The sequence below is a fragment of the Myodes glareolus genome, chromosome 26 (assembly GCF_982192425.1).
Source record: "Myodes glareolus chromosome 26, mMyoGla1.1, whole genome shotgun sequence".
NCBI classification, from domain to species: Eukaryota; Metazoa; Chordata; class Mammalia; order Rodentia; family Cricetidae; genus Myodes; species Myodes glareolus.
This window is the reverse complement of record NC_142051.1, coordinates 12,621,756-12,739,285: the sequence shown is the minus strand read 5'-3', so window position 1 is coordinate 12,739,285 and position 117,530 is coordinate 12,621,756. Positions and strand designations below refer to the sequence as shown.

At 48.1% G+C, this 117,530-nt stretch overlaps 6 protein-coding genes and 2 non-coding genes across 16 annotated transcripts; 4 read left to right on the top strand and 4 right to left on the bottom strand.

Annotated features, from left to right (window-relative positions):
• Positions 1–13,030: 13,030 nt before the first annotated feature.
• Rnf41 (ring finger protein 41) lies at positions 13,031–45,342 on the bottom strand. 5 transcript variants are annotated; one of them, XM_085683207.2, is made up of 7 exons: positions 45,171–45,342; positions 40,878–41,060; positions 22,975–23,087; positions 17,407–17,621; positions 16,434–16,569; positions 16,011–16,114; positions 13,031–15,180 (listed from the first exon to the last, which is right to left on the bottom strand). In XM_085683207.2, exons 3-7 carry the CDS (start codon positions 23,062–23,064, stop codon positions 14,829–14,831), a joined length of 897 nt encoding a protein of 298 aa, XP_085539333.1. In that variant the 5' UTR covers positions 23,065–23,087; positions 40,878–41,060; positions 45,171–45,342; the 3' UTR covers positions 13,031–14,828. The 5 variants fall into 5 exon arrangements, with proteins under 5 accessions (XP_085539333.1, XP_048274387.1, XP_048274386.1 ...); XM_048418430.3 differs by having other exon boundaries at positions 17,407–17,618; XM_048418429.3 differs by having other exon boundaries at positions 17,407–17,678; positions 45,171–45,341.
• A 1,817-nt stretch (positions 45,343–47,159) lies between these two features.
• Nabp2 (nucleic acid binding protein 2) lies at positions 47,160–54,894 on the top strand. Of its 3 annotated transcripts, none has more exons than XM_048418547.2 (7): positions 47,160–47,300; positions 47,694–47,795; positions 48,247–48,385; positions 48,486–48,557; positions 48,722–48,803; positions 48,893–48,956; positions 54,363–54,894. In XM_048418547.2, exons 2-7 carry the CDS (start codon positions 47,717–47,719, stop codon positions 54,560–54,562), a joined length of 636 nt encoding a protein of 211 aa, XP_048274504.1. In that variant the 5' UTR covers positions 47,160–47,300; positions 47,694–47,716; the 3' UTR covers positions 54,563–54,894. The 3 variants fall into 3 exon arrangements, with proteins under 3 accessions (XP_048274504.1, XP_048274501.1, XP_048274503.1); XM_048418544.3 differs by lacking the exon at positions 47,160–47,300 and adding an exon at positions 47,363–47,535; XM_048418546.3 differs by lacking the exon at positions 47,160–47,300 and adding an exon at positions 47,575–47,595.
• On the top strand, positions 53,346–53,478 carry LOC125390137 (small nucleolar RNA SNORA42/SNORA80 family). The gene has a single exon (XR_007228669.3). It is a non-coding gene; the product is annotated as a small nucleolar RNA SNORA42/SNORA80 family (small nucleolar RNA).
• Positions 54,895–55,040: 146 nt separating the features above from the next.
• On the top strand, positions 55,041–60,446 carry Slc39a5 (solute carrier family 39 member 5). Of its 3 annotated transcripts, none has more exons than XM_087902089.1 (12): positions 55,086–55,127; positions 55,749–55,866; positions 56,087–56,439; positions 56,755–56,938; positions 57,676–57,838; positions 57,992–58,161; positions 58,447–58,587; positions 58,946–59,039; positions 59,126–59,293; positions 59,451–59,531; positions 59,661–59,851; positions 60,178–60,446. In XM_087902089.1, exons 3-12 carry the CDS (start codon positions 56,156–56,158, stop codon positions 60,319–60,321), a joined length of 1,620 nt encoding a protein of 539 aa, XP_087758215.1. In that variant the 5' UTR covers positions 55,086–55,127; positions 55,749–55,866; positions 56,087–56,155; the 3' UTR covers positions 60,322–60,446. The 3 variants fall into 3 exon arrangements, with proteins under 3 accessions (XP_087758214.1, XP_087758215.1, XP_087758217.1); XM_087902091.1 differs by having other exon boundaries at positions 55,749–55,910; XM_087902088.1 differs by lacking the exon at positions 55,749–55,866 and having other exon boundaries at positions 55,041–55,127.
• Positions 60,399–79,152, bottom strand: Ankrd52 (ankyrin repeat domain 52). The gene is made up of 28 exons (XM_085683369.2): positions 79,004–79,152; positions 78,598–78,681; positions 78,076–78,154; positions 77,839–77,909; positions 76,710–76,910; positions 75,379–75,466; positions 75,027–75,169; positions 74,547–74,759; positions 74,241–74,319; positions 73,893–74,007; positions 73,603–73,685; positions 73,412–73,529; positions 73,164–73,232; positions 72,873–73,013; positions 72,715–72,795; positions 70,025–70,136; positions 69,770–69,841; positions 69,152–69,353; positions 68,895–68,982; positions 68,676–68,793; positions 67,694–67,913; positions 67,459–67,546; positions 67,282–67,365; positions 67,053–67,198; positions 66,599–66,681; positions 66,400–66,482; positions 66,179–66,270; positions 60,399–65,824 (listed from the first exon to the last, which is right to left on the bottom strand). The coding sequence occupies exons 1-28, from the start codon at positions 79,028–79,030 to the stop codon at positions 65,574–65,576; spliced, it is 3,231 nt and encodes a 1,076-aa protein (XP_085539495.1). The 5' UTR covers positions 79,031–79,152; the 3' UTR covers positions 60,399–65,573.
• Positions 79,153–88,319: 9,167 nt separating this feature from the next.
• Coq10a (coenzyme Q10A) lies at positions 88,320–93,788 on the top strand. Its single transcript, XM_048418821.3, has 5 exons — positions 88,320–88,780; positions 89,323–89,469; positions 92,129–92,321; positions 92,780–92,881; positions 93,109–93,788. The coding sequence occupies exons 1-5, from the start codon at positions 88,641–88,643 to the stop codon at positions 93,274–93,276; spliced, it is 750 nt and encodes a 249-aa protein (XP_048274778.2). The 5' UTR covers positions 88,320–88,640; the 3' UTR covers positions 93,277–93,788.
• Positions 93,789–94,450: 662 nt separating this feature from the next.
• Cs (citrate synthase) lies at positions 94,451–117,037 on the bottom strand. Its single transcript, XM_048418820.3, has 11 exons — positions 116,834–117,037; positions 105,181–105,231; positions 104,137–104,244; positions 103,417–103,482; positions 102,223–102,354; positions 101,836–102,024; positions 98,939–99,138; positions 97,886–98,015; positions 97,663–97,764; positions 96,867–97,076; positions 94,451–95,995 (listed from the first exon to the last, which is right to left on the bottom strand). Exons 1-11 carry the CDS (start codon positions 116,873–116,875, stop codon positions 95,825–95,827), a joined length of 1,401 nt encoding a protein of 466 aa, XP_048274777.1. The 5' UTR covers positions 116,876–117,037; the 3' UTR covers positions 94,451–95,824.
• LOC125390132 (U8 small nucleolar RNA) lies at positions 105,586–105,715 on the bottom strand. The gene has a single exon (XR_007228664.1). It is a non-coding gene; the product is annotated as a U8 small nucleolar RNA (small nucleolar RNA).
• Positions 117,038–117,530: the final 493 nt, after the last annotated feature.

Sequence of the window (117,530 nt, the reverse complement as noted above, 5' to 3'; positions counted from 1 at the left end):
TGGAACTAGAAAACATTATTTTGAGTGGGGTAACCCAGACACAGAAAGACAATTATCACATGTACTTGCTCATAGGTGGTTTTTAAACATAAAGCAAAGAAAGCCAGCTTACAAACCACAATCCCAGAGAACTTAGACAACAATACGGACACTAAGAGAGACTTACATAGATCTAATCTACATGGGAAGATTAGAAAAAAGTAGAAAAAGACAAGATCTCCTGAGTAAATTGGGAGCATGGGGACCTTGGGGAAGGATTGAAGTGGGGAGGGGAGAGGCAGGGAGGGGAGCAGAGAAAAATGTAGCGCTCAACAAATATTAATAAAAAAATCATAAAAAAGTTTGTCTTTTTGCCTTTAGCTTCCCACTACCTGGATATCTTTTAGATTAAAATTATTCTTTAATTTAAATTTCATATATTTATAACAGTTCTTCCTTCTCTTACCAACTCATCCCATGTCATTTCCCAAGCCTTAAATTCATGGCCTTCCTTCCTTCTGCCTTCCTTATTTCCTTCCCTCTTTCCTTCTTTCCCTCCCTCCGTCGCTCCCTCCCTCCCTCCCTCCCTCCTTTCTTCCTTCCTTCGAGGCCTGGTTTCATACACAGCACAGACTGGCCTTGAATTTATAGAAATACACCAGCCTCTACTTCCTGAAAACTGGGATTAAAGGTGTGTACCACTATGGCCTATCTTACTTGCTTATTGTCATTCTCTCTTACACACACACACACACACACACACACACACACTCATATAAACTGAGCATGGTGGCACACGCCTTTAATCCCAGCATTGGGAGGCAGAAACTGGAGGATCTGTGAGTTTGAGGCCAGCCTGGTCTACAGAGGAAGTTTCAGGACACTCAGGGTTATACAGAGAGACCCTGTCTAGAAAAAAAATAAAATAAATATAACCTGGGTTGGAAAGATGACTCATTGGTTAAGAGCAGTGACTGTTCTTCCAGAGGTTCTGAGTTCAATTCCCAGCAACTTCATGGTGGGTCACAATGATCTATAATGAAATTTGGTGCCCTTTTCTGGCACTGTGTACATAATAAACAAACAACAAACAAATACAAATCTTAAAAAAATAAATATAACCTGCCGAGTTTATGAACAAACTTAGTGTTGTTCATGTGTTTTAGGGCTAAGCACTGATTGGATAACCAGTTAGGGGGCTCAACCCTGGGAAAGACCAATTCTTTCTCTCTCAGCAATCATTGTTTGTAGCTTTAAATCTAGAGGTGGGGCTCCACAAGATTTCCTTCATCCATGTTGGCATGTCAGCTGGTGTTGGACTTGTTCAGGTCTTGTTTGGCCATATTGCTGAGGGTTCTCGAGTGCAGCTTCCTATCATACAGAATACACAATCTCACAGCAGATGTCCTGTTCTCTGGCTCCTACAGTCTTTCCACCTCCTCTTCCTCAGCGTCCCCTGAGCCTTAGGTGTAGGAGTCGTGTTGTAGATGTGTTCATTGGTGCCAGGCACACCACAGTCATTTCTCTGCACTTTGATCACTTGTGGCTGCCTGGAATGGTCTCTTGTCTGCTTCAAGAGGAAGCTTTCCTTGTGAAGGGTGAGAGCTACACTTTTCTGTTGTGGAGTATTAGCTAAAGATGCAAAGATGGGTTGTTTATGCTACTTTTGTTTAACTCTGTAAAGCTGTGTTACTTTGCCTGTCTAAAACACCTGATTGGTCTAACAAAGAGCCAATAGTGAGGCAGGAGAGAGGCAGGGCTGGCGGGCAGAGAGAATAAAATAGGAAGTGGAGAGAAAAGAGGACAAAGGAGGAGGGGGGACGCCAGGGGCCAGCGCACAGCCAACCATGGAGTAAGAAGTAAAGACAGAAATAGAATACAGAAAGGTAAAAGCCCAGAGGCAGGAAGTAGATGGGACAATTTAAGTTAAAAGCTGGCTAGAAACAAGCCAAGTTAAGGCCATGTAATCAAATGTAAGACTACGTTTCCATGTATTTGGGATCTGGGTGGTGGGTCCCCAAAGAGTAAAGATTAACAAACCAACTATACTCTCCTGTGGGTATTAGGATAAGTATTTAGGATGCAGTTGGAAATTATACTGGTCCAATAATTGCCAATGGTAGGCCCTCTAAGCCCCATGACCTCACTAGCCACAATGGTTGACCAGGGTCACCAGGCGTGAATTTCCCTGTTGAATGGACCTTAAATCCTGTTCAACAGTCACTATTGCATGTTTCGGGTTATCCTGCTATGCTGGTCATTGTTGTGGTCTATAGATTTTATAGTTGGCAGGACTATTGATTGGTTTTCTCCTTTGGCAGCTTGCACAAGACGACCTCCTGGTGTTTTGAGAGATTGTCCTCAGTAGAGACTTTTGGATAGGATCCAGAACCAGGTTGATTCCTCTAAGTCCTATTAGAACCTCTTCTTTTTTAACCTTTGTCTGTTTGTTTTTTGTTTTTTGGAGACAGGGTTTCTATGTGTAGCTTTGGAGCCTGACCTGGAACTGGCTCTGTAGACCAGGCTGGCCTTGAACTCACAGAGATCTGCCAGCCTCAGCCTGCTGGGATTAATGGGGTGTGCCACCACCACCTGGAAACCTTCTATTCTTCCCAGTAAAATATTCCACACCTAGGCAGGTTGGTGACTTGTGCCTCCATGCGACAGCGAGTTCCTGCTGTCCTCGTGGCTCTTCTCATTATAAACAGCAGCAGGCTAACACCACCCTCCAATGACCTCAACTACAAACCAAAATAGTTTTATGCAACTGATAGATTTTTTTAAAGTATTTAAATGTTTTATTTCTGTGTATATTTGCATGTATGTATAAGTGCCGGTGCCCAAGGAAGGCGCCAGATCCTCAGATCCTCTGAGCTGGGATAACAGACAGTTCTGAGCTGTCCAACATGGGTCCTGAGAACTGAATTCAGATCCTACGCAAAAACAGCACATGTTCTTAATCCACTGAATCACTCTAATTTTACACACCCACATACACACGGGGAGGGCACACAACTGTAGGAAGAATCCAACACTCATAGCTTAATATCCCCTTTCAGTTTAATGACTTGCTTCAAATTTTAAAAGGCTTGGTTAAGCTTCTGTGGTTTGTCCTAAAGCAAATCAGAGGACTTGGGCTAAGCCGACCTTAACCCACAGCTGCTAGGAAGGATGACATGCACGGACATTCCGGGAACTCCTGACAGCTGCTTTACAAGCCCCCTCACAATGATTCATTGCTCCAAAACTCAGTTTTATCATGTATCCTCCTTTGTTCTTTACTACCTCTGTAATTTACCTAGGTCCCATTCATTGCCTTCTAATTCTTTGTGCGTCTTCTCTAAGTGTAGCGTTTTGAGCTCGGTTTCAGGTAGCTTGGGAGCTCACTAAGTAGCAGATGAGGTTAATTTCTGTCCCTCTCACATCTACCTCCTACAAACTGGGAGTATAGGTGTCTCACCACAAGCAGCTTTATTATGAGACAGAGCTGCGTGGTACCTGGTCTGTGCTTGCCTCGTACTCATGGCACATTTCCTATTCCACCTGCAGAGTGTCGGGATTACAAGCGGGCACCACCTGCTCTGTCGTCAGCATCAGTCCCTTAGAGAGTCAAGATTACAGGCGTGTGCTGTAACATGAGAAGGAGCCTGTTTGTTTGGGGGTTTCTGTCCTGCCCCGCCCCCCAGCTGTTTAGTCCCAGAGTAAAATCACACAAGAGATCTCTGTAAGTTATAAAGCTGATTGGCCCATTAGGTCAGGCTACTTGTTAGCTAATTCTCACATCTTGATTAACCCATTTTTCTGATCTATTTTAGCCATGTGGCTCAGTACCTTTTTCAGTGGGGCAGCTCACATCCTGCTGCTTCAGTGATCTGGGCAGGAGTGGAAGGAATCAACTTCCTCCTCCCCAGAATTCTCCTGCTCTCCTTGCATCATTTCCACTTCCTGTCTGGTTTTCCCGCCTACACCTCCTGCCTGGCCAATCAGCGTTTATTTAAAACATGATTGACAGAATACAGACAATTCTCCCACAGTGTGCCACCCCCGCCTAGCGTGGCAGTGGATCTTGTGAGCTGTAGTTACAGGTGGTTATGAGCTGCTTGACATGGATGCTGAACTCAGGTCCTCTGGAAGAGCAGCAAGCACTTAGCTGTTGTTGAGCCAACCCTCCAGGTCCAGGTCCACCCACAGCCCCTCCCCCACATACAACACACACAATTAGTTTGTGTGTTCGTAAGCAGGCCTATAGGTAGGAGTCCCATCTTTCCTTCATGTCTGTCCCAGGAATCAAACTCAGTCAGCAGGCTCAGCAACACGAACCTTCGCCCTGCTAACAACCTTGCCAGCCTTGTTTATTTGAGACAGGCTCTTACTCTATAGCCTTCGGAACTCACTGCGTGGATCAGGCCGGCCCTGAACTCAGAGATCTGCTTGCCCATGACTCTCCAGTGCTGAGATTACAGGGGACACCATCACGCTCATCTTATGTTTGAATTTTTAATATTTTTGTGGTTTTGCCTGAGTATGTATGTGCAGCCCCTGTGCATCTGCTCCTGTGGGGGTCGAAGGAGGGGGTCGGAGTTCCTGGGACAGCTGGGTATATTCTGTTGTCAGCAAAACGAATTCTTCAGATGTCTTCACCTCTCAGAATCTGTTAGTCTCAGTCAAAACTCTTGCTTAGGAGAGTTAGAACCTGTTAAGGACACTACTGGGCCAGGCCACCCAAGAGACTAAGAGAGTAGGATCGTAAGTTCAAGACCTACCCAGGCAACTCTAACGCAAGCCAAGGACCGAGCTCGGCGGTAGAGCTGCTCCCCCAGCATGTACAAGGCCTAGACTCCACTCCTACTATTGCAAAAACAATATGGGCTTTGTGAAGCAGCAGCCATGTTTGGCAGTATGCACATCCCTGTACACAAGGGACTGAGGCAGGGTGGCCACAGTGAGAGGCCAGCCTAGGCTTCATAGCAAGACTCTGCCTAAAAGAATAGAAATTCAAAACGGTGGTGTGTCATTCCAGAACTGGGAAGACAGGAGAATGAGGGATTCAGGAACAGCCTGGGTCACATGAGATACTATTAAAAAACTGGGGGGGGGGGGTGTAAGATGGCTTGGGGTAAAAGTGATTGCCACCAAAGCCCGATGACCTCGGCTCAGTCCTACATGGTAGGGGAAAACTACCCCCAAACCAGCTGTGCTCTGATCACGGTGTGTGTGCACTAACACACATACAAATAAACGAACAAACAAACAATGAGGGAGGCACAAGCAGTAACAAGTACTGCACTGTCTTGGGCTGCAGCCAGGTTTGGATAAAAGTTAGCCAAGAGACACCTGTTCACAGCAGCATTGTTTGTCATAGCCAGAACCTGGAAACAACCTAAATGCCCCTCAACTGAAGAATGGATAAGGAAAATGTGGTACATTTACACAATGGAGTACTACACAGCAGAAAAAAATAACAGCTTGAATTTTGCAGGAAAATGGATGGAACTAGAAAACATTATTTTGAGTGAGGTAACACAGACACAGAAAGACAATTATCACATGTACTCACTCAGGTGGTTTTTAAACATAAAGCAAAGAAAACCAGCCTATAAACCACAATCCCAGAGAACTTAGACAACAATGCGGACACTAAGAGAGACTTCCACCAACTGAGGGAACAACCTCAGTTGGTGGAAGACTTGCCTATCGTATAGGAAGAGTTCCATCCCCTAACGCTGAATAAACCAGGGACGGTGGCTCACACCTGTAATCTCAACCTCAGCAGGACCAAATGTTCAAGAATATCTTTATACTAAGGAGGAGGGTATTGTGTGTGTGTGTGTGTGTGTGCGCGCGCACTCATGCCCACACAAATGAAGAGGGGGTGTTAGATCCTGTGACGTGGCTACGAGAGGTGTTTCTAAGCCACCTGACTCAAGTGCTGGGAACTAAACTCCAGTCTTCTAAGCAGCAGTGTGAGCTCCCAACTGCTGAGCTTTCTCCAGCCACTACACAGCAGTGAGGCCGGTATGGGTCGCGAGAGACCCGTGCTGGCTGCTGTTCTTGGTTGTCAGCTTGACTACATCTGTAGTTAACGAAAACCCAAGTGGCTGGGTACGCGTGAGAGTGATTTTTTAAATTAAATCATTTGAGGTGCTAAGACTCACTGTTAATCTGGATCTTTCGAGGTGGGGAGATTCACCATTAATTGCTAATCTGGGCCACATCTCCTGCTGGCAGCCTATACAAATGACACGAAAGAAGAAATTGCTCTCTCTCGCCAGCAAGTGCATCCCTTCACTGCCATTGGAGCCTACTTCTTCAGGATTCCAGAATATGCAGAAGACCAGCTGAGACATCCAGCATCGTGAACTTAATAATTTCTGGATTTCTTGGATCTTCGGCTGGCAGCCAGCCATTGCTGGACTAGTTGGATCACAGCCTGTCACACCCCACAGGCAGGTATGGTTTGGAAGAAACTGGTCCTTAGAGAGTGGCACTATTAGGAGGACTATCATGTTAGAGGAAGTGTGTCACTGTAGAGACAGGCTCTGAGGTCTCATATATGCTCAGGCCACATCCAGCGATACAGATCACTTCCTGTAAGTCAAACTGCAGGACTCTCAGCTACTTCTCCAGAGCCATGTCTGCCTGTACACCACCATGTTTCACCATGATAATGGACTAAACTGAAAATGTAAGTCATCCCAATTAGATGTTTTTCCTTTATTACTTTATGAGTTGCCGTGATCATAGTGTCTCTTCACAGCAATAGAAACCCTAAGACAGCAGAGTTTCTCTGTGTAGCCCTTGCTGTCCTGGAATGCAGAGTCTACTGCTTCCCAAGCACTGGGACTGAAAGCATGTGCCACCACCACTCAGCTCTCAGCCACCTTAACCAATCCCCTACACACTCTCTCTCAGTTCTGTTCCTCTAGAGAACACGAATACACATTTTGGTACCAGAACTGGTTCTGGAACAGGCTTTCCAAATTTGCCAGCACCTACCGCTGCTGAAGCCTCTCCTGGGAGCACACATACTGAAAACCCCTGGTGCGAAGTGTTTTACACACGTGAGGAGACAGATGCATTTGATTATTTTGATTCACCAATTGTGCAAGACAAGGGCTTTGGTGATTCGACACAACAATCCGACCGCTTCTGGGAAAGCAAAGAACATGAGGGTGCCGGGTGGATGCTCCTTCACCCCTGGATAAGACGACCAAGGAAGAGAATGGACCTGTGGTGAAAAATGAGCCAACTTCAAATATCTCAGAACATGGGGAAGGACAACGATAAATTCAGCGGTGAAAGTGAACAGCTCCAGGTGACTATAAACTCACCGAAGGGCTCCAAGTGCACCCTGGGAGAGAAGCCTCTTCCGCAGTCACGGAACTCAGTTGCAGAAAATCAAAGGAAGCACTCATTCCAAGACTGAATTACAAAGAAAATTCAAGTCTCGGCGTCAAGTGTGCCAGCAGTTACAGTGGACGTTAACTAGGAAAGCCTGGGATCCTGTAACCTGGCGTGGAGATGTGTGGGAGGACCCAGGGAGGCTGAAAACTTTGAACCCTCAGATTTGGAAGGTTATCTCATCTGAGGAAGTAGTCTCTGCACCCTTAGCAGAAGATGAATTTCTACCCTCACAACTGAAATACTGCCTCTTCCAAATGGGTGAAGGATGTGAAGATACTCCTGGCTTGAAAAATGAATTTAAAAAAAGAAAAGAAAAGTGAATTAGAGGGCGACTCCTTCTGTGGACAGGCAGCCTTTCTCCTCAGCCGTCCCTGTCACCGCCCAACAGGCCCAAGAACAAAGCGGCCACAGTGGCAGAGATGGGGGCTGTATATGGCTCAACAATATGGCTACCACTCACCAAAACTAACCAGGCTCCAGCTTCAACCCAGGGGCAAGCTGACTACGCTGGACCACTTCCTCCCCAGAAAGGACAACTCTCCATCCTTACTGGAGTAGATACTTGTTCTGGTTATGGATTTGCCTTCCTGCAAAACCACCATCAGTGAATTTACAGAATGCCCAATCCATCGACACGATATTCCACACAGTATTGCTTCTGACCAAGGAACTTACTCCTGAGCCATAGAAGTGCAACAGTGCAGTGGACCCGTGGTCATGGAGTCCACTGGTCACCATGTTCCCCACCATCCTGAAGCAGCTGGTCCGACAGAAAGATAGAATGGCCCTTTGAAGACAGTTACAGTGCCAAGGATTTAGCAGCAGCAAGGAGGGGTGAGGCAGGGCTCTCCAGAAGGCAGTATATGCTCTGAAACAATGTTCAACATATGGTACAGTTTCTCCTCTAGTTAAGATCCACAGGTCCAGGAATCAAGTGGCGGAAAAGGGAATAGTTCCATTATCACCCCTAGTGACCCTCTAAGGAAAATGCCGCCTCCTGTCCCCACAACCTTAAGTTCTGGCTTCAGGTTAGGGAGCGCTTCTGCCAGGAGAATCAACATTCCATTAAACTAGAAGCTTAGACTGACACTTGGCCACTTTGGGCTTTGGATGTCCTTACACCATCTGGCTAGGAAGGAATAGCAGTGTTGGGAGGGGTGACTGACCCGGATCACCAGGAGGAAACTGAACTGCTTCTCCACAACGGAGGAAAGAAAGATTATGTCTGGAGAGCAGGAGATCTTTTAGGTTACTCTTGGTGCAGCCACGTCCTGTAATTAAAGTCGATGGGAAACTACAGTCGAATCCAGGCAGGACGACAAAGGGCACAGACCCTCAGGGATGAAGGGAAGGGTCCCTCCTTGAGACCCGCTGAGGGGCTTGTTGAGGGTAGAGGAGATACAGAATGGGTGGAGAAGGCAGTTATAAACACCAGCTAAGGCTACGTGACTAGTTGTAGAGATGAGGATCGTAACTGACCTTTCTATCCGATCTTGTTAGGAATGTGTGTGCTGGGTAGCTTTATGTCAACGTGACAAAAGCCAGCACTACAGGAGCTGAGGATGCCTTACCGGGGAAAATGACTGCCGGGCCTGTAGGGCATTTTCTTAGTGACTGATTGCCGGGGGTGGGGGAAGACAGCCCATTCTGGGTGGGGCTGAGCAAGCCATGGGAAGCAAGCCAGTAAGCAGCACCCCTCCACGGTCTGTGCATCAGCTCCCGCCTCCAGGTTCCTATCCCGACTTCAGTGATGAACAGCGATGTGGAAACATAAGTCAAACAAACGTCCCCACAAGTCGCTCAGTCACGGTTTTCATCCCAGTAATAACCCCGCTGAAAACATCGCACTTGCACGGATATTTGTTTTCCTTCTTTGGGCTTTTTGAGAAAGGGTTTCTCTGTGTAGTCCTGGATGTCCTAGAATTTACTCTGTAAACCAGGCTGGCCTCAAACTCAAGAAATCTGCCTGCCTCTGTCTCCCAGGTGCCAGAGTTAAAGGTGAGCCCTACCACAATGGCTCGATTTATCATGTAATGTCGCATCAATTAAGAGACAGTATCAGCATTTGTTTTGAGCTACCAAGAGAAATATTCTTCAATTTATAATGTTTGTAGTTATATGAGGGATATCATGTTAGGCATGATTATGACATAGTTAAAGTTTCCATTTGGAAGTTAAGCATGACATTGGAGACATGATGGTATGTTTTGTTGACAAGGTTTGCAATGGCTGCTCTTGGTTGTTAACTCGACTACATCTGGAATTTAACTAAAACCCAAGCAGCTGGGCACACCTGTGAGGGACTTTTTTTTTCCTCTTAAATCATTTGAAGTGGGAAGAGTCACTTTTAATCTGGATCATTTGAGGAGGGAAGACCCACCCTTAATCTGGGTCACACCTTTTAGTGGCAGCCTATATAAAGGACACAGGGAAGGTAGCTCTTCTTTGCCTGCTTGCTCTTGCTGGCAAAGTCCATTCCTCCACTGGCACTAGGGCCTCCTCCTTCAGGATTCCAGCACATGCTGAGGACCAGATGAGGCATCCAGCCTCAATGAACAACTACTAGATTCTTGGACTTTTCCATTGCTGGGCAGCCATTGCTGGACTAGCTGAACCACAGCCTGTAAGCAACTAATAGGTCTTCTTTATATTTACCATTGACCTACCTATCTACCTAACTATTTACATTCTATAAGTTGTGCTCCTCTAGAGAACCATGACTAATAAAAGAGCCTTGTCTCAAAAATAAAGTCTATGGAGCATGTGTGATGGCAGAGATCTTTGTGAGTTAAAGGCTACAGCAAGCTCCAGGCCAAGTCTGTGGAGGCTGCACAGTGAGACCCTATCTTTAAAAGAATTGTATAGCCTAGAAAGAAGACAAGGGACCATTCAAGGCATCCAAAATTAACTGCTGGGGATGGAGAGGTTAATGTGGGAAGTTCTTCTGAATATGTGTTGTTTTATTGGTTAATGAATAGGAAGATGCTTAGGCCTATGACAAGGTAGAATAGAGCTAGGCAGGAAAACTGAACTAAATGCTGGGAGAAGGAAGGTGGACTCAAGGAGAAGTCATGTAGCCTCCACAGGAGACAGACACTGGATGCTGGACAGAATCTTACCTGTAGGCCACAAACATGTAGAGATACACAGATGAATGGAAATGGGTTAATTTAAGATATAAAAGCTAATCAATAAGAAGCGTGAGCTAATAGGCCAAGAAATGTTGTAATAATACAGTTTCTGTGTGATTACTTAGGGTCTGGGCAACTGGGAACGAACAAGCATCCTCCAACTACAAAAGATGGCTCAGTGATTAAGAGTACTGACTTCTCTTCCAGAGAAGAGTTCCTAAGCTCAATCCTAGCACCCACATGGTAGCTCCACAACCCTTGATTTAATTCCAGTCCTAGGCGATCAAATGCTCTCTTCTGCTCTCCTTAGACACCATGCATGCATGTGATACACAAACATGTATACAGACAAAACTCTCATACTTAAAAAAAAAACTGCTTCAAGGGGAAAAAGAAGTAACAGGATTCCTCAGACACAGGCACGTAATTCATTTCTCAATGCTTCACACTGCGATTGCCAATCATTCTTTCTCTCCTCTCTCTTCCTCCTTTTCTCTCTCTCTGTCCCCTGTCCCCCAGTACGTAGCACAGGCTGGCCTGGAACTGTGCAGAACAAATGGCCTCTGCCTCAATCTTCCTGCTTCAATCTTCAGAGTGCTCAGACTACAGATGTGCAACGTGGCAGAAGGCTCAACACGGTCCATGCATAGCACAGAAGGCTCAGCACGGTCCATGCATAGCACAGAAGGCTCAGCACGGTCCGTGCATAGCACAGAAGGCTCAGCACGGTCCGTGCATAGCACAGAAGGCTCAGCACGGTCCGTGCATAGCACAGAAGGCTCAGCACGGTCCGTGCATAGCACAGAAGGCTCAGCACGGTCCGTGCATAGCACAGAAGGCTCAGCATGGTCTGTGCATAGCACAGAAGGCTCAATGGTCCAACCAGTTTCTGTGCACGAAAGTGTGGACTCCAGACAAATAACATCCTTTCCCCAACCCCTGTGTCAGGAGAACTACAATAGATTCACATCAGCTTCAAGATAAAGGGTCAACTAGTTCAAGACAGAGTTGAGGGTTAGAGAGATGGATCAGTGGTTAAAGAGCACTGGCTGTTCTTTCATAGGACCTGGGTTCAAACCCAAGCACTCACATGGTGGCTCCCAACCATCTGTGACTCCAGTTCCAGGGAATCCAATGCTCTTCAGGACTCTATGGGCAACAACCATGCATGCGGTGTACAGACACACACACACACACACACACACACACACACACACACACACAGGCAAAACACTCATATATGTAATCTTTTTTTTTTCGTTTTCCGAGACAGGATTTCGCTATACTTTTAGAGCCTGTCCTGGAACTAGCTCTCGTGGACCAGGCTGGCCTCGAATTCACAGGGATCTGCCTGCCTCTGCTTCCTGAGTGTTGGGATTAAAGGCGTGTACTACTACTGCCCAGCCATATTTATTTAACTTTGTTTACAGTGTTCTGTCTGCATGTGCCTGCAGGCCAGAAGAGGGCACCAGATTTCTTTACAGATGGTTGTGAGCCACCATGTGGTTGCTGGGAATTGAACTCAGGACCTCTGGAAGAACACTCAGTATTCTTAACCTCTGAGCCATCTCTCCAGCCCCCCATATATGTAATCTTAACACACACACACACACACACACACACACACACACACACACACTCATATTCACACTCTTTGGTGGTTTCTCACAGTAGGAAGAAAGTAGTAATAAATACGTTTAGTAGAAATGTGTGAGCACATATTTGACTTGCATGTGCATACCCATAATTTCCAGGTGGTCAGAAGAGGACGCTGGGTGTCGTTTTATTACTCTGACTTATTCCTTTAACCTTTTGTTTTGTTTTGTTTTTCAAGGCAGGGTTTCTCTGTGTAGCCTTGGCTGTCCTTGAACTTACTGGGACTCAAGACTTGCACCACTACACCCAGCTACCTTATTCCTTTGAGACTGAACTTGGAGTCTATCACTGAACTTGGAGTTATGGTAGGGATCAGCAAGTCCCAGTGAGCCTCCCATTTCTGCCCACTCAGAGAAGGAATTAAAAGACGATCTTGACCGTGCCTGGTTTTTCTGCACATGATGGGAATTTGAGCTCAGACTCTCATGCTTGGGCAGCAAGAATATTTTCCTCCGGAGCCACCTCCCCAGTTCAGGAGAGTCCTGATCAAGGCTGAAGACAGCAGGACAGTGGTTTCCGCCTCCTTCCTACAGGTATATCAGGAGGACCCTAGGGAGCAGAAACTTCCTCACTTGCTGTCGGCTTCCAGATCAAGGGTGCTTGCTGGAAAGCGAGTGCCAGCAAGTCTTCTGTAGCATCCCCAAAATGCAGGGCCATTTAGGAAAACGGAATTCAGGCCAAAGGCACACACTACAAAGAGAATACAGTTCAGCCGACTGGAGGTAGGAAGGACAGAGCACATGATGGATACACAGCTCCCACAGACATTTAAGGCTTCGCAAAGTCAGTTTAAGGGACACCAAGCAAGGAAGGTGGTCAAAGCAAGGAAGCATTCTGCACATAAGGGGAGCGATTAAGAATTCAAAGTTGAGTGAAAGATTTATTAGTGCAGGGAACACCATGGACAGCAGAGAGAGCACAACAGAGAAGGGCAGACACCGGCGCAGAGGGCATGGAAGCTTTAGCCTCCTCGCTCATCCGAGAGTAAGGGAGGGACAGTGTGGGCCTGGGCGAGGCAGGCGGGGCAGAGAGGAAAGAAGAAATGTAGTAATCCAACTAAGTACAGCAGCCTTCAAATACCTGAGCAGTGTCCTGAAGCTGGGACACCCGCCTTCTCCTTACGGTCCTCAAGCTACATCCCCCACCCCAACCCAAGGGTGTTGGTCAACTACCTAGACCAACAGCTGGCCTGGAATGAAACTCCCAGAGAGAAGCTACTGTATGGTGAAGGGGAACCCAGACCCCGCCATTCCCACTCCAACTACTGTTCCTCCTTGCTCACCCTACCAGTCACACAGGGATCCCGCAACGGCCCAGACAGCCTTGAGTGGACTTGGGTCAGGCAGTGTACTCAGGCTGCATTTGGAGACATCTGACTTGTACCCCATTTGAAGATCAGGACCCAGATAAACAGAAGTTTCCTCAGGAAACGGGAGAAGAGTCGCCTTCAGAATGTATATGCCAATTCTAGGGTTTCACAAGATCAGGAGGGCGGGAGCAAATTCTTCATGGGGCACAGGTATTATCTCAGATAGGGTGATGGAGGGTGGCGGGGGGTCAGAGCAGGTATCAGACCAAAGATTGTGCTGGAAAGGAAACATATAAAACAGGTCCTACCCAAACCCACCCTACCCAGAATCCCCACAATAGGAGCAGCAAAAGAAAGGTTTTAAGTTTTGATTTTTTTTTCTTTTTTTCCTTTCTTTAAAAAAAAAAAGTAAATAAATTAAATTGCCAGCAATGTGGCCGGGCTGGAGAGCAGGGTGGCCATAACCAGGCCACTCCATGGAAACAAAAGTGGGTAACAGAAGGGATTTGTGACTGCGAAATACAAACAATGCTGAAGGAAATCAAACTTACTACAATCACAGGGCTGGGGAGGGGCTTGTGGAGGTACCATGGACACGCCATGAGAGGCAGTGCCTATCCTGGTCAGCAGAGCCAGACAGCAGCTTCCTGCTGAGTGTATGAACCCCAACGTCTAACCTCCACCCCAGCCCTGCCCTTCCCTAATTATGAAAATGGGTGGGAAAGGAGAGTTCAAATGGGCATCTCAGCGTCCTAGCCTGCACAGCCAGCAAGGCCGGCAGCTCCCAGGTGGGCTGCACAGGGATGCACTTGGCACAGAGCTCCAGTCTTCCCCAAGAGCCGACAGTGGTGAGCAGGTCCTGCCTCGCTGCTGACTAAGAGGCTGTGGTTAACCCTCAGCACTTCTGCTGCTGTCTGCCCTGCAGAGCTGCTCTCACCGCTGCCTGGAGGCAGCAAGCCCGCCTGCTCGGATGCCCTGGTTTCGGAGGAGAGGGACAGTTAGAGATTCCTCACTCCGCCCTGATCCTCTAGGGAAAACAAATGTCTTTGTGCTTTCTGAAAATGTTTGGGAGCCAGGGATCTTAGGCAGGAGAATACAGAAGTGGGGATTTCTCCACCCAGACTGAAACTTTACAGACATTTGGGGGAATGAATATGGCAACAGGCAGGAATTTGGGTTCACCCACTGAAAGGCTGACCAAAGTGCCCCAAGGTCCTTCGTGCCAGAAAAGCAGGGAGTGTGTGGCTCAATTATAAGCCGTGGCGTAAGGACAGGGGAGAACTCAGGGCTCAGAGGCTGGAGCAGTGGGCTTTCCAATTCTACCTCTCCTGGCAGCCAGTCACACTCTCTCAGATCTCCTCCACACCGTGCGCAAAAATCATGACGAGCCCCGGCTCCTGCACCATGTCATCGCCCATGTGCTGGTTCTCACAGGCCATCACCACTACGGCCTGCTTGCCAGGGATGCGCTTGGCCACGTAGTTCTCATAGTAGCGCCGGTTCATCTGTCTCGTCTCTAGTGTGGCCAGGCCCTGGGGCCAGCTCCGTTCGTGGGCATTTTCAATAAGCTCGTTGACAATGGAGGCCGGGCAGCCACTTTCCACCAGGGAGCGCTTGATCACAGCCTGGAGCACGGCATCAGGCGTGGAGATCATCCCTCCCCAGCGGGTCACTCTAGCAGGCTGGAGGGAGTTCACCCACCTGTGGAGAGGGGTAGGATGCTCATTCCAGTCACACCTTCCTCTGCTTTGGCTTTTTCTCCTAACAGAAATGACTACCTGCTCTGCAGGGTAACTGACTTTCTTTGCAGCACTGGTCCAGAAAACCCGGATCTCCCTAGCTGGTCCTGTCTAGGTCCCATCGCTCACCATATTCACCCCCGCGAGTCTAGACTGTTATTCTTTGAGGCCCCAATGTGTGCCAACACGCTGCAGTGCCTGCTTTCCCGGAGCATACTGGATAAAGAGCTGCGTCCCCTCAGCACCTCTGCGCTCCAGTCTCACACTCACAGTTTGGTCCTATCAACTGTGCAGGCCTCCTCAACCTCCCCTGCTCACTTGCTGGGTTGTACACACTTCAGATGCTTTCCCTGGACACACCCTGCCTCTCCGCTCCTCTTTTTTTGTTTTTGTTTTTTTGAGACAGGGTTTCTCTCTGTAGCTTTGGAGCCTGTCCTGGAACTTGCTCCATAGACCAGGTTGGCCTCGAACTCACAGAGATCTGCCTGCCTCTGCCTCCCTAAGTGCTGGGATTAAAGGAGTGCACCACCACTGCCCAGCTCCTCTGGGTTGCAAATTATCAGTTTGGTTCTGAGTACCCTTCAGCTGACTTTGACAAACTGCATCCGCAGGTAGGGTTCCCCCTCCGTCTACCCCAAGAGATCAGTACTGGAGCTGAGGGTTTGGCTCCTCTTGCTGCCCGTCCTCCATCCAGCAGTGGCCCTGCCCAATTTCTCTTATTGCCCTCCTCTGCTCCTCCTCCTTTGGGGCCATGGAGCGAGAGACTGCACACCCATCCCGAATGACACTCACTCGAGAATCTCATTGTACTCGATTGTCTCCTCCAGGTTCTGAAGGTTGGGGTTGACACTGCGGATCGCACGCATGTAAGCCTTCAGCAGCTGGATGTCTCGCTTCTGTGGGGGGAGGAGAACCAGAGGGGACGGTTAGGTCAAACAGCAATCTGAGAATGAGGGTGCTTGGGATATCTAAGGAACAGTACTACAAATTTCTATGAGAGGACAGGCAAGGCTGTCTCACCCCAGCTGTCTCCCCAGGACTTAGAGTGGCTTCGTGAAGAAGGCACTCACTCCGCAGGTGTCAGGTCAACGAGTGACGTGAGTGGAATGTGGGAAGTGAGAACAGCCCAGCTGATTCTCTACTGCTGTGGTATCATGGGGGGAGTCTGTGGTGGGCAGGTTATTTAGGCATGCCCCCTCATCCTCTGTGCCCCACCTGTTCTGCCAGCTGGTGCTTGTGTTCAGCTGATGTCTTCTCCAGTTCTGCGATGCGCGTCTGCTGCTGTTGCACCACGGAGCGCAGGTGCTTAATGCAATTGTGATTTGGCAGCTCATCTTTGGGCATCTCCAGGCTGCAGTCCAGAGCAGGGTAAGAGAGAACAGGCTATTCAACAGGACATGTGTGCTAACAGCTTCTTCTGTGACAGAGCGCTGCCGAGTTGTCCGCTGCTCACACGACTAACAATCTTTCCAGCCTCCTCTCTTCGCTTTCTTCTCCCAAACATGCTCCTGGCCCCACATACTGAACTTTCACCCAACAAGACTTAATGTTGCAGAGGACCCCACCAACACCTTAAGACAAGGTCTCGTGCAGCCCAGACTGGCCTCCAACTTGGGCCAAGGATGACCTTGACACTTCTGACCTCGCACCTACACCCCCAACTTTGTGTATATAGATAGGAAAGCAAGCACTCTACCAACTGGGAGCAATACATCCCCACCCCCACCTCATCTTCTGAGCCTCTAAGAGCCTGCCTGATTCTTAGGATGTTGTTCTAAATTAGGAGGGAGACTGCCGTGTCCTGTCAGGCTACTCTGTGGGAGTCTCCAGCACACATATTTCTTCTGGGGAGTCCTGGATCGCCGTTCCAGGTAACAGTGTTTACTCAAATATTTCCCACCCCACACAGACAGAAAATAGGGCAGAGGGAACACGAGAGGCTGGAAACTAGAACAGGCACACTGATAAAGAGAGAGGATATTGGACTGGAGAGAAAGTAAAGTGCCTCGGTCTTCAGTGTTATCAGAGGATCGCTGCCCTCTTTCTTTTAACAATACAAGAGCAAAATGGTCATAGCTGGAAAGTGAGATCTGCGGGCAGGGAGCCGAGGAGGTCAGAAGTGTCCTTTGCCTACAGGAGCATAAATGGGAAGGCTTTATCTGAACGGGGTGGAGGGAGGGACTCTCACCCACAGCCCTGTTCACAGGTCACAGGCCGCTTCGGGTTGTGCTCACAGTCACTGAGGTGGGACATGAGGTTGTCAAGCCGTACAACAGCACTGCAGCCAAACACAGCGTTGTCACAGGCGATCTGCAGCTTTGACAGCATGTTCCGCATGATCCGGGGCACGGGGCGCAGGTGGGCGACCGTGACAACGCTGCGGTCTACCGGACACGTCTGCTGCTGAGAGAACCATTGGGTGATGCAGGCGTTGCAGAAAGCATGCTCACAGTGAGGTGCCTAGAAGGGACAGGGAGGCGCAAAAGGGACACAAGGGAATTATCAGGAGCTGAGAGCCTGGATCTGATAACTATTAAGTTGGGAGCGTAGCCTCCAGCCCCTGGCATCCATCCCAGCCCCCAGACCTGGGAGTTGCATTGCTCTGTACTCCAAATTCCAGCATGTCAGGTCCTGACCCCTCCTGGGGCTGGGGTCAGGACCACTTCCACAGGGTATTTAAGTGGGCTCCCAGAGGAGAAACATGTGGTTCTGGGTTTGCATGGGCTTCCTGCCTTTCTGTTTCCCCGCCATGCGCTCAGCCACCCGAGAGCATCATTCTTAATAAAATGATGGGCATTTTGATTTGGTTTGATTTGACCTAATCGGATTTCTTGTGCTGGCGGAGCTGCCTTTCTTATTATTTTTACTTAACAATAACCATGAAGCCAGTCAGGCCTCACAGCAGGTTCTAGGCCCAGAGGTCCAGGGGTTGGTCACGGGGTCATGGCAAATTACAGATCTATCTGGGGCAGGGCGTTTTCGGGTCAGGCACACGACTTACTTCTGTGTTCAAGAGTCCAGAGGAGTTGTTAGCCAAGACAAACAAGGTTACACAACAGTAAGAGACATAAATAACCCCTAGGACAATGGGGTGATGACACAGGCGGTCAGTCACTAACTGCTGACAGGACTGCACACACAACAATTGCTAAGACGTCTAGAGGAAGGCAAAGTCGGCCACAGCAGATCCCAGGCTTGAAGAGGATTCAGATGCAGTTTAGAGGGGGCAAAGCCTCACTAACCACAGCAGAAATAACACAGTACAAGAGCTGGGTGGTGGTGGCGGCACACACCTCTAATCCCAGGAAGATTTCTGTGAGTTCTAGGCTATCCAGGTCTACCGAGTGAGTTCTAGAAACCTATCTTGAAAAACAAAACAAAACAAAATAACAACAACAAAAAAAACAAAACAAAACAAAACAAACAAAACCAAAAAAAAACACCAAAAGAGAAAGAGAGAGAGTACAAGAGCTGCTTGTGGCCGTCTCGGGCAGAAGTCTCATGAGTGCCGGCCCTAGATGGCAGGACCTTATTAGCCCAGGAACCAAATGGAGCTGGTGAGATGACTCAGCAGGTTAAAGCCGGATGAGTGGAGTGTGCGCCCTGCCAGCTGCTGCTGAGTTCCAGGGACTGTGTGTATTCATGAGCATACACAGACACACTGAGCAAACACGTAAGAAAGCAATCCAGCTGTGGGGTGCACATCTCTAATCCCAGCTCTCAGGAGGCAGAGGCAGGCGGATCTCTGAGTTCTGTGCCAGCCTGGTCTACAGAGTGGACTTTATCTCAACAAACAAGCAACTGTCCCCTAGGATCCCTAACAAACAGGTGGGAGAGACGGCTCCGCAGTTAAGAGCACAGGCTGCTCTTCCAGGACCCAGGTTCAGTTCCCAGCACCCACACGGCGCTCACAACAACCTCCACCTTTGGTTTCAGGGGTTCCGACAGTTTTTTTTTTCTACATACGTGTGGAATTCTCCTTTCCCTTTCTCTCACACACATACATACATGTAAATAAAAATAAAAAATATTTTTAAGACATGAAAGGAAAACAAAAGACCCAACAACAAAGCAAGTAGCCAGAGTCAGGAAAACTTTCTTGAGAGGTAAGAGACTTCGCTATGAGGCCTCAAGTTGTTCTTAGGCTTGTCCTAACCCTCCCGACTCACAGCTGCTACACCTGGGCTCCTAACCAGGGGATCTCAAGGTCCAGGCTAGTTGGATTACATAACCATTACCCTGTTTCAAAAACCAAAGCAACTCCTCCTCCTAACTACCTCCCCACAAATAAATAAATAAATAAATAAATAAATAAATAAAAGATGTACTCATTTCTTTGAGAAGGTTGGTCCCCTGGTCCCTGAGACAACACTTTCTGGCACTCAGCAATGGCAGCAGTACCAGGCTAGCTTTTGACTTCCCGTGTGTGCAAGTGCAGATGAACCGTGAAGCTGCTTCCCCCACCGTGGCTTCCGGAGGCGGAGCTCGCCATCAGGCTTGTGTGGAATGTGCTTCAGCCCTCTCACAGGCTCAAAGGCAGGGCTGGGGAGACGGCTCAGCAGGGAAAGGCACACTCATGCCCACTCACACACACACAAAATAATACGTAAAATGTTAGTGGCCCCATGTTTTTAGAACAAAGTCACATGTAGGCTACCCAATCCATGCAGCAGCTATGTAGGGAAGGCAGGTGCCAGCACACCTGGGTGATCTTAAAGTGTGTAAGAAAAAACAACCTGAGATCTGTCTACTTTTCTCCTTCTATTGCTACTAAACCACTCCAAGTTCCTATCACACCATCTCTGACCTAAATTATTAAGTATGCCTTCCAACTGGTTTCTCTTGCCTCTTATTATCCAGGCTGCATCTATCAGTCAGACGATCATTTGAAAGGGCAAACCAGGCTGGAGAGACGGCTCAGTGCAGAGAACCTGCCCGGCAGGAACAGAGCCCGGCTGCCGTCTCTAGCACCACCAAAAAAGAAAAGGAGCAAGGGAGCCAAATTCCTGGCTTCCCCTAAACACCCGCCGTCGTCTGTGAGGCACTAACTAGAGGACTGGCGAGATGGCTCGGAGGGTAAGGGTGCTTGCCGCATCCCATGTTCAGTACCCAGGACTCCTGTTGGAAAAGATAACTGAATTTCCTAAGTTGTCCTCTGACCGGTGTGTTCAAGGACACACACTCGCAGACACACTCTAAATGTAATTTTAAAAAATGTAAATCACATTCGACAATACTTCTTTAATTTATTTATTTATTGGTTTTTTTTTTGTTTTTTTTTTTTTTTTTTTTTTTTTTTGAGACAGGGTTTCTCTGTGTAACAGTCCCGACTGTCCTGGAATTTGCTTGTAAACCAGGCTGGCCTCGAACTCACAGAGAGCTACACTGCCCCCATTTTAAAGCCTGACATGGTGACACACTACTGTAATCTAGCACTCAGGAAGCAGAGGCAGGCAGATCTCTAGGAGTTTGAGGCCAGCCTGGTCTACATATCAGGTTTTAGAACAGCCAGGGCTACATAGAGAAACCTGTCACCAAGAAAAAAAAAAAAAAGATGTTTTACTAAAGAGATACCTAATAAACTAATAAAAACTACTACCTATAGGTTGGGCAGGGTAGAACATAATGTATATTCCTCAAGCTAGGGAAGCTGAGACAGCCTCCGCCTCCTGAGTGCTGGGATTAAAGCATACACACCACCACACAGGCTCAGTCAATGATCTTAACTATTAAACCATCTCTACTACCCCCTGATCTCTTTTCTTCCTTCCTTTCTTTTTGGTAATTGGAAAAAGTTTTTTCACACAATCTCTTCTGAGCCCCTCCAACTGGACACATACAGGGAGTAAGAGACCTTGGAACACTCAAGTTTTAAATGGGAATCTTCATCAACGCCCTCGACACAGGGCTCAGAGGATCCTGAACAGGAGGTGGGAAGATCTTAAGAGCCAAAGGGGACAGAAGGCAGCAAGGAATCACGGCCGCCTAGACAAGACTCAGCAGGACAGAGGCAGCTATGAACCCACAGAAACTGAGGCAGCATGCACAGGTCCTGGGCCCAAGCCAGCCAGCGTCCCAGCACTTCCTGGAGGAAGCGGACACGAGACCCATTCCTAACTGAGAAGAACCACAAAGAAAAATTAGGTTTCCCCTGACCTTTAACAATTTTACTTTTATTATTTTCTTTTCTTTCTTTCTTTTTTTTTTTTTTGATTTTTCGAGACAGGGTTTCTCTGTAGTTTTTGGTGCCTGTCCTGGAACTAGCTCTTGTAGACCAGGCTGGCCTCGAACTCACAGGGATTCGCCTGCCTCTGCCTCCCGAGTGCTGGGATTAAAGGTGTGCGCCACCACCGCCCGGCTACTTTTATTATTTTCAATCATGTGTAGCTGTGAGTGACTGCGGGGGACATGTATGTGAGAGTGGGTTCCTGAGGAAGCCAGAGGCTTTGGGACCCCTCAAAGCTGGAGTTAAAGCACCAGAGAGCTTTAATCAGATGTGGTGCTGGGAATTAGTCTGGGTTCCCTGGGACATCAGCAAGTCCTCGTAATCACTGAGACAGCTCTCCAGCTGCAGCTTGATTTCATAATCATTTCATTCATAAATAAGTAAATAGTTCCGTGGTAAGACAAGCGCACACAGGCCCTTAGAAACAAACCAACTACCACGAGGGCCACAAGCCTACTCCCTAAGGAGGGGAACACTGGAGACGGGGGCGGCTCCTGACTTTGGGCTCACAAACAACCATTCATCTCTACAAGTGATTCTCCTTAAATGACAGTGCCAGGAAGCAAGCAGTGCCCTTCTAAGACCGGAGGAAGCAGGACCCACCCTGTGACCTCTTGACACCACCGGACAGTTGCTCATATCCATGTAATGTGCCTTTAACGGCAATAGGCTCCAAAGATACAGAAGAGGGCTCTGGTTCCAGGACCGACAGCCACTGTGATGGACCTGACTCTGCTCCTTCCGGCGGCTGAAAACTGGGGAGGAAGAGTCAGCTCAGTATGGAGGGAAGTCAGCCCTGCAAAGCGTCTAAAAGCAGCAATGAGATGACTGTAGTTGGTGCCCTGGTTTGGAAAACTGTATCATCTCAACTGGCCAGGTGGCAAAGGAATAATTGGCATTTGCAAAATGAGGGCAACAAGGCCCATGGAGGATGACATCCCACGCACGTCCGTGTCCGTGAGATTCACATTACAGTTTGCCTGGCAATCCTGAGCTTCTCAACCTATCCCAGGAGAAGACAAATGTCTCAGAGCCTGGTAGGGCTGGTAGAGAAAATGACCTATTGGTCTGGCAGCTTTCACATTATGGCTCCACCAAACCTCCCAGTAGCTCCCAGGAAGAAAATGGGATCCCCATCTGTTAGGTGTTAGACTCGGGGCTGGCAAAGGAGGTTCCAGGGAGACAGTCGGGCACACAAACATTCGTTGTCTGAGTGCAGCATGAATTGATGGACAGAGTATAGACCTTAGAGTTCTTACAAGAAAAGCAACTACAAAGCCATTGTGGGAAGAATAAACAGCTGATTATTGTACACCACAAATATCTCAGACCGCAGGATATCTGACCCAGGTCTAGATATACTCCAGGATGTCATATTTTCCTGGTAACCACAAATTCTCCTCGGCACCAAAGCTCTGCTGGGGGCAGGAACGGGAGAAGAACACAGGGAACCCCAGAAGTCCATTCCTCAAGAATGGTAGTTTTACTGCCATAGGCTGCCCCCACAAATCTGCCCTTAGACCCACTCACCTGTACTGGCTCCTCCAAGACGCCGCTGCAAATAGGGCAGATGAGGTCCTCGTCAACGTCCCCCTGGAAACGCGTTACGTCATACCCCATGTCTCATTACTGAAACCCAGGTCCTGGAAGCAGTAACAGGGAAAAGAGGTCACTTCAGAAAAAACCTCATTGAGGTGGTCAAAACACTGGCTTACTGCCAAATCCCATCATTCATTCAACGGACATTCATTGAGAACCTACTATCCAAGGGATGTGAGGACTAATCCAGGGGAGAGCAGACACCACATTAGCACACACGATGAGATGCAAGTGTCAGTGGAGGCTTAGACAGACAGAACTCCAAGCCCAGGCTGGAAGAAGGGAGGGTCTAAGACGTTTTCCAGAAATGTGTCCTCAGGGCAGTGAGAGCCAGCTAGGTGGAAGGCTGGAACTGCAGAGCCTTAGGCCCAGATGGGCTCTGAAAAAGGCTGGCCTGAGGCGCACAAAGAACTGTCAAGACACAAGTCTAAACAAGCCAGCAAAGGCCAGGCCACCAAGAATTCCATGTGGACTTAGACTCTGGTGCAAAGGCTATAGGTTGTCACTGAAAGGATTAACAATGAGCTGATGACATTTCTCTTGCCTATTGTGCACGAGTCCCTGGGTTCAATCCTCAACATCAAAAACTATTACTGGGTACAGTGGCACACACCTTTAGTCTCAACACAGGAGAGGCAGAGGCAGGCGGATCTCTGAGTCCAAGGCCAGCCTGGACTACAAAGTCAGTTGCAGGATAGCCAGGACTACATGAGACCTTTTCGCAAAAAACCAAAACCAACCGGAAAAAAAAAAAACCAAAAAACCTCATTGTGCCAACAGGGGAGTGAATGGAGACAAGAAAAACTGTAGGTGACGGTGAGAACCTGACGAGTGCTGTGGCGGGGACAGAGAGGAGCAGAGCTGCTCGGCTGCTTGGAGCTCCCAGGTCAAACCCGAAGTCAGACTGAACACTGCCCACGGCCTCTCTGTCCACCCGACCAAAGAGTCAGACTGAACACTGCCCACGGCCTCTCTGTCCACCCGACCAAAGAGTCAGACTGAACACTGTCCACGGCCTCTCTGTCCACCCGACCGACCAGTTAGACTGAACACTGTCCACAGTCTCTCTGTCCACCCGACTGACAGGTCAGACTTGAGTTGAACACGTGATGTTGATGCTGATCCATCAGCCTGTGATTTTCTTGAAGAGATGAGTCAGTTCTCAGGGACTCAGAGTCAGACCATCCAATTTTATTTTGTTATTATTATTGTGTGTGGGATGGGAGCACACATGCCATAGTACATACATGAAGTCTGTAGGTCTGTAGTGGTTTGAATGAGAAATGTGCCCCACAGGCTCAGGTATTTAAACACTCAGTCACCAGTTGGTGCCACCACCTCATTTTCCGTTCTCTCATTCTCTCTCTCTCTCTCTGTACCTTCCCCCCCCATCTGCCTGCCTCTCTCTTTCCCCTCCCGCTCCCCCTCCGTTTTCTCTGTGTGAGGATAAAAGATGTAACCAGTCAGCTGCCTGCTCCCATTCCTGCCAGCGCCCAAGGCCTTCCCCACCATTACGAACTCTAGTCCTCTAGAACCTTAGGCAAAACAATCCCTGCCTTAAATTGTCCTTGGTCATGGTGTTTCATCACGGCAACAGAAAGTGACTAGACAGTTATGTTTTGGTAATTTCCAGCCTCCTGAATTTTAAAAAAGTTTATATAGAAGCAAAACAACACCTTAGCATCACCTAGGAAACCTGTAAGGGAGAATGAATTAAGAACCGTGTGTCGCAAGGCATGGCGCTACACACCTGTCATTCGAGCCCCCAGGAGGCAGAGGCAGGCGGATCATGGCTGGCCTGCTCTACATGGTTCCAAGCTACAAACTAGACAGTGAGACTCTATCTCAGGAACAGAGCAGGCTGGGGAGATGGTTCAGGAAAAGTGCTCTAAGTGAGGACCAAGCTGGGGAGGCAGAGATGGGAGCCCCCGGGCAGGCAAATCAGTGAGCTCTGAGCTCAGTGACCAGTCCTGCCTCAGAAAATAAGGACGGGAACACCTGGAACACTGTGCTCCACACACATGCTCACATGCATGCACACATGCTCACATGCATGCACACAGTAAATTAAAAAGAGCTGGTCAAGTTCATGCTTCACTCGCTAGGAGTGTTTGGCTGACACATCCATTGCTGTTCAATCCTCAGCATAACAGAAAAATGAAAAATAGCAGTTTAGTTAAAAAAAAAATCTTCCCAGCGGCCGATTGGTGGTGTAGTGCAGCAGTAGATTGCTTGCCTAGAACGTGTGCATGCAATCCCTGGCACTACAGAAGGAGAATCTTTTAGCTAGTGTAGGGACACACCCCTTTATTCCTAGCATTGCAGAGGTGGAGGGAGAGGCTTGACACAAGTTCTAGGCCAGCCTGAGCTGTACAGTTGAGTTCTAGTCTACTCAGAGAGACCCCATCTCAGAAATAAAGGACAAAACCACCTTCCTAACCTATAGTGTACACACACACACACACACACACACACACACACACACACACACAGAGTAAACATTTGCCGAGTACCACCCACACATCAAGAGGCCTGGCAAATCCTAGTTCCTCTAAAGTCACTAATGGAGTCAACACAAGGTTTAAGGAACATGGATGCCTTTGAAAACTGATCCAAAGCCTTTAATCCCAGCACTCGGGAGGCAGAGGCCGGTAGATAGTTGTGAGTTCGAGGCCAGCCTGGTCTACAGAGCCAGTTTCAGGACAGCCAAAGATACACAGAGGAACCGTGTTTCGAAAAACAAAACAAAAAGAAAGGAAGGAAGGAAGAATGAAAGGTAGTTGATTCAAAACTGACTTTCCAGATAACTTTTAAACAATTTTACAATTTTCTCAGCCTTGGCAACAACACAGTAATTTGGAGCTAGGTTTTTTTTTTTTTTTTTTTTTTTAGTTTCTCAAGACAGGGTTTCTCTGTGTAACCACCATGGCTGCCTGGACCTCACCCTGTAGACTAGCAGGCCTTGAACTCAGGGAGATCCACCAGCCTCGGCCTCTGCTTCTCAAGATCTGGGATCAAAGGTGTGTGGGCGGCTGCCTTGCACAGTGTAGAATGTTAAGGAGTTCTGATATCTGCCGCTAGAAGTCTGCAGCATTCCCCAAGTGTGACAAACAAGCACCTTTCCGGACCCCGAGAGAGAAGAACTAGCCCTGGCCAAGGACCACTGCTCTAGGAAGATGAAGTCAGCATCGAGGCACATGACAGGCCTCTGACACAGATAAAAGAGCAAGAAGCAAACCACAAAGCAGTCCGCACGGGACACAGTGTTTGCCCAACGTGCATTAAACCCTGGGTCTGATCTCAGCACTGATCAAAATAACAAAACATCCTGATTCTCATTTTTTCCCCCCAAAGACAGGGTTTCCCTGTGTAACAGTCCTAGCTGTCCTGGAACTAGCTCTTGTAGACCAGGCTGGCCTCGAATGCAGTGATTCACCTGCCTCTGCCTCCCAAGGGCTGGGATTAAAGGCATGCACCACTACTACTGCCTGGCTTCTCAAAATATTTTTAAAAATTATTTTTATGTGTTTCGGTGTATAGCTGGAATATTTCCTTTGTTCCGCCCGGTCCGCTGGACCAGTTTCTCTCCTGCCCACTGGATCCTGCAGCCGCTTTTAAAATAATCATTCAGAGGCTTAATATTAATTATAATTTTTTTGCCAATAGCTCGCACTGCTTATTGGCTAGCTTTACATACAAATTAGTCCTTTTCTAATAACCTGTGTATCGTCATGTGTCCCATAGCTTTCAAGTAGTGCTTTGGCATCTTACTCTGCGAGCAGCTGCTGGTGTCTCCCTGACTCGCCTTCTTTCTCCCTGTATCTCTGTATGGATTTCCCACCTAGCTATATTCTTTTTTGTTAAATATTTATTTATTTGTTATGTATACAATATTCTGTCTGTGTGTATGCCTGCAGACCAGAAGAGAGCACCAGACCTCATTACAGATGGCTGTGAGCCACCATGTGGTTGCTGGGAATTGAATTCAGGACCTTTGGAAGAGCAGACAATGCTCTTAACCTCTGAGCCATCCCTCCAGCCCCCACCTAGCTATATTCTGCCCTGCCATAGACCAAAGCAGTTTCCTTATTAACCAATGGTAATAAAATGCATTCACAGCATACAGAGGGGCATCCCACATCACCTTCCCTTTTCTGTCTAATTAACTAGACAGTCACAGTTACAATCCTCTCATATCTCAGCTAAGGGCATTTTAGGTACAAAACTTGGGACTCTTCAGACGAGAACAGCTATTGGACTATTACCTACGGTCTGGACATTTAGAATGTGCTTCTTGCTTCATGTTGTTCTTGTTGGTTGTAATTTCAGTTTAGTTTATGTTACTACCTTTTCTTATGGACAATACTTGATAGTTCTTATTGTAAACAGTTTATGTGAGGATTAGAACATTCTTAATTAGAAAGGGAAAGTGTAGGAGCTTGATCCGTTTAGCTAATGACATTTGGAGGTGACCTGACATGGGTGTGGCTTTTTTCTGATACTTGATGGGATAAGAATGGGGGGAGGGGAGAGTGAAGGTGGGGGGAATTTGTGCTCGCTTGCGTGCTCTCTCTCACTCTTTCTTCCCTCCTTCCCTCCCTCCCTCCCCCCCCCCTCTCTCTCTCTATCTCACACACAGATGCGAATGGATTCTGATGCACAGGTGACCAGGTTCAGAGCACGTAATATGTATGCACTCCACATGCATGTCTGGTACCCATGAAGGCCAGAAGAGGGTGGTGGATCTTCTGGAACTGGAGTTACAGATGACCTGAGTCACCTGTGGGAGCTGGGAAACAAACCCAGGTCCTCTGAAGAGCAGTCATTAACTACTGAGCCATCGCTCTAGCCAATCCTCAAATTGTTAATATTTTATCACATTTGTAAGTTTCTCTATAAAAACATCTAAGTGGATGTATTTTATGTGAGCATGGGGTTTTATACATAGTGCACAGAACACATGCAGGCAAAACAAGCAAACACAAACAATAAAAATAAATATCTCTAGAGGAAAGATTCTGAGAATAACATTTAGACTTAACACCCCTTAACGTAAACTTTGTTCCTTGACAATTTCATACACTAAACACTCTGGTCCTTTCTCCTCCTTCTCCTTCGAACAGCACCCTCCTCCCTAGACACCGCACTCTCTCTTTCCCCTATTTACAAGTTTTAGTTTTGTTTAGTGTCCCACAGAGTTTAAGTATGGCTGTCTGAGTGACCTTCAGTCTGGACTTCCACGAGAGATTGTTGGGCTCACCAGTGGATACACAACTGGTTTACAGAGATATTCCAGAACAGCCAGAGCTACTCAGAGAAACCCTGTCTTGAAATACCAAAACAAAAACAAACAAACAAAAAAAATAAAAAAAAAACTGGCTAGTTAAATAAGAATACTGCTCATTTTGGGTTTGTCTAACCTTTTCTCTCTACTAAACGAATGCTATTTGTGGTAAAACACCAAGAAGTGCTATCTGAACTCCGGGAATCAGACCAAGAGCAGAACTGCCAGTCCGGATGACGCCTGTGACTCTATCTGCCCTGTAGCTCAAGGCTGCTAAGGGTCTCTACTGCTGGGTTGCTACTTTTCCTTGGTGATGAATGACCGTTCAAAGAGACTTTTGAGTGTGCATATACTTAAAATATTCTATGCAAGAAACTGACATGAGTTGACCATGGTGATGCACACCCTTTGATCCCACCACTCAAGAGCAAGACGCAGAGGGATCTTGGAGTTTGAGGCCAGCCTCACCGGTCTACACAGTGAGATTCAAGAGAACCAGGGCCTATATAGTGAGTCCCTATCTCAGAAGAAAAAAAAAAAGAATTAATACAATCAATTTTCTGGATTTTGTGTTTTGTTTTGTTTCTCGAGACAGGGTTTCTCTGTGCAGCCTTGGATGTCCTGGAACCAGCTCAGTAGACCTCAAACTCAGAGATCCGCCTGCTTCTGGTTCACAAGAGCCGGGGAACTAAAGGTCTGTGCACAACCAGACTACCGCCGGCTGTTTTGTTGTCTGTGTATGTGTGTGTTTGCTTTTTGGTTTCTTTCTTTCTTTCTTTCTTTCTTTCTTTCTTTCTTTCTTTCTTTCTTTCTTTTTTTTGAAATGTGCTCTGGTGTTTTGCCTGTATACCTATGTGAGGGTTTTGGATCCTGAAGTTAGAGACATGTGTGAGCCACCATGTGGGTGCTGGGAATTGAACCCAGGTCTTCTGGAAGAACCACCAGTGCTCTTAACCATCTCTCCAGCCCTTTTGCTGTTTTTTGTTTGTTTGGTTTTTGTTTTCAAGACAGAGTTTCTCTGTAGCTTTGGAGCCTGTCCTGGAACTCGCTCTGTAGACTAGGTTGGCTTCAAACTCACAGAGATCCATCTGTCTCAGTCTCCTGAGTGCTGGGATTAAAGGTGTGCGCCACCACCACCTGGCCTTTAGCTATGCTTTTAAGACAGAGTCTCATGGAATACACAGGAACTGGCTCTGTAGCGGACCACCTTGAATTTCTGATCCTCTTGTTTCTGCCTCCCGAGTTCTGGGGTACAGACATGTGCCACCAGGCCCAGCTAGCTCTCTGTTTTTAACTTGTAAGAGGATACAAAGGCAAACAAGCAAATTTAACCTCTGACCTCCTGCATCTCCTCCCTGGTTAGGATGCTGAGCATGTGCCTGCAGGCCTGCTTTATACAGGGGCCTCAAGTTCTATACAGCTGAGCTCCTATACGCCCCTAGGTCTTAAACTTTGACTACGGTAGAGTCTTGCATTCCCCGCATGACTGGAAGTTTGCATTTCCTCCTAAAATGAACTGCTGCAGTTAAAGCTCTGCTTTTAGCGCAGAAACAAATCTTTTTCCTGAAGCAGACACAGGTCCCATGGGGTAAGGCACCATCTTCTGTCCTCCATGGGTACCACGCTCACATGTGGTACACAAACATATGCTTTGGTTTTGTTTGGAACTCACTAAGTAGACCAGGCTAACCTAGAAACTCACCTGCCTCTGCTTAGAATTACAGGTATACACTATTATGCCCACTTAAAAATAAATTTAAAACAAAATAAAAAAAATAGCCCATGTAGTAGGGAGGGAAGGTGGTGGAGGAATCAAAACACATTAATTATATGCACGTATAAAATTCTCTAAAAAAAAATCTATCAAGTTAGAAAATCTAATCTAAAAAGTTAGAAAACTTTTTATGCTTACTTTGACAGCACATATACTAAAATTGGAACAATAAAGAGAAGATTAGTGCAAGGACGTATGAAGTGCTTTTTTTACTGTGAGTGAGGATACAGCGTGTATGTATGTGATGGAGGCAGAGGTCAACATCAGTGTCTTTCCGCCTTATGTTGTTTTATAATCGGTTAATTTTGTCCATGTGTACTAGCTCTCACCTGCATGTCTATCTATGTACCACATGCATGTAGTATGCAGAGGCCAGAAGAAGGTGTTGGGTCTCCTGGAGCTGCCTTACAGAGAGTTGTGAACCACCATGTGGGTGCTGAGAAACACTCCACCATCTCTTTAAGTTTTGAGAGAAGTTCTCTCAATGAACCTAGATGGGCTAGACTGGCCAGCAGACCCTAGGGTAAGGGGCAAAGTTCAGTCATTATACCTGGCTTTGACAGGGCTGCCAGAGTCAGAACTCATATCCTCGTGATTGTCTGGTGGGCGCGTTACTGACTCTGCCCCGTCCCAGAGTGGAGGACAGAGGCTGACTTATGGAGGTTGGTTCTCTGCTTCCACCATGTGGGTCCTGGATTGGACTCAGGTGGTCCGGCTTAGGGGCTAGGTGCCTTTATACACCGAGGCGTGTCAGAGCCCAAGACTTTCAAGTTTACTAGCTAGAGTGGAGGCTCACACTTACAATCCAGCATTTAGGAAGCTGAGGCAAAGGACTGATGAATTCCATGCAAGCCCCAGGTATACAGTCAGACACAGCTTTAAAAAACGTAAAGTATTTAGGGCTAGAGATGTAGCTCAGTTGGCAGAGGGCTTGATTAGCACGCAACAAGCACCAAACCTGACCCTCAACAGCACATAAACCAGGTGTGGTGGTAAACACCTAACCTTACCACCCGGGTAGTGGGCTCAAGGTCATTCTCAGCCACACTGAGTAGGAGGCCAGTCCGAACCACAAGATACAGTCTTTAATTAAAAAATAATAATAATTCATGCACTCAGCAGTCACATCTCTGAGAGTTTAAGACCCGTTTAATCTACATAGTGAGTTTCAGGCTAGCCAGGGCTACACAGTGACACCCTAATCTCAAAAATAATAGTAACAATAACCAAACAAATACATAAATAAGTAGACTATCTGGGACCGGAGAGATGGCTCATTCTGCTCTTACAGAGGTCCAGAGTTCAACTCTCGGGACCAACAGCAGACAGCTCACAGCTGCCTTTAACTCCAGCTCCAGGGGATCATATAATTAAAATACATTTAAAAATTTACTGGTGTGTCTGGGGTGCTGTTGAGACGGTTTAGCAGTTAAGAGCACTTGCTGCTCTTATAGACGACCCTAGTCTACTCCCAGAACCCACACAGCGCTAAAAACCACCTGTAACACCCTCTCCTGCCGTTCACTGGCACTACATGTACACAGTGCACAGGAAAAAAGCCCCCACACATAAAATTACATAAATTTTTAATACATATGTCATATATGCACACAATAGTAATTTTAAATGTTAGAAAACTTCACTGACATTTGTTTTATTGTTTTTTGCCCTACGTTTCCTACAGTGATAATGTCTTGGAATTTGTTTGGGGAGAGGGGAAGGGTCTCAGAGAGCAAACACAGTGATTATGTTTTATTCATACTGATGAATGACGAAGCCAACATATATTGAACTTTACTATGTGTCTGTCATGATTTTAAGCACTTTTAACTTATTAACTAATCCTAGACAACTCTATGATGTAGACACTATCATTATTCACGTTTCAGTGATGAGTAACAGAGGCATAGAATTTAAAAAGCTTGTCCGGAATCACAGGACAAACTGGTGGTCAAACCAGATTCAATCAAAGCCAGGCAGACTGGCTCCAGAGCCAGTCTTTGAACCACTGTGCCACTGTGCCGCAGCAGCGTGGAAACGCCGGCTATAAACAGTGTGTGCACTGCAGGTCCATTTTACAGAAGCAGCCTTTCCAGTGGCGTGCGTAGGGCCGGGGAGGGGCTCAAGGGATGAAGGTGTCTGATGCTCAGCCTGATGGCCTGAGTCTAATCATCCTTGAAACCAACATTATGAGGAGAGGGATTCCTTTTTTTTTTTTTTTTGGTTTTTCGAGACAGGGTTTCTCTGTGTCGCTTTGTTGCCTGCCCTGGAACTAGCTCTTGTAGATCCGCCTGCCTCTGCCTCCCGAGTGCTGGGATTAAAGGTGTGCACCACCACCACTGCCTGGTGAGAAAACTGTCTTTCAAGTTGTCCTCTGATCTCACACACGCACTATGACATACTGAGTACATGCCCACACATGCACATACACACACTTTTTTATGTAATAAGAAACCAACATGGTTTTAAAAGAAATCTAGATGTTAGACTTCTGTTTTAGCTCAATGTTACATTTTTGCAAGATTTACTTAACAATTATCTTTTTCTGTCTTGTTCTTTTCCCCTATGTATATATGTACTTGTATGTTTATGTGTGTTTGCCTGTGTGCATGAGGACTCATGTGTTCCTATGTGTGCAGAAGAGGCTCCAGGCTGACATCAAGAGTCTTCCTTGGCCAGAGCTCAGCTCTCAGTCACCACTTGTGCATCAAGTGGTGTAAACGTAGAAGTCTCCCCACACCCTTTTTCTTATTCTTAAGTAGCAACACAGATAGAGGCTCATGTCTCCAATACTAGCACTTGAGAGGTAGAGGTAGGAGGATTCCTAGTTTGAGCTAACTTTGCCTACATAACAAATTCCAAGACAGCCAGACTACATATCTAGAGCTGCCCCTGGGCCCCCTGAAAAAGCCAAGAATGGTGGCTCACACCTTAATCCCAGCACTTGAGAGGCAGAAACAGGAGGGGTCTGAGGCTAGCTTGGTCTAAATAAGGACCTGTCTTAACAACCTGCCTGAACCTCCCTGTGCTGAGATTACAGATGTGCACCAAGTTTAGTTTTATGTGGTGCTAAGATCAAACCTGGGGCATCATGCATGCTGGGCAAGTGTTCTAGCAACCAACCTTCAATCCCAGCACTGCTAGGCTAGGGTGTAGCTTAAGGGAAGGACACTTGCCTAGCAGATCTAAAGCTCTGGGCTCAATGCCTAGCATAGAAACATGCAAGGAGAGAAAGAATTAAATGAGGGAGGGAAGGAAGGAAAGGCAAGCTAATAACACCTTAAAAACACAAACTACATGAGATTTCCATGGCCCTAAAATAAATACCATGGGATGTTCTCTGACTATACACAGACAGCCAAGGGGAACAGAAAGCTTCTAATGGTTAAGGAATTTGCAGTCCCTCATGGTCCCTACCTATCAAGTCAGAGTTATAACAGCCTGTGGAGATGCTAGGTGTGTGGTTTGGGATGTAGCTCCGTGATAAAGCACTTATTGGGCATGCTCGAGGTTTTAGGTCTAGAACAGAGCAGCAAGTCAGGTATGTTGGTGCCCCATTTAATCCCAGGACTCAGAGGCAGAGGCAAGTGGATCTTCTGTGAGTCTGAGGCCAGCCTGGTCTACATAAGAAGTTCCAGGACAGCCAGGGGTATGGAACAGAAAGCCCTATCTCGAAAAACACAAACAAAGCAAACTTAACAGCAGCACAGGCATTGTTATTTCTTTTTTTAAAGGTGTGCTGACTAGTTTTATGTCAACTTGACACAAGCTAGAATCATTAGAGAAGGAGCCTCAATTGAGAAAATATCTGTATAAGATTCGGCTGAAGGCAAGCCTGTAAGGCATTTTCTTAATTAGTGATTGATGTGGCAGGGGCCATCCCAGACTGGCGGTCCTGGATTCTACAAGAAAGCAGGCTGAACAAGCCATGATGAGCAAGCCAGTAAGCAGCTCTTTTCCACGGCCTCCAGGTTCCTGCCCTGCTCGAGTCCCTGTCCTGACCTCCTCCGTGATGAGCTGTGACAGGGAAGTGTGAGCCTCTCCCACTTGCTTCTGGTCATGGTGTTTCATCACAGCATCAGTAACCCTACCCATGAAGAAAGAGGTACCAGGGTTATGGGGTATATGACCATGTTGTTTCTGAGAGGACTGTGGGAAGACTTGGGGACTTTGGGCTAGGAAATCCATCGAGTGTTCAAAGCTGGGGGCTCTGTCCCGAGGAACCTTGGCCTCTTAAGAACACTGAGATTACTGCAGATGGGGGGAGGGGGCTGGCTCATGAGCCTGCAGAGGGGAAGTGAGAGCCACCTGAAGACTTTCAGGGTCAGTACCTGTTGTGAGTTAAGAATCTGTGTTTCTGGTCAGCTGGAATGGAGAGATTAGCAGGGATTGAGACGAGACTAGCATCACTGAGGGTAAGGAGACCAGGCTGGCCTCAAACTCACGGAAATTTACCTGCCTCTGCCTTTTTAGTGCTGGGTCTAAAGGTGTGTGCACAGGCCTTTAATGCCAGCACTTGGGAGGCAGATGCAGGCAGATCTCTAAGAGTTTAAGGCCAGCCTGGTTTACAAATTGAGTTCCAGGACAGCTAGGGCTGTTACATAGGGAAACCCTATCTCAGAAAAAAAAAAAGTGTGTGCACACCATTCCCAGCTCTTTAAAGCATGCACATTTGCTAAGGCAAGCATTAGAGTAGCCATCTTAACTCATGACTTATATTTTAAGGTGAATGGGCATGCTGTCCCCATTCTCAACAAATGGTGAAGGGCAAGTGAGAGGTAAGTGATGCAGTCTCTCTCCTCCACTCCCTCAAAACAGCCTAGACTCAATTACTACAAAGAGATGAATGGTGTGGGAGGTTCTTCTGTCTATGTGTTGCCCTTTACTGCCTAATGAATAAAGAAACTGGCTTGGCCTACAGCAAGGTAGAACTTAATTAGGCGGGGAAAACTAAGCTGAATGCTGGGAGAAAGGAGGTGGAGTCAGAGAGAAGCCATGGAGCTGCTGCCGGAGACAGACATGCTGAAACTTCGCTAGTAGGCCACAACCTCAGGGTGATGCACAGACTAATGGAGATGGGTTAAATTAAGATGTAAGAGTTAGCAAATAAGAAGCTACTGCTACTGGGTCAAGCAGTGATTTAATTAATACAGTTTCAGTGTGATTATTTCGGGAGTCTGGGTGGCCTAGGAACAAACAAGCAACCTCCTTACTACAGATGAGACACATGAACAAACAGCTCCACAACCTGCCTCAGCCTAAGGAGACTGAAGACTCTTAGGAAATTTAACTGGTGAAATTAGCTGGTTAAAGGCCTCCCAGGGGTCCCTAGAACATGTCATCCTATCTCTCTGTCTCCTAATAAACAGATCTAGAAAGAAGTGACATTCCCTTGCATTAATCCTTGCTTACGAAAGGGACTTGAGATAACCTAATGCTAACTACTCAGTTTAAAATAGCCAGTCTCTACGTCATTGGTTTTCATCAGCATCTCAAGTTAAACTCTTGTGCTCACCACCAGAACACTTACTTTATGGAATGAAGTAGCCTGGTTCAAGAACAGAAAATAAAGCTGCTCTGGGCTGGAGACAGAGCTCAGTGATAGATTGTTCACTTAGCTTGCCTAGGTTTCATCTCCATTACTTCACGTAAGATGGGGCTGGTGTGGTGGCTCACCAGGCTAAGGGTACTTGATATACAATCCTGGTAACCTGAGTTCAACCCCTGGAACCCACATAAAGGTGGAAAGAGAGAAGTGATTCCACAAAGTTGTCTCTGACCTCCACGTGTGCCAAGGTACAGCTCACATACCCCATCATGCAGACAAACTAGCAATACATTAAAACAACCACTACCAATTCTGAGTCTGAGCCTTAGGTCTAATGCTATCCCGACCATGTGTTACCCTGGACCTCAGTTTTCTTACACTGTATGACAAGAACATCCTGACTATGTAATTTCCAAAGCACTCTATGGTTTCTATGATTCTGTGATTGAGAATATAAAATATAAAACAAAAATGAATATGAAGTGGCAATTACATTACAAAAGGCACTTAGCTTTCCCACCAACAACTAAACTCCTCCCCTCAGCAACTCTGCTGTGGTGTAATCTTCCTGTGCACTGTGAGCATACATTGCTCTCTTGGGTAGATAATAAAAGCTGCTTTGACCTATAGCAAGGCAGAATATAGCTAGGTAGGAAAGCCAAACTAAATACAGGGAGAAAGAAGGGCAGAGTAGGGAGAGATGTAAGGCAGCCATCCAAGAAATAAGATGCCAGCAGACCAGTAAAACCCATGGTCATGTGGTGATACATAGATTAATAGAAATGGGTTAATTTAAATGTAAGAGCTAGTTAATGATAGGCCTGAGCTATAGACCAAGCAGTTTGTAATCAGTATTAAGTCTCTGAGTGCTTATTTAGAAGTGGCTGTAGGAACAGACAAACCTCTGTTTACATACGGCACCCAATGTGGGGCATGGGTCCAGAGAATACCTAAAAGAGTTTTAAAAAAGGTTCTAGACACACAAAAACAGAGTCAAGAGCAGCTTCATAGTTCATGTCCCTCATTGTGGACCACGGTAGAAAAACTGTGTCCCTGGCTGGGATGGGCTTGAGCCACAGCATGGAGGACTCCAGTCTCCCACAGCCACTGTACAAAGAGCTTCCTCCCAGCTGCTGCACGGGCCTGAGAGCACACTGCATGCTACATGGCGGTTCCCGCAGCCTCTTACATGGGTGGCGGTAAAGAGGATTCTCTTAGTCGATATCTGTTGGCTTGAGAACACAGCTTCGTGCTACATGGTGATTTAGGGGTTTTGCTAATACAGACAAAAAAAAATTATACATAATAAGAACAGATTCAGACAAAAGGGCCTCTAAACAGTTTGCAGCAAGTTTTAAAAATGTGTGTGGGCTTGGGAGAGGGAAGATAAAAGGTAGAAACAGTCATAGATTAAGAAAATGATTTATCTCTGTGAGTTTGAGGCCAAACTGGTCTACAGGAGCTAGTTCCAGGACAGGCTTCAAAAGCCACAGAGAAACCCTGTCTCTAAAAAGCAAAAAAACAAAAAACAAAAAACAAAAAACAAACAACAAAACAAAATGTTTTAAAGTCTGTATTATGAACATTACTGTGTTTTCTTAGAATTTTTTGACTGTTAATGAGCTAACTGCTGAGAGGCATATTTAATTATAAAAGCTACTAAATTAAACCAACCTATGTATCTAAAAAAATGTTACTTTAGGAAAAGTTTTGTTTTTGTTTCCACAGTAGATGAGAAGTTGTGGATTCTGTCCAGGTTAATATTGTTTGATAGAGAAAGATCCCCTGAATATCCTAGCTACAAACAAAGAAATAAACCTACAGTAACTTTCAGAATACGTGACATGTTACCTCTCAAACACATACAAAGAGTTATCTTTGGCCGGCTCATGTACAATACAGTCTATACTTGTATTAATGCGAATGTATGTTACCTTTAAAAGTTTGTGTATCTTTAGAACAAGGGGACCAGACACCAATAAAAATGATGGCCCAGATGATCCAACATCCTAAACAGCTTCAAGACTGCTGACTGAGATGATCCAGCCTCACAGAATACTACAGTCAAGATTTAATCATAATTCGAAATTTTCCCAGGGTACCTCAAAGATCATTAGCATCTAATAATCAGCAGGAAGTAGTATACAGAACTACCCCCAAATTTCTAAAATATTATTTATAAAGGTTTATTTTCATTTAAGGAGGGTTGGCTATAAATTGTTATTGGTCATAGTCATCACTTTCTAAAGAAGGGGGATATGATATAAAAATGAAAGATATGATATGAAAACAAAAGAAAAAGGTAATTATTGAATCAACTTTAATCCAAAAATAACTGCTAATCTCAAAATATTTATATTGGTATGGATTTTAGTTTATTAATATAATATTAAGATTAATTTTGTTATACTGTGTATATATTTTTGTTTAAGGTATTATGTTTATATATATATATATATCTCAATTAAAAATGTATAATTAAGAAATATAGATTTACAGGGCTGGAGAGATAGCTTGGGGTTAAGAGCACTGCCTGCTGTTCCAAAGGTCCTGATTTCAATTCCTGGCAACCACACGGTGGCTCACAATCATCTATAATGAGATCTGGTGCTCTCCTCTGGCCTGCAGGCAAACATGCAGACAGAACACTGTGTATATAGTAAATAAATAAATAAATCTTATTTAAAAAGGAAGAAATACAGATTTACAAAAATACAGTTAGTCAAAGTTATAGCCATGTTAGTGAGGTTTCCTAGATATACAAAGAAATATTTCAGATAGCTAGGTATTCTTCAAACATTTCAAAACCCTACAGAATATGGCCATTTAAAATGTTTTAATAAATTAGACTTTTCATGACAGTGAGACACATCTGCTCCTGGCAGAACCAATGTATCCAGAGAAGGTGATGAGCAGAAGACAGACTCCATATGAGATTTGTTCTCTTCATAGCAAAAGCCCTGTGGGCAAAGAAACCGCCCTTGCTTCAGTTGTTAACAGTTACTGTCCAAACAAGAAAAGCAACTAACTGCTGAACTTTGCTAAGACAAGGGAGAACAGTCCTTCAAAATTCTCTGCTTCACAGAAGTCTGTCTGACATGTTAGGCCTGTAGGCCAAAGATGGATGCCTCAACATTGCAGAGGATACTTGGGTGACTATCCAGGAAGCCAGCTGTTTCTATCATTTCTTATATTTTTGGAAGTCACTTGCTTGCACTCCTATTTACTCAGGTAATATTATTTCCTCCTTGGGTCTTTAATGGAGCTGAAGACTAGCTAGTTACAACTATAGCTTTTCTTAATTATAAAAAAGGTAAATTAGATATAAAACTTTAAACTCACCAAAATAGGATAATTAAATATTTTCTTTAATTTTGCCTAATACAAATAGGCTAGATATAGTAACTGTAATTCTTACTTGATAACTATTTTATTGTCTGTAATTTTACTATGTTAAAGTTGAAACTTTTCTTTTTGATTAGATAGAAAAGGGGAAATGCTGTGGGAAAATTCTTCTTGATGCTGTGAGTATATGTTGTTTACATTGGTTGATAATAAAAGCTGCTTTGGCCTATAACAAGACAGAAAAGTCAAACTAAATACAGGAAGAAAGAAGGGCAGAGTAGCGAGAGACACAAGCCAACCTCCCAAGAAATAAGATGCCAGCAGACCAGTAATGCCATGGCCACATGGCAATATGTGAATTAATAGGAATGGTTAATTTAAATGTAAAAGCTAGTTAGTGATAAGCCTGAGCTATAGGTAAAACAGTTTGTAAGTCTCTGGATTATTATTTAGAAGTGGCTGTGAGAACAGAGAAACCTCCATTTACAGAAGCAGCTTCCTGTTATAGCAGGAGAAACTGTAAATTGAAACTCTCTTCAGAACGGTGGGGGAGCAGGGCTACCTGGTTTCTCAGCTCTATTTAACCCTAGAATGCCAGAACTATCGTTTACCAGAGGATAGTTATTCCTCTAGAGGGCTTTTGGTGTTGAGATAGGGTCTCAGTACGCAGGCCTGCTTGTCCTGGACAATTCACATTCACAGCAATCCATCTGCTTCTGCCTCCCAGGTGCTGGAATTAAAGGCATGCGCCACTACACCTGGCTCAGAGGACTTTTAAAGTTGAGTTTCTTTAGTACGTTTAGTTAGGAGTTCTCCCTCCTTCCCTTCCTTTCCATGTGTGTGTAGTGTGTGCCAGTGTCACTCCTGGGACCTGACTATCTCTAACTCCCAAAGCTTGTCTACGGCCTTTTACACAGCTAGTGGGGATTTGAACTCGAGTCCTTTGGCTTTCACAGCAAGAGCTCTGATGTACTGAACCATCTTTTCAGCCCGAAATTCACTTTCTTGAAGAATTCAGAGGGCCTACAGTTTTTTGTTTGTTTGTCTGTTTTTCAAGACAGGGTTTCTCTGTGTAGTTTTGGAGGCTGTCCTGGAACTAGCTCTTGTAGACCAGGCTGGCCTCAAACTCACAAAGATCCTCCTGCCTCTGCCTCCCGAGTGCTAGGATTAAAGGTGTGCACCATCACTGCCGGGTTGGGCCTATAGTTCTTTAACCAATCAAATGTCTGACTTAAGGCCTGCCAGGCTTCAAAAGACAGCAGGGACTCCCAGCTGTCCAGCAGCTCACAGCGCTGTTTGTGGTCAATCCAAATCTCCTTTCATCCTAAGTATGTATCTTCTTTCCAACTGAGACTTGTAGGAGAAAGAGAAAACACGACTATCATCTCACTAAGGCACAGGTATAATCCAGTGAGTGTACAAAATGAACAAAGTAAAACTATCAACAATGAGTGAGGTAACCCAGACACGGAAAGACAATTATCACATGTACTCACTCACAGGTGGTTTTTAAACATAAAGCAAAGAAAGCCAGCCTACAAACCACAATCCCAGAGAACTTAGACAACAATGCAGACACTAAGAGAGACTTACATAGATCTAATCTACATGGGAAGTAGAAAAGTAGAAAAAGACAAGCTCTCCTGAGTAAATTGGGAGCATGGGGACCTTGGGGGAGGGTTGAAGGGGGGAGGGGAGAGGCAGGGAGGGGAGCAGAGAAAAATGTAGAGCTCAATAAAAATCAATAAAAAAAACTATCAACAAAATTAGAGACACAAAGAGGATAGCATGCATTCATTGTAGAAAGCTTCAGGGAACCAGGTTTCCAATGTCAGGAGGAAAGAAGCAAGTCTGAAATGAGATTCCAAATCCAAGCTGTTTACCTTCCAGGTGGTGGGGGCAGGTTCCCTGTTTACAAGGTTCCAACCCCCTGAAGCCTCCGCTCACTGCCACTCAGGAAATGCTCCAAGGATCCCATCTTGTTGGCTATTCTCCAACTGAGCCTTTCTTCCTAGTGACAAATTTCATGGCCAAGGGGTAGGTATGATGTCACAATCAGGAGTACTCTATTAAAAGGAACAGGGAAGAAAAAAAAAGTCAGTAGGGGAATGATTTCCATTTAACAGTGGGGGGGGGACATGTGGAGATCTGGTGGGCGGGGCATCCAGGTGGCAGATGAGAAACTCCTCTCAGGGCTGCGGGGTTTCTGTACTACTCTACAAACGGATGGACTTGGTCTAGTAGAGTCAAACACAGCGAGTGGAGGGAAAGAAACAGCAGCAAAGGTAGAAAGCGAAGCTACTGGAGGCAAGATTTGTTCAAAAATATATAGGAAAAGAAAAAGGAGCGTTGAGTCTGTAGCTCAGGGGCCGATTGCTTGTGCGTACAGTCATGAATTACATAAATTGGGGGAGTGGGTAGTGATGCAGCCTATAATCTTAGTGCTCTGGAAGTAGAGGCAAGAAGATCAAAGTTCAAGGGTACCTGGGGCCCTCACACACACACACACACACACACACACTATTCCTTTACACTGTGTGAATATATGTCACTGTGATTGGCTGATGGCGAGGAAAGATTTTCGGGGCAGAGAGAATGCTGGGGAGAAGGGCAGAGTTGTAGGACACAGCACGAGACAAAGAGGAAGCAGGGGGGGAAGCACACGGATGAGGTAAATGAGCCTGGGGCAGCACCCAGATGAAGAGAAATGGGTTGAGTTGTAAGCGCTATAAACAAGCTGAGCTATGGCTGAGCATTTATAATTAATATTAAGTCTCTGCGTAGTTATTTTGGAACTGGCTGATGGGAAATAAAATCCGCCTACACATGTATACATACACATTAATTTTAGAAAATTATTTTATCTCATTTTTTATATATGGGTGTACAGCCTCCTATGTCTGTGTATCACATTGCGCGTGGTCTTGGAACTGATCCACCGTTACTGGAGTTACAGACAGTTGTGAACTGCCTTGTAGGTTTTTGGCATTGAACCCTGGTTTTCTGGAAGAGCAGTCAGTACGCTTAACCACTGAGTCATCTCTCCAGCCCCTGTATTTATACTTCTTTATTCAGAGTATGAATCCTTATTTTCCCTGTACTAGCCTTGAATGTTTGCAAAGTGCTTTCTCATACATTATTTCCTGTCAAAAGAATTCTGGAGACCATGGCTGGCAGCTCATGTCTGTCATCCCAGCACTCAGAAGGTGAAGTAGGAGAATTCTGAGTTCGAGGCCAGCTCCACCTTCATAGCAAGTTCCAAACCAGCCTAGGACACATGGAGAAACCTTGTCTCAAACAAAAACGAAAACAAAACTGCTGGCTTGAGATGCAGCTCAGCAGTAGAGCAATTGCACTGCCTGGCATTTACACGGCACTGGGGTCCAATCCCTGGTGCCACAGGAAGAACCCTGAGCTGGACCAGGTGGCGCATGCCTGCATGCCAGGGCTTGAGTGGGAAGGCACTGAGTTTCAAGCCAGCCTGGACAGCATAGAGACCCTGTCTCAATAAATCAAGGAGTCTATTTCTAAAATGTGTCCAAACCCAGTTTTCAATAAGACAGAATTAGGCCAAAGCAGGAAGGCTGGTTCATGCCGCTGTAATCCTAGCACTTGGGAGTTTGGGAGTTCAAGGTCAGCCTGGCCTATATGAGACCCTGTCTCAATGAAAAAAAAAATCAAAACTTTCAAAACACAGTCAGGCAGTGGTGGTGCACAACTTTACTCCCAGCACTTGGGAGGCAGAGGCAGACAGATCTCTTGTGAGTTTGAGATAGGCTTGGTCTACAGAATGAGTTTCAGGACAGCAGGGCTACACAGAGACACCCTGTCTTCAACAAAACAAAACAAACCCCAGAGCATCCAGGTCCCACCTTCCATGTGGAGAACTATTTGACAGAGACACCCAGAATGCTGCTGTGGGTGCGAACTGGGAAACACTCCTGAAGGAAATCAGGCTTTAAAAAAGGAGAGAGGGGGTGGGGCTGAGGAAGCTGATGGTACTCAAAAGTCAGCTCCTACCTGTAATCCCAACTCCTGTGAGGCTGAGACAGGAGGATCACTGCAAATTCAAGGTCAGCAGGGGCTACAGAGTTGGGTTACAGGTAGGTTGACCCTTTCTCAAATAGCTGGTAAGGAGGGAAACGTGGGGTGGTGTTCCAAGGCGGCAACTTGGCAGGTTAGAGCAGCGGGGCTAGGCTGACTAGAGGCATGCCTACAGAGATGGAACCAAGTCCACTCAGTGACAGACAGGAATACTAGCCAAACTCCTACTATTCATACTTCTTGCATCATTATGATGTGTATATCAATAGTTCAAGGGCTATGTTGGGATGAAATAGGATAAAGATGTTTTTGTATTTTATTATTATTGGTTTTTCGAGACAGGGTTTCTCTGTGTAGCCCTAGGTGTCCTGGCACTAGCTCTGTGGACCAGGCTGGCCTCAAACTCACAGAGATCCGCCTGCCTCTGCCTCCCGTGTGCTGGGATTAACACACGGGCATGAGTGCAACTACCCAGTGACGATGACAACTTTTATGCAGAACATACAGTCTTCATACCCTGAATACGGAACATTTGCTAATTAGTCTAGCACGCTCAACTGCTGCATGCTCGGCGTGTGTTCTCCAATGAAGAGACAAAGGTGTAAAACCTGGCCCTTTCTCTTCCTGGTGGCCCAGAAGAGAGTGTGAGAGCTGATGCTCCTCTCCACTACTTGTTCCCCCAAACACACACATAACACGGAAGACGGAAAGCTTCCTTCCTTTGCACAATACTCCATTTCCCAACAATCTGGCACACACACCTGGACCTCAAAAAATGCTTCCAGGAAGAGGGATTATTGGCTATACTCAGTCTCCTAGGGTCAAGTTTCAGATCTAGAAACAAAAAAGCTTCCCACACTGGGAAAATGGGACCAGAGATTGTCAACCAAGCAGAGAGCTGAGAGAGAGAGAGAGGTCTTGGGTTATTCCAGCCATAGCTCTGCCACTCGACAACCAGACAGCTTCAGATAAGCCATTGTAACCTTTTAGTTTTCAGTCTCTCCAACTGTCAGAGATGATGACACTTGCCTTATCTTACATATTATCTCAGAAATCAAACAAGATAATGAATATAAAAGGAGATTCTAGACTGCTATTAGTTGTGGCAACAGGAAGGCACAATAAATTTACAGGGACAAGAGGAAATGTATGACATTGCTTGTTCCTTCTTTTCAATTACTGGGAAGCAGGCACTACCACGGGGTCTACTGGAGACAGAGCGGTACCAATAACAAGGCACCCCTCACCTTCTCTTACCGCTATTCAGTCCCATTCGTTCTTGGGGAAATACTAGCAGACAGCAACACTGTTATTAGGTAAAACTATTGAATAAGAAGTACCTGCCAAGATTCTCACAGGTCAGGCTCTGGCAACAGTGGCCTTGGTGACCGCCACATTTGCTACCAGTTGAGATGAGGCTAGTTTTTTAGTAGGAAAAGTGTATGCTGATCCAAAACACGCTCAATCCTTCTTGCTCTCGGCTCTTTCTCCTGTTCCCTGCGCTCTACCCACCAACTGTTCTGCCTCCTTAGGCTGGGGTGGGCTTCCCAGTGTATAAAGTGAGTAGACGATCGTGCAGACGGGAGAGCGGAGCTGCAAATCTTTCAGGGGCAAGGATGTAAGGAATGTAAGAGTCCTCCACGGAGGGGTGGGAGGGGAGAGGAGCGGCGAAGAAATAAAAGAGAAAGACAAGGCTGCCAAAGACAAGGCATGGGAAAGAAGCCAAGCTATGGCGCTCGGAGGGCGGAGGTTTGGGTTCCGCGGTTCCTGCCAAGGCTAGCCCCCAGAACGTTCCCTTCCTCGCCTCCAGGCCCGTCAATCACTGCCATTTAAACTCCACGTTGTCCCCTAGCCCGAGCGGTCTGCTCCTCCCCGGTCCTCAGGCCAGCACAAGGCCACTCCCGCACTTCCAAGGCTTCCCTACTCCAAAGGACCTTCCCAAGCTTCAGAGCCCCCAGCTCACCACCGACTCCTCCCAGCCGAGCTAGCTCCCTTCCTCCATTTTCCGCCTCCTCTCCACCCTTCCTCTCGACCCCCGGCACCTCCGACCCAGGCGCCAATCCACTGGGACCTCGCCCCCTCCGCTCCCCTCCCCTCCCTGGGTTAGAAGCTCGCTCAGGCACGTTACGCACCCCTCTGGACGCGGTCTGGGTTCTCCGGACGCGGGGCCAGACTGGAGCTGAGGCCACGGCGGCCGCCGGGTAGCCTGGGTGCCGGGTCTCAGCCTTTCCTGGTAGGGGATGGGGAAGAGGGTTCGGACCACTCCTGGGTGTCTCGGACTAACCCTTGACCACGCCCACTGCTGCTACGCAACGGGGCGGAAGCCCGTCACCAAACCCCGCCCCTTTGTTTAACTCGATGGCGAGGGGCCTGGGCTAGCTAGGCCTCCTCCACTCGGGACCGGAAGTTCTTCAGGACCCCAGCTGGGACTTTATAGTCATCTGGGAGGGAGGACTGTGTTCTTGAGGTGTGACACTCTGGGGCGATCCTGGGTGTACTGCCCTGCTAAGTCGCTCCGCGTTCGATAATGCACGTCTCGGGTGCTAGAGCTGATGCAACGCCCGGGCGAGACAACCTCGGGGCAACTGGTGACCTGCTGGCCTCTCAGCCCCTCAGTTTCCAGAGCTGTGGTCAACCTAGCCGAGCCTCCCGACCTTGTGACTCACTGTCATGGGAATGGATGCAGCAGTTAACTTAGAAGGCTGCGGGGTGGGGAGGGAGTGTCTCGCCGCAAAGCTTTGATCAGTGGTGTTCTAAGGATCGCCCGCCTTCCAGCCGCACACTCTTGCAGCATCCACGATGCCTCTTCAAAAACTCAGAGTGCCCTGAAACACTAAAGGGTTTGATTCCCTAAGGTTGCGACGCCGTGATTGGAGGGATGTGGGTGGGAGAGAACCTGGGCTTCGAGGAAAATCAAGGTGGAGTTTAAAAGCCTCTGTGATGGGTAAGGGATTAAGCAAGACAAAAAGTGAAATTATGTTACCTCTTAGGCTAACTTGTGTCAAACAGTATCTGTTATAGTATCTTTTCAAGGGAAATACACATTATTACATATGTAACTGTTTATAAGAATACAGAGCTATGGGGCTGGAGAGATGGTTCAGTGGTTAAGAGCATTGCCTGCTCTTCCTAAGGTCCTGAGTTCAATTCCCAGCAACCACATGGTGGCTCACAACCATCTGTAATGAGATCTGGTGCCCTCTTCTGGCCTGCAGGCATACATGTAGACAGAATATTGTATACATAATAAATAAATAAATTTTTTTTAAAAAAAAGAATACAGAGCTAGTGGTGCGGTGGTGACGCACGTCTTTAATCCCAGCACTCGGAAGGCAGACGCAGGACTGTCTGTGAGTTTGAGGCCAGCCTGGTTTACTGAGCGAGTTCCAGGACAGGCTCCAAAGCTACGGAGAAATCCTGTCTCAAAAAACAAAAGCAAAGAATACAAAATAATACAGAGCCTTTGAGAACAATCTGACAATTCAAGGAAACTAAAAGTTCTGGGTGGTTTCATGCTCGAGGAGACTATAAGGTCAAGTGAGAAAAGAAAATAGGAACCAGACATGCCTTGTGAACCAAATGAAACTTGCTTTTTATGTCCCGGGTTTTATTTCTGCCGAAGGAGACTGAGTCTGCCTAATGACTTTCTATGGGTAAATGCCATCGATCCTGAGGCCTGGGTCGAATAGTGTATTAAAGATGAAGACCCCGTGTGTGTAAGTTCCTGCTCTATCTTAGGCATTGCTTTCTACCTAACTTTCCATTTTCATATGTAAAAATGGAATTTATTTGTTTAAGAATTGCAGAGAAAAGAAGCGAAGAGACAGGCTGGGATTCAAACTTTTGTCCGCTACATTCCAAAACCCTTGGACCTTTTCTCCATTGCGCCACTACTTGAAAAGGAAAAAAACTCTTGAGAGCCTGAAATCCTTTCTCTGAGCCGAAGGAATGATTGGTAGTTGAGGCGCCCCCTGGTGGTCCGTCCATCTTTTCTTCTACGGAAGTAATCTTCCTCAAGGCTCCTTTAAAGCCTAAATCCGCCCCGTTTGCGGCGCGTGAATATCGGAGTCTGATTGGATGGGCGGTGGATGGAGGCGGGACGTTGGAGAGCATATTGGTCCGTATTGGCTGGAGAAGGTCAGGGGACACTTCCGGGAATGTTTGCGCTCCCGCGTTCCACTCCGCAGCATCCGGGGGCAGCCAGCCCCCTGGCTCCCCCTGCGGGTGGCTTGGCGGTGTGCACGGTCCCGCCTGCCGGCTGGGTGGGTGGTGGGCTGTGGGTGGGGGAGGGGATGGTCGGAGTTCTGGGTGCGGGATGGGGGTTCAGGAGTATCTGCGGAGTAAGATTCTGGTCCCTGGCTCTGCACCGGATTCCCTACGAGTCTCCTTTAGCCTCCCTGCTTCGGAGGGAGCGTGAGACTAAAAGCATCCTGACCGAGGGAGGGCCTTCCAGCTCCTAAGCATCTTATCCAGAGATCTCTGAGTTCTGATCTTGAAGTACGAGGCCCCCAGGGAAGTTCGTTTCTCACCTCCTAGAAGAGTTAGAGAGGGACCAAGGTTGCCGGATCCCCGCCTGGTGTGGTGGGTAGGCCAAGCGGGAGCATGGGGACGAAGGCTCCAGACCTTGAGCCTTCATCTCCCGTTTCCACTTCCAGCGGGGTGCCGCGGTTCGGGAAGCATGACGACCGAGACCTTCGTGAAGGATATCAAGCCCGGGCTCAAGAACCTGAACCTCATCTTCATTGTACTGGAGACAGGTACAATGTCTCCATTGTACAGTGCACGCGCAGTGGACTCTGGGTGGGGGCAAACGGGGAGGAGCATGGAGAGTGGGGGGCACACGGGACCACCGCCTGCGTTCTGAACTTGTTGCCTGCACTGGGAGGAGACTCCCCAACCTCTAATCTCTCAGACCTGCTGACACAGGAGCTTTCTACAGCTAGCTACTAGTAGAGAGTAGCTACAACTCTAGATAACCCAATGCCTCACGAGCCACGCGGGCCTTTTCCACTCAGAGCTCTCTCCATGGTGCTGGACCCTCCTCTATCACACCCACACACCCACGCATAACCTCCTGCCCCTAAGGAGGGATATGAGCTTTGCTCAGCTTCTACACTTTCACCTCACTCAAACAATACCCAGACTTCCGCTACCACCACCCCACTTGTATGACGTTAATTCGACCCCCATGTATTTCTTCCCTCAAAGGCCGAGTGACTAAGACCAAGGACGGGCACGAGGTTCGAACCTGTAAAGTAGCAGACAAAACGGGCAGCATCAATATCTCAGTGTGGGACGACGTGGGCAACCTAATCCAGCCTGGGGACATTATCCGACTCACCAAAGGGTAAGTCAAGGCTCCCAGCAGCGTCAGCTGACAGGTGTGGTTAAAAGTCCCTACGCTTTTCTCAAGACTGAATCCTGCTTGCCCCCACTCCACCCCACAGGTATGCTTCTGTGTTCAAGGGTTGCCTGACACTATACACCGGCCGTGGGGGCGATCTGCAGAAGATTGGCGAGTAAGTTCTGCCTTGGGAATTTGGATAAGCACTAGATGCTCAAAGTCGGAAAGTTACCGTTTCCCAGAAGGCATCACAGACAAGCCTGTGGAGGCCACACCTCAGAGCCTGATTTGTCTGTGGCCCAAAAGATGGCTCCAAGGCGCTGGCTTCTTTCCTTGCAGATTCTGCATGGTTTATTCCGAAGTTCCTAATTTCAGTGAGCCCAGTCCAGAATATAACACTCAGCAGGCGCCCAACAAATCGGTGAGTCCCGGGTCTGGAGAATAGGTGCAAACAGCGTGGTGCTGAGGAGGGTCTGAGTGTGTGACCGGCCTGTCAATCTGTGCTTTCAGGTGCAGAATGACAGTGGCCCTGCTGCCCCGCCAGCTACCACAGGACCCCCTGCTGCCTCCCCAGGTAAATAAATCTATTTCTTTCTGTCCGCCTGTCCCTTTTCCAAGTGTGGCTTCTCTCAAGGCCTTTCCCTCTACCTCCTGGTCCTCCCTGTGCCTTCGTTTGCTCACCTTCTCCTTAGTGAAAAGATGTGGAGACCTGTCCCGACCACGGGCAGAGTTCAGGGCTCTCTCCTTTTGTCACCAGTCAAAAATAAAAGGGAAATGCTTTCTCCACAGTTGCCAATGACACTCAAGAGCAAACAAGTTTATACGGACCATATTTAAACTTTTCTTGTAAATTTCTTGTAATAAGTCCATAATATACACACTCATGTGTATAAATATGCAGTCATAAATTACTAAGTGATGGGACTATATTCTGAGAATAAGTATACATACATACCCCTCAGTTGTGTGGCCTACTGCATCCCTAAGCTATGTGGCATAACCTATGGTTTTCTTTTTAATTTCTTGTCTTTTTCCTTCCTTTCTCTTTTTCTTTCTTTTGATACAAGGTAGGCCAGGCTGGCCCAAATTCACAAAGAATTCCCTGATTAGGTCTCACTAAGGGATTAAAGGCATATGCTACAATTTTAAAAATCATTATATTGTTACTTAAGTTTTCATGAGCATAATCCCGGCGCTGGAGAGATGAGATAAAAGAATTGTCACAGGTGCCGAGCGCTGGTGTCGCACACCTTTAATCCCAACACTTGGGAAGCAGAGGCAGGTGGGTCTCTGAGTTCAAGGCCTACCTGGTCTATAAGAGTGAGTTCCAGGACAGTCAGAGCTACATAGAGAAACCCTGTGTTGAAAAACAAAAACTAAACAAAAAAACAAAAGGAAAGAATTGTAAATACTTATGCAGTAACATATGATCACTTGATAACTGATTATAAGTGTTATATTATACATAATTGTGTGCTATGCCTTTTTAAGGCCCACAGCTCTTCAGGCTGGTTCATACCACATCACTGCAAACACATTCTGTTGCCTTATTTTGCAACTGCTCTGGCTGCAGTGGGAAGTTTTTGATCTGTCGTAGACAGCCAGGCCACAGAGATAGTAGTTCCAGAAAAGCCCTGTCTCGAAAAAACGAAAAGAAAAAAAAATTGATATTTTTTTAATCTATTTTAACTTTATATGTATGTTTTGCCTACGTGTATGTCTGTACCACATGCATGCAGTGCCCAAGGAGGCCAGAAGAGGGTCATAGATCCCTTGAAACTAGAGATACAGATGGTTGTTAGCTGCAGTGTGGATGCTGGGAGCCAATCTTGGGTCAGCTGGAAAAGTAGCCACTGCCTAAGCCGTTTGTGGTCGTCTTGCTCTGTCTGGCCGTTGCTGACTGAGACCAAGGCCATGTATCCAGTGACAAGCAAAGAGAACGAATTCATGCTTTCATGCTGGAGCTCAGCTCTGTTTCTCCATTCTTAGAATGGGCCACCCAAGCCCTGTATAGCAATCTACACCCTGACAGGTGGATCTCTGTGAGTTCAAGGTCAGCCTGGTCTACTTAGTTCCAGGATAGTTCCAGGATAATCAGGGCTACAAAGATGGATTATCTGAAAACAAAACAAAGAATGAGCCACCCACAGTGGGCTGAGTCTTCCCACATGTTTAAGTTAATTATAGTCCCTGGCAGACAGCCCCTCATTTGATATGTGACTGTATATGTCACATACTGGTTCTAGCTTTGTGGAGAACCTCCAATGGTATAATACAAATTGATGCTATTTCATTGCACTATAAAAATCAGCATCTGCAGAAGCAGAGGCAGGTGGATCTCCAGGAGTTTGAGGCCAGCCTGGTCTACTGAGCTGGTTCCAAGACAGCCAGGGCTACACAGAGAAACCAAACAAATAAATGAAATGATAATTGAAAGAGAAAATTGAAAATAAAATAGAATATTACTTTTGCATGCTTTTGAGTTTTTTGTTTTGTTTTGTTTTCTTTTTAGAGAGGGTTTCATGTAAGGCTGGCCTCAAACTTACTATGTAGCCAAACCTGGCCTGGAATCTCTGCTTTTCCTGCCTCCACCTTCCAAGTACTAGACTATAGGTACATGTTACCATCATGTCTAGCTCCAAAAAAATTATTTTATTTTTAAATTTAGTCAACTTTATATTCTCCTTAAACCACAAAATAGAGTCTTTGGTTATACAAACATCACTAGTTACAGTCTTGCCACAAGATTCCAGGTATGGGGGGGGGCAGTTAGAAGCCATAACTCCTGAGGGGGTCTCTTTAAAATGCTAACACCATGGCTAAAAGACTAGGGGTAAGGGAGGTGATGAAGCTGGCAGGCTCCGCATACCCTAAGATAGGTCAGAACCTGACCGTAGGAGGGCATAGGCCCAGGCCGTGACAAACATTTCTAAGAAGGTACAGCCAAGAGCCAGCATGGTTGCTGTCTAGCACTTGAGAAACAGAGGTAAAGGAGTTTACTACAAGTTCTGGGGACATTCTGAGCTCCACAGAAGGAGTTCCAGGCCAGCCTGGTCTCCATAACAAGCCCCCGTCTCAAAACGGCAAACCAAAGAAAAGGTGCCTCTAAGACCAAATGTGCCTAAATCTCCTTTGCCAGGTGCTGTTCTCTGTCTTCTGCTCCTAGAAATGAGAGATGGTTTCCTTGTTGTTTTTTTTCTTTTGGCTTTGTAAATCTTTTCATTGTGTATATATTTATTCTATATTATTTACTTATTTTGGGAAGGGGTACTTGTGTGGAAGTCAGAGGACAGCTTGTGGGTGTCAGTCCTCCTACTGTATGGGTTCCGGGGACAGAGCTCAAGCCGCCAGGTTTGGCAGCCAGTGTCCTTATCCGCTGAGCCATCTTGCCAGCCTCAGGACGGTATTGTGGTAGTGGCAATGGTGGCTGTTTTAAAATAGGTCTCATGTAGCCCAGGCTGACCTCCAACTGCTAGGTAAGGCCTAGAACTCCTAATCTCTCCAGTGTGTGTGTTGGGGGGAAGTTTCAGGTAGGTGGCACCATGCCCAGTGTCACGCTAGGGGTCAGCCCTAGTGATTTGTGATCGCCAGGCATCTTAGTTCCCCTTCTGTTGTCATAAGTTATCCTGGCAGCTACAGTGCAGGGGAGGAAGGACTTTTCTAGTTCACAGTTCCAGGTTACATGTAGTCCATCAGTGAACGGAAACAGCTGGTCGCATGATGTGCACAGTCAGGAGCAGAGAATGAATTCATTCCTCTTTGCTTATTCCTGCTCAGCTCAGTTTCTCCACTCAGAATGGTGCTGCCCACAGTGGGCTGGGTCTTCCCACATAATTAAGTTAGTTACAATCTCCCATAGGCCCGCCCACAGGCCAACCAACATAGACATCCTTCTTGCCTCTTGCCATCCTCCCGGGTGATTCTAGGTTGTCATGTTGGCATCATAAGAAACCATCACACATGCTGGGCAGTGATGGTGCACACCTTTAATGCCAGCACTCGGGAGGCAGAGGCAGGTGGATCTTTGTGAGTTCGAGGCCAGTCTGGTCTACAACAGCTGGTTCCAGGACAGGTTCCAAAGCTACAGAGAAACCTTGTCTCGAAAACCCAAAAGAAAAAAAAAAAGTAACCATCACACAAGGCAAGCACTCTAGTATGATCTACATCCCCGGCCCCCAGTTACAAAAGCTTAGTTAAAAAAGATTTGTGTGTAGGTGTTCTGCTTATATGTAGATCTGTGTACCGTGTGCCTCCCCGGAACACACAATGGCCAGAAGAGGGCAATGGATCCCATGGAACTAGTGTTACCGCTGTTGGAGCCGTGTGGGTGTTGGGAACTGAACCTGGGTCCTCTGCAGGAGCATTGAAAGGCCTCACTGCTGAGCCACCTCCTCAGCCCCCAGAAGTGTTTTTGTTTTCAATTTATAGCATAAAATCTTAACATTGAGCTCTATAGAGTCACCTTTTTCTGCCAACCTAGGAAAGAACCCTTCAGTTTGGGCCACAGATATCTTAGTCCAGTAGAACAGACTTGAACAGGGACATGCTTTGAGAACCAGTAACCTATAGTTCCTATGTCACTAGGGTTCAGAGAGGCAGTCCTCTGCCTTCATTTACAGAGCGCCTACTACATGGCAAGGAGGAAAGTGCCTGCCTTTGGGGATGCAGAGTCTCTGTAGGACTGATGACGGTGATGGTGTACAGTTACAGTAGAGTAATGGCAATACCCCGTGACAGGAAGGACGGTGACGGTGTAGTTATTGTAATGATGACAATACCCCGTGACAGGAAGGACGGTGACGGTGTAGTTATTGTAATGACAATACCCCGTGACAGGAAGGACGGTGACGGTGCACAGTTATTGTAGAGTAATGACCATACTCCGTGACAGGACGGACGGGGATGGTATAGTAACTGGCGTTTCATCCTCTCACATTTGTGACTCCATTTAAATATTTAAAGTATATAGGTGTTGGTTATGGCAGGTTTGTCACCCTGGGCCTCTCATAGTGTCCCATGCTAGAGCAAAGTGGCTCCTAACCATTGCCCAGCCTCTGTGCCTGTAGGCCGTTGGCACTGAAATGGGTCGTACAGTGGAAAAAGAAAAAAAAAAAAGGAAAAGAAAAGAAAAAGAAAAAAAAGAAAAAGAAAGTATATAGGTGTTGGGATCAGCAAGAAGGTTCAGGAGGTACTCGACATCAAGCCTGACAACCTGAGTTCAATCCCCAGAGCATCCACATGGTAGACTTCCGAAAGTCGTATGCATGTACACACACAGGCGTACACACAGTAAATACGGAATATATGTGGGGGGACAGGATGGTGATGAACAGCTAAGAGGCTCCTCGGTGGTAGAGGGATTTTCATTTAAACAGAAACTTCAGCCCTTCTGCCCATGCTGCTCCATTTACAATCACCTTGGGCCTTAGGACATTTTTCAGAGGTCTTTGAGCCTTGAACCAAACAGCTAATTCTAGGTGTGATTCCCAAAGAACATATACTAGAGTTCATGCAGCGGCTTCCAAAACTACCAAAGGGTCCCATTCATATTTGATGTCCATTGCTTACTGCACTCTATTAAGAACTGCCTCCTAGGGGATGGTGCCACCCACCGCAGACTGGGTCTTCCCACAGCATTAATTACAGTCCTCTATATACACACCCAACAATGTAGACAGTCCCTCACTGACACTTCCCAGGAGACTCTAGGTTGTGTCAAGCTGACAGTTAAAATTATCAAGCCTTCCCTGTCGTGATGATCATGGACTTACCCGCTGAACTGGAAACCCCAATAAACTTTTATTTACAAAAGAAAAATATTGAGGCTAAGGCCCCATTCATACTCACAACCATCTTTTTATGCTTGGTCCGCACTCACTCAGCTGTGCGTGATGACCCATCCACTCGCGGGGGCGTGGAAGCAGGCCTTGAGGATGGGCTCTTACCTTAACTAATTCTGTGTTTCTTCTCCTACATCCAGCTTCTGAGAGCCAGAACGGGAATGGACTAAGCACCCCACCAGGCCCTGGTGGTGGCCCCCACCCTTCTCACACTCCCTCACATCCCCCCAGCACCCGAATCACTCGAAGCCAACCCAACCACACACCTTCTGGCCTTCCCGGTCCCTCCAGCAACCCTGTCAGCAATGGCAAAGAAACCCGCAGGAGCAGCAAGAGATAGCAAGAAATGAGTCCTCTCCTTCCGCCACGACCATGACCCACGCATCTCTGCCAGAGAACAAGACAGTCTTCTGCTGGGCTACTGGCTTTGAGACTGGAGGGTGGAGTCGATGTATTTCAGCCACTAAGTTTCCCTGAGGGGTGGTGAGCAGTGGCCGTGTCCACCTCAAGCTCACGCCCTCCTTGACCTGCTGACGCTGCCTGTCCCCTGGGACCCAGGGCCCTCTGCCTGCCCTCCTTCCTCTGGAAAAAGACAGTCTGGCTTTCTGTGTGGGATATGAGGGTCTAACTGAAAACCCTCCTTCCTAATAAATGCACCCACTCTCTTCTGGACTCCTTTGGTTTTTGTTTTGTTTTGTTTTTGTAGGAAAGGCAGTTAGTTAGCAAGTGTGCTCTTAGGGAGTGTGGCGCCCAGGCAAGGAGGCCTTAGGCAAAGCAAGCCTGCCCCTTTAAGGTAGTGTCCCTCCCCTACCCCCTCCCTGCAGGTGACCCTTGTCCAGCCTTGCCTGCCACAAGAAGGCTGGGTGCCCCTTCCTCTGGTGTCCTGTCTCCTGTCCTGCTATCAGGTAATGCCAACCTTAACTCCCCCTACCCCGGCCAATCACTCTAATCAGACTTTGATCCCCTGATCTCAGGCCAGGTCAGATGTCAGAAGGGAGCCCTGTTCTGGTTTCTTTTCCTCAACAGGGTTTCCCCCTTTTCATTCATTGATTCCAGAGTCTTGAGTGCATGCAGGCAGCACTTGCTGAAATGGGGAATTGCTAAGAGTGTTTTCTTCCCTGAGTGCATCTGCGATTGCTACTTACCTGCCTCTTCCCCGACCCTCAGTTTAGGGACACCTTGGTTCAACTTTCCAGGGAAGGAGGGGATGGGGTTGGAAACAGAGGAAGCTCAGTACCTGACGTGATGTAAGGTACCTGGGGAGGGGTGTTTGCAGAAGGCTTGGTGGTACTGAATGGGCTATAAACATTTAAGAGGAAAAATCTGAGAGAACCCATGTTCCTAACCATGTGGCTTCCTTAGGGCAGGTGGTGGCCCCTCCCCAGTCAGAACCCAGCAGAGATGACTTTTGACCTCCTCATCCCAGAGACCAGTGAACCATTAACTCCTATATGAACCTTCCCACACTTGCCCCACCCCTAACTCCGCCCCAAAGCAGCTGGAAAGAGGGGACCTATCCGTTTCAGCCCTGTGACAGGACTTCCATTGGATCTGAAGGCTGAACTCCTGACTCAGGAATCTCTTAAAGTCCACAGTGAGGACTTCCAGGGGCCTGTGGTGACACCTCTCACATTGCCAGTAGGGGTGAGGCCCTATGGATTGAGTAGGGAGGTGGAGCCAAGTGAGAGGTGGGTCTGGGGAATCAGGAGGCTGCTGCAGAAGGCAGAGGAAGGGACAGGAAGCCTGAGCCTGCAGAGCCTGCTGACGGCCCCAGCTGAAGCTGCATTAAGTGTATGCGACCATTCTCCCCAGTTGAGCTGCAGAGCAGAACCGACCTGACCCCACACCCTCCTCCTTGTTCTAGGACACAATCCTCAGCATGCTCAAAGGGGAATAGAAGTCGGAACCAGAGCCTCTAACCCGTACCCCAGTAATGGGGCCCCCCGTGCACCAGCTGTTGGCTGGCCTGTGCATGGGGGTGGTCTTGGGCTGGGTAGGAGGCTCAGCCCCCAGCCTGGGCCCAGCTGAACAGGAACAGAACCACTACCTGGCCCAACTGTTTGGCCTGTACGGCGAGAACGGGACCTTGACTGCAGGGGGTCTGGCCCGGCTTCTCCACAGCCTAGGGCTGGGCCGAGTTCAGGGGCTTCGCCTGGGACACCATGAGCCTCCAACTGGGCGGGCTGCACCCCCAAATGGCGACAATTTCACACACAGGTATTAATCTCTCTCCCAACCCCCAAAAGTTCCAGCTCCCAGCTCCTCTCAGGGCTGACTTCTTGAATCCTCTAGCACCCAACTGCTCAGTATCCTTGAAGTCCTTGCTAACCTTTTCATTCTCCCCTCCAGATCCTTAGGTCCGTAAAGTCCTTGCTCTTGGTCCCCAGGCCCACAGCTACCCATTCTAGGTTCTCCTGTAAATGACAGCTCTGACTTTCCTGGGACTGACTGTGGCTGTCTTTCCTTCACAAAAGCTCTCGGGGCAGATGTCTGGAAATTTAGGGAACCTGACTCTTAACCCATCTAATCTAGACTACAGGAACCGGAGCCGAGTGTTCATGTCTGGGCAGGAATGCCTCTGAGTCCTTCAGGCTGGGGTGACCTGGAGGAGTCAAAAGCCCCTGACCTGCCCCATGAGCCAGGGCCTTCGGGCCTAGACCTCTTTCACAGGCTTCTGCTGCTGGACCATTCTTTGGCTGACCACCTGAATGAAGATGTAAGTGTGACGGCCGCTAGAGAGGGAGCAGGAGCCATGGGACTAGGTGGCCTCAAGTGTCTGAAGTCAGTAATTATTAGGATACGTTATTCTAATAGTGAAAGATATCTCCTCTGACTTTAGCGCAGGCTGATCAAATTGCCACACTTAGCACACACACAATTCAGAGAAGTATCTCAGGGTAGGTTGGTAATGTGGAGAGTCCCGGAGATGATAGCCCCGTCTACCTAGAAAAAGTCGTTTTTCCCCTTGTTCTACATACACAAGAAGGCAAAGCTGTCGGAGCCTAAGATCAGTTGTCATGCCCATCAAAAGCAGTTCCCAGCCTAGGCTGGATCAATGCATGACAGGGACGCTGACTAAAGATGTCAGGTTCCTTTTCCTTCGAGGATTCTGGTGTGACGGGCTCTCATCTAGACGCCAAAACAGCTCCATCACTAGAGCAAGGAAACTGCCAGAGCACGAGGGGGAAACGACAGCAGTATCCACCAGAAAAATGAGAAATTTGTGTTGACTACTTGGGCTGAATAATCGCCAGTGATTAACAGACATTTTAATTATTAAGTTCCCTTATCCGTACCCCCCCCTCTGCCCCCCCCCCGTCTCTAATGCATGTGCCAGTGTGAGCCAAAGGGATCCTGAGAGAACTGGGACTCTGTGGAAGAACAGATGCCAAGATCTTGGCTGTAGTTCACTGTGACTCCCTCCCTAATACACAGTCCTCTCCTCAAACCCAGTGTCTGAATGGTTCCCAGCTGCTGGTCAACTTTGGCCTGAACCCTGTTGCTCCTCTGACCCCTCGTCAGTTTGCTCTGCTATGCCCAGCTCTGCTTTACCAGATTGACAGCCGTGTTTGCATCAAGACTCCAGCTCCAGCACCTCCAGGAGATGTACTGTCTGGTCAGTGAGTGACCCCCTGCATCCTGGTAGGGTGTGTGTACCTGGCTAAGAAAAGGGGTTCACTGGGGGTCCACCCTCTCTTTGGTGTCTCTGCCCACATGGTGCCTCTGGGTCAGCCCTGGCCTGACATTAGCCCCAATTCTTCCTTCCCAGCCCTACTTCACAGTGCCCTAGCAGTCCTGCTGCTCAGCCTCCCTGCTCCCCTCTCCCTGCTGCTGCTGAGGCTCCTGGGACCTCGTCTGTTGCGGCCTGTGCTAGGCTTCCTGGGGGCCCTGGCTGTGGGCACTCTTTGTGGGGATGCATTGCTACACCTGCTGCCTCACGTACGTGAAACTCCATCTTCATACCCTGAAGCAGTTAGCTAACCTCCATGGATCCTTGTGCTCCTAGCCATAGGACCCCCTCCCCAGGTCCTTTCTGTCAGCTCCCACATCCTAACCCCTTCCCCCTGGCTTCAGCTTCTACTGGGATATGAGAAAGGCTTGCTACCCCTTCGCTGGGAGAAGGGGATGCTATTGTGGGGGGGGAGTCCCAGGGTCTGCCCTGACCTATTTTCTGACAGGCGCGAGGAGGGCAGCACACAGGACCTAATACCTACTTTCTGACAGGCACGAGGAGGGCAGCACACAGGACCTAATGAGCATCCAGAGGAGGACCTGGGTCCGGGGCTGTCAGTGCTTGGTGGCCTCTTCCTGCTCTTCGTGCTAGAGAATGTGCTAGGACTGGTGCGGCACCAAGGGCTCAGGCCAGTGAGTGATACCTTTTCTACTCCTGCTAAACCCAGAGTCCCAGCGGAGCCAGGAGTTGGGCGACATGTGCTCCTGGGCCTTGGCTTGCTTGGCCAAAACTGCACAGGACTTGTCCGCTACTGAGTGGGTACAGGTTTCTTAGCATAGACCCAGGACTTCTGGCCAAATGGCTTTTCTGTGGTTCATATCAACAGTAAACAGAGGGAAATGCCAACCTGGGAAAGGGAGGAGGTCAAAAGGCATTCTCCAGGTGCTGGAGGTGGAACCAGGTGTTCATTTTCCCAGCTACTGGCCCAGTTTCCCCTTAGCCCCTGGCTCTGCTGCCTCCTCCACCAGGAGGGATGCCCTCCCATTTCAGAGATGCTGCAGGAACAAAAGGGATCTTGGAGAATCGAACCCTGACCCAGAGGATGGCAGTGGGATGGTCCTTCGACCCCTACAGGCAGCTCCAGGTGACTAGAAGAAAACATGAGTACAGTACCGACCTGTAGTTCCCACTTGCAGTTACTAACACTTGTCCTGGTCCTTCCTACTGCAGAGCCAGAGGTTCAGGGCCAGAGGGAGACCAGCCAGTCCCTACCAGCTCCAGCCCCTTCTGGGCACCGAGGCCACAGTCACGAGCACCCGGGTGGCAGCGGCACCAACATTGCATGGATGGTCCTCCTAGGAGATGGCCTGCACAACCTCACTGATGGGCTCGCATTAGGTTTGCTGTCATGGGAGCAGAGGTGGGGGGGGGGGCTCTGAACCAGCGGGGACAGGTAACAGGTGAGGTGCCAGGAAGGTGGAGAGGGGAGGGAACCAGAGGGAGGGCAGACAGCAACTCCCGTCTTCAAGAACACCCTTGGATTCTGCCGTGCCAGGTGCTGCCTTCTCTGCCGGCTTCTCCAGTGGCCTCAGCACCACCCTAGCGGTCTTCTGCCACGAGCTGCCCCATGAACTGGGTAGGAATGGCAAGAGGGGGGGGCAGGTGGGCTGGGCTGCAGAAAGGAGACCTCCGCAGGGTGGAGCTTGGAGGTTAACCGACACAAGTGAGGGCAGCCCGACTCACCCTCCTGTCCTGCCCCCAACAGGTGACTTTGCGATGCTGCTTCAGGCAGGGCTGTCCTTCCGGAGGCTGCTGCTGCTGAGCCTCGTTTCTGGAGCCCTGGGACTGGGGGGTGCAGCCCTCGGGGTAGGGCTCAGTTTGGGCCCTGTCCCCCTCACTCCCTGGGTGTTTGGGGTCACGGCTGGGGTCTTCCTCTACGTGGCCCTTGTGGATATGGTAAGAGACGTGGGATAGGACAGACAATTCAAGGACAGTGGGCAGGTGGGTGTGGGGGAGAGGAAGTGCTAATTCATCCTTCTCCACCTCGAGGTCTGGAGAGGATGGCCCATGGCCCCGTCAGAAAAGAAGTATCCAAAGGTGGGGGGCATAGGATGGGGAGCAGGCTTGGTGGCATACACCTTTAATCCCATTACTCACTCAGGAGGCAGCCTGGTCTACAGAGTACTGTAGGCCAGCAGGGCTAAACAGTGAGCTCTCACCTCAGAAGTAAACAAGTATGTCATAGATAAGAGCAGAGATCTGACAGTCTCCTTTCCTTCCAGCTGCCAGCCCTGCTCCGGCCTCCTGAGCCCCTGCCTGTGCTCCACGTCCTCCTGCAGGGGCTGGGTCTGCTGCTGGGGGGCAGCCTCATGCTTACTATAGCCCTGCTGGAGGAACAGCTACTGCCTGTGGTTCCTGATGGCTGATGGGGGCCAATGGCAAGGGATCCAGGTTGCCCTTCCTTCCCCCCAACCATAGGAACGGAGGCGGGACACAGGGCCAGTAGGAGCAATAGGATTTTTAATAAACAGAACCCATCCCAAAGCCATAACTACGACAGTTGTACTTGCACCAAAACAGCATAGAAAACCAGGGTGTGGTGGGAGGGCTCAAAGCAGGTTTGGGGAGGACAAGAGTGGGGGCCTGGAGAATGTGGGGTGCATCAGTCTTCAGGGATAGCATTGTGCTTTAGCCCAGGTAGGAGGGGGAGGGGCAGGGCAAATGCACCAAGATCCCCATTTATTTTTTTTCTGCTGCCCTCAGCACCCTGGGGATGCAGGTATCTGGGCTTTATTGCTGCCCACCAGCATTAAACACCCCTGACCCCAACACTAGCACCACAGGTGGATCCAGGATAGGGAGAAGGGCAGGAATGGGAAAATTGCTTAGAGAAAGATTCAACTAGAATCCAGTGAATTGTGCTCAGTTCTCTTTACTTCCTACAACCGAGTACATGGGTCACAGGGTGGAGGGTGCAACAGGACATGGAACATGCCCTCCGTGCCCCCCAACACACCTGCACACAGGATGGTGGTGTCTGCAGCATCACAGGTCATGCAGGGCATGGGGAAGGGGAGGTTCACACACACATAGATGCCCACAGTGGGTACCAGACAGAGAACACCCCTGAATATACACAGCTGTACATGGGGAACCCCAGGTCCCCACCCAACCCTCTCCCCTGTCTTGCTGTTCCCCAGCAGGGGAACTGTATTGCTTTGAGAGAGCCACCCTGGGGCTGCTCTGCCAGGCACCCTCCCCTCCCACCCACCCCTATTTTGGCACATCTGCAAGACACACGGCAGCGAGAGTAGGCACCCTCCCTCCCAGGCTTCTGTGGCTTGAACTGTGGAAGGGGGTAGGAGATTCCACCCTCCATCTTTCCCCCAGCCCTTCCCAAGCCCCTGCCAGACCCAATCCAGCCAAACCCACCCACCCCCGAAACACACACGCACTCACACACACAGCTGAGCTATCCAGGAATACGAGTGAACAAGATTGTCCAGGATGGGAGCAGAGGCGGGAGGAAGGACTGGAAGCAGAGACCCCACCCTGGCATGGGAAAGACTGGCACAACAGCTACTTTAGTGCAACTGGAGGGGCGCCCAGAGCAAGGGTGGGAACAAGAGGGCCCAGGGTGGGTCCCCTCGTCACCCGCCATCCTCTGCCCTCCCAAATGCAGTGACAGTGTCCCCCTCACACCTACGTGGGCAACAGCAGCCTCAGAGTCAGTACCTTCAAGTAATTCAAAGAGCAGACCCTCCCCACCCCAACCCCTCCCATCTCTGGGAATTTGGTCGCTTCTCTACAGGGCTGGGTTGGGAGGAGAAGCCCCAAGTCAAACCCTTCTTCTCTACCTCCCTCCTCCCCGGCCACTGGGCTGGTCCTCAAAGACTCCCTCCTCTGTCCTCGCCCAGGCTGGGTGCAGGCCCAGAGGGTTGGAGCCACACAGAAGGAAGAGGCTGCGTTGCTCCCTGCCCCTCCCCGAAGGTAGGGTTCAGACTTGGCAGGAGGGATGGCCATACTGGCTTGCCCCAGGAGCAGAGCTTCCGGGCTAGGGTCTGTAAGGCTATTTTCCTTTGCGGTGGGGGGGGGGAGGGGGCAGGGAATGAGCACTGGGTGTGGGAGAGGGTGAGAAACAGCTGAATGGGAAGGAGGAAGGGGCCTCCCTGCTGGAGCATAGTTACTGGAGTCATTTCAGCAAAGAAACGCTCGTGTGCATAAGATACACAGTGTGCGCACTCCCAGCCTGCCAACCTGGCCCCACCCCACCTCTTGGGAGTCCTTCCAAGACCACAGAGAGGGTTTTGGGGGTACAGTTGTAGAACCATTCACTCAGGCCCCACCATCCCCACCCCCAGCCTCTTCTCCCCTCTGGTCCAGGGAGGAAGAAGGTGCTTGGCTGGGCAGACAGCGGTGGAAACAGTATTGAGTTTTCCTTTGGTTACATATTGAAGGCAAAGGTGAGCTGGACTTACAGTCAAAACGGATAGGGGTGAGGAAGGAAGAGGGGCCATGGCTGGGGTTAGAGAGGGAGGCGGCCCTCCTCAGCCCCTCCACCCCAAGGAACACAAGTCTACATGGGGTGGCAGTCCCTCAGTCTCATGTCTCCCACCCCCCACAGCACCAAACAAAAGGAGAAGCCCCCTCCCCCCGGGGCTCCTCCCCACCCCAACCTGGGCTGTACATTCAGTGGTTTTCAGCAGTCCTATGGCTCAGGGGGCCAGGGGTGGGGGAGGTGGCCCACCAATCTTAGAGTCTCAGTTGGACAGTGGCAGTGACCTGGGTCTGTGGTCCATCCCAGGACCCACAGTTGTGCCATTTGTTTTTTCTGAAGGATGGTACACAACCCTACAAAAGCCACCGCCCAATCAGAAACATCCCCTAAAATCGGAAACTAAAAACTGGCTCTTCTCATGTCGCCCCGACTCACGCGTCTGTTTCCCTGTCTCCTATGTAGCCCCGCTCAGCTCCTGTGCTGGGACCTAGGGCTGCCCCGGGCCTCACGTAAAATGGGTCTTTTCACAAAAGTGCTTATTACTCAATGCAAGTGCTTTAGAGCTGCGGTGGGGGGAGGGGAGGGGAAAAGGAGAGGGAAGGGGATGTTCCCTCCCCACCCGACCCCCTTAAGATTGGGGGGGCATTCTGCCTGTTTTACTTCTCCACACCCGTTTAAGTCAAAGAGGTTTAAAACAAAATCTTAACATGACAATAAATATGCAGTGGCCATGAGGATGGTCAGAATGCTTCAGAGACAGCGGCCGGGGAGCCCAGGGGTGCGGGATTTCCTTTGGCATAAGGAGAGGAGGCTGCTGGCCCTCCAGGTCCCCTCATACCACATGAGGGACAGAGGGCTCCCTGTCATATTCCCAGCACTGCTGACAGTGTGCTTAGGACAGCAGGGAACAGGCAGCCACCAGAAATCTCATCTAGCAAAACCAAACAATGGGGCTCCTGACAAACACCCAGTCAGGTTCCTTCTGTCATCGGCAAGCAGTGATAAAGGAGAACACGACTGATGCCCCAAGTCATCCCCAGGGGAACCATTTTCCTGCTCCCCATGCCCCCACAACCTAATTCCCAGCACCAAGATGAGAGGGAGGGGGTGAAATGGGAAGGTTTTAGGGAAGAGAATTGAAGTCAGGGGGCAAGCTATGCAGAACCAGCAGGGTGGGGGTGGGGGCGGCAGCCCTTAAGAGAGGTCACATTGATTGTCATCTAGGGAAGGAGAGGGCATGAAGGGATGTGGGCAAGAGGGGCATTGCAAGGCCCTTTGGCTTGGAAAACAAAAATAAAAACTAAAAGCTGCACAATCCTTCTCACCAATATGGTCACGCGGAAGCCTTGAAATGGTTTAGGATCTGAGGTGGGGTAGCAAGACACAGAGAGAAACAGGGGCCACGGAAAGGGAAGTCGAACACCCCAGGCTTCTGGGAACCAGCGTGAGGTATGGTGCAGGGTGTCTGTGGGGAGGAAGGGCTCCCTGGGACAGCCCCTCTCCCATCAGCTCACCCTCGGCAAGGGTGGCAAGACATTCAAGGGACACAACTGAAAAACGGGTAAGAATGTGAGCAGAGCGAGCGGGGGAGGGAAGGAGGTGGAGGGGTCCCCGGGAGAGACCCCTGGACTGTGTAAACGAAGCCCATCCAGTTCTCAGTTCTCAGGGGGCAATACTGATGGCAGCCAAACTGGGCAAGGACGCACGGTGGGGAGAGGGGCAGGACCTCTATTCAAGTTCTGTGTCTTGGGCCCTGGCTGAGGTATTGCGTGTGAGGAAGGGACACTGGGTTATGGGAACGGGTCCGACTGTGCAGAGGCTCACCAAGGAGATGAATGGACAGGGCATCTGAAGGGACCAGGGCCAGACGCAATGCTACATTTAAAGAGAGCACTGCCCCTTCTCATTCCAGCCCAGTTTGGCTTCTCAGGTACATTCCAGGAATCGTATCTGTGCAGCGCCTACTCAACCCCATCTCTCCCCGTGCTAGGAAGGCAGGGACTGAGCCTCAAGGTCCATCTGTTGCTCCCTAGACCAGTGCTTCCCCTCACTGGAGGAGGCCTGGTTCCCTAACAAGCAGGTCCTACACTGCCCCTGCCCTTCCCACCATCTTTGGCTTCATATCAGGAGCGACTGGGGCAGTGGGTACTCTCGGACATGACAGAAGGTGGAGACAGACAGGGACATGGAGGAACTCCGGGACTGGGGGACACAGGAGGAAGAAATGGTCCCTACCTCCACTCACATGCAAACACATGCCTGAAACACAGAGGACATACTAGGGCTGTACTTTTGAAATGGGCAGGATATTAATTTGTTTCTTCCCCTAAAGAATAAAATGCTTACTTAAAAATTCATGACAAGCCTCAGAATTCAGGGAGAAGAGAGCCAAGGAGGGAATGGCCACAGGCTCCCCTCCCTGAAAAGAAGTTAAAAGAAAGAAGCAAGGTTAAAGTGCGTGGTTGGAGGCCAGGCTAGAAGTAGGGGAGGGAGCAGGCTGTGGGGGCAGAAGCAGCCCTTGGTTTGCACATGAGGAGCCAGGGGAGAACGTGGGGTGAGGGCCAGGTTCAGTAGTTGCTGCTTCAAGTGTCTGCATTTGAATTTTAGGGATGATAGGATATGGGGGGGAAGCTCTAGGCCCCAGTGCTAAATATCCTCCCCCCTCATCCTCTAGCTGCCCCTGAAGGGGGAGGAGGACACCCCCAGAGTGCTCACACAGTACCAGAAATTAAGGCTTCTCACTGCTGCAGGGATGGAGGGGCCAAGCAGGAAGGCAGTGATGGGTATGGAAGAAGAGGGGGGATCTGCCTGGCAGCAGGGGAAGGGGGGGGGGACACAGAGAGGAGAGTCAGAAGGAAGAGTTGGGGGAGCTGGCAGCAAACAGGGGAAACTGAGAGATGGAGTCAAAGAGGGGGAGCCAGGCATTTAGCAATCATTTTGGGACACTTGGCAGAAGAGGGTGCCCTGGGGGTACCAAGAGCCTGGGGTGCTCCCTGTGGGTCCCAGACCTCTGCCAGGCCAGGATGGTGTGGCAAAGGGGTAAGCAGCTGCTCCCCAGTGCTTCCTCCCCCACCCCACCTCCCAGTCGTGTTCTCCTTTAAAGTGCCCAAATGTTTAGACTTCCTCTAATAAATAGAATAAGGTATCAGCCGCCGGCAGGGAGAGGGACACTGGAGGGGGCTACTCAGAGTAGCAGCCATCTAACCCAATGGCGCCATGCCGCTCCTGGCTGTAGGGACAGGAGGCCCCGTGAGGCAGGGCGCCACAGCCACCCACCGTCTTGGCGGCTGCGATGCCGCAGTTCTTGAGCAGGCTGAAGCTGAAAGGACTGACGGCGTCCTTGGGTGGGAAAGGCTTCATGGTGGAGAGGATCAAGGCCAGGCAGTCCGCCACATCCTTGTTGGGGGCGCAGGCCAGTGCTGGGGTGTGACCTGCAGGTCAACGGGGAGGACTGAGCACTCTGGGCAGTGGAGGGGTACCAAGAGGGGCAGGCACCCACTGTAGTCAGAAATCCAGGTGGCAAGGGCCCAGAGAGGCCCATGGCAAACTCTGACTGCAGGGCAAAGGGCAGCAAGCACACGGACAGCGGACTGGGGTGAGGGAGGCCTTCCTGACTCTGCCAGATCCACCATTCCACCAGATTCCCCTGTGAGACTTAGAATACTGGTATTGGGTCCCTGATCTCAAGAGGTCCCCTGGGAAGAAAATCTCACTTATGGCAAGGTGAAGAAGTCACCTCCTGACCCCAAACCTAGGAGAAGTGGGGGGTTCTGGATCCCACCCACCTTCTTCATCCACAGCCAGCACTGTGGCCCCACGACTCAGCAGGGCCTGCACCACAGAAGCGAGTCCATTCCGGGCAGCGATGTGGAGCGGCCTGAGAAGACAGACAATAGAGAAGGGACACTGAGTACAGTGCCAGGCTGCCTTGCTACCCCAAGGTGAGCGACAGGGACACTGAACAAATGCTGTGGGCTCCAGGGAGCCCCCTTCCCTGGGCACTCACATCTGCAGCGCACTGTTGGTGGCATTGATAAGGCCAAGGTCTTGGGTTTCCGCCAGGATCATGAGGGCACACTTCTCATGGCCCTGAGGAAGAGGACAGAGAGTGGACACGTGTGGAGTAGAACCCTAACAGACCACTGGGCGGGAGCAGTCTATCCCGCAACCCTGAGCCACTTTCCCGAGCCTGCTCTAGGCAGTACCTTGCTACAAGCCAGGTGCAGGGCAGTGTTCTTGTTCTCGTCCAGCACAGTCAGGTCTGCCTTCCCACGATACAGCAGAAATTCTACAAAGGGAACAGGACAGACTGAAGCCTTCCTCCACAGCAGCAGCCAAACCACCTACCCTCCTGTCCATAGGAGGTAGGACACCCAAAGACATCCTCTTGTTTTTTGTTTTTTTTTTTTGTTTGTTTGTTTTTTGAGAAAGGGTTTCTCTGAAGCTTTGTAGCCTGTCCTGGAACTAGCTCTTGTAGACCAGGCTGGTCTCGAACTCAAAGCGATCCACCTGCTTCTGCTTCCCAAGTGCTAGGATTAAAGTTGTGTGCCACCACCGCCCGGCGACATCCTCTTGTATTATGAATCCCAGGTCCCCATATGCCCTCCAGGATGGGCTGGCCCACCCCATCAGCATCCTGTCATGGTGGCCCCTACACACCCACAGCAGCAGTCTGCCCGTTCTCGGCGGCCGTCATGAGCGCAGTGCGGCCAGTGTGGTCAGTGGCATTCACTTCGGCTTGATGTTGCAACAGCATCTGGAGCCCAGAGACATTGTCCGCGAAGGCAGCGGCGTGAAGGGGGGTCCTGGAGGGGAGACAGAGTAGAATGAAACAGGGAACACTCTTCTGCAGTGTAGAAACCAAAGCCAGAGGATTCCTGTCACTCACCGTCCTTTGGCGTCTCGGCTGTTCACAATCTTGGCACCCAGAGCTCCCAGCAGCATCTCTGTGGTGCTGTCCTGGTTATTAATTCTGGAGAGGGGGAGGAGGGATCATCAGAAGCAGCAAACTAGAGGACTCCTTGCCTGAGCCCAGGGTCTCCCCTGAGAAGGTTGATGCACTTACACTGCACAGTGCAAAGGAGTGAAGGGGTTTCCCTCCAAGTATGAGAACGGGCTGTGTTCAAGTAACAACTCCAGACAATCTTCATGTCCTGGCACAAGGAAGAAAACACGGTAAGTAAGGATGAGAAATAGCAAAATCCTCCATCTGTCCTGTCCTGCCTCTGGCCATCCAATCTACTTCCAGATCCCCTTCTGACTACATACATCCCTGTGCCTGCCAAAGGCCCCACTAGTACCAGTGTAGGAGGCCCAGTGCATGGGCGAGTATCCGCTGTAATCGACACCAGCATCTAGGGGGTCTGTGGAAAGGGCAGCCTGCAGCAGAGTCCGCAGCACTGCAGTATGGCCACAGGCTGAGGCCAGGTGAATAGGGGTGCGGCCCTTAAAGTCTCGGCACAGCACAAATGCATCATGGTCCAGCAGGGCAGCCAGGCAGTCCTCACAGCCAGTCACTGCCTGCAGGGCACACAGAGGTAAAGTGGTGAGAAGCCAGTTGCTGGGGGCTGGCCCAGGAGCAAGAACTAGTTCCAGGAATCCATCCTTATCTCCACTATAATGCTAGTGTTAGGGATCAGCAGCTACTTTCCTGATAGGCAGAATGGTCAGAGTCAATCCTGAAACTCTCAGAACAAAAGACCAAGCAGAGGGTGAGGAGACTGAGGCCCAAAGGATTCTGTGGTTCTGAAAGCCAGGCACACCTGGAGGCTCAGTTACTCAGGAGGCTGAGGCCGAAGGATCCCTGGAGCCCAAGAGTGGAGAACCAGCCTGGGTGACAGAGTGAGACCCCTCAAAATCAAAAGAACTGCTGGGCACGGTGGTACACACCTTGAATCCCAGCACTTGGAAACCAGAGGCAGGCAGATCTCTGAGTTCAAGGCCAGCTTGACCTACACATTAATTCAGAGCCTGCCAGGCTCCATAGTGAGATTCTATCTATTAACAAAACAAAACAAAACAAACCAACCCTGAAAGGACAGCAGCAAAGGCTAGATGGGCAGCAAGCACAGTCTGGCTCTACGGGCAATGGTTGAGCATGATGACAAACAATGTCACCAGAGAGGAGGGGAGATACTCAGCTCAGATCAAACACAGGCCCAGGAAGACTCACAAGTAGAAGCCTATTCTACTTACTGACACTGATGCCCTGCTGCTGCTGGGTCCTGTGCTCCCACCCGGAGGCCTGTAGGTGAACAACCTTATCCCCAGCTGCCCACTCACCCCACGGTGGAGGGCGGTGCGGCCCCGGAGGTCAGCAGCGTCAGCCGTGGATCCTTTCTCTAGCAGCAGGTGTACACAGTCCACGTGACCATTCATAATGGCCAGCATCAGTGGGGTTCTATAGAGCAGGCAGGAGAGAGGTGAGGGAGGGGACCAAGAGGAGAAGGAGAAAGGACGAGGGTCCAGCAAGGGGAAAACACATCCCTGGCCCACACTCACTGTCCATAGGCATCCATGACATCTGTGATGTCAGCTCGCTCCCCACTGTCAATCAGCAAGTGCAGGGAGTCAGTGTGGCCAGAGGCAGCTGAAAGAGAAGGGAGCCTCTGTCAGGACAGTGTCAGGAGGGAAGAAGGGCTCAAGGACTGAAGTCCTGCGATGGCCTAGGGCAAGGAGAAAGCTTCAGGTAGGAAGCTATGAATCAAGACTTGGCGTTTCTGTCCTCCTTGCCCTCGCCCACTCCCAGCCCTACTAACCAGCAGCATGCAGGGGTGTCCACTTGCGTTTACGCTCCTTGATGAGGGCAGAGGCACCGTGGGCCGTGAGCACCTCCACACACTCCGTAGAGCCTCGCTCCGTGGCCAGGAAGAGCGCGGTCCGGCCCTTGTGGTCCCTGACATCCAGATTCACTAGCGTTTCCGCCAGCGTCTTCAGGGCTTCACAGTGACCGTTGTAGGCCTGCGGGCAACTGACAGTCAGCTAATGACCGTCCTCCTCCTACTCTGCTCCAGGACTTAGCGGGAGCTCCAAGTACACACAGACCCTGCACTCTTTCCAGACAACCAGCTTGCTACATCCCAGTGAGAATGCAGACACAAGGCTGGCGGAGGCTCAGTGGGGAAAGGTGCTGTACAAGCCTGAGGACCTGAGCTCCAGCCCTGGAGCCCAAACACAGGTAGGAGGAGACCTTCACAGGCACACCATGGTACACACATGTCCGTGCACACGTCATCACCATTCATACACACAATCATACTAAGTAAAAAAATTCAAGTTATTCTTTTAAAAGAATGCAGATGTTAGGACAGAGTCGCACCACACCTGCGAATGGTCAGGTCAGAATAAGAAGGCAAAAGGAGGAGACGCGGACTCACAGCTAAGTGCAAAGGGCTGACGGGAACGGTGCTCTCCACATCCTCCAGGCAGTTAAAGGACATTTCTAAGAGCTGCAATGAACAGGAAAATACATGCTGAGGTTCTGGAACATCCAAGATGTGGGCTCCTCCTGCCATTTACAGAAACCCCTTAATCTCCCAATTCAACTGCCCCTGGCTTTGTGACCACAAACCTGAAGGCAGACTACAGCCCTGCTCCTACCCGCTTCCCCCAGGCCAGGTTCCCATACGTACCAGTTCGAGGTTCTGTCTGTTGCCGTAGGCGGCTGCATAGTGCACAGCTGTGTAGCCCTGCCTGTCCCGCAGGGAGGGGTCTGCACCATTATCCAATAAGAACTCCAGACAGCTGGGGAGCCAGGGATAGACTGTCAGGCAGGGATAGGCCTAGCAAAGGTGTAGCTGAGGGGGGGGGGGGGCAGGGAGCAGGGGCAAGGGAATCCCGCAGGCCAAGTTCTGTTTTGAGCAGGTTCTCTAAATCCTGCCCACTTAGTCTTCAACCCTACACCTGGGTCACCAGCTCCAACACCGTCCTTTATCCTCTGTACCCTCTTCCAGAGGACACGGGCACATGCTTGGCTAACGGCCTTCTGGTAGAGGTGGGTATGATCATTCCTGCCTCCAAGCCCGCTCCTCCCCAAATGGCTAAAGTCCAACTCGTTGAAAACTGAGACTGCCTTGCTCTGCTGGCTGGGGTCTTCCTAACGACCCGTTTGTTCCCTTCTCAGGGTTCCCTTGGTGCTCTTCGCTTCCCTTAGTCAGCTGTAACAGTAATGACATCTAGCATTCACTATGTGTCAGTCACTGTGTGGTAAGCATCTCATGTCTATCCATTTAACTGTGGCAATCATGCTCAGAGCTAGACGTATTTTCATCCCTACTGGAGAGGGGAAAACCTAAGCAGAGAGGGAAAGGTACCCTCCAAAGTCACAGAGCTGAGCCTCTGAACCCTTCAACATCTCCTCCCCTCCCCAGGTCTTTCTGTGTAGCTATGGAACTCACCCTGTAGACTAGGCTGGTCTCAAACTCAGAAATCCATCTGTTCCTGCCTTCTAAGTGCCAGGATTAAGGGTGTGAGCCACCAAGGCCTATTTTTTTTTTCTTGTTTGCTTTTTGAGCCTCCTGTAGCCTAGGCGGGCTGTAAACTCACACTGTAATGAATGACCTTAGTTTCTGACCTTCCTATTGTATCTCCTGAACACCAGAATTAAAGGCCTGTGACACCATGCCCTACATTTTGTTTTTAAAGTCAGGGTCTCATGTAATAGCCTTGGCTGTCATGAAAGCATCCATATAGACCAGGCTGGCCTTGAACAGAGATCTGCCGCTGCCTCCCAAATACTAGGATCAAGGGTGTGTGCCATAGTGACCAGCTTTTCAAAATCAACTTCTGAATTCTAAGATAAGACAAATCAAGCTTTCATACACCTCATACTCAGTCTCCCACTGCCAACTTCTTACACAGAGAAACCCTGTCTCGCTGATGTAACAGCTCTAGCTGCCTGAACTCTGTGGTGTGGACCAGGCTGGCCTTGAACTCAGAGATCCGCTGCTGGGATTAAAGGTGCACCACCACCACCCAACTGCTTCTAATTTTTTTTAATATTTATTTATTTATTATGTATACAATAGTCTGTATGTATGTATGTCTGCAGGCCAGAAGAGGACACCAGACCTCATTACAGATGGTTGTGAGCCACCATGTGGTTGCCGGGAATTGAACTCAGAACCTTTGGAAGAGCAGGCAATGCTCTTAACCACTGAGCCATCTTTCCAGCCCTGTTTCTAATTTTTTAATGAGGCTTATGGAAACACAATTTCTCTTATTCATTTATGTCATTAGTTTTCAACTAATTTTGCCTTCTAGGCAAACAGTCCTTGATTGGAAGCATCCATTCCAATCCCTGGCATCCATTCTAGGATGTCTGGTCATAAGTATCACCTCAGCTCCTTGCCACACCCCATATCCAAACAGTCTGGAATGTAAAGCTGGGGGCATCACCCCAGTCCTCTAACACCCCTATATCCAAGAAGTCTGGGATGACTGAAAGCCCCTGGCCTGGAAGTTGCCCTGGCTTGGACTCCAACTCCCAGCCTGCCGAGCGCTGACCCCTCCCTGGGGAGGGTCAGGACCACCCCCCCAGGCTATTTAGGCTTGTGCTGGAAAGAGCACGTGGTTTTGGGTTTGCATGCCTGTGTGCATTTTCTTTCTTTTCTTTGTCGTGTTCTCCTGGCCACCCAAGTGTGTCGTCTAATAAACCTGCGCATTTGATGTGTTTTAATCTGGTTGGATTGGATTTCTTTGTGCTGACGGAGAGATTTTTCCTAACAGTATTGGAGAAATTTTTGGCCATCTCATTGTTTTCATGTTGGGAACTGTTTTAACATTGTACTCTACCCCCACCACAGTCCTGGAATAACTCAACTGTTTTGTTTTGTCTGGGAGAGAAGGTCTGACTGCGTAGCCCTGGCTGACCTGTAACTCACGATATAGACTAGGCTGGCCTCAACCTCTGCTTCCCGAGGGCTAGGAATAGAGGTGTACACCACCACGCCCTGCTCAGTTCATCTTTCATCCTTTAGTACCAGCTAGGAGGTGGCTCAGCGGCATACTGCCTGCCCAGAATGAACAAAGATCATCCCAGGATCAATACCCAGCACTTCAGTACCTAGAGCCACACCTGGAACACGAAGAACGAACATTCGGTTAAGAAGTCTCATGTATGTAGTTTTCCCAGCTTTCTAAGGGAATTCTTTAAGCCTCTCCCTCAAGGACAGGGGCTATGTCATCTTTCGCCACGTGCAGCGCCCTACACACCCCACACTGCTAGCCAGCTGACAAGGCAGCACTGGCGGTGGGGGCCACAGCAATGGAGATTCAAAATGGGCGGGAGGATAACAGGGCCAGGTGGCACCACGGTACTCACAAGAAGGCCTCCTTCCTGCGGGATTCCTTCAGTAGCTCATCCTCTTCAGCATCATGGCTGGAAGCAGTGTGGGGTTCCGCTCTGACATAACAGAGGAAAACGATTAGGAGATCTAGGGGAGGCAAAGGGTTTGCAAAGAAGCAAGGTAGGAGCCTGACCTCCGGTAGGTGTCAGAAGCAGCAGCATAGTGAAGAGGAGAGCAGCCTTTACAGTCAGCCTCGTTGACGCCCGCCCCGGCGGTCACCAGTGTCACTGCACACTGATAGCTCCCGTTGGCAGCTGCATAGTGCAGTGGGGTCCTGCGGAACGTGTTACAGTATGAATGAGAGACTCAGGGACAGATAGAGCAGGCCCAGACGTGAAATAAAAGGGTACACGGTAACACGTTCCTCCTCCCTCCATTTTCTCTGACCAGACGCCAGCCCTGAGCGCCCTGCACATGAACTTGCCTTCCAAACTTGTCTCTCCTTCTCAGGTCCGCTCCACTGCTCAAAAGCAAATTAAGACATTCAACATTCCTAAAAGAAGACCAGGTGTAAGAATGAGAGCCTTGAAGCAAGGCCACCAACCCAAGGAGAAGCTAAGAAGGCAAAACCGGACCATCTCTATCGGAACTATGGTTACTGTTCAAGGAAAGAGTCAGGCAGACAGTGGGGACCCAGGCCCAGCTCACAAGGCCTAGAAGGAAAGGACGCACCCTCCAGAAGCAGCAGCATGAAGACAGGTGCGGCCAAGGCTGTCAGGGGTGTTGATGTCAAACCCAGCAGAAAGCACGTGCTCATTGCTGAGTGAAGACACGATGCTGTACAGCTGACCTGAAGGAGCACACCAGCCACATAAGCATCCAGGAGCCCTCCTTCCGTCCCACCCCCGCCAGTCAGCACATACCTGAGGAAAGAAGCTTCCGGCAACAGTCAGAGAATCCGAAGAGAACAGCTAAGTGCAGGGGAAACATGTCGTGGATACCGCGCCTGGGAAGAGGTTGAGGGGCTCAGCCCTGGGGCCAAGGAAGGACCAGTTACAGAGCTCCTTTCTGTGGCCTGTCACCACCACCCTAGGAGTCAGGGGAAGAGGGTCCCCAAACTTCCCTCTGACAGCATCTTAGGGCCTCTGTGTTTGATGTGAAAGGTACGCACTGTCCTGCTGCGGCCCTGAAGTGGGTCAAGGCCCTGACTCACCGGGCGGTATCCGCGCCATTGGTCATGAGAGTGCTGATGAGCAGCTCGTGTCCGTAGCGAGCGGCCACATGTAGTGGTGTGTTCCCAAATTTGTCAGCACAATCGATCTCACTACCTGAGGCAAGGACACACAACCCAGGCACACCTCAGGCTCAGGCCTGCTCACACCAGGCAGTGAGCACGAGGCTTTTTATTACAGGCTGGACTGAACTAGGCATTCTCCATGCTTTTTTTTTGAAGCCTCAGACTGGGAAAAGGTAGAGTTGCAAACACCTATCTTGAGTGGAAGATGGGGTGGGAGGATTCTAAGTCCCTTGGAGGAAGAGAGCACCAAGTCTGAGCCCATACCATTCTGAATGAGGATCTGGGAACGCGTGAAACGGCCATGGATGGCAGCCATGTGCAGAGGGCTTTTTCCTTCTTTGCTCTGTGGAGACACGATGGTGTTTGTTGAACGTAAAGCAGAAACTGCCCTGTGTCCTCTTTGAGGAGCACATCGACCAGGATGGAAATGTGACATGGTTACCCAACCACAGTCTTGAGTCCCTGATAAGACCTAACCATCCCAGGAGACCAGTGGATAAATCCCCCAGAACTTCGTGGACATGGTTGGAGTCTCAGAGCTATTAATATACGGCTCATCCTCTTTGGTACCTGGTAGTTGACATCAGCCCCGTTATTAACCAACAGCTCCAAGCAGAGGGCGCCATTGGTGGAGACAGCAGCCACGTGCAGCGGTGTGAAACCCTTGTCGTTTGGCTGGTTGACATTGGCTCCAGCGTTCACCAGCTCAATAGCCACAGCATCCTGGCCCAGGTAGCAAGCGATGTGCAAAGCTGTGTTTCCAAAGGCATTGGGCTCATCAATCTGGATTTCCAGGGGTGAAGGTATGGATTATCAGTCAAAACAAAGCTGGAAGCAGCCAATTAGCTAAGAGTCCTAGAAATCCCACCACGTCAGTCCCTTCAGGTTTTTGCTCCAAAAGAATAATGCCATTACATAACATGAGCCTTCTTCAGGCCCTTCCACCGTACCCTTCCACACCAATAGCCCCAGAACTGCCCATCTCTATAACAAACTCTGACTTCCAATTCCCTGTCCTGAACACCGAGACACAGCGTTTATTGCTCTGACCTCAGCCCCCATCCGGAGCAAGTACTTCACCACTTCAATCTGGCCGCTGGCTGCAGCTGTGTGGAGCAGCCCATAGCCCTTTCTGTCCTTACAACTGAGGTCTGCTCCACGTGCCACCAGCAGTTTCAGGACCTCCAAATGCCCTAGGAAAAGGAGTGGAAAAAAAGTAGGCCTATGGTGAAGCCAAAGGTCCCACAGCTCCTCCCCAAAGGCCCTAAAGCTCCTCCCTCAAAGGCACCAAGCTCCTCCCCCTGAAGGGCCGCCAAGCTCCTTCTCCCAAAGGCTCCAAGGTCCTCCACCTCCAAAGACTGCACCTCCCTATCCCTGCCCCTCTTCCTATAGTGTCTCTCACCTAGGAAAGCCGCCCAGTGCAGTGGCTGCCGCTCCTTTTTATCACAGACATTCAGGCTGGCTCCCTTATTGAGGAGCAGGTTCACCGTCTATATGAGGATAAAAAAGACACAGACAGGTTCATACCCTCAACCTCCCCAAGGGCAGAGATCTCCTGAAAAATAGATGGCAGCTTGGTATCTTTTCACTTCGTGTCTACAGTGCTGGGGTAGCAGATAGTGCCTCTGTTCCTGGGCAGAACAACCTGGAGGAATGGCAGAAACAGTGGGATCAGGCACCACAAGATGCCACTGGGTAACGGCAATGAAGGATCTCTCATTCCTTGGGTGCTCTGCCGGCTCTCAGAATCTCTAGAGTCTCTGCAGATGTGCTGGACAACATGGACTTTCTCATCATAAAAAGACACATGTATAAACAATTTCCAGTGCCTCACGCCTTTAATCCCAGCACTCCAGAGGTAAAGGCAGGCGGATCTCTGAGTTTGAGGTCAGCCTGGTCTACAGAGTTGAGTTCCGGCACTACTTAAGGAAACCATGTCTCAAAAAAATCAAAACAAAACAAAATACAAAAAAAATTTTCCATGGAATCTCAAAAAGTCCTCCTGAAGTCCATGTCAAACTTCAGGATAAGTATTATGGCACACGCCTGCAGTAACTAACTAGTGCTTGGGCAGGAAAATTGTCACAAGTTCAAGGCTGTCTCAAAATATTAAGTAAAAAAATAGGGATATAGCTACGGTTGAGCAGTTGGACACTCACCTACCACCGACAACACCAGAAAGCAAATCTATGGATTCAGAGTACAGCTCAGTGACACAGCCCTTACTGAGCATGTAACACAGTGGTTCAATAAAAACGCAGTGCAAACTGGGGATGGTCGTGCACGCCTTTAATCCCAGCACTCGGAAGGCAGAGGAAGGGAGACATAGGGGAGTTCAATTCAAGCCTGGTCTAAACTACACAGCAAGTTCCAGGCTAGCCAAGCATACGTAGTAAGACCCTGTCTCAAAAACAGACAAAACAGCCGGGCATAGCACACGCCTTTAATCCCAGCACTCGGAAGGCAGAGACAGGTGGATCCCTGTGAGTTTGAGGCCAGCCTGGTCTACAAAGAGAGTTCCATGGCAGTCAGAGCTGTGACATAGAGAAACCATGTCTCGAATAGACAAAACAAAATCCCACAAAACCCTCAATCTAATACAATCATTCATTTGCTGCTTGAGCCCAGATGTTCGTATAACTCTCTGAGCTACTCCTGCCCCGAGCCCGGAAACACGTAAAGAGTGAGTGGGTGGGGAAGGGGAGACTGTGCCCAGACCAGCATGGTCCTCACCTCGAGATGCCCACTGTGTACTGCATGGTGCAGAGCGCTGCGCCCGCTCCTGTCAGCCACATTGAGGCTGCTCAACAGGGGTGCCAGAGCCTCAGCACACTTGGTGGCCCGGTTGGCAGCAGCCACATGCAGTGGTGTCTGCCACAGCTTGTCCCGGGCATTCACATCAGCTGAGTGTGCCAGCAGCAGTCCCAGCACCTTCTGTGGAGGAGCAAGGGACAAGAGAAGATAAAAGGAGAGCAGGAAGAGGAACAAGAGGAAGCAGGAGGGGCAGGCCCCGCATCTTCCCAGGGTAGCCTCTTCACCCTCCTCTTTTCCTCTACACTGTTCTCTCCTAACCTGATCTCACGAGCTTAAACATCTTTGCTGAGTGAAACAGATTCTTCTTCCCCAAGTCACCCTCCAACCACCCTCAATCCAGCTCCTAAACATCTTCACTCACATGTACCCCCCCACCCTAGGTGAGCCCATATACCCCAAGCCTACTTTCACGAAAACCAAACGCTCACACTACATTAGTGGCAAAAATACCCTCCCCACAGCCCTTCCTTGGGCACCAAAATCGTATCTATTACCCCAACAAACAAACATACTGGATCCTCTCCAAACTCCAGCCCAAAATGCCCCCCTTAAACGCTGCACACATCATTCTACCTGGCCTCACGCGTCCCCCTGCCTAGCAGCTGGAGCTAAGGAAGTGATGGAGGATCCAGGTTGATGGCACCATAGCACACAGGACTCCACAGATGAGTTTGGCCCCTTATGCAGTCAGCCTCAATGTTGTGTGAGGGGCAAGAACGCATCACTACTCCCCCCCATCACAACTAGAGAAATCTTAGTGCCCAGAGGGGGACCAGACTTAAGGTGGCCCCCCAGGGAGGGATGACTCACTCAGGCCTGGCAGCAGGGCCCCCGCAGTCTGCCAGCCCAGTGTTAAGCTCTCCCTGACGTCACATCAGCTGGCAGCACTCAGCCCCCCCTTACCAGCCAGTTCTAGGGGCAGGAAGGAGGGGCCAAAGCCTGGTCTCCTCCCTACACGGGGCAGAATAGTTCACAGGGCAGAGAGCTGAGTTTCTCTAGCCCTTCAACCCATCCTTTGTGGAAAGGTGAACTGAGGTAGGGTCCATACCTCATTTCGGGAGGCAGCGGCACGATGAAGAGGGGTCAGCCACAGTGTGTCCTTAGCGTTGACATTAGCACCTGTGTGGACACAATTTCCTATTTTGTTGGGATTGAGGGGTGGGGGAGAGGGAACCTGAATGGATAGAAAAGCACATTCCTGGACCAAGCACCAGCAATCAATCCGTGGGTATAAAGAGACTTCTCCCCTCCCTAGGTGCCACACCTTCCAGCTCCCCACTTTCACCTGACATCAGTAGCAACTGGAGGATGGGGACATCGCCTACGTAGGCAGCAGCATGCAATGGGGTTCGCCTCTCTTGGTCCTGGGAAGGCAGAAAGAGAAGCAGCTGCAGAGAGAAATTATCCTGGACCCTGGTTCAAGTATGAGAACTCCAAGCCCTTCCCTACAATCCCTTCCTCTAGGTTCTGCAGGGTCTCAAATCCCGATACGGGGATTCAAAAGGCAGCATCCTGGGAGGGTGGAGTCAGGGCCACCGACCGAGAAACCTACTCCTTTTTCCAGGAGGGGTGGGGGCGCTGCAGACCCCGATGGTCGAGAGGAGAACATCGTTCTCTGGGTATCCCCAGAACCCGTTGGTCGGTGCTCCATGCCTGACCAACCCTTAAATGCGGAGCAGGCTCTCATTTCTAAGTAGAAAGAGCTGCAGTTTCATCACAGCAGAGGAGAAACGGAGCCGCCCCACTTGTGGGGAGGGGTCCCGAACACCGGAGCCCGGATTCCGGCTCGCCATCCTCCCCAACTCACCAGCACATTGATGTTCTCCTTCTGCGAGAGGAGGGAACGCACTTCCTCCACATCTCGGCTAAAGATGGCCTGGACCAGGGGCGGCTGCAGGGAGAACCAGCTTTCAGGGAGCGGGCCAGAGCCAGAGCGGAACCGGGAGGTGGGGGAGCACACAGGTTGGAGGGGGGCGTCGCTGGAGGGGCTCCGCTACAGGGGTCCTGGCTGCAGCAGATTCCTACGGTGCCTCCACCGGTCGCCAGGCCCCCAAGGACACCGGCTTCGCGGAAGGCTGCACGGCGTGGGGCGCGGCGGGAGCCGCGGGAACCCCGGGCTCGGGCCCAGCCTAGGCCGCACATCCCCAGGCTCGCGTGGCGGCAGCGCCGCCGGGCCCTGGAAGGAGGACGTGGGGAAGGGCAGGAGGGCTGACCTGGTCCGTGATGCTGAGGATCCCCATGGCCCGGCCCAGGCTCCGTCCGCATCGAGCTCGCAGCGGCGGCGGCAGCGGCGGCGGCGGCAGCGGCAGCGGCGGCGGCTCCACCGGGGACACGGGGCGGCCCAGGCGGCGGCTGCGGCGGCGGCTGCGGGGAGAGGGCGGCCCCGCCTACCGGGGGGCGGGCGAGCGGGAGCCCGCAGCGCTCCCTGGCGGCGAGCCTGGGCCGGGCCTCTGGGCGCTCTCCGCACCGGCTGCCCAGGCCTGGCTCCCTCCGCCCGCGCCGGGGCGAGCCGGGCGGCCCGGGCTCCTCCGCCAAGCGCGGGTTCCTCTGCTCCACTCGCCGGCTGCTCCGTGCTCGCCGCTGCAGCCTGGCGGCCCGAGAGGGCCCCACAGGGCCATGGCACGAACTCGGGTCTGATCCGCCGGGGATTCCCAAACTCGGGACCAAGCTGCGGGCTAGAATCCACACAACCCATATTGCCCCAGCAGAGCACTCACACCTTCAAGCCCTCTACAGATAGGACTTGTGGAGTATGGCGACCTCAGGCTTATATAGAGCCCCAGAACGAGTCTCCACTGGGGGGGAAAGAAAATAGCAAGATTGTTAAATTGCAGAGAAATCCCAAGAAACACTCCTTTTTCAGGAAGCCCCCACAAAAAGCAGGACACCTGGCAGCTGGAGAAAGAAGGCCTCTAAGACCAACAGAAGAGACATCAACTCCATAATTACCCCCGCTGCCGGTTAGGGTAGTAACGCTTTCTCCCACTGAAAGAGTGGTCAGTAAAGGCAAACTCCCCCTCACCCAATGGAGTGGAGAGAAGAAAGGAGGGAGGAAGGAAGGAAGGAAGGAAGGAAGGAAGGAAGGAAGGAAGGAAGGAAGGAAGGAAGGAAGGAAGGAAGGAAGGAAAAGGGGGGAAAGGCAGTTAATCAGGAACAACTGATAGGAGGAAAATGGAGGAAAAAGTGGAGTTTGGTAGATTAGTACAATTTATAAAAAATGGTTCAGAGACAGGCATGAATCATGCCTAAAATTCCTACACATTGGAAACTGAGGCAATGTTGTGTGTTCAAGAACCGTCTGGGCTAAATAATGAGACCCAGTCTAGCCTAGTTTCCTTTCTGTTGCTGTAAGACTTACTACCTAGACGACTAAGGGAGGCAAGGGTTTATTTCTTACACTTCCAGGGCACAATCCTTCTTCGAGGAAAGTCAGAGCAGAAACAGGAGCCGGAACGCAGAGCAGGAGAGGAACGCCGCTTGCGGCTCAAACTGAACTAGATTTCCAAGCCAGTTCAGGACCACCTGCGTAGGGATGGTACCACCCACAGTGGGCTGGGCCCTCCTACATCAATCATCAGTTAGCAAATGAGAAAGTGTTGGGGCTGGGGAGGTGGTTCAGCTAGTTAAGAGCCCTGGCTACCCTTCCAAAGGACCCAGGTTCAATTCCCAACACCCACATAGCAACCCACAGTGGTTTATAACTCCAATTCCAGATAATTTGGTAGGCTTCTGGCCTCTCTGGTCACCAGGTATGCACTTGGTGCAGACCTAGATAAGCAGGTGAAACAATACATGTAAGGTAATAAAAGTTTTTTGAGTGGTGGCTCACGCCATTAATCCCAGCACTAGGAGGCAGAGGCAGACGGATCTCAGTGAATTGGAGGCTAGACTGGTCAACAAGTGAGTTCCAGAACAGCCAGGACTATTACACAGAGAACCCTATCTCAAAAAACAATAATAATAATAATAATAAGTTAAATTAAATTTTTAAGTTAAATTGAAAAGGAAAGGCCAGGCGGTGGTGGCACATTCCTTTAATCCCAGCACTCAGGAGGCAGAGGCAGGCGAATCTCTGAATTCAAGGCCAGCCTGGTCTACAGAGCAAGTTCCAGGCCAGGACTGGCTGACTCCAATAGCTACTGAGAAACCCTGTCTCGAAAAACCAAAAAAAGAGGAGAAAAAAAGAAAAGAAAAAAGAAAATCCTTTGGCATGCTCACAGGTGAATCTAATCTAGGCAATTATCTTGCTCATTCTCTTTCTTTCTTTTTTGAGACAGGTTCTCACTATGTAATGTAGCCCAGGCCGTCCTGGAACTCCCTCTGTAGACCAGGCTGGCCTCTAACTCCCAGAGATCCATCTGCCTCTGCCTCCTGAGTGCTGGGAGTAAAGGTGTAAAGGTGTATACCACCTATGCCCAGCTACAACAATTATTTGAGCAGCGGGTGTAAAGGACCTGAGTTCTACTCCTGGGTGCCACATGGTAGGAGAGAACCATGTCCTAAAAGTTGTCCTCTGATCTTCACATGCAAGCTTCAACACATAAGCACCCCCAATTCCTCCAGTCTCAGGGGATCCAACATCTGGTCTCCATGGGCTCTTGTACCTCCCCTCTTCCCAGATCACTCTGGGTTGGGTCAAGTTAACAATCAAAACTAAATAATGCCAGGCGGTGGTGAACTTTAACACCAGCACTCAGGAGGCAAAGGCAGGTGGATCTCTGTGAGTTCAAGGTCAACGTGATCTACAGAGTGAGCTCCAAACAGCCAGAGCCAGAGCTTTTACACAGAGAAACCCTGTCTTAAAAAACCAAAACCAAAACCAAACCAAACCAAAACAACACTTGCTGTCTTTACAGAGAACACGTTGGTTCCTGACACCATGTAGCTGCTGACAGTCGTTCGTAACTTCAGTTCTGGAGATTCAACACGCTTTCTGACCTCTTCAGGCTCTACATACACGTGATGCATTTACATACATGCATGAAAACACTCACACATGAAATAAAAATAAACAAATATTTTAAAGTTACTACAATTACTATTATTGTCATTAATTTTTTAAAGGTTTACTTATTATGTATACAGTGTTCTGCCTGCATGGATGCCTGCAGGCCAGAAGAAGGCACCAGACTCCAGTATAGATGGTTGTCATCATGTGGTTGCTGGGAACTGAACTCAGGACCTCTGGATGGGGAGCTATTGCTCTTAACCTCTGAGCCATCTCTCCAGCCCTAATTTGTTTTTCTTTTTGTTTTGTTTTGTCTTGTTTTGTTTTTTAAGACAGGGTTTCTCTGTGTAGCCCAAGTTGTCCTGGAATGCACTCTGTAGATCATGCTGACCTCGAACTCCCAGAGAACTGCCTGCCTCTGCCTCCTGACTGCTGGGATTAAAGGATGCGCCACCAATGCCTGGCTTTAAAAGACTTATTTTTAACTAAAAAGAGGCTAGGGTTGTAACTCAGTTGGCAGACTGCTTCCCTAGCACACTTGAAGCCTCAAGCTCAATCTTCAGTGCCACCCAAGACTGGCTGTCAGATGTACACCTGTAATCCCAACCGCTCAGGAGGCTCAGGCAGGCTGATCACACGTTTAAGTCCTGCCGGAGCTGTAGACTTAGTTCAGAGTCAGCCTGGGCAACTTAGTGAGGTCCTGTCTCAAAAATTTAAAAAAAAAATCCAAAGAGGGCTGAGAGAGAGTTGAAAAGTCATCCTATCAAGTAAGTTCAGTTTGTCCCTGTAGAAGACTGGAGCTAGTTCCTGGTACCCACACAGAGCTCACGACCAGCTGATTCCAGGGAATCGAATACCCTCTTCTGGGTCACCACAGGCACCGGCACTCATGTGCCTCCCCATTTTTTAAAATTTTTAAAATTTCTGCCTGGCAGTGGTGATGCACGCCTTTAATCCCAGCACTTGGTAGGCAGAGGCGGGCGGATCTTTGTGAGTTCGAGGCCAGCCTGGTCTACAAGAGCTAGTTCCAGGATAGGCTCCAAAGCTACAGAGAAACCCTGTCTCAAAAAACCAAATAAATAAATTAATTAAATTAAATTAAATAAATAAAAAATTTTAAAATTTCTTATTTTGTTTGTAATTTATTTATTTATTTATATTTTATACACACTTGTGTTTTACTTGCATGCATGTCTGTGTGAGGGTGTTGGATCCCCTGGAACAGGAGTCACAGACTCCTGTGAACTGCCATGTGAGTGCTGGGAATTGAATCCAGGTTTTCTGGAAGAGCAGGCAGTGCTCTTAATCACTGAGCCATCTCTCCAAGCCAGGTGGTGGCAGTGCATGCCTTTAATCTCAGCACTCAGGAGGCAGAGGCAGGTGGATCTCTGTGAGTTCAAGGCCAGCCTAGTCTACAAGAGCTAGTTCCAGAACAGGCTCCAAAGCCACAGAGAAAACCTGTCTCGAAGAACAAAAACAAAACAAAACAAAACAAGCTATCTCTCCAGCTCATAAATCAGGTTGCAACAAAGGGAAGAGAGAGCTGAGGACACAGTTAATGTTAAAATGGTGTGGGCAAAATGTCTCAGTGAATAAAGGCGCTTGTTACCAAGTTTTTTTTTTTTAGATTTATTTATTTATTGTGTATACAACATTCCTTCCATGTGTGCCTGCAGGCCAGAAGAGGGCATCAAATCTCATTATAGATGGCTGTGAGCCACCGTGTGGTGCTGGGAATTGAACTCAGGACCTCTGGAAGAGCAGCCAGTGCTCTTAACCTCTGAGCCATCTCTCCAGCCCTTGTCAACAAGTTTTACGACCTAAATTTAATCCCTGGAATGCATACAGTGGAAGAGGAGAACCTGCTTCTGAAACATGTCCTCCCGTCACCTACACACAGGTCATGGCACACTCATGTGCATTTGAAGACTTATGTGTACACACAATAAGTCAGTAAATAAATAAATGTGAAAATGTTTTTCTTTTTGTAATAGAATGCTTGCCTAGCACGTGTGAAGTCTTGGGTTTAATCCACACCATTATGAATTGAAAAAAAAAATTGTATCACACACCCAACACATAAGTATTGGTTTTTGTTGTTACGGTCTGCTGGTTAGTTGGTTTTCTAAGCCTAGGAAATCAGCATCTGGAATAGGCACTTTATATCCAAGGAGGAGGAGGAAGCGGGAGGAGATGGAAACTGAACCCAACTGAGGGGCACATGGATGTCAGTGTTTTAGCTTGTCATTGGGCATTCGCTTGGCCATTGGGTGTGATGGGCCTCCAGGAAGGGCTAAGCTGGGCTGTGACCCAAGGAGGAGGAGAGGAGCACACACCCTCCATGGCCCAAAATAGCTTAGTAACCTGAGGAATGGAGGCAGGGGTTGAGCTGGAGTCACGTGCTGAGGCCTGGCTCAGGAGTGGAGGTGAATGAGGGACAGAGTCAGACTGGCTCTCTGGGCAGCTGGAAAGAGGAAGGGCTAGGGGTTAGTTAGTCTCTACTATTATTTAGAGCGAGAAAGATGATTTCCCAGTAAAGAAATAAAGGAAATGATTTAATAACATTGTCACATCTGGAGTTCAGAGTGAAGCTAAGAGCTGGAATTGGTGACAAAGGCCACCTATGCACACAGTGGAACTTTCTGGAGATGGTGACACCATTTGTGTTCCCAGCACTTGTGAGGTCCTGGTAGGAGGGTCAGAAGTTCAAGGTTAGCCTTGGCTACGTGAACAGTTCAGGACAGCATGGACTACTAAGACCTTGTCTTAAAAACCAGAAATTGTTGGATGTGGAGGTTCAGCATTTAGGAGCACTGGCTGCTTTTCCAGAGAAGCTGGGTTCAATTCCCAGCAACTACACAAAGGCTCATAACCATCTGAGGGCCTAATGTCCATTTCTGGCCTCTGAGGGCACCAAACATATATTTGTCCAAAACACATATATACATAAAAAATTAAAAATAATAAATTGGGTAACTCTAGACTCTCTCTCTCTCTCTCTCTCTCTCTCTCTCTCTCTCTTCCTTCCTTTCCTCCCTCTTTTTTTTTCTTTCTCTATGACAGTGTCTTACTCTGTAGCCCAGGATGGCTTCAAACTCACTATGTAACCTAGTCTGGCTTCAAAATCACACTGAGTTCTGAGATCCCAAGTGTGCAGAACCAGCCTGATTTGCCTTGCCTTTCTTTATTCTGGTTTTCATTCTTCTAATGTAACAATAGTCACACAGACCGTAGCACAACCCACTCTATGATGGACCAGTGGGGACCATAACACAGTCCTTAGCACAGTTCACTCCATGATGGAAATACCATTCAGGTCATAAAATCCAGCACATAGACCACTTACCTGCCAAAAAGGAAAACAAAGCCTAATCCATCAAAGTCCATAGTTCTGGGAAAGTCCCTAAATGTACTAACCTTGCTTTTTGGCTTCTGTAGTTCTGCTTCTGGCTAACGGTTCTTGTTAACTGAAGCATATCAACCAGGATATGGTTTTTGTGCTTAAAAAACTCACCCTGAGAAAGACTCGGGGCTATGCCGGGAGCCTGAACACCCAGTATAGTTGCCAGCTGACTGATGAAGGCTTTCTATTGGCTTACACCCATGTCTGAGCAGTTTTCTCTGGGGTCTACCCCACAATGCTATCGAGGATTCAGTATATATACTGCACTAAACTAACAGGTCAGTAGGTAGAAACTTAGGGGTTTTAGAAGGATGATGGGTACACTTTTAGCCCCAACACTTGGGAGTCAGAGACAGACAGATCTCTGAGGGGGTTGAGGCTAGCCTGGCCTACATGGGAAGTTCCAGGGCAGCCTGGAATATATAGTGAGAATTTGTCTCAAAACAAACAAGAAAGGAGTTATAGCCAAGTATGGTATCATAAGTCTGTAACCTCCGCATTTAGGAGGAATATCAGGAGTTCAAGGCCAGCTTTGGTTACATAATAAGTTTGAGGAAAGCTTGACGAGCTACCTGAGACCCTGCCTCAAAGCCAAACAAAACAGAAGGTTTGTGTTTGCTTGTGTTTTTAAGAAACTTGCAAATTAAGGCAAGTGTCTCTTTTTGAAAATAAAGCAAACACATGAAACAATGAGAAAACACAGGATCCATGCTTGCTTACATGGAATTTGGCGTTCAGGGCAGTATGCCTGAGTTCAGTCGAGAGTCTTCCTGGAGGAAGCCATGGAAAGAACTCATCGCTGTAGATGGTAGGGGCACAACCAGAGCTAAAGGAGTGAACGAGGCAAGGATTAAGCGGAAGTAATTAGCTATTTAATTAGTTGAAGAACAGCAAGCAAATTGGTTTTGTAGGGCTACTGGACCTTAGGGATTCTGAAGCAAGTTAGCTCAGTGAAGGCGGAGTGCTAATGAGGTCATAGTTCAGTCATGTATCCCAGTTAACTTCTCTCTTTTCCTCAGCTTGCTCCTTCCTGCTCACTCGGAGCAGCTGTCTCATACGTGAGGGTGACGCTGACCTGACAAGTCGGCTGCCCTTCAAGGTCATGCGCCCTCAGAACACCACTGCAAACTGGAAGGAGATTCCGTAACTGTAGTGGGGAAGGGAAGAGGGCACACCAGGCCCTCCCTGAGGTGCCTAGAGAGAAAGGTGTCAGAAGAAGAAAAGAAATGAAAGTATTCTGTATCTGGGGGTGTCATGCCCTCAGGAAGGTGGAAGAAAGGGAGCAAAAGGAAAAGAGTCATTAAAAAAAACCAAACTTTTTATTAAGTGTGTGTGTACCTATGTATGTGCACACACGCATGTGTAGGTCAGAGGAGAAGGCTCTTTCCATGCAGGTCCTGGGGACTAAATGCATATCAGGCTCGGCAACAAGCACTTTTGCCCACTGAGCCATCTGGTCAGCCTGTCTTGGCTGTGAGATGGGATCCAGGGCCTCATTTGTGTAAAGTCATGTGACTTGCATCACAATGTAGCCTTGCCTGTCTGCCTCTCCCTGCCACCACCTTCGATTATAGGCTCCCTGACAGCCCCAGCGTCCTTAAATTCAGCCGCATATGACAGAATTTTGCTTGTTCTTGCATCCATCTAGGTCGTCTCTTTCTAATTTGTAGTTTGTTTCTCTTCTCTCTTTTTCCTTTGGTGTGTGTGTGTGTGTGTGTGTGTGTGTGTGTGTGTGTGTACAGTGTTCTGTACTGCATGCCAGAAGAGGGCACCAGATCTCATTACAGATGGTTGTGAGTCACCATGGTTGCAGAGAATTGAACTCAGAACCTCTGGAAGAGCAGCCAGTCAGTGCTCTAGCCTAGATATATATATATTTTAATAAAACAGCAAATTTCTTTTTCCTTAAAGACAATTAACTATTTTTATCTTATGTGCATTGGTGTTTTGCTTGAATGTATTTCTGTGTCTGAAGATGTTCGATTTCCTGGAACTGGAGTTACAGACAGTTGTGAGTTGTCATGCGGGTGCTGGGAATTGAACCCAGGTCCTCTGGAAGAGCAGTGCTCTTAACCACTCTCTGGAGAGCCATCTCTCCAGCCCGTTTGTTTCTACTTTTTTTTTTTTTTTGATTTTTCGAGACAGGGTTTCACTGTAGTTTTTGGTGCCTGTCCTGGAACTAGCTCTTGTAGACCAGGCTGGCCTCGAACTCACAGGGATTCACCTGCCTCTGCCTCCCGAGTGCTGGGATTAAAGGCGTGCGCCACCACCGCCCGGCTTGTTTCTACTTTTATCAAGAGCAATTGTTTTCTCCTTGAATCAAGGGAAGTAACAAGTGGTGTTCACTGTCGGGCTTGAGCTGTGAGGTCTCATCTTCCATCGAGTACACGTTTTTCCAGACAAAGATGGTTCTTTTCTCTAAAAGTAAAATTTGGCCAGTTGTGATGTCTCACATCTGTAATTCCAGCAATTAGGAAGCTGTGGCAAGAGGATTCCTGTGAGTTTGAGGTCAACACAAGTTACAGATCAAGGTCATGTCTCAAAAAAAAATCCCTAACGTGATCGCTGCCTGAGGTTCACGCCTGTAAATACAGCAGCCAAGAGGCAGCAAAGACCTTCAAGAGCTCCAAACAAGTCTGACCTACACAGTGAGCTGCGGGCCAACAAACAAAACATATCTTATGTTTGGTTTGAGACTGAGGCTTGCCTCAATGTGTAGATCTGGCTACTCTACAACTGGCTATGTAGCCCAGGCTGGCTTGAAACTCGTGGCAACCTTCCTGCCTCAGCCGCTGACCTCTTCTCATAAATATTAAGGGGAAATTGTGTTCCTTGGTACGTTCGGTTCGTGATGAACTGTGAATTCAAGGCCAGCTCAGGAGAAGAAGCCGAATATTTTGTCTAGAATAACGAGAGGCGGGAAGAAGGGAGAGGAGGGAGTGGAGAGCGAGGGGAGATTCAAGATAGCCCAGAGCTTGCGACGTTAATATCCTTTTCCAAAGACACAAATCAGCAGCAAACACTTCGAAGGCTACCGAGCAGAGCGGGAGCCTCTCAACGCTAAAGGGCTTGTGGAGACCTAGCTCGGGACAGCTATGGACATCTGCCGTTGACACGCCCACGACGTCGCCTCTGCGCCTACGTACCAGGTCCTGTGACCACAGACTCGCCAAGTACTTTGTGCCAGGCGACCTCGCTCCCCCAGCTATCGCTACAGCTCCTCAGACGCGCACCCAGCGCCCTTGCTCTCTCGCCAGAGGTGTCAAAGAAACTACATCTCCCGACAGGCAGCGTTGCCCTTTCCTTCCTCCCTCGCTCTCCCACTCCAGATCCCTGGCAACGGCGTGACGTGAGGGAACCCGGAGCTGCGGTCAGTGCTAGCCTACCCGGCGCGCGGGCCGGAGCAGGGAGAAGGCATCCGGAGCCCGCGCCCGCCGCCCTTCCCGCCCGGCCTACTCCGCAGCCGCCGCAGCCCCGAGTGCCAGGGACGGGCGCGCGCATGGCCTCTGCGGGTGCGCGGAGGCTCCCGGCCCCGACGCGCGCGGCCGCTCGAAGCTGCTGCGGCTTCTCGCTCCGCCCGGGCACGCGCGCGGTCCCGCCCCCGCCCCCGGGCCCTCCGCGGCCGCCGCGGCCAATGAGGTGAGAGGCGGGCCCGGGCAACCGCTCGGGACGGGAGGGGGTCGCCCCGCCGGCGCCCCGAAGTTCTGCGATGGAGGGTGGCAGCCCTTACATGGCGGGCCGGAGAAGGGTCGGCATTGGTAGGGCCTGGGAGCCCGACTGGAGCTCTGGAGATACAAGTTACAAACTCGGGGTGGTGCATGCCAGCCTCTTCTCGGTTTCGCGGGCGCCCTGGCTTTAATGGACCTGGCCGGACCGTGGGCACGGGGATGCTACGAGTTTGCTTGCAGCAGTAGCGTTGCTCCAAAAGCAGCTGGCACCTCAGCCGTGCCCTTCTATTTCCCATCCCCACCCCTGGCCCTGTCCTCAGCCGCCCTCGACCTTTCGCACTCGTGACTGCCTGGCCAGCCAGCCAGCCCCGCTAGCTGGAGCAGGTGCTGGGGGGGAGAAGGGCTTGCCCGAACGACCTTCCTCCGTGATGCATCCCTCTTCCCCTTCACCTGGAATTGGCTGAATACAAAAAAAGAACCGTGACGCTGCCTCTCCTTTCCTTTTGGTGCTAGGTTTCTGATTTCCTGTAACCTCTTCTTGCCTCGCGCTGCCCAGGTCTTGGCGGCTGAGGCTGGCCTACCTCCCAGTCGTTCCTTCATGGGCTTTGCTGCCCCCTTCACCAACAAGCGGAAGGCTTACTCGGAGCGTAGGATCATGGGGTGAGCATCCTTCTCTTCCACTCCAATAACCATTTGCTAATAGTTGATAAAATTCATATTGGACCACCCACCTCCCCAGCAATGTTTTTGCTGCCAGCCTCCCAACCTAAATTTCCCTCCTCGGTTGCGCCCGTGCTTTAAATTGGGTTTCCTCATAGAAACTTTATCAAGCACAGGCAGACCTGTATTCTCAGCTCTGGAGGCCAGAGGCAGGATTGCAAGCTTGTAGCCTCCCTGGGTTACATAGCCCAGAGCTTGCCTGTGTCATACTTATTATACACTTAAGACAGGGTCTCACGTAGCCTAGGTTGGCCTTGAACTTCTAACTATCCTGCCTCCACCCACCTCTCTAGAGCGGAGATTTCAGACATGTGCCACCATGCTGGTTTCATGCAGCGCTGAGGATTGAGCCTAGACCCCGCACATGCTAAGAAACCACTTCCCAGTTTTGTTTTTGTTTTGAGCCAGGATCTCATGTACCTCTGACTGTTCACCTTGTAATTATATAGATCAGACTGGCCTCTAACTCACAGAGATCTGCCTGCTTCTGCCCCGAGTGCTGGGACTAAAGGCTTGCATCACTATGCCAGGCTTCATTTTTGTTTTGTGACAAGGTCTTATTATGTAGCCCTGGCTAGCCTGGAACTTACAGAGATCTAATGGCCTCTGCCTCCCAAATGCTGAGATAAAAGCATGCACCACCATGCCTAGCTGCAACAAAAATGCTTTTAAAAACTTAAACTATAAGGACTGGAGAGTTGGCTCAGTGGCTAAGAGCACTTGCTACAAAGGACCCAGGTTCAATTCCCAGCCCCACATGGAGGTTTACCACCTCTTCAAGCACCAGCACCCACATCGTGCACACACGTACATGCAGAGCACTCATACACATAAAAATAAGCCTAAAAATTGTTTAATTATGAAATGGTTTAATGATTAGGAGCCTGTACTGCTGAGTTCATTGCCTAGCACCTGTGACTCCAGCTCCAGAGATCTTGCATCCTGCTCTGGACTCTGTAGGCACAAGCACTCATATGCACAGCCCCTCCCCCAGACATACACATAGTTAAAGAAAATTCGCTAGTGACGAGTACATGCTTATAGCTTTAGCACCCTGGAGGCTTAGGCAGCAGGATCCCTATCAGCTTCACCCAACTAACCTGCACTACAGGCTATACTACCTTGTTTAAAAATGGGGTGGTAGGGGGCTGGAGAGATGGCTCAGCGGTTAAGAGCATTGCCTGCTCTTCCAAAGGTCCTGAGTTCAATTCCCAGCAACCACATGGTGGCTCACAACCATCTGAAATGAGATCTGATGCCCTCTTCTGGCCTGCAGGCAGACACACAGACAAGAATATTGTATACATAATAAATAAATAAATATTTTAAAAAAATGGGGTGGTGGTGGTCAGATGGCTCTGGAGGCTGCCAAGACTGATGACCTGAGTTTGATCCCCTGGACCTACAGTGGTGGAATGGGAGAACCCATTCGGGAGTTGTCTTCTGACCTCAAGAGTGCACTGTGGCACAGCTCCCACACACAGATGGACAAGGGCAAAATACTACATAATTATTTGAGTCAGGTCTCTCTATGTAACAGCTCACTATAGACCACTTGCCTCCCAAGTGCTGGGATTAAAGGCATGTGGTACTAGAAGTAACATATTAAAGAAAAAGACACAGGGTGTTATTTTGAGCCTCGTTATGTTCTAGCTGCTAGGCTGAGTGGGTAAGCAATCCTAAGTGCTGAATTACAGGTGAGTACTACCACACCCATTTTTTTAAAGAGTTTTAATGATGTGTGACTGTATGTGGGTGTATGCACATACGTGAGTGCAAGTGTCCTTGAAGACCAGAGTTGATCCTCCTAGAGCCTGGAGTTACAGAGGTTGTAAGCTCTGGGTGCTGGAAATCAAACCCAGGCCCTCTGAAAGAGCAGTCAGTGCTCTTAACCAGTGGGCCATCTCTCCATCCAGTGTATGTGGTGCTGGTGACTGAATGTAAGGCTTCACGCCAAATAAGTGTTCTACTAACTGAACTACGCCTCCAGTCTATACAGGTAGGTACTTTACATAAACGGTCTCATTTCGTGCTCACAAACAAATGAACCAAGTATTATTCCTCCGTGTATTGTAGATAAGAGAACGGAGGCATAGCATAGGTAGTTTATCTAAGACCACATTAATAAGTTGTAGAGTTGTTCCCAGCACTGCTGAGGCAGGAGGATCATGAATTGGAAGCCAACTTGTGCCCACAGTGGTTTAAATAATCCAATGGCCCAGCAGGTAAAGGCACTTGGCACCAAGCATAAAGACCTGATCAAATTTGATTCCTCAAATTCACAAGCTGGAAGAACTGGCTGCTTTTTCTCTGATCTCCACACATGTTCCATACATACACACACAAAATTAAGTTTTTCTCTGCTCTCCACATGTTCCATACATACATATACAAAATAGTAAAGTGTAAAAAAAAAAAGAGACAGACTTGGTTACCAATAAAACTGACATTCTGTCATCTAAAGCCTCTACTGGGATAAAATAATGTATCATCCAGGTCTTTTTGGGTGCCTGGTTTTTGGGCAGAGATTGTATCAGGGCCAATGACAAGGAGGACCTTGACCCAGCTGGCCGCTCTTGGTCTCTGATTCTTGTCCTAGGTACTCAATGCAGGAGATGTATGAGGTGGTGTCCAATGTCCAGGAGTACCGGGAGTTTGTGCCGTGGTGTAAAAAGTCACTGGTAGTATCCAGTCGTAAGGGTCACCTGAAAGCCCAGTTGGAGGTTGGGTTTCCACCTGTCTTGGAACGTTATACCTCTGCGGTCTCCATGGTCAAACCACACATGGTCAAGGTGAGGCCTGTCTGGGAGGATTCAGGGTATTTTCCTTGGCAGTTTCATATTCAAGGGTTATTTTTGGCCTTGCCTATAATTACTTGATTCCTACGTGTTAAATATTTGCCTAACATTAAAGGGAAAGGAAAATCAATTATCTTGGTGGTGGTGCTGGGCCAACCTGACATCATACATACTATGCAAGTAGTTCCACGAAGCTAAACTCTCAGCGACTCTCAACTTTCCTAATGCTGTGACTCTTTAATACAGTTCCCCATGTTGTGGTGAGCCCCAAGCATAAAATTACTTTTGTTGTTACTTCGTAACTATAACCTTGCTACTGTTGTGAATCATGTGACCATCCCTGTTTTCCCATGGTCTTGGGTGACCTACAGGTTGACAATGGCTGCTCTAGCTCCTTTACACTACCCCCTCTTAACAAGGGGAGCTAACTAGCCAATTGTATCCTATTCTAGGCTGTTTGCACTGATGGCAAGCTCTTTAACCACTTAGAGACTATTTGGCGATTCAGCCCTGGCATTCCTGCCTACCCTCGAACCTGCACTGTGGACTTCTCGGTGAGTCAGGTTTTGTGGCACAGATCTTGGATCAGGCATGAGGGTAAAACTAGGCACTAAACACTTCAATTTAATATGTATTCAGAGGTCTAAGTCGCTATCAGATTTGCATTTTGCTCAGTTTTAAGTTACGGTTAAGTGATGTCTGGAGGGGGTGTGAAGAAGGCCGTACAGATTAGCATCCTTCCAGCATGGTCTTGAAGTTTCTGTCTCTTATGCATTTCCAGATTTCCTTTGAATTTCGTTCTCTGCTGCACTCCCAGCTGGCGACCATGTTTTTTGATGAGGTTGTCAAACAGAATGTTGCTGCCTTTGAGCGCCGGGCAGCCACTAAGTTTGGTCCAGAAACAGCCATCCCCCGTGAACTGATGTTCCATGAGGTGCACCAGACTTGAGACAAAGGATTGTTCCCTTGCCTTCACCCCCTCTTCCCACCCAATTTTTATTTATTTGGTTTGGCTCTTGCTCAGAGAGAGGTCTAAGTTTCACCTCTCACTTCTTCTTAAACTGGGCTGCATGCTGGCTGGACGTGTGGGGAAGATAGCACATATGGAAGTGAGATACACAGCAAAGAATGCCTTGTGCCCATGGCCATTTCACACCGAATAAAAGCCAGAGCTATGGTCTCTGGACCAGGCGGATATAGTAGTAACTTCCTCACACAGAGGTACTGGCTGGCAAGTAACTTTTACCCCGCTAAGATTTCTCAGAAGAGAAAGGCAACCTGCCTCAGCTTAGGAACATGTCCATGCTGTCTGACAGGTAGAAAGTGAGGAGCTGCTTCACACCAGTGCCACAGAGCAGAGGAGGAGGAAGAAGGAATTCCTTAAACAGTATTGGAATGTACCTTTTTCTTTCACGTGGCCTGAGTTTTTTATAAAACTTCAATAAATTGTGACAGTGTGAATTTGCTTTTTTTGGTATTGTTTCTCAGGGTAGGGGCGGGGGTAACATAATAAGCAGAGTAGAAGTCACAGCTTCCTTTCCTGTGGGAATGAAGGTGTAAGGCAGCCTCTTGGACACGGCGTCCCTGCTAACTATAGTAGCACGCCCTGTATGCCAGGACCTACTACCTACCTTCTTGCCTATTTATAGACTTTTTTCCAGAAGGCCAGCTGTAGCAGGACAGCCTTAGACCTCCCATAATCTAACGCCCCCAGGACCACCCCTTATTTTGGGGGCCTCCTTAGGGAAAGTGGTAAGGGAGAGGCACTAACTATAAGCACCCTCTAGTGTCTAAGTCTGGAGCTAGCAGTACTCCATTTGTCCTTGGTACAGTTCTTGCTCCTTTCACCCAGTGGGCTAGACCAGCTCCTGGATTCGTCAGGCAAGTACTTGTGAGGTCTCTGTAACAGACAGGGATGAGGTTAAAGGTAAAGGACTTCCCAACCTTGGGGAAAGACTGAAAGTCTTTGGAAAGCAGCCTTCCCTCTGAATGTCCAACTTGCCGGAAGAAAAGAAAAAGGGATATACACAGAATCACTTATCACTCACTAGTTCAGACCTTCCTAACCAGATTCCTTACCTCATAATGATTCTTTCAGGCCTATGTAATAGCAAGCTCAAGCATTGTTAATAAAAACATTTATTATTATTTTTCATTTTATACAGAACAACCTGAAGTCTGCGTCATGACTTAACAGTTTCCCAGGGGTTTACAGTGTGTGTCCATCTCAACAGTGTGGTGCTGGGGTTTGGGTTCCACACAAACGCAGGCAGGAGTCTGGGGTAAGGAGGGAGCACAACAGGAGTGTATCTCAACCCTTTCTCAAAGAAAAGGCAGTATAGCTTCTGAGTCACTGGAGATCTGTGCAAACGGGGCTGCTAAGATAACCATCATACTGTGAGCTCGGAAGGGAAGAGCAAGAGAGTGGCATCGATAAATACAGGGACATGTCCTTGACGCAGGGGATAAGGCACTCACTATTTTGAATGCCCTCAACCCTAGGTCCAACTGATATTCAAAGGGAACTATGTCCAATCGCAAGTCATTTTTCTGTTCAAAAAGAAAGGCTAGAACCCCTGGGACCAGACCATGAAGAGGCTGGTCATTCCTGAGCCCTTGTTCTGTGTGTGCCAGAGCATATTAACAGGAGAAACCAAGGTCAGAAGAGAGTGGCTTATGTTCCATGGAAGTAAAAGGCCTAGTTCACATTAAGTACTGAAAAGCCAAATGACTGGAAAGACCACAGATCACAGACCTGCTAAGAGGACCCTAGCCAAGGCTAGGACAAGGGAGACCCAGAGCCTCCTTAGCTGAGGCACAGCAGGTATAGGAAGTCTGGGAGGAAACAGAACACTTGCAGACCTTAATTTAATAGTATAATTTAAAGAGAGAATTAGAATCAAATGCTGGGTACCAATAAAATAAATGCCATGCCATTTATGGCCACTTGATAGCATCAAAAGTTGCCAAAAAACCAATATTCATTTCCAGCTAACCAATAGATCTTTCTAGGAAGTGCTTGTGTACACAGGAAAAGGCCTTAGGGTTTGACACAGCTGACACCCAACATGATTCCTATGGAAACAAAAGGGGCCTGGCCCTAGCCTCAGTGGCTCAGAGGGCTGGTAGCAAAAACTTCACAGAGGGACTGCAGCTTTTCTATAACCTGCTTTGACCTAAACAAGAGGAGCCAGACTCTCACTCTAGAGATGGTGGGTAGCCAGATCTAACCTGACCACATGCATTAGTCCTGGTCATCCTACAGTTGGTAGACAACTCATACCAGGGAGGGAAGTGAGTTGGTGAGGGAAGAAGGGGTTGCTTTTCATCTTTTAAGTCTTAATTTATATTTTAACTTCAAATGTATTTTCAGTGCCTCGGATACAGGTTAATCTTAAGTCTTAAAGGCCCCTGAAACAAAACAAAATTATACTTTATTTTAAACTTCCTCTTTATAGGAAGTTTTTCTTATAGTCAGTTTCCCGCAATCTCCCGTTTTACCCTGACTTAGAGTCCACAAACTTCATCAGACCATCCGTGCTCATGGACTTGGGCCTCTCTAGAGGGAAGCCTAGGGCTCTGCTCCAGATGAGCTGTGCCAGCACACCCAGTGCCCTCGACACTCCGAACAGGACCGTGTAGTAATTCATCTCCTTCATGCCATAGTACTGTTAGGGTAGAAGAGAAAAAAAGCTTTATTAAAAGCCAGACACAGTGGCACACACAAGTCTATGGCAACAAAAACCCTTAGAGACTCCATTCCCTCTTTAATCCATAGTCTTAGCCCACTCAGCCTTAAATAATTTGAAAGAGCATTAGGAAAAGTAATACAGCTATAGCTCAGTCAAGAGCCCGACTGTCAAAGGCTCTGTGAGGGAGGGTAGAGGAGACCTTGCTCTAGGGGAACCTGGTGCTGGAGACCTGAAATTCTATCTACTTTACTTAAGAGGTTGAGGCAGGAGATCAAAAGCCTAAAGTCAGAGGCCAAGAAAACATCTTGGTTGGTAGACTCTTTGCCTTTCAGACTGAGGACCTGAGTTCAGATTCCCAGCATGCACACAGAAGCAGGGTGTAATGGCATATGCCTGAAATCCCGTGAGCAGGAGGACCCTAGAGCTTGTCACTATGAGTGGAATCAATGACCCCCAGGTTCACTAAGAGACTCCAAAAAGTAAGATGAAAAGTAACAGAGGAAAACACTCGACATCACCTCTGGCATCCACATGCACATACATGTGTCAGCACACACAGAGACTATAAACACATTTACCACCAACTAACTAGAAAAAGTACCAGGCCTGATGGTGCATGTACATCTTCATTCAAAGCACGCAAAGAGGCAATGGATCTGAGTTCCAGGTCAAGCTGGTCTATATAGAGTTCCAAGCCACTCAAGGCTACCGAGTGAGAACTCTCAATAAATGGCCCTGCATGAGGCTTTGGGTTCCTCGCACTTATTCTGATTAGGGAGTTTTGTGCACGGCAAAGAGCAAAACAGTGGTGCAAAGTAAGAAGGCAAGCAGGAAAGAATGGACTCACCTGGAGCAGCACCCCACTGTGAGCATCTACGTTGGGCCAAGGATTCTTGGCCTTCCCTTGCTCTAAGAGAATATTGGGAACAATCTTGTACAACTGAGCAACCAGCTTAAACAGAGGGTCGTTAGGCAGATGTTTCAGAGCAAACTCTCTCTGGCAGGAATACCGTGGGTCAGTCTTCCTTAGCACTGCATGACCATATCCTGGAACAACCTGCAAAGGGCGGGGGGATCACAGAGCTGGCATATTCAGGTAGAACTTCATTTTCAGGATCATTTGGTCCTGATGGCTCAAGCAGGACTGTAAATTCAAAGTCAGCCTGGGTAATTCAGTGGAAATCCTGTCTCTAAATAAAAGGATAATGCAGCTGGGCGGTGATGGTGCATATCTTTAATCCCAGCACTCCGGGAGGAAGAGGAGGGCGGATCTCTGTGAGTTCAAGAGGCCAGCTTGGTTTACAGAGCTAGTTCCAGGACAGGCTCCAAAGCTACAGAGAAACCCTGTCTTAAAATAAATAAATAAGTAAATAAATAAATAAAGCAGCAGCTGGGAAAATAGTTAGGTGGTAGAGCACTTGCCTTGCTAGCCAGAGGTGCTGGGTTCAAGCCGAGCATCATAAAAAAGAAAACTAAATCCACAAGGCAAACAAATGGGGAAACAATAAAAGAGGCAGTTTTTTAGCTAATGCAGGGGCTGCTTTTATTCTTTTATTTTTATTTTTTCCTTAAGACAAGGTCTCAATAGCCTGGGATTTTCTTTCAAATTTCAGTGTTTGGGTCTTAGTCTCTTGGTTGCTTACCCGTCCTGAGTTGAGTGTATTCCAGATGTAGTCTCGTAACTTCTCATCTGACACATCTTTGCCAACTTCCTTCTGTAGCTGTGTTAGCCAGACAAGCACTTCCTATGGTAAGTTTAGGATGGGAAGAGGAATGTCAATATACATGCCAAGGAAAGAGTATAAAGATGGGGGACAGGTCATGTGAGTAAAAAACACAGAACGGGAAAAAGAAAGCTAGTCTTACCTGATTGGCTAGTCCATGGAGCGGCCCTGCCAGCCCATTCATGGCTGCTGCAAAGGCCAGGTAGGGGTCTGAAAGGGCACTGCCCACCAGGTGGCTTGTGTGGGCACTTACATTACCACCCTCATGGTCACTGTGGGGACCAAAGTGAGAAAGGAAAGAGCTGGTTACGACAGAGACACTGCTTTTCTTTTGTCAGATCCTGGCCTTCTGGGCTCCTGACACCCTAGCCGGTCAGCTGTGCCTACTCCCTCTCTCCACCCCTACTTCCACTGTTAGGATCAAATACAGAGCTTAAAGCATGCATTAGGCAAACAGCACTGAACTACAGTCTCAGCTATCTCCCCTATTTTAATAATGGTGACCAGAAGAGGGAGCTCCTGGAAAGCTGATGGATTCCCTTGTGTGTGTTCTTTCAAATCAGAAGCAATTCCCCTAAAGCTTTCAGCTTTTCTTCCTTATTTCTTGCCAAGTTTCAATCCTTAAAAAAGATGTTTCTACCTATACCCCCTTGCTATACAGGTCATCTGTTCCCAGATAATAACATTAAGGAGCTTTAAAATGTAGTCCTACATTTTAAATCAGGTCCCTACCCTCATTGCTGGGCATGGTGGCACATGCCTTTAATCCTAGCACTTGGGAGGCAGAGGCAGCTCTGGGGGATCTTTATGAGTTTGAGGCCAGTCTGATCTACATAGTGAGTTCTAGGACCAGGGCTATGTAGAAAGATTCTGTATCTCAAAAAAAAAAAAAAAAAAAAAAAAAAAAAAAACCAAAAAACAAAAACCAACCAAACAAACAAACAAAAAAAACAAACCCAAAACAAATCAAAGAGTTTCCCATCAATCCAGGGTTGCTTCCCCATCCCCTACCCCCTGAGACAGGGTTTCTCTGTATATAGCCCTGGCAGTCATGGAACTTGCTTTGTAGACCAGCCCTCAAACTCACAGAGATCCGCCTGCCTCTTCCTCCTGAGTGCTGAGATTAAAGGTGTGCATCACCACCACCCAGCTCAATCCAGGCATTTATGGGGTATAATTATTAAATCTAGCTTACCTGTGGATGGTGAGGTACAAACGCATAAGCTCAGTGAACTGTGCATCAGTATAGCCTAACATATTGGTAAAATTGTGGGACCAGTCCAGCTTAGAGTCAATGGCCCCAATGCTGCTGCCTTCCCGGTAAAGATTCCGGTAGATCTTTGCTGCCACACAGGGTAGCTTCGCAATCAGGTCCATACAATCTTCATAAACCAACTGATTAAAAAAAAGATGGAGAAAAGAGGAATTACCTACAAAGCATTAGGCTGCAATACTGTTTGCCCTTCGCAGACAGTGTCTGAGTTGATAGCTGTATGCTGCGTGGTTATATATTAAGTATATTTCAAGGTACAGAATAGCAATAACCACGTACTGAGTAAACTACTACAACGTAGGTTTCTAATAACCCACAATTCTCCATTGTTTCCATCCTCCTGACCATAAGAGCACATATACATGAGCTGAGGTTCCTCAGTTAAGTATCAAAGTAAAATGTGAACCCTGATGTGCCACACTGCGATGTGCTTAGGGTAGTATAACTTTACACTACACGGATGGGTTAGAGGTAAAGGACATTACCTTTACATCTTTAAATTTTATATGCGTATAATGTGTGTGTAAAGAGGCAGAGCCTACACGTCCACAGCACATAGTGAGATCAGAGGACGACTCTCTGAAGTCCCTTCCTTCCTGCCACCTTTATGTGGGTCCTGGGAACTGAGGTCAGATTCCTGGGATTGCATACATGCTTTTACCTGCTGAGCCATCTCACTGGCCCATTTTCTAAAGTTAATTCCTTATTTCTTTATTCTAATGTTTAATTTTATAGTTTAGATTGCATTGAAAATATTACATATGTTAGCAGTCAAAACAGTGTTGACCAATTACTGTATAGCAAAAGCTTCTTCAAGGCTTGAGATACATATTATGCTAGATCTATTATACAAGGTTTTGAAACACATATACTTTGCTAGAAAACTTGTACAGCAAGTAGGCGGCCTGGACTTGATGCCTAGCATTCACCTAAAAGTTCATCCAAACATGGGTGGAGAGACGGTTCTGCAGTTAAGAGCACTTGCTCTTGTAGAGGATCCTGGCACCCAACACAGACGCTAACAATGATCTCTAACTCGGTTCAGAGGATCCACTGCCCTCTTCTGGCCTCCACAGACACTGCATGCAGGTGGTGCACAGACTGGCAGACAAAACACCCGTACATGTCAAAAATAAATCTTGAAAAATATATCAAGAAGAGTACACTAACTGGTTATTGAAAACACATACACAAAAAACATTATACAGACCAAGCAGGTCATATTTACCTATTTATACACACGCATGCACACACATGTACCAACAATTAATGAAAATAATGAAAATAGAAGTAACGAATCTGAAAGAGAGCAAAGATGGGAGAGTCTGAAAAACAAAAGGGCAGGCAGTGGTGGCACACCCTTTTTTTTCCCCCTTGAAGAGTCTTGTATGTGAACAAACCCAGGCATATTTGCCAGGCTGTGGTGGCGCACGCCTTTAATCCCAGCACTTAGGAGTTAGAGGCAGGTGGATCTCTGTGAGTTTGAGACCAGCCTGGTCTACAGCATGAATTCTAGGACAGCTATAACAATTATTTGAGCAGTGGGTGTAAAGGACCCGAGTTCAACTCCTGGGCGCTACATGGTAGGAGAGAACCATATCCTAAAAGTTGTCCTCTGATCTTCACATGCAAGCTTCAACACATAAGCACCCCCAATTCCTCCAGTCTCAGAGGACCCAACATCTGGTCTCCATGGGCTCCTAAATACATATGGTGCAAGTAAACTCACAATGGCTCAGATATACACATAAATAAACCTTGAAGACTGTTTGCCTAGTATGCAAACAGCACTCAGTCCTCAGCTTCTCATAAAATGGTGCGATGGCAAGTGCCTATAATCCCAGTATTCAGAAGGCTGAAGGTTCACGGGTTCAAGAACAGTCTGATTATACAGCGAGTTCAAAGACAGCAGTAAGTGCTACCTACATAGCAAGATCCCTTCAACCACCACCACCACCATTTACAAAAGTGGTGCACATAAGGGGGTGGGCGGTTACTTTCTGTATACCACAAGATGCTTAGTGAGTAAAGGGCTTACTACTCAAGCACTCAAACACGAGGATTTGAGTTTGAAACTCCAGCACCCTTGTAAAAACCCAGGCAAAGCAACAGTATTTATAACCACGATGTTGGATCTCTCCAAGTTTATTGGCCAGTCAGACTAGCCAATTCATGGGGCTTCAGTTTCAGTGAAAGACCCTGTCTCAAAAAATAAAGTGAATATAAAGTGGAAAAGATAAGACCCTTGGTGCTGACCTCTGGTGCATGCACACACACACAAACACGTCACTCTGGTGCACACGCACGCACACACATGTCATGTCACTCTGGTGCACGCACGCACACACAAACACATGTCACTCTTCATTTTAGGATTCTACAAACAGGACGGTAGTCTTTGTCTCTCCCACAGTAGCCCAGAGTGACTGGCATCAGCCCTCCTAGACTACAGTGTGGTTAATTATCATTCATCCAAATCCTAAGGATCATAAAAGTTCTCCTTATTTGGGGCTGGCTCAGTGGACAGTGGCACCTGACAAACCGATCCATGGTACAGACTCTGTCTGAGGAGAAAACAAATTCCTAAGCTGATTTCTGTCCTTTACACGCTATGAGTGCACAAACAAAATATAAATTAATAGGCAAAAAAATTCTCTATTTTCTTTACAATTTTAACAAGTCTTATAGTGAATTTTTGTTTTAGTGTTGGGGATTGCCTCAGTTTGTGAAGTGGATTCCTCAACTAAGCCAGAAGTGTTCTTCACATTCAGGTACTCCAAACCCCATTACAGTCCAATCACACAACTCAAATTTCCTACCTCCCAGTACTTGGTTCGGTTGATTCCCTCTGCGTAAGCACGGGCAAAGTTACTTTCACTGTTGAGGGCTGTGATGGCTGCACTGAGCTGAGACATGGGGTGCAGGTTAGTAGGAAAGTTGTCCAGCATGGTGACCACATGAGAAGGCAGAGCTGCCCTTTTGGCCCATTCTTGTGAGAGCCAAGATACCTGCGAAAAAGAAGATTCACTCAGAAATGCCTGAGTAAAGATAACCCAACAGGGTACAATCCGCTTAGACCCAGTCAGACCCTGCTCACTCCTTCTCGAAGCACTCTATAAACTCCAGCTATGGGCAGATGAAGATTAAATGCTGAAGACTAGAGAAAAGCAAGGAAGGGGAATCGGAAGGGCCAATGTTGACCATACCTGTTCCTCTGTTGGCATCTGTCCGGTTACCAGCAGCCAAAACAGGCCCTCAGGTAGGGGTTCTTCCCCACCCTTAGCCTTAGGCAGTAGTTTCTGGCATTCAGGGATACTATGTCCTCGGAAACGTATGCCCTTGAGAAAGAAAGTGACAATTGCGACCCAATTTATTAATCTGTCAGTCACAGAATAGACCAGTCCTAACTTAATCATCAGTCATTTCAGTGGTAAACACACTCTACTAAGCCTGAGCACCTGAGTGTGATCGCTGGGACGCACAGCGATGCAAGAGAACCAACACCCACAAGTTGTCCTCTGACCTCCACACTTACAGTGTGAAATGTGAGACTTGTCACAATATGAACACATACAAGAACAAGTATTTACTTAAAAGTGTATTTTAAGTATGCATGCATGCATGTACGTGTATGTGTGTGTGTGTGTGTATATATATATATATATATATATATATATATATATATATATATAAACACTTATTGTTTTACTTATTAAACAAACAAACAAGAAACAGGCATGGTGGCACACTCCTTTAATTCCAGCACTTGGGAAGCAGAGAAGACAGATTCCTGAGTTCAAGGCTAGTTTGGTCTATGTAGTAAATTCCAGGATAGCCAGTGCTACATAGAGAAACCCTGTCTCAACAAAACAAAACCAAACCAAAACCAGAAATAAACTGCCCTGAAAAAACAAAATAGATAAAAACCCACAACAAAAAAACCAAAAAAAGGAAAAACTATATTTATTTTATAAATATTCACTTAAAAATAATTATTGTTAAAATCAGAGATCTAACAGCCTCTGCCTACTGAGTGCTGGGGCTAAAGATGTGGCTATTTTTATTACTTTCAATTGTGTGTGCACATGAGTGTATGAGTTTGTGTGTGGGTGTCTTCTTAACTTCTTAACTGCTAAGTCGCCTCTCTAGCCCCATAAATGTGTTTTGTTTTTTCAACCAAAAAGGCACCTGCCATGAGTTCAAAGCCAGTCTGGTGTATAACCACAAGTTCCAGGCCTGCCAAGGCTACAACTTCAAAAACAAAAACAAAATTCTATTCTTCACATATTTATTCTGCCTTTGTTCTCTTATTCTGTACGGAGGTACATGAGAGGAACCTGTGTCTAGCTGTCCTAGTCTGTACTTGTATGGACAATCACTGATGAATGATGGCGTCTTACCTCATCAGGATCGAGAACCGACGTCTCATACACGAGTCCCTTCATTCCTCTCATGCCGCCATACATCTAAGGAGAGAAGTGTGAGCAAGCGTCATGGACCCGCCTGCAGTGGTTGGGGCTCCTGGGCTCAGAAGACCTTTACTCTCTCACCCACAAGACTACATTTGGGAGGTAGGTTCTGGGGGTTGGATTTCTAGAACTGAATCAGTGTTCTATCAAAGGCTGCTAGCTAAGGCAATGAGCGTTTGCACCAAGTCACTGCTGTTTCTTTAATGTACCTGCCTTTGCTTCCTTTTCTTATCTGTATTTTATTTTTCCTCATGACCATTCTTAACCCCCTCTCCACATTCCCAATGATGAGCTAAATGGAATTAGATCTATGATGGGCAAAGAGGAAGGAGCACTGACTGAAAAGCTTAGGAAGTTATCCTAAGGCTGCACCAGAGGATTCACTGGGCCTGCAGTCTAACTAGATGGCCGCGACAACAATCAGAAGACAGTCTGGCCCTAGCTAAAGCTGGGAACAGAACTAGAAACTGCATCTATCTTTGTCATAGGTGAACAAGGTTAGGCTTAATTATAAATTTGCAGGAAAAAAAGAACTATTTTCTAAGGAATACCATAAACCTAACATTTCATTGTTTACCAGTAAAGAAAATGGTACCTTTGTGGCATACGTCACAGGGCTACTTTTTCCATCTAAGACACCACAGCCCTTACCATATCCACAGTGATTTGGCCAACCACTGTCTTCCCATGTTGTTGTCTGAAGGCTTTAATTCTGGCCTGCTCCTTAGGTATCAGATTGCTCAATACATCTTTCAAATTCTAGAAGGAGAAATAGAAGGGTTAATAGGTAGGAAAACATAGAGGGTTGTCTACTGTGAAGAACATATATGAAGACTGCTTGTTATCATCTCTCTGTCAGTCAGGCACGGGGAGGAGTGAATGGGACCTTCATTTTGCAGAAAAGAAAATATCCTGGATATGGACAGTGATGTTCACTTAATCAATGATTAAAAAGTCATAGCCGGGTGGTGGTGGCGCATGCCTTTAATCCCAGCACTCAGGAGGCAGAGGCAGACAGATCTCTGTGAGTTCAAGGCCAGCCGGTCTACAGAGTGAGTTTCAGGACAGTCAGGACTACATAGAGAAACCCTGTCTTGAAAAACTGAAAAAGTAAGGCACTCAAGAGACCAAGGCAGAAAGGTGAGTGAGGCCACCCTGCTTCAGGAATTTGATAAAAGGGATATAAGACCCTGTATTAGAATTTAAAACAGTACATTTTATTTCATTTAGGGGTTATGAGCATGGTTTCGTGGTAAAGTACTTGATATCATGTGTGAGGAGGCTTTGGGTTTAATGCTCAGCAGTACAGAAACGAAAGGGAAAACATTTGCTGTTTCCACAGTACTACGCCACTGAAGAAGCTATTTCTTAAGGGGCTGGAGAGATGGCTTAGCGGTTAAGAGCACTGGTTGCTTTTCCAGGGGGCCTGGGTTCAATTCCCAGCACCCACATGGCAGCCCACAACCATCTGTAACTCCAGTTCCAGGAGATCCGACCTACATGTAGCTAGGCACAACACTAATGAACATAAAATTTAAAAAAATATTTCTTAAAACAATAGTAATTATAATAATCATAACAGTAACAATTATTGGTTAATTTCAATAGACTTAAGATAATAAGGCAAGTAGTTGCCAAACAGTCTGTCCTAAAGTCAGACTGCTACAATGATTCTGCATCCTTGCCAAATCTTACCGTGGAAGAAGCACTGGCATGCCGGACAGCAAGAACAATGCAGGATGAATTCTGCAAAGAGATTAAGACAAAATCCTTATGAATATCCTTCCCTCCTTTAATCAAGCAGTTGCAGTGACTTTCACCTTAAAGACAGTCTGACAAACTTTTATAGTCTGGCAGAAGCCTGCTTCTCATATCCATAGCATCACTAGTATTCCTCTAAGAGCTTTTCTCACACACCAGGGTTCTTAGACAGCACAGTTGTTATACAGAGCATCTAGTCCATCCAGATTTAATTGTCAATAGGAAACTGGGCAGTTACTGCTGCTGCAGTACTCTCTCCATCACTTAGGACAGCCTACAGGCAGGGCAGCCTTTCACAAGAGCATTTCTAACCCTCTGGCTTATTTTATTTTCCAGAGAATCAGACAGGAGCAAGCAGGGTATTGCGTGTAGTGACTATACAAAGATGCTAATCACAACTGATGCACACTTTAATCATGTTCTGTCTTGCTCCCTGAAATGAGGAATAGGTAAGATTATTCACCTACCATCCTATAACTCCAGTTCTGGGGAATCCAGTGCCTACTTCTAACCTCTGCAGGTACCAGGCATTCAAGTGGTGCTCAGGCACACATGCAAAAACACCCATTCACATAAAATTAAAAATTACAAGAAAAAGGAAAAATAAATAAATTAGAGGAATTTTGAAGGTAGTAAGTCACCCTGGAAACTGTGTGACATACGTTTTTAAGTGTCAACTTGAGAGTATTTCTTTAGGATTTATTTACTCATTTAGTGTGCACTGGGGCTCTGCCTGCATGTTTATCTGTGTGAGGGTGTCAGATCCCCTGGAACTGGAGTTACAGACAGTTATGAGTTGCCATGTGGGTGCTAGGAATTGAACGTGGGCCCTTTGGAAGAACAGCAGTGCTCTTAATATCTGAGCCATTTCTTCAGTCCAACTTGAGAGAGTATTAAAAACACCTAAAATAGGGGCTGGAGAAATGGCTCAGAGGTTAAGAGCACTGACTGCTCTTCCATAGGACCCGGGTTCAATTCCCAGCACCCACATGGCAGTTCACAACTGTCTGAAAATCCAGTTCCAGGGGATCTGACACCTTCACACCAATGCACATAAAAATAAAAAGATAAATAAATCATAAAAAAAAATTAAAAAAACACCTAAAATAAAGATGTTTCCATAAGAGATTAGAATGTGAGCCTGAGTGGATTCTCAACATGGGTATGAACCCCATCAGCAGGGCACCTCATACAGCAAAACCAGAAAAGGTAAATCAGCCTCTTGTCTCTCCCAGCTAGAAATACTTTTCTCCAAACATAGACACCAGACCTCTGCCTCTGAACACATGACTGACTGACACTGGCACTTCTCAGGCTCTCAGACTTACGGACTTGAACTGAAACCCACTACCACTATTCCTGGTATCCTGCTCAATTCTTTAACTGTGTGAGTATGCACACACATATAGATAGATATACACACAAATATTAATTTTTATTTTTTTCAGCCAAAGTTCATTCATGTTGCTCTGGCTGGCCTTGAACTCAGATCAACTTGTCTCTGTCTCCCAAGTTCTGGGTTTGGAGGTGTGTGCCACCATTCCTGGCATTTTTATATATTATCTATGTGCACTGTACACACACATTCTTACTGACTCTAAACAATGACTAACAAACTATTCAAAATGATCAAGGAAAAATTCAAGTTAGACCTTTAATTACAATGAACACAGAATACTTGATTTGGAAAGGAAAGCTATACATGGAATGTGCGTACCTGTGACAGAGGCAGTGGGATCACCACCGCTATGCCAGGCCAAGTCTGCAGAGATGGCTCGCAGGAGTACTAGCTGCTCTTCCAGAGGACCTGGAGTTACCAACGGCCACACTGCAGCTCACAACCATCTATAATTCTAATTCTAAGAAATCTAATGACCTCTTCTGCTTCCAATGGTACACAGTCATACATGCAAGCAAAGCATCCATACACAAAAAATAATTTAAAAAAATGAAAAAAAATAAGGGGTATGAGGATGTAACTCAAACACTTGTCTAACATGCACAAACCCGTGGATTCCCCCGCCTCCAGCACTCCAGAAACATTATACAGTATGCAGCCTATAATCCCAGCACCCCGGAGGCAGAGGCAGGAGAATCAGAGTAAGATCACCCTCAACTGCATGAATTTGAGCCCAGTCTTCAACCAAAAGAGATTACATCCCAAAAATAAATAAAAACAAACTAATGGAAATTCAGACTTGGATCTCAGACTTTATTTCAATCTACAGTTTACACAAAAAGCACAGCAAGTTCTAAATACAGGCCTGCCATTTTCATCCTGTTGCCTTGGCTATGAGACCCTAACATAAACCTCACTGTTCAATTCTCTAAAATGGTAATTAAAAAGTCAATGTTAGGGTGTGGGAGATGGCTCAGTGGGCAAGAGTGTTTACTCTGCAAGCTTAAAGCATATGCACCCTCATAAAAGCCAGACATCAACACTAAATTGTATTTTGTTAAATCTCAAAGCATTTTGTTATCAAATAAATGTGACCAGTAAGTTCTTTTCGGAATGTTTTGACATTTATGTTAAATGCCATTTCTAGTCCATAACTAGTATCTTGTAAAAATATAGGCTGTTAGAAAGAAAAGAAAAACATTAAGAACAAAATAGGCATAGCAGCTTGTAGCTATAACTCAGAAACTGGATCCTAAGAGTTTTGGCCAGTCAACCTAGCCAAAAACACGTGAGCTTCCCGTCCCAAGGCATTAAAGCGGACAGTGACAGAAGACACCCAAACTTGTCCCTGGCCTCCATATGTACATGTACCCGCACACTTAAACGTAGCGTTCACCACTGGTCTTGTATGGCATGGCGGTAACATGCTTGTAATCCCAGCACTACAAAGGCTGAAGCAGCTGAAGACTCAAGTTCCAGGCCAGCCTGGGCTACAGAGAGAAACCATGTTTTTGAAAAAAGAAAAGAGCCAGGTGTCATGGTCACAGGCCTATAATACAATTAGTTGGAAGGTATGTAGAGGGAGGGATCAGGAATTCCAAATCAGTCTTAGCTACAAACCATATCCAGTCTGAGGAGCCTATGCTATGTGAGATCCTAAAAGTGGGAGGGGGCAAAGAGTTGTATTGGCTGTAACAATCCATAAAGTGCCAAAATTCTGGTCTAACCAGAATGCATCACAGGAGGAAATCTGTCAAATCCCAGGAAAGGATGAATGACTAATTTTACTTAATAATAAGACCTCAACTTCCTATTTTCTTTGGAGGGGTATCAGTTTTTGCTTTTTTGAGAAAGGATCACTTATGGTATAGGTTGTTCCTAAACTCACCATATAGGCAAGGCTGGCCTCAAACTCCTGTTCCTTCTGCTCTCTCCAAGTGCTGGGATAGCAGGTTTTTCTGAGACAGGGTGTTCTGGAACTCAGTATATATCACACTAACCTGGAACGCCTGTCAATACTCCTGCCTGAACCCCTCAAACTTCACTGGCAGCACTGGCGCTGTATAGGAGGCACTTGCTACCTGGTGGTTTCCATAGAAAGCAGCACAATGGCCTTACACAGTATGCTCAAGTCACACCACTGATGGGGCAGGCGGATCACTTCCGAACATTTTCCCCCTAGCTCCTCCCCAGCCCTGGAGCTGTGACAGTTGAGATTTTGGCATCTGGTTGCTTGCCACAAGTAATCACCTCACTGATCAGCAGCTGTCAGGTGAGGCAGGCAGTCACTTCACTCAATAGGTCAGTTCCTTCATGGGGAGAGCCAGAGAGAGCTGCTAAAGCTTGGTGAGTAATGGCTGACAGCCAGGAGTCCCTACAGCGAAAGTGGAAATACCACAACCATTATGAGGTTTTTTTTCTTCTTCTCAAACTCACATGCTGTTGCCTTGAGCTTGCTTGTTTTGTTTGTTTAGGTTTTTCAAGATAGGATTTAATCTGTGTAACAGTTCTAGCTAGGCTTGAACTCACAGAGATCTTTTTGTATTTACTGAGACAGGATCTCATGTAGCCCTGGCTGGCTTTGAATCCACGCTCCTCCTGTGGACTCCTTAGTGCTGGGATTTCAGGTGTGCTTGTAAATGATTGATTACTTCTGGCTTCTTTTCATTTCTCAGACAAAAAGTCCTACTATGTAGCCCACGCTGGCCTGGATCCTGTCTTGGCCTCGTGAGAGTGGGATCATACATAGGCACAAGGTATAGCCCTGTGAGTTTGCTATTACTGATGGGAGCGGAGTATGGTTCCCAAATGTGCTGACAACAACACAACACCGCCTCCACTTTACAGGGCCACGAGGGAAAAGACCAATGAGATATATACAGGTAATGCTTCAAAGAACTTTTCTATATTACTTAAGAATATTCCTGGAGGGAGGGGGGGGAGGAACTTGAACTTCCCACAGGGCAGGAAACCCTGACTGCTCTAGGGGATGGAGAGGGAGGAGGAGAGAGAGTGGGGGGAGTGGGAGGGTGTTGGGAGGAGGGGCTGAAATGGAAACTTTTATAATTTAATAAAAGAAAAAAAAAAGAATATTCCCTGCTAAAGGGTTGAAGAGATGGCTCAGTGGTTAAGAGCACTGGCTGCTCTTCCAGAGGACCTGGGTTCAATTCCCAGCACCCACATGGCAGCTCACAACTACTTGTAACTCCAGTTCTAGGAGATCTGACACTTTCAAATCAATGCACATAAAATAAAGTTAAATAAATTAAAAAAAGACGATTCCTGCTAAAATAGGACAGTAAGCAAATTGTCAAATATCAGTGAACAAATGTGAACTACTACTCCACATTCTTGAATCTTCTTTGGATAACCACTGAATATGGTTGTTAGACTCTTATTCCTCTCATCTTAGACCACTAATTCCTATGAAGGGTTCTCTTTTACAGGGACATTTTTTCTTTGCTCTCCATCCTAGGCACATCATCCTACATTCCTAGGAACTCCAACATTAAAGATTTGAGAGAGGTCAGACATGTCAAAAGCCTTAATCCCAGCACTCAGAAGAGGCAGGCGTTATCTCTGTGAATTTGAGACCAGCCTGGTCTATACAGAGTTCCAAGACAGTCAGGAATACACAGACCCTGTCTTAAAAAAAAAAAAACCAAAAGCTAGGGTAGTGGTGGAAAGATGGCTCAGTGGTTACAAGAGACTGGGTTCAATTCTCAGCACACACACAGTGGCTCACAACTGTCAGTAACTCCACTTCCAGGGTATCCATTGCCATCTTTTGGCCTCTTCAGGCATCAGACATGCACACAGTGCATAGACAAACATGCCGACAAAACACCTATACACATAAAACAAAACAAAAAGAAGCCTTGAGAGAAAGCACCCTGATTTTAACAAGACACTGTAAACAACAGATGACAAAGCAAGGGGGAAGCACATACAATACCAGCAGAACTCACCCATAACCACTAGGAAAAATCTTAAGCTACAGGGGCTTCTAATGCAGAAAGAACTGTTTGTATTAAGAAAAAAGGATGGTGGTGGCTCACCACTTTGATTTGATCCCAGCACTTAGGAGGCAGAGGCAGGTGGATCTGGTCTACAAAGCAAGTTTCAGGACCGCTAGGGCTGTTACAGAGAACTGCTGCCTCAAAAAACCAAAATAAATGAAAGAAAAAGAGAGAGAAAGGGCTGGAGAGATGGCTCAGAGGTTAAGAGCATTGCCTGCTCTTCCAAAGGTCCTGAGTTCAATTCCCAGCAACCACATGGTGGCTCACAACAATCTGTAATGGGGTCTGGTGCCCTCTTCTGGCCTTCAGGCATACACACAGACAGAATATTGTATACATAATAAATAAGTAAATATTTGAAAAAAAAAAGAGAGGAAAACATGTAAACAAGTCAGGAGTGGTGATGCACTCTGGAGGGAGAAGCAGACAGATCTGAGAGTTCAAGGTCAGCTTGCTCTATACAGTGAGTTCCAGATCAGCCAGGCATACATAGAGAGACTCTACCAAAAAATGGGTTAGGAGAGATGGCACAGTGGCTCAGACTGCCTTACCAGAGTTCAGTTCCTAGCACCAATGCTGGACAGCTCACATCCCCTGCAACTCTAGCTAAGGGGGAGGGGGGGCGCTGCGGGGTTGGAGGGCTTGAAGCCACTGCTCTCAGAAGGCAAACACACAAGCATACTCAGAATGAAATAAATCAGGCAGAGTACAGTGGTGCTCACCTTTAATCCTAGCAGTGGAGACACAGAGGCCAGACAGACCTGTGAGTTCGAGGACAGCCTGGTCCACATATCAAGTTCTAGAACAGCCAGGGCTATCTCGTGAGACTTTGTTTCAAAAATAAATAAAAACTGTCTCCTTATCATATCAATCTCAAAAATAAGACACGAAGCTCTGTCACAGTGGTGCACATCTATAGTCTTAGTCCTTGAAAGGAAGTTTAAAGCATGCCTCACTTACGTGGGACCCTGTCTCAGAGAAATCAAAGAAAAATCAAGTCAGGTGGTGGTGGTGCACACCTTTAATCCCAGCACATGGGAGGCAGAGGCAGGCAGATCTCTGTGAGTTCGAGGTCAGCCTGGGCTACACAGAACCATTTCTACACAGAGAAACCCTGTCTCCAAAAGAAAAATCAAAACACACAATGGCAACAAAAATTTGGCCTAGGACAAAGAATCCTCTTTCCAGAACCAGGTCAGAGAGAACTAAAGCCTGTGTTTTACAATGCATGCTGGAAGTCAGCCTGCAGTGTTTGGGCAGGCTACTCACAGCCCGAGCAGAGCAGTCCAGACCTCACACGCCGACCCCTAATGCTAACAGTAGTTCTGTCATTTTCCTTTAAAAATGTTTAACTATGGAATTATTTAAGTGCTTGAGTGACACAGACAGACGCACCATGGCTTTGGTGTCAGAGAACAAATGAAGAAATTGATTCTGTCTTTCCAACATTTGGGATGGGAGTGGTCATCAGGCCTGGTGGTCAAGTGCCTTTACCTGCTGAGCCACCTTGCTGGCTCCCACTTGTCCCTTTCTATCAGTAGAAGTCCTACTTGCCTACAGGTCCACTAATTATTCAGACAGGAAGACCATAAAAAATAACACTCAAACCTCCAAAAAGGACTGAGTCGCCAAACAGAAAACAACGAATAGTCTTAGCTTTCTGTCTCAGCTTATTTTATTACGTAACTTTTGGTTGGTTTCAAACTCACAGAGATCCATCTGCCTCTGCCTCCAGAATGATGTAAATAAGGTAACTGCCAACATGCCTAGCTTATAAAACTTATTTTTAAAGATTGCTTTTATGTCTGAGCATGCCATGTGTGTGCAGGTGCCCAAGAAGATCAGAAGAGGGCGTAGGATCCCCTGGACCTGGAGGTAAAGGTCATTGTAAGGCCACCCTGTGAGGGTGCTGGGAACCAAACTCAGGTCTTCTACAAGAGTAGTTCCCACTCTTAACGGATTCGCCATCTCTCTAGATTCAATTTACTGTTTTTTAACGTATTAACCTTTACTACTTTTAATTTTGAAAGTTATGCCTTGTCTGGTGAAAAGGTCCAGCAAGTAAAAGCACTTTCTGCCAAGCCTGATGATCTGCATTTGTAGGAGAAAAAAAAAATGAAGGCGTATAAACTGTCCTGACATCCAGAGTGTGACATGCACCAGACACAAGTTGTCACACAAACACTAAAGTACTGATGTGTCACCTCAACACTTTCCTTGAAATACTAAATGATTTCCTTACTGCTGCTAGTTTGCTTTTGTTTTCAGCTCCTAAGACTCTGCTCTAGGTTTTACAAGAATCCTAAATCATGTGAAAAAATAAACTGGGTGTGGTGGGTCACGCTTGTAATCCAAGCATCACACATCATCAGTCCAAAAAATATAAACTGTCAGATTCTATCCATGTCTTCAGAATCACGATGTGATCTGCACCCAGGTAATAATGCCCCAGAGTCTGGGCAGCTGTGAGAATGGGCAGACGCTGAGAAGACACCGAGAAGCTGCCTCACTGCTTCAGATTCCACACCCTACTCATCCTCCCTGAAAGTACTGACATGAGGCACAGGAATTACTGTGTGGCTCTAGCTCACAGCCACGTCTGGTTTCCTGGGCTAGCATGCCCGGTTTCTAAGAACCAGAAATGTCATAGATCCCTTCTCAATTACACTGACCACACTCTTGTCCTTGAAGCCTGTCTATGCCCTGACTTCATATTCACTTGCTCCCAATTTAAAGGCAGGTAAGAACAAAGAGACTTATCTCACAATTAACACAAGGTAACCTCCACTTGGTCAAGGAAGGTAAATACAAGTTTCAGGTGTTAAGCAAAATTTCATGGGAGAAAAATGATTGCTTTGTTGAAATTAACTTCGGACTAGGGTTTATAGAAAACGGGTGATGGCGTGGACACGCTGCAAGTCACTGTTAATGCAAAACTGCACTGATCTTTTCAACTTTCCAAACATCCTCATCTAGAGAAGGAATTCTCACTGGTACAAAATTCCCTTCAGGGTGGATGAGGAGGATGGTACAAGCCTGTAACTCCAGCACCTGGGACAGACTTAATAGGGATCAAGAGTGTTGCCAGGTGGTGGCAGAGCGCGCCTCTAATCCCAAGCACTCAGGAGACAGAGGCAGGTGGATCTCTGAATCAAGGCTCATCTTGTCTACAAAGCAAGTTTCAGAACAGCTAGGATTAAGAGAAACCCTGCCTCAAAAACACAAAACAAAAACCTAAACCGAAGAAAGAGAAAGAATCCTGGACCAGACTGGGATACAGGATGAGATTCTGTCTGGGAAGAAAACAGCATTCCTTTTAGACGGGGCTAACTAAGCATCCTGACTTCAAAAGCCTCCAGGTGAACCGATGGTCCTACTCAATTCCTAGCCTACAGACCCAGACACCTGTGAAACACCAGGACAAAACCCAGGTCAAGTATGGATAGGTATAAACTACACACCTCCTGGCCAAGATCTATTTATCTGTCTACATAGACTGGGGGCAGGGGGGTAAAAATAATTTTTCCTTTCTAATTGTTTTTAATTTTTTCCCTTAACATGTAGTCCCCAGCTGGCCTGAAACTTTTGGGATGTAACCTCTTCCTAGATTCCTATCTCAGCTTCTTCAGTCCTGCAATTACAACCGTACATTAGTGAGGTAATTCCAGCACATGTGCACACAGGCGCACACACTCTGGAGGGCTATAAACCTTGGGTCTTACACATTCAAGGCAAACTATCTCTGAGCTGTATCTCCCAGAGTGACTTTAGGTGTCTTCCTCTACTGCCCTTCACCTCATTAATATTTTTTTACAGTCTCTCATTCAAATCTGTTTCTGCTAGCTGACTGGCAGAGTTCCCATCTTGTCCCCATTCTTCCTCATATCCCAGCACTGTGAGGGTTATAGGCACATGTAACATGTTTACACCGTGTGAAGATGTGTCACTGTGACACACCTAAATGGCCAACAGCTACAGCAGGGACTCTGGACAGAGAGCTCTGGGAATTAGCAAGGTGGTGTTGCCAGCAAGATGAGCAATGCAGAGTAAAGGCAGCCAATCCATATAAAGGAATATAGATTCCAAGAGATAGGTTCATTTAAGTTATAAGAGCTAGTGGGACAAGTCTAAGCCATAGGCTAAGCTTTAATTAATAACCTTCGCGTCATTTGTTTTTGTGAGCTGGCAGCCCCCCAGAAGAGTCTGTCTACAAGGTAAGGATATGAATTCAGGTCTTATGCTTGCCAAGAGCAAAGCACTTACCCTTTGAGTTCAAGTTTAATGGAACTCATTCTGTATGCAGCCCAGGTTGACCTTGAATTTGTTTTTTTGTTTTGTTTTCTTTTTTATATTTTTCGAAACAGGGTTTCTTTGTGTAACAGTCCTAGCTGTCCTGGAACTCCCTTTGTAGACCAGGCTGGTCTCAAACTCACAGAGAGATCTGCTTGCCTCTGCCTCCCAAATGCTGAAATTAAAGGTGTGCCACAGCGCTTGGCGACCTTGAATTTGTGATGATTCTACCGCCTCAGCTCCCAGTGTTGTTTTACAGTTGAAAGCCATCAAGATCTGCTTCTGGGCTTTGCTCATTTTAAGAGTACCCTTTACCCCTTTCCTTGGAGGCAAGGTGTCCTGTAGCTCAGTATGTAGCTTCTGTCTCCACTTCCCAAGTGCTGGGAAGACAGGCGCACACTGCCACAACCGATGCAAGGCAAGTACTTCACCAACTAAGTCCAAAAGACATCTAAGGTTTCCAGAATGGCAGCACAGTCATCCCCAAAATATTCTGAGATTTCCTAGGGCCCTAACAGACACGATAAACTCAAAAGGTAAATTCAGAGACTTTTTCAAGTTAAGTTGTGTTAAGACTATCTGGTCTGGGCGAGCAGCTCTGAAATGATCTAATTATAGGTCCGCTATTCTGCCAAAACACCGTCTAAAGCTTGCTTCATTTCCCAAGAGGATTCCTTACCCAGTTCCCTGGCAGCAGGAGTAGCATCAGACAAGGCAGGCAAATATCTACCAAGTAAAAAGTCTCCACCTTGTTTCTGGGTGCTCGCTCAGAAGAACCCCAAGATAAATTCTACAGGTTTTGTGCACACCTGGCAACTATGAATTACATAGATCAAGTCAAAACCATTCTGCCTTTCTTCTTTTCTCCAGGTATACTCAGCTTCAAGCTGTCTACGGAAGTGAGAAACCCTAAGTTCTTTACAGAAATCAAAGTCGTTTGTGGGACTGTCCCCACTTGGATTAGGGGGCTGAGATTCCCTCAGCATTGCTGAATCTCTGCTAAAAGCGCCGAACTAGCTATACGGAGCCCAAAGCAACGATAATCTGAAATCAGTTATTACTTGGACTTGAATTTCTGGATTCAAAAAAGCAAAAATGTCCAAGTCAGGGTGTAAGAGGAAGTACTCTTGGTTAGAGGAGACTTAAGACTTAGCAGGAAAACCCGCACAACTAAAGAGTAAAATTGGTCATGTGACCTTGGTTGGTGTTACTCCGCTAGCCGGTCTTCATTTATTGGCCTGCAGCTTGGTGGAACAACCTTTCTGGTTCTTGCTCGAGTCATCAGTGATATTCTATCAGCAGGTTTAACAGAAATGCCCCACCCTACCCTAGCTCCTCCTCTGTACAGTTAAGACTCCCAAGGACAAAGAGGAGCTGGGGGCTCTACCCTGACAAAACTGACCCGGCCGAGTCACTCAAAGGCCTCAATTACAACGAGAAACGGAACAGGTCCTGACAGGACTCTCCCTACAAAGCAGATCCCAATTAGCCCCGGCTCCAGCCCTGGCCCGGTGACAAAGTGAGCACATTCGTTCACCCCCACTCCTCCTCCAAACAATTCTTCCCAACTCCGGCGGCACGCCACACCTCTACTCTTGGGCCCTTCGGCCAGAACCGGTATCCCTGACTGGCACCTCGGATGTGACAGTCAGACCGGGCCCGGGCCCGGGCGGCCGGGGACCGCAGGCCGGCGCCGGAAGGAAGGGCAGCGCGGCACATGGCCTAGCCGCTTCGGAACGGCTGGCGGCCGGCCAAGGCCGGGCCCCTTTAAGGCGCGGAGGGGTGCGCTCCGGGGCGGGAGGGAGGCTCGATGCCGGAGGGCCTGCGGTCGCCTCAGCCCCACCCCGCGACGACGCGCTTCCCTCCCTGAGCCGCTCACCTTGGCTCCCCAGAGCCGGGCTGCCGCAGTGAGGAGAGCCATGGCGGGCGAACTCCGAGACGTGGCGGGAAGGAAAGCGGAGAGAGAGCTGCAGCTCCGACAGGAACGGCCGCCGCTGCAACGGAGACCGCGCCAACCGGCGGACAAGGTTGAAAGAAGGCGGCTGCGGGAGACGGTAGACGAACCGGCAGAGGCGCCCAGCCCAGGGTCCTCAGCGAGGCCCCGCCCACCGGCCGAAACCCGATCCCGCCCCTCGCCGGGGAGTCCCCATGGACTCGGCCATTGGACCGAGGTGGAGGGGGGGCGGGACTTGAGCCACTGACAGATGTTCTGGCGGGGAGGATTGGACCATGCGGATTAGGCTAATTAAGAGTGGGTGGAGAGGGGACCGTAGGTGTCTTAGGATGTGCCTGAGAACTCAGTTAACTTCCTTCTTTGGCTTTTCCCTTTGCCCTTAACACATTTCGGATTCTCGGGAGAATGCGAAAGATACCGCTCCAGCACACGACTTTTGAAGGTCACAGCACACAGCAACTGACCATTGCATTCCCCCACCCGCTTGGCACTCTTCTTAAAGAATGTCTTTGGCTAATGACTTCATGACCATGGAGGTGACATCGTGTGGAAAGCAGGCTATGATGCCAAAGTTGGCTGCTTAATGAAGGTGATTTGAGAACAGCAGAAATTCTGGTATTGT

Bases quoted from the DNA above. Each gene is read 5' to 3' on its own strand.
- Rnf41 (XM_048418429.3), bottom strand. From the start codon at position 23,064: ATGGGGTATGACGTAACGCGTTTCCAGGGGGACGTTGACGAGGACCTC. The intron at 17,679-22,974 runs GTGAGTGGGTCT...TGTCCCTTCTAG, and splicing joins TCTTGGAGGAGCCAGTACAG to GCACCTCACTGTGAGCATGC. The intron at 15,181-16,010 runs GTGAGTGTCATT...CCCTCTCCACAG, and splicing joins GAGTACAATGAGATTCTCGA to GTGGGTGAACTCCCTCCAGC.
- Cs (XM_048418820.3), bottom strand. From the start codon at position 116,875: ATGGCTCTCCTCACTGCGGCAGCCCGGCTCTGGGGAGCCAAG. The intron at 105,232-116,833 runs GTGAGCGGCTCA...ATCTCTTTGCAG, and splicing joins CCCGGCTCTGGGGAGCCAAG to AATTCATCCTGCATTGTTCT. The intron at 98,016-98,938 runs GTAAGCTAGATT...TGGTCCCCACAG, and splicing joins TTGTACCTCACCATCCACAG to TGACCATGAGGGTGGTAATG.
- Nabp2 (XM_048418547.2), top strand. From the start codon at position 47,717: ATGACGACCGAGACCTTCGTGAAGGATATCAAGCCCGGGCTCAAGAAC. The intron at 48,386-48,485 runs GTAAGTCAAGGC...TCCACCCCACAG, and splicing joins ATTATCCGACTCACCAAAGG to GTATGCTTCTGTGTTCAAGG. The intron at 48,804-48,892 runs GTGAGTCCCGGG...CTGTGCTTTCAG, and splicing joins AGCAGGCGCCCAACAAATCG to GTGCAGAATGACAGTGGCCC.
- Slc39a5 (XM_087902088.1), top strand. From the start codon at position 56,156: ATGGGGCCCCCCGTGCACCAGCTGTTGGCTGGCCTGTGCATGGGGGTG. The intron at 56,440-56,754 runs GTATTAATCTCT...CATCTAATCTAG, and splicing joins GGCGACAATTTCACACACAG to ACTACAGGAACCGGAGCCGA. The intron at 59,040-59,125 runs GTGACTAGAAGA...TTCCTACTGCAG, and splicing joins ACCCCTACAGGCAGCTCCAG to AGCCAGAGGTTCAGGGCCAG.
- Ankrd52 (XM_085683369.2), bottom strand. From the start codon at position 79,030: ATGGGGATCCTCAGCATCACGGACCAG. The intron at 78,682-79,003 runs GTCAGCCCTCCT...TTCTCCCTGCAG, and splicing joins TCCTCAGCATCACGGACCAG to CCGCCCCTGGTCCAGGCCAT. The intron at 69,842-70,024 runs GTACGTATGGGA...TGTTCATTGCAG, and splicing joins ACAGACAGAACCTCGAACTG to CTCTTAGAAATGTCCTTTAA.
- Coq10a (XM_048418821.3), top strand. From the start codon at position 88,641: ATGGCCTCTGCGGGTGCGCGGAGGCTCCCGGCCCCGACGCGCGCGGCC. The intron at 88,781-89,322 runs GTGAGAGGCGGG...TTTTGGTGCTAG, and splicing joins CGGCCGCCGCGGCCAATGAG to GTTTCTGATTTCCTGTAACC. The intron at 89,470-92,128 runs GTGAGCATCCTT...TTCTTGTCCTAG, and splicing joins TCGGAGCGTAGGATCATGGG to GTACTCAATGCAGGAGATGT.